The sequence below is a fragment of the Kogia breviceps genome, chromosome X, assembly GCF_026419965.1.
Source record: "Kogia breviceps isolate mKogBre1 chromosome X, mKogBre1 haplotype 1, whole genome shotgun sequence".
NCBI lineage: Eukaryota > Metazoa > Chordata > Mammalia > Artiodactyla > Physeteridae > Kogia > Kogia breviceps.
In genome coordinates this window covers 19,272,161-19,405,896 of record NC_081330.1, presented here as the reverse complement: position 1 = coordinate 19,405,896, position 133,736 = coordinate 19,272,161, and the positions used below count along the sequence as shown (strand labels likewise).

The 133,736-nt window shown below is 41.9% G+C and overlaps 3 protein-coding genes across 8 annotated transcripts; 1 reads left to right on the top strand and 2 right to left on the bottom strand.

The window, feature by feature from the left end:
* Window positions 1–12,419: 12,419 nt before the first annotated feature.
* AIFM1 (apoptosis inducing factor mitochondria associated 1) lies at window positions 12,420–40,634 on the bottom strand. 3 transcript variants are annotated; one of them, XM_059050952.2, is made up of 16 exons: window positions 40,309–40,634; window positions 33,148–33,290; window positions 28,876–28,975; window positions 27,764–27,888; window positions 27,509–27,639; window positions 26,168–26,258; window positions 21,720–21,804; window positions 20,980–21,056; window positions 19,959–20,067; window positions 19,113–19,220; window positions 18,692–18,780; window positions 18,084–18,224; window positions 16,340–16,482; window positions 14,757–14,881; window positions 13,001–13,197; window positions 12,420–12,685 (listed from the first exon to the last, which is right to left on the bottom strand). In XM_059050952.2, the coding sequence occupies exons 1-16, from the start codon at window positions 40,412–40,414 to the stop codon at window positions 12,614–12,616; spliced, it is 1,842 nt and encodes a 613-aa protein (XP_058906935.1). In that variant the 5' UTR covers window positions 40,415–40,634; the 3' UTR covers window positions 12,420–12,613. The 3 variants fall into 3 exon arrangements, with proteins under 3 accessions (XP_058906935.1, XP_066879881.1, XP_058906936.1); XM_059050953.2 differs by lacking the exon at window positions 33,148–33,290 and adding an exon at window positions 31,843–31,973 and having other exon boundaries at window positions 12,423–12,685; window positions 40,309–40,502; XM_067023780.1 differs by lacking the exons at window positions 33,148–33,290; window positions 40,309–40,634 and adding an exon at window positions 31,843–31,967.
* Window positions 40,635–45,380: 4,746 nt separating this feature from the next.
* Window positions 45,381–56,603, top strand: RAB33A (RAB33A, member RAS oncogene family). Of its 2 annotated transcripts, none has more exons than XM_059050974.2 (2): window positions 45,381–46,487; window positions 56,014–56,603. In XM_059050974.2, exons 1-2 carry the CDS (start codon window positions 46,230–46,232, stop codon window positions 56,467–56,469), a joined length of 714 nt encoding a protein of 237 aa, XP_058906957.1. In that variant the 5' UTR covers window positions 45,381–46,229; the 3' UTR covers window positions 56,470–56,603. The 2 variants fall into 2 exon arrangements, with proteins under 2 accessions (XP_058906957.1, XP_066879041.1); XM_067022940.1 differs by having other exon boundaries at window positions 45,720–46,499; window positions 56,014–56,563.
* A 16,677-nt stretch (window positions 56,604–73,280) lies between these two features.
* ZNF280C (zinc finger protein 280C) lies at window positions 73,281–127,254 on the bottom strand. Of its 3 annotated transcripts, none has more exons than XM_059050947.2 (20): window positions 127,101–127,254; window positions 118,132–118,177; window positions 117,962–118,008; window positions 113,174–113,320; window positions 110,473–110,538; window positions 110,246–110,373; window positions 104,353–104,467; window positions 103,100–103,270; window positions 102,842–102,951; window positions 101,050–101,270; window positions 96,310–96,467; window positions 95,531–95,631; window positions 94,616–94,762; window positions 88,580–88,711; window positions 84,548–84,843; window positions 83,935–84,075; window positions 79,323–79,385; window positions 75,787–75,905; window positions 75,335–75,371; window positions 73,281–75,209 (listed from the first exon to the last, which is right to left on the bottom strand). In XM_059050947.2, exons 3-20 carry the CDS (start codon window positions 117,990–117,992, stop codon window positions 75,194–75,196), a joined length of 2,199 nt encoding a protein of 732 aa, XP_058906930.1. In that variant the 5' UTR covers window positions 117,993–118,008; window positions 118,132–118,177; window positions 127,101–127,254; the 3' UTR covers window positions 73,281–75,193. The 3 variants fall into 3 exon arrangements, with proteins under 3 accessions (XP_058906930.1, XP_066880335.1, XP_066880336.1); XM_067024234.1 differs by having other exon boundaries at window positions 74,486–74,663; window positions 127,101–127,205; XM_067024235.1 differs by lacking the exon at window positions 127,101–127,254 and adding an exon at window positions 124,299–124,316 and having other exon boundaries at window positions 74,486–74,663.
* Between the last annotated feature and the right edge of the window lie 6,482 nt (window positions 127,255–133,736).

Below are 133,736 nucleotides of genomic sequence, written 5' to 3'. Positions count from 1 at the left end.
TCCCTGAAATAAGTGCCGAGAGCAAATTTCCAGTTTTTTTCTCTTGTAAATGGGCACACTTTCCCCAGGGGATTCTGGATCAGGAGACACAACAATTTTCTGTTGTTCTCTTGCCAGGGAGGCTCCCCTCTCAAAATTGTGGTAGGTCCCAGTCATCCCTAAGGCCCCTTTACTTGACCTTCACACACACACACACACACACAAACACACACACACTTTCCCATTTTGCTGAGAGTTCAGTGGTCTCTAACACCAGACAGACCTGGGTTCCTATTCCAGCTGCACCATTTAGCAGCTGTGTGTCTTTGGGCAAGTCGCTTAAACTCTCGGAGCCTCAGTGTCCTTATTTTTAAATTGAGTATAATAAGAATCTACCTCCCAAGGCTGTGGTGAGGCTTGAATGAGATAGCCCGTGTCTGTGGCAGTGCCTGGTGCTTAGTAAGCCCTCAATAAACGTTAGCTGCCTTCAGCACCATCTCTGTCTCATCTCGTTTTTCCTCAACCCAGCTATCAGGAGAAAGTCGGCCAGGGCCGGAAGCTGCTGAGGACGAATGGTAGATGCCTCCTATGAATGTTTGTGGTTTAAACCGAGGTTGAAGCCTCAAGGCATGGAAGTGCCAGAGGAGAGGCCTTCCTCTTGGGACGGGCAGGGAGAGAGGACAGCATCGGGCCCACCGGCTTACAGTGACAGGCCCAGATGCCTGCCAGTGACCTGGAGCCCATGGCTTGTGGGAATCCCATAAGTTCCCACCTTCCGCAGCCACTGGGAACTAACCGCAGCCCCGTGATCTGGGAGTTGCAGCCAAAGCAAACCCCACCCCCTTGATGAAAACCTGGTGCTGCCCTCGCCTTAGGGAGCCATAGGCCACCTGAATGACCTTCCTGACTCCATGGCTCCAGGTCAGCCGGGCTACCCTTCCCGATGACCTTGCTGCTGCCCAGCCCTTCTGCACCTGGCTCCCCGCTCTTCCACTTACCCGTTGGGTGAGCCCCAGCCAGGTGGGGCCAGCCGACTGAGATCACCACTCCTGACGACAGGCATGATGTCTCTGCCAATGGCTCATTCCCTGACTTGGCAGGAAATTCCCCTTCTCGAGTTGCCCGTGAATGCCCAGGCTGCGCCATCCAGCTCTCAGCCTCTCTCCTTCCAGCCCTGTTCCCCCCCCCCACTCTCCAACCCCAACTCTGTCCTCTCGGGCCTCAGAACTGGGGTCCTCCTGGAAGAGGAGGGGCCTCCTGGCTGCCCAGAGCCTGTGTAGGGCCACCTCCCCACTTCTGCACTCAACTTGCCTTTCCACCTTGGCCACTTTCTCTTTGTCCCCTCTTTTCAGCGCCTGCTAGCCTATGTTCTCCTGCAAATCACCCCAGGTTCTCTGGAAACAAGGTGGCTGGTTGCTTCCTCCCTCCCTTAACCCCTTAGCCTCAACAAATTCCATTCAAACCTGTGGCCAGAACAAAATACCACAGTGCCACAGCCTCTGTGGCCATGGCCCTTACTTTCCACCACAGACACATGCTAGAAATGTCGCCTATCAGTCAGACTTTCAGAATGAGAAGCATATTCAAAAGTCAGGAGAGAAGTTATGGTTTAAAAGGGATCCTCCCACCGGTAAAGCTGAGATGTCTTCTCCAATCCTTTCTCTACAGCCCACAATCATTCCTCTGTTGATATGTTCAAGAACTCAAGATTTGCCTCCATTGGGTTGACATGACGAGGCACTAGATAGATGCAAATGACGGACGGAAATCTCTTAAGTCCCAGGCGGTGGCTGGGCATCATAAGGAGTTCTTGTTCTGAAAAGATTGTTGAGTAGCTGCAAGATAGAAGAATTCCTTGGGATAGGTTGTACCAGAGTGCTCCTTCCCGGGAGACGAGCTGATCTACTGTCTGGCACATACTGGGGGGTGACGGAGGTGGGGTGCCCAGGCCAAAGCACAGGCATGCCGGTGGGAGAATGTACTTGGGAGCAACTTCCCAGATGATGACTTTCATCTGGCCAGCCACCTTCTTTGGCTGGGGCTCTTGGAAAGCCGCTTGGTCCCCACCCCTCACCCACCCCTGCTCTCATTAAAATGGAGAGCTTTACATTTCTCCTCCAGGTTTTTACTGGGACAGGACCTGGCATCCTCAGAGCCCCTACAAAATTTCAGAGGAGCGCTGGGTTTCACTTTTTGGAGGAGCCAGACAGCAGCTCAGGGGCCTGCCTGGAGGGAGATGACAGCCAGATATAGGAGGTGCCACAGGCCCTGAGTGAGTGCTCTGCGTGTCCACCCTAGGCTCAGCAGCTGCGGGGAGGCGAGGCGCTGTCCCCACTGCACGCACTGCCAGAGGAGCAGGCCTAATACTGTATTTGGGAAACAGATTCAGTGCCTCTGGGTAGGCGGGAGATTTGGAGGGTGGGTGTAGGGGGAGGGACCCAATCCTGTGGTTCATTTGCAAAAAATAAGGAAGAATTGGCTCAGGCAGAGTTCACTAAATGAGGGCAAGCCCTCTGAAGTCTCTAATCCCACTGGTCCCTAGCCCGGATCTTGGGGCCTAGGCTCAGCCTGGAAAAGTCCCTTGGAGAAGAGCCGAGAGCAGGCGCCTGCTCTCGGGCACCTATCAGAGGCAGCACAGCATCCAGAGTTTTTGGGCCACTGTCTAGTGGAACTAGAGTTAACCCCTCAACCCCTGACATCTGCTGGCCCGGCACCCATCGTGTGTGGTGGGCAGCCTCGCTGTGTCCCTCAGCCCTGCGGGGATTCCAAATGACACTCCAGAGGTGCCTCCCCTCAAGGCTGCAGGAAACACAAGTGGACCTAGGGAGGCCTTGGCCCAAGGAGCTGCTGCTAGGGGGCAGGGCTCGAGATGGGGGTGCAGAGGGATGCCAGCACATGGAGGCCCTGCCGGAGGACAGCAGCGAGTGATTTCCCTGGCGCTTGAGTGTGCTGGGGGACAGGGACACGAGTAGCCACTGAGCTGGGCGGTACCTCCTCAGATGGAGAAGAGGCTCAGGAGAGAGGAGGGGGCTGCAGTCACGTTGTATGGGGTGCTCGTGTTCTATATGGCGAATGGCGCCTCCTGGAGTTGTGCGGGAGAGGGCAGTAAGGACGAACCCAGGAGAGCTGGGGAGGGGCACTTGAATGGATGGAGAGAAGACGAAGGGCTCACTTTGGAACACCAAGTGGGGGCACTGGGCCTGACTGCAGGTCCTCGGGACTGGGGATGTGTTGGGATAATGGGGAAGGGCTGTGAGGGGGGACCCGGCTCCCGACTTCACCCACTTCACATCCTGCCAAGGGGCGGTTCCAGGCTGAGCTCTGTACCAGGAGGTAAAGGACTCTGCCCTTTCAGGATTGCCCCATCCCACAGGGAGGCGAGGACAAGCCTGAGGCCCGAGAGGAGTGCGGGCACGCCTCACTTCCCCTACCGTGCCTCCATGACGGGGGGGGGGGGCAAGGGTGGTTGTTGTTGTTGTTGTTGTTGAATCCAGAAAAATACAACATTTAATGTCTATAAAGGTGCAGTGTGAGTCATTTCACGGAATGTCTAGGCCCCTTCGCTGGCAGCAAACAAACTTTCCAGCCCTCTTTTGAGGAAGCCATCCAACTGGGCTGCCGCTGCTGGTGTGTGTGTGACAGTGTGTGAGTGTGTGTGTGTGGGTCTGTGTGTGGGATGGGTCTCTGGAGGGCCTAGCCTGCCTATGTGTGACTCCGTGTGTGTCCCTCAGATGTGAGCGAGGGCGTAACCATGGCCAGTGTGTGCACACACACACACACACACACACACGCGCGCGCACACACACACGGGCTCGGCTCTTGGATGTGAGTGTCAAGTCCCCTCGTGCATGCGTGTGTGTTTGCGGAGGGCGTGTGCATGTGTGTGTCTGCAAGGCAGTGTGCTATGTGAGCCTGTGCGTCTGAGGGTGTCTACGTGTACATTTTTTCCTCATCGCTGCCAAATTATCTTCCCATCTCTCCCCTCACGAAGTGAAGGGCTGGCTGAGGGAAGCTAGCAGTCTAAGCGGGGGGGGCGGGGGGGGGCAGCCGCCGAGGGGAGAGGGGTTGGAGGAAAACCAAAGCAATTCCACTCGTCAGAGGAAAGTGTCAGCCAAGGATGAAACTGAAACCGAGGCAGCAGCTCGAAGGCACCAGCACCCTGGGATTGTCCCGAGGCTTGGGTTCCTCCCACTCCCCGCCCCCCCAGCCGGCTGTGGAGATTAGTCAGCCTGCAATCTCGACTTGGGGTTGAGGCAGTGAGGCCTGAGGCCGTGGCTAGCACGTGACCCCATTAGTGCCCATTATCACATTAACACAAATTAGTGTATCAGATCCTCTCCCAGTCACCTAGTGGGGCGCAGGGCCAGGCTGGAGGGAGAGGCCACAGCTCAGGCCCTGCTCCAGGAGGAGAAGCCAGCATGTGGGCATCAAGGGAGGGGGCAGGCTGAGGACTGCGGTAGGTCAGGTTGGGGACAGAAAGAGGGGACGGGGGACATCAAACTTTGACAATACGATCCTTTTCCTAGGTCGTGCTCTGGGAGGAGACACTTTGGGGAAGGGGTTGGTAGAAAGGAGGGGGTTTCCAGGAATAGCTGGGCACCGCCCTGTAGGAAGGAGGCCCGGGCTCTGAGGTCTGGGCGGGAGACAGACGGTATTTCTCCTGGCACACAGTGAAACCTGGGAACGTTTAGGATCCTTTGGGTTTTTTTCCCCCTTTCCTCTCCTTTATGGAAAATCCTTAGATAACTTTCTCAGATGGCTTTGGACATCCTGAAAGCAGAGGAGCTGGACTGATTGACGGAGGAGAAGAGGCACCCAGAACCGTAGTACAGGGCATAGCTTTTATATCTTGGCACCGATAAGGGAGACACACTCTATCCATATACTTATATGTAAAGTTGTATCATGGAAAGAGCCAGCCACTGGAGCTTCTGGAAAGGGTGAGGCTTGGAGCCCCCAACAACGTTTTTCTTTCAGCTTAAAGGTGTCTGGCCACAGGTTATTTTTGTGCCCTGATACTCTCAATATGTTAACTAACCAGCCACCACACAACCATGAACCAACATGGGAAGGTCAGCTGCATCATGACTGCTAGAGCTCAGGGCCTGCACGGAGGTAGGGCACAAAGTTCTATCAACCGAGGCCAAGGCTGCAAGTTTCAGCCCCAGATGAGCATCTTCGCTTTTTTTTTTTTTTTTTTTTTTTTTTACATAGTTGCTGAAGACCGGGTTGACAAGCATGGAATCCCTAACCATCGCCCTACATCTAGCCCAAAGCTGAGCCCCTACCCCTCATCTAGCACGAGCCCTGGTCCCAGACTGCATCCCAACGCCGGCCACAGCCTGTCCCTTTGCAAGAGATGCATCCTTGGTCTCAAGGGAGCCAGGCTGGAGAGTGGTTGCTCAGGGAAACCCACCCCTAACGCTGGAGAAGCGATTCAAAGTTTCCATTCTACTGCCCGCGGGTCAAGAGCGCCATCCCTGGAGAGGAAACGCTGCCCCTAAACCGCGATCCCTTAGCTGGAGGCGAGCTTCCCCGAGCTCTGAGGGACCCGGTAGGTGCCCCGAGGGACCCTGAAGAAGCGCGCACCAGGCGGCCCCACGCCTTCACGCTAGCGTAGCAGGTCGGCTCTCTGAACTCTGCCGCCACTCGGGTGGGAGCGCCGGGCCCGAAGGACAGTGGGGGTTGTGGCGGCCCCTTGCGCCTCCCCCTCGCCATCTCTTTGCATGGGCCGCCCACCCTGCACCCCCGGGATTCCCCGCGGGGGCACAGCTCCCCACCCAGACCCCCAGCAGCGCGCCCACGGCGCCTCAGCAGCGCCACCTACAGGCAGAACGCGCGCCACGTCTCGGGCCGAGGCGGGAACTGGCTGCGGCGGAGGAGGAGAGGGGGAGAGGTCTGCGCCGCTGCCCCGAGCGGTCCCCGCTCGCCAGCGGCCTCCTCGCGCCGCCCCGGCCCCGAGCGACCTGGCCAGCCCCGAACCGCGTCCCGTAGTCCCGCCCAGCGCCCCGACCTTCCACTCCAGCGGGTGCACTCCGAGCGAGCGGCCTCTTGACCCGGGCGCCTCTTCTCGGGAAGCAGTGAAGTCACACTGAGCCCGATCCGCTGACTCATGAGAATCCTCCCCCCTCCCCGGCACACCCCTTGAAACTTCCCCTCAATCCCTTCTTTCCTGCCCACCCCCCTTCCTCGCTCCCCGTCGGGCGAGAAGGGGCGGGTCCGGACTCCCGGAGAAGGACTCGGTGGGGCAGCTGGGAGAGGAGCGGCGGGAGGGCGGGAGTCCTCGTGGAGACCACCACACTCGGTCTCCGCCCCTCCACGCCACTCTGTTCTGGGAGAGAACAGGTGGTGCCCGGGAGGGCAGTTACATTTGCAACTTTAGGCAAAACTCCCATCAAAGTATCCTTTTGCAGTTATCCATCTCACGCAGTGAGCCTCGCTGCTTCAGGACTGGCTGGGGAGTTCACTTGGAAGCTGAGGTCTCTTTGGAACCTCCTGTTCTAGTGAACAGGCCAGCACAAGGGCTGGCGCCACCAAGGGGACAAAGGCGGAGTGCTCTGAGCTTTGAGCTGCCCTCCACCCCCTGCATTAAGTCAAGCTGATCAATTGCCTGAGAGGTTGATGCGGCCTTTCTCCTAGAACTTGGTATTGGCCCAGGCCAAGTTGAGGTGGGGGTGACTTTGAGGCCAAGGATTCCCTGTTTTCACCACCAGTCTCTGCCCCCCGCACTGTGCCACTAATTTGAGGACTCCCACTGTAGTGGGAGACCAGAATCTCACTCAGGCTGCTTGGGATATTAGTCTCAATAAAGGTGGCCGAGGACCTCAGGCCTGGGCCAAGGAAGGCTTCACACTGGCGGGGCTCTGCAGGCCTGCTCTGAGACACCTAAAGCTCCCCTTTCCCTCTGGAGGGACAGAGATCCTTAAGCATCCTTTTCCACCTAGCAAATCACAGTGCTGGATTTTCTTTCTTTCCCTGTATGCAGTTTCCTTTTGTCTCTATGGTTAAGAATCAGGTGGTGAAGCTTGCCAGCTTCCTGGCTCACTTGTCTCTGCACTTCGGGGCAGGGCTCTGCCAGGACCATGGCCAACGTGGAAATGGCCATGGACTTAAGAGCAGAGGGGGTGTACAAGCTAGTCTCAGGACTTGGGGCTTATGTGGTATGAGGGGGGTTTTCTGAGCTAATTATCTCAGCATCAAGTTGAAAGCTGCCTGGGTTAAGGTGGCTGTTCACCGGCCAGCTCTGCAGGGTGTGTTTGTTGGGGATTGGGAGCCACTGAATGGTTGTGTAGGGATATATGTGCTAGGATCATGGCTGAGCATTGTCTCGCCATAAAGCCTCCCTGGGGGAAATTCTGGGCTTTCATGGAGCGTAGGTGTAAGGCTGTCAAACTCCATGGTGAGCAAATCTGGCAAGGAGCGATTTCTAGGGGCCTAGGTCTAAATGTTACTTGCTGAGTCAAAGAAGAATCATAAGCCTCAAACTAAAACAAACAAATAAACAAAAAAATCCGTTGAGCCAAAGGGACAGCAGAGGCAATGTGGGGAGACATTTGCCAAAGGCTTTGGGTCCCATTAGCGTCTGCTATAGACTTAGAGATGAAAGGCAACTGAGTCCATGGAGAGATGGAGAAAGTCCTGGGCAAGCACCTGCGAGACGTTTCCATACACAGGGCGTTAGAGCTGAGGGTGGAGGGAAGATCTAGTCTGTTCTCTTCATTTTACAGGTGAGGCTGCCGAGACCTAAGAAATTAGCTGCTCTGGGCCATCCAGGAGTGAGTGGCAAAGCTGAGACGCAAATCCCGGAGAGCACTCTTTCTGCTGTGCTCCCCCCCAGCTTCGGGAGGAAGAAACACGGGCAGGGAGCACTTACTGGAACCTGAAGAAGAAACACAGGGAGAAGGAAAACAAGTGGGCGAGTTAGGAGGGAAAATGAAGGGGCTGAGGAAAAGTGAAGAGGAAGAGGGGTGATCTCTTTGGGCAAGGAGGCCGGCAGCTCCATCCTCTGTATTCAGGATATCATACATATTTATTTAAGAGAACATATTCATGTTCTGCTCCTAGAGATGAGAGAAGTTACAAGAGGAGAATGGAGGAAGAAACACGATTTGGTCAGTGGAAGAAAAGCCTGGACTAGATGGAAGCAGAACAGTAAAGCCATCTGAGGAGTGACGAAGTTCCGACGTGAACTCACACATCATACGCATACTCCCAGCACTTCTGTTGCGCTGATGGTTCCTGTGGACCCGTCTGGGTCCGCCGCTAGGTTCTAAAGCCATTGAGGGCAGGGACTGCATGTTACTCATCTTCTTATCTCTGGGGCCTATTGGCCCACGGCATGCAGCAAGTTACGCAGTATGTGTTTGCTAGCTGACCAATAAATCCATTTACGAACGTATGCATGTATTCATAAATTCAACACCCACGTTGGGTGTTCCTCCAGAAGCATCTCCGTGTTGTGCTGCAAATGCCAAGAGAGCACAGGCGGGAAGCTGCTTGGGAAGCCAGACACCTCTGTCCAGGCACCAGATGCGACTCCTGGCTTTCTCCAACTGAGACACAGACCTTGGAGGCTCCACTGGGACCAGGTAAGGTCTTTAAGAAGGTACGAGACTAGGCAAAACTCACAGGTGGGCCTCCCGAAGGTATTTTGGCTCTTTGGCTCCAAATTTTCAGTGCCCACCAGCCAAAGACCACCAGGGCACTCTTGTAGTCGAACAAGTTGAGTTCATTGCTCACTGCAGCGAGGGACGATGCATGCCCCGGGGAACCATGGGGTGTCTCAGAAGAGGGTGCTGGGAAGGACTTATAGGATTCAGGCCAGGGTGGGTGATTTGGGGGAGGGTTTAAGGAAGCCGGGCTTTGCTCTGAATTGCATGCTGTCAGGGAGTGTCTTACTGAATCAATCATATCCAATAGGAGGGCAGACCGGAGCGAGGCTCTTTATGTAATTGGTAAGGAAGCAGCAGTCACTTAGATTAGCCAGGACGGAGGGCGATATTTGGTCATTTCTGTGGCTTGGGCAGCGTTCATATTTTTGCCTGTGTTCACACATGATTTTGGAGTAGTCTTGCTTTTGTTTCCATCCACCATGATCAGCGTGGCCTTGTACGGTTCTAATGTCCCGTGAACCTGTTTACGTTCAACAGAACACCCAGGCCTACTGGGGCGTGTTAAGCCAGTTTTTAGTGACACCAAGGCCTTGCTGACAGTCCCAGGCCAGCTTCCAGATGTCAGGGGCTGCATTTCTCTTTCTCAAAATGTTCATTTTGAGACGATCCCTGTCTTCCAACCAGGGCTTGGCAGTCCAGAATTTAAATATTCAGACCCTCCCTATACTCTGACCCAGTTCACACCCATCTGTAGAACCAGCCAGGCAGGGGAACGTCATCACTGGCCTGAGCTGTGTGTCTCTGTGTGTGGTTCTGTGTACATCTGTCTGTGCCCGCCAGAAATTCCCTGATAAGATGGGAAAGAGGCCAGAGGCGGTCTGACTGCACCTCTGGGCCCGGCAGGACTTTCCCTCTGTCCAGGGAGCGGGGCAACTGGGCTTGAGTCCCAATGGTCTCTAGGGCAGCAAGGGTGCCCAGCTTTAGGTGGAGTCAGGGAAGGACGGAAGGGATATTGCAGCAGCCAAACTTTGAGAGGAGCGGGAAAGGGAAGGGGTAGTGGTGGAAGGGAGGGGAGAGTTCCTTTGTATAAATGGGTCTCTAGAGGGGCTGCTGATTTTCCTTCAAGGAAGCAGCCCGCTGTAGGTCACTGTGGATTCCCCACCCCGCCTCCCTTTCGCTTTAAGCCTCTTGTCTCCAAAACAGGCCCTGTTGATTAGAACAACAAAAAAGTCACACGTTGACCTCATCCTCCACTAAGAGGCTTACTCTGACCCCTTTCCAATCAAACACACTTCCTTCCCTCAGGTCCATTTCTCCAGCTAAAGTACGAGGACATCCCTCGCCGTGCCTTACAGGTGGCCAAGCAAATGTGAGTACCATCGTGAAGTGGTGTCGAGGTACCACCGGATGTCAGCTGTAAAATGGCAAAGAAAAGTGAGGTTGAAGTCAAGTGGGTGAGCCCTGAAAGCTTGATACTTTGGCAGAGCCCCAACTTTGCAGGGTGTGGCTAGCCCTGTACTGTGCTGCGCTGTGGCCCAGCGAAATCACAGGCCAGCTATCAAGGGCCAAACCTCAGCTGCCACTGGTCGTCTGTACAGTCAGAAATTGGTCCTTGTGATACTTGGGGGCCTAAACAGGTTAAATGCATCTGGGTAGAGTGGCAAGTCGTGGCAGTGGGTGAAGTAATGGGGGTCTGATAACCTGGATCACAGAGAACTGAGGCTACAAGGCAGAGGCTCACTCTTACAATAAGCCCTGGTATCTAGCATCATCCAACCAAGTAACCAAGGACTTGGTCGGCACTTTGCCGGGGTTCTTGGGGATGGCGCATGTTGTCCACGTCCTGAGAAAAAAGTCTCTGCTCTGGGACAGCTTACAATCAATTTAGGAAGTGAACACTAATAATGCAGAGAACGACTTAAAGAACAATCAAGTTCAAAGGCAGTTAAGTGCAATCGAAGTTCAGAGATGAAATCATGCGCGGGCACTAGTCCAACTGGTACTACATCACCATGGTGGGATTTCATCTGGGCCTCGAAAGACGAGCAGGATCTGGATACGTAGAAGGGAATAGGGATGGTGTTCCAGATGTGAAGAGCACGAACAAAAGTTTAAAGGTGGCAATAAACCAGAGGTATACGTGCGTGTGCACATGCACGTGAAGTCGTGGCAGAGGAGGCCCGCAGGGCAGAGTGGGCTGAGGTCAAGAGCGCTATGGAAGGCTACGGACTTGATGTGACAGGGAGTCAATGTACGTTGGTCACCAGGAGGTAGAGTGGGGGGATATGGACCAAGTGATGCTTTAGGAAGTGATCTAGCAGCAGTAGTTGACAAAGGATGGATGCTCTGGCTGATGTCCATTCTTGGTGTGTATCTTCCTGTGGACACAACTGACAATATTATACTTCTGCGTTCACATGTCTGCTTTCCTCACTGACACCAGGAGCTCCTTAAGAGAAGTGGCCATGTTTTCTCCATCTTCCTCTTCTGCCATCTACCTGGCTCATAGTAGGCACTCAGTGAACACTGAATAGAAGAATACATCCTTTCATTTTAATTAACTGAATTATTATGACATTCCATACAAGGATGACAACTGTCAAAGAGTTAGACTAAATTGCACCTGATACTAAAACAGGCAAATCACAATTTGATCTTTTTAAAAAATGATTTGTGAAACACTTCAGGATCTTACAGTTGTAAGATCTTTGTAAGCAGCAATTACTGTATAATACGTCTCGTTTCACAGGATACTCGATGAGTTTTCTACCTAAATTATGGACTTAGATATGTCATGCCTCAGATCATACTTCACTAAACCTGTATACATATAGTAAGAACCTGTTCTAGTACAGCTAATTCTTAAAGTGGACATTTGTCCTGTTCTAGTGTTCAGAAGGGATTTCATTGTAGCTGCAACTCCCTTTAAACAAACCCAATATCGAAAAAATCCAGCCTGGTAATAATTTTCTCTTTAGAAAAAGATTCACAATAGGACTCCTGAAAGTAGTAAAAATTTCCTCTTAATTGAAATAAGATTTGATTTTTTAAAGTTAAGTAATTTGAAATGCAAAAAATGTGCTGATTTATGGAACTCTGACTTCTCTTCCCAGGAAATCATTTGTAAAGTGAGGCACGCCTATAAGCCTATTTGAGATAAAAGGGGTTAGGAGAGGGCAGATTTCTAGTTTGGGGGACAGTGGGCGGAGGAGTTGAGAGACCACAATCCCTCAGAGTCAGGCTCCAGGCTTAGCCATGAAGCAGCGGGTCTCCGAACCTTCGTTTCTGTCTGCAATAAATGTCTTTTCTGCCCTCCCCTCCCAAGACCAGTTCAGCTCTGGACTGGGTGGGTACACAGGGGAGCTGTCCCAGGTAGAGCGGAGTCTAGTCCACATGTTTATGTGAACACTCATTCAATGATTCACTAAGCACCTACTGTGAGCCAGACCCTGTGCTCAGCTCTGGAGAGAGAACCACGAGCAAGACAGGAAAGCCATGGTTCTGGCTTCCAGGAAGCTGCAGAGCAGCAGGGAGACATGTAAACAAGGAGCAGGCTTGGAAGGATCAGGAAAGTCTTCAGAGACCAGGACGTTCCCCAGAGGAGGGGAGAGGGGTCAAGTGCTGTGGGCAGAGGTCACAGCAGGTCCGTACCGGAGGTCTGGAGGGGTGAGGGAGAAGTTCAGTGAACTGAAAGAAGCTGAGAGTGTGCAGCAGGGAGTACAAGGCCGAGGAAGATGACGCGCTTGGGAGTGGCTCCAACTGACCTGCTCTCTAATATGCACAGCCTTCCTCCCTTCACCCACTTGCTCCCTTTCAGAGAGAAGAGAATTTAATTTAGAAGAATCAGGTTTTATTTAGTGATGTGAACATTAAGAATTTGCCTACATGGTTGAAATATTCACAAAGGACTTGATTATTCACACTCATACATACAGAGGAAGTCTGCTGAATAAAAAATGCTCCTTTACCCGTCCAAGCTGCTGTCGGGGACAGCAGAGGGCCTGCCTGTTCCACAACAGTCTTCAGTCTTCGTGAATGTTGAAAAGCTTCGCTACTTCGTTGAGATCTTCATGTTCCTCACCGTCCTTAATGATCTGAGGGACAGAGGAGCAAGGAGCGTGTGCGCTGGGCCACACACCGGGGCAGCCCGGGCCAGTCGCCACTTCACACTGGGAGGGAGCTGTGGGAATGGCTTTCCACGAAGCCCAAGTGAGCACGTGCCAACGCCCACGCTACCCAGCCATGTCCCGAGTGAAAAGGAAACGTACCCGAGCCAAGGCGATACCTTTGTTCTGCTCAGGCACAGTCTGACCTGGGTGGACAGTGCGTGGCAGGACATCTGACAAAGTCACAGGGACGGCTTCCGCCCACACCTCCCATCTTCCTCTCAGAGCTCTGACGGCACCTACCTTCCTTGCTATTGGCATTCGGTTGAAGATGTTCCACAGCACGATTCCCACCACCACTTTGTCCCTGAGGTAGAAGATGACGCCTTTGCCGTAGTCCTCCCCTTGGGCGGGGGCCTGGGGGACTACAGGGCTGCTGGGGGGAAGAGTGATGTCTGAGGCCTCAGACTCTGTCTCACTCTCTGATCGGATACCAGTCCCTGTAGCCAATCCCCAAAACAAACAAGCAAAGTCAAAACAAAACAAAGTCAGTTCTTATGAGCTTGGAAATTCTAGAAGGCAAGTATCTTTCAACACCTGCTTCAAGCTGCTTCTAAATGATTTGTTTTTCTATGCCGCCTCAGTAAACACTGGCCTATTCCAGCCCCTCTCCATTGACAAAAGCCAACAAAAGCTCTTCCTTGCCAGCTCCTGGGCACTGGGTTAGTCTGACCCCAAACTTCCTATCTCATTTTAAATTTACACTACGGATATTTCCTGGTATCTTTTTTCAAACTACAGAAGACTTGCTCGTGTCCCCTGAGAAACATTCTAGAGCTACATGGTCAGTACAATAGCCACTCGTCACATATAGCTATTCTAATTAAAATTAATTCAAAATTGAAGTTTATTTTAGTTAAAATGAGATAAAATGTAAAATTCAGTTCCTCATTTGCACTAGCCACATTCCAAGTACTAAAGAGCCACATGTGGCTAGTGGCTAATGTATCGGGCAGAGTAGAGATAGAACACTGCCATCATAGCAGAAAGTTCACTTAGATGGCACTGCTAGAGACACTCTGGCCTAAGGAGAAGGTACTTCCATATGGAAAAACCATAGTGCAAGTGTTTCCTCCTGTGCAGGGTGGTGGCAACAGCCTGGGGAGAGGGCATTTTGTCTTCTGGGAACAACCAGGCTTCAAGTAATACTGCCCAGTGGACAGAGTAGTGACCTGTAGTTTATCAACACCTACTGTATAAGTCCCTGGGTCCCCCTCCTGGATCCACTTCCCAGGAGAGGTCCGAGTTAAGGAGTGGGTATATGTAATCCACTTAGATTACACGGGAAAAGGACCTCATATCCATATAATGCCTTGCTTTCTCCTTCTTAAAGAGCAACTTGTCCTTGAAACGCCTCTAACAAGAGGACACAGAGGTTAAATAACTTCAGCCAAGCTCACGAAGGGAGAGAGAAGAGACCTAGGAGTTAATGAAAGAGATGTGTGTCGGAGAGAAGTTCATTCCGAGAGGTGCCTCCCGTCTAAAGAGAACCCGCTATGAAGATCTGACAAATGGAAGTAGAGGCAGCTCAAGAACTACTCAGCCCAGTTCTTCACTGTTCAGGGCCCAAGGAGGGGAGCAGGTCCCAAACTGAGGTTCTCAGGCCTAGTTCTTGGGATCAGCAGGAAGCAAAAAAAAAAAAAAAAAAAAAAAAAAGCCATTGAAAAAGTTCACGTTTTCTTCATCACGCAGGTCTTCCTAGTCCCTCGGGACAAACTAGACTTACAGAGTCGTTGAGTTAGCCACCGTCCAAGAGTCCAAGAGTTTAGGACAACACCCACAATCCACAATATCTACGCTTTGACCAGGATACCTGATTTCGCCAGCTCTCAGACCACTAAAGAGTGAGGACTTCGGGTTTGGTTTATTTTAAAGCACAGAAATGAAGAGAGGCTTTCACTGACAGTTCCCTCTGGCCAATACAGATACCCCTTGTTCAGGAGGATTTGGACCATGGTTTCTCAACACTCTTCCAAGAGAAGTGCTCGGGCTTCCTTACCTGACTGCTCTGTGGCAGATTTGGGGTTGTCCTGAGCAGTTGCTTTTGCAAAAACACCGACTGTGGGCAAACTACTGTCCACAAGACCAATAGCTTCATAGCCAACATCGGGGCCCAAATCACTCCTAAGGAAGGAGAGAGAAGAGGGTGTTCTGTCAAAGGACTGTAAAGGATGGTGCGGTAGAATGTTTCCTCTAAGGCACCACACTTTCATGCCAACCAAAGAAACTGGTATGTGCCACAGCAAGAGAAACGCCAAACTGATCTGTCGCCTGTCAGGACATTCTGGGGACAATTGTGAGAAAGCACGATTATTCCAAACAGGTTTTATTTTCCTAACAAGCCACTACGTATATCACAGATCCATACAATCACAGATCTATGCTTTCTTAAATTTAATCATTTAATTTTTACCATATCCCATTTGGGGGGGGGGTGGTTTCCCCACATTTACTATTCACTACTTTACTCTTTTAAAAACTGCCTTTTTGAAACTTTAAAGAGTGCTCCATATTTATGGAATCCAGAATCTGGGATATCTTGTGGTTTTATTAACTGACAATATTTCCTCTTAGCCTTCAATTTTCAAGGCTGAAGTGCTTTCTATAAAGTGGCACCTTCACTCACTTGGTCGTTTTATTTTCTTTGTTCTTCTTGGAAACTTTTCCTATCGTCATCATGCTGTTCTTAATATGCTAGGAACTTCACAGAATACTTGTGGCACAGACACACTATGGTTTTGTAATCATGCAAGCTACTTGAGCTATTTTGTTTCTTGTGCTCTACATTTTGTTATCTTCTTGGCCACAGAAGCTCACTGGACTGGTGTCTTCAGGGAACAGTCTACAATGACTTCTTGGATTCTGTTCCTGGAACCTAACTGATAATTGTATAGCTACAAACTACTGTTTTTCCTAACTGCATTATCTTACACGTGTTGACCCTGAAACCCATCTGTTATGTTTTTTGCTGCCCACTCATGAAACTGTGTGTGACCGTCTTAAAATGTACTCCCATCGGCCGAGAATTTCCCCAACAGAAACTGCTTAGGGGCTTCTGAAACCTTGAAGTTTTATGTACCCCATCTTTCACATCAACAAGATGACCGTGGGCCAAACAGGGCCAGCTCCAGTATCCAAGAACGTCCATTGCTAACTTTCTACTATCCAGAGAGCTGCCTATATACGTCTGACTCTGAGTTGCTGATCTTAAGAGTTACATGTGAGTGAGCTGCCTTTTTCGTCAGTAGCTTGGGCTCAGTAGAATTAGCAGCAAAGAGCAAATAAAATATACTGCTGTCTGTATCTAAGAGCACACTTTTGTACTACCTGTTGTAGCTCGAACTCTGAGCTATTCTAGCAGAAGTGCTGATGCCATTTCCATTCATTCACCTAGTCTAACTCATGTCAGATGGAAGCCTTTTACCAGAAGATGGCTCGGGGGTAGGATGCGTGGACACAAGATGGAATTTTTTCACCCTCTGTATGAAGCTAACTGGCCCGCCAGGAAACCAAAGCATGTAACTCTGGTTCCATTAATTCTGTGTTCGAACCAATTGAGTCCCCAAGGCACAAAACTATTACCAGAACATTGACTGATGCCAGTACGGCTTAGCAGCTCCAGTCATATTTTCTCCAGCCAATCTTCCGCTCACAACAGCGTGATCATGGTGCTCCACCCGCCTCCTACCCAGCTTTATATCGTAGAAACATGCCGCATCTCCTGCCTTTGGAGACAAATACACTACATGAGCACATGATACAAAAGCAAGTTAAGGACAGAACATACACTTTGGGGGCTCAAAAATGCTTGTGATGTTCACTAATGATTTGCAACCACGGGCCAGAATCATCCCTACACTATCAAAAACAGTTGCGCTTCCACTTTTACCAAAACCATTCTATGCTTCCACAAAGCCAACCTTAATCTTCCACGCTCCAGCTTACACCTATTTCTTCTCATTCTGCCCTCAGCAGAAACAGGATATTTAATAAGCATGATACGCAGAATACTCTTTCCTATATGGAATCCAGTTTTTAGATGTGACTGCCTCTTACCTAGACATCTTTTCCAAGATAAAATGTTTTGGTCATTCACTATTCATTCATTCGTTCAACAAGTATTTACAGAATACTTACTCTGTACAAAGCATTATACTGTCTGGGCTGCAGAGACACGCCTGACATAGACCTTGCCCACGAGGAGTATGTAAGTGAGTTGAGGAACGTGCGGCACTCTTCCTCACTATGGTGTACCATGCCAGAGGTACGTAGTGAGTGAGCACCCCCGGCTGGAGGTGAACAAGGCCAGCTTCACAAAGGATGTGGTATGGGAGCTCTCTCACCCTCTGTTCATCTTTGTGGCTATTCAGACACCCCCAAAGCAACCTAAAAATCCAACATGTGAGCAATGGCGAGATAAACTCTGAAATCCACCTAGCGGAATATTATACAGTCGTTACACTGTTTATGGAATCTGAAGCAATGTGGGAAAAACTTACATTCGAATGTTAAGTGAAAAAGAAAATACAAATGTTTATACGTAGCACGCTCGCCATGACTGTCTACAACAAAGAAAAAAAACTATGCGTGAGAAACTGAAGGGAAGAAACTACACCTAAACATCAGTGGTTGCTGCAGGGGAATGTCCCTTTCTCCTTTTTGCCTGTGTTTTTCATACTGAGCGTGTATTGCTTTTATAACAATTTTAAAAAATACAGTACCCTGTAACTTTAAAAAAAAAAATCTTTACGGGAAAAACACCCTGCAAAGTTCCTACGTCCTCAGTTGCAGAGTCCATAATCAAACACAATACACTTGTAATGATCTAACAATAGGGAAATTACCTCATGGTTCCTACATACTATAGTCTTGTTTGTGTCATAACAGATTTTTTAAAACAGCTAAAAATAGTACTCAAGGAAAATGAAAATGGAGTAATTTTCCTTTCCAGAGAATGTTATAAAACTGCCTCATCCTCCATTCCCTGGACTCGTGTTCAGGCAAGGGAATAGCAGATCAGTCTGAAAGCTGCGTACACGCCCGCCAGGGTCACGTTGATGGCTGCCGCCAACAGTGGAACCAGCAGAGACCTACTCCTGTGGGCACACACACTGTTCTTTTCCTTTTCCATGAGCCTGCGGCGTGAGGCCAGACCTGATCTCGTAAACCAAGCAGTTCACAAGTTTCTGCTCTCCACCCTCAGCTTCCAAACACGCTGACCCTATTTGGGTGAGCTGCTGCTGAGCCTTCGCACACCACCGGGCAGACCTGCTCCCAGGCCGGGACCAAGGCACTGTGCCTGGTCAGGCTGTCATTGCAAACTTACCACCCAGATGTTAGAGCGGGCCTGGAGCTCTGCATTTACCCGGAAGCCACCAAAATCAGAGTCTATCTCCAGTCCGCCAGTCTTGGCCAACTCAACATTGGGCTCCAGGCCCACGGCTGCCACTATGTGGTCAGTTTCTACCTGAGGACAGAAGGAATTCAGTCAATTCTTACAGTTTCCTCGTATGCCTATGAACCTAGCGACTGTAAATCACAGTCACAAAAAAAATCACAAAATAATCGGGGCTTTACAAAAAAAAAAAAAATCATCGGGTAACTCTGGTCAAAAGATTTTAAGTTCCATTTCATAAAGAGCCACCCCTCCACACATACGTACCCCCTACCATCTGAAGAGAAATCTGCCACCCTAGGAAGGTCTCAAAAATCTGTGATACACATAGGAAGAGGCTATGGGAAATGGTTCCCAGGCAGCTACTCTGGCTCTCGTCATTCTTCTTTTAGCAAAGGACAGTTCATTAAGAAAATTATGACAGGTTAATGGTGACTGCCAAGACAACAAATCTACTGGTATCAAATGAAGGAGTAGAAATGAGGAAAGGGCAGAGCAGGCTTGGAAGGTGTTCTGGCAGCCTGTCTTCCCCTCCTTACCTTCCGGCCATCTTTCAGCTTGATAAGTAACCTGCCACCGCTGACTCCAACTGATTGCACAATAGCACTGGGCAGCACCTTAACCCCCTCTGCAAAGGCAAACGAGACCTGAGGCTGAGCCCGTGAGCCTACGAGCCTACCACCTTCATGACCAGCAGAGAAGCTGACGAGAGTAATCATTAGTACGCAGGCAGCCTTGGAGAGCCACAGGCACCCACGCCCACAGTTCACTTCCAGCACTTCCAGGAATCTGGTGTGTCAGATTCAGAACACCTACATGAAGCTGGCTGACAGGAGAATGGTGGAAACTTTTCATCGGGTAGCTGGTAAGGCTTATGGACAGGGGGTTCCCAAAGAAGCAAAGTTTGCCTTAGTCTTCACTCAAGGCAAGAGTGGGAGCATATGGAAAGAGTGTCTCTACCTTGCCTGACTTTTTCCATGGTCCAGTTGCTGAGGTATTCGGGAAGGATCTTTCCCATATTTCCTTTCTCGGGGAAGAGCTGAATCACTTCTGTGCCCGAGGCTCGAGCTGGGAAGAAGAAACAGAGTAGGTATAGTGGAGGCAAAAGTCAATCCTAGGAGACAGGAAAAGAAGTAAAGGAGCCGCAGGCAGCCATCTACTGCACACAGGGCAATGCCGCAACCCAGGCCAGAGCACCCATTTGTGGGGCACTAGGGCACAAGGGCATCCACAAGGCAAATACAACAGAGGCCAGAACTTGTCCCTGGATTCAACTGCATACTGTGAACTCAGTGCACTTATACTTAGGCTTACACAAGTGCCCTGCAAGCTCTGAATAGTAAGCACCCTCCCGAGAAGATGCCCTGATTTCACACAGCTGAAAAATAACATTAAGGAAAAAAATGGTTGCCATGAAACATTCAAACTGGAACTCACAGATCTGTCAAGCTGGGACCCATCATGTATCTGAAAGAAGTCTTTGACTTCTACAGGGAGCAGCAGTTCATGTAGTCTACAATGCCCCTACCATCTTAATAACTCACTTTCCTGAATATTTTATTTCTAAGGAGTCCTGGCCTAGAGGCGAGAGGAAAGGAAAAAGGAAAGAAAGCGGCACTGCTCAGCTGCTCAGATGACAGCTTTTCGATCACTAAGGCATCCCTCATCAGAGCTAAGCTCAGTGATTAGTTTTTCACCATGTAACCCTTAATCAAACTCTTTCTACTGATCCTGGTAAATGCATCTCTGAAAAGCATGTGATATAAGACCAGAGAAAGAAAATCGAGGTCACTCCCCAATACTCACCCTTTCTGCCAAGAGCACAGGCCAGTTCGCTACCAAGGAAGCCCCCACCGATAATTGTAATCGACTTGACTTCCCGGGAAATCTTCTCTAAGGTTCTAAAGTCTCCGATCTGCAGGAGCACACAAGTTTAGTCCACTGATTTCCCAAAGGGGCATAGGATGATAATACCAGGAAATATTTTCGCTAAATCTTTGACAACAGTAATTTGCACATAAAATCTCCTTGTATAAAGTGGCTCAATTATAGCCTCTATTTTATTGATGTAAATTTCTTTCTCCAGTGTAACGCTCTTTCTAATAACAGTGGTTCTCAACTGGGGGCAGATCTACTCCCCCTCCCCCAGGGGACATCTGGCAATGTCTGGAGACATTTTTGGCTGTCACGACTAGAGTGGGGACATAGTAGTTGAAGTTAGTGGGTAGAGTCCAGGGAGGCTGCTGAACACCCTACAATGCACAGGACAGCCCCTCACAACAAATGGTTATACGGCCCCAAATGCCAACAGTGCCAAGGTTGACAAACCTTGTTGTATCAAGAACTTAAAGGACAGTACAAACCTTTTCCAATACCCATAGCGGTGGCTGAAATTTTTCAGCAGTTTTCCTAAGTAAAGCATGGTGTTAAGAAGCAGACCCCCGCTTCCTTTTTCATTTCGGTACTCTTAACTTTCCTCCCTCAAGTCTCCACAATAGCACTTGCAGTGAAAAATGCCAAGAGGCTATAAGGAGTTCCAATGACTCAAATGCATCAGGAAAAACAACTATGGAAGGGCAATCGAAGGAACTATAGCAAGCAATAAAAAACACTACATCTGTTTTTTCTCCTAGGAGCTAAAAACCCTTGAGTGAGGTATCTGAGGTGCAGAGAGAGGAAGTGACTTGCTCAAGGCCAGATAACAAGCCTGTAGAAGAGCCATAGTTAGAACTTCAATCTCCCAATTCCCCGGTGGGTACTTGGGGACCACAAGATTATGCTACCTCTTCAAAACCGCCACAATGAAAGCACTAAAGCTGACAATTACCTTTCTGAAAAGCGTTGTTCTACTCTTCACCTCTGCTCCAGCCCTATCAATGGCAGACAGACTTCTTGGAGTGCCTCCTGGAAATAAGAGGAGAAAAATCCTTTAGCCCAACGAGCAGGAGCTACTGGCCCAAACAATCCCCCCACAAAGGTGGTGCTGTGGTGTGTGCTGCTGGTGTCACAGCGGCATCACCAGGGTGCAAGGCTTTGTTTTCCCTCCACTCACCCCACAGTGGGCTTTAATCAATTTCCTTTGAAAAGCAGATTTGAGAGTCTCTCTTCAAAGGGCCCACCATTCCCATAGATGGCCAGAAGCCCTCACTTTTTGCTCCCGTTCTCTTCTACTTTTTCATGAGGATTCACCAGAAAGCATGGCTATGTTTGTTTAAGCAACTGCATCCTTCTCCTCTCTTGATTTCTGATTGGAACTGGCAATGAAGCCATGAGGTTATTTCACTTTCAGGACACAGGGCAGAGGGCAGAAGGCAAAGGCTAAGCAGGGAGAGAAAAAAGAAAGGCAATCCTCTTCAATACCCATCCATCATGCCTTTACCAGAAAGAACAATATGGATAATCCAGAGGGGCAACTGATCAGATGCTTGTACTTAGCCAAGCTTTGCACCAAGGGAAGACACCCACTTCAGAGTCTGGGTTTCAGTTTTCTTAAGATTAAGTAGTGCCTTTATACTAAAACGTGAATAAGCTGTATCAGGGAATAAAGCCATCTCCAGAAATACTCACCTGTTGCAATCAAGCACTTTTCATAGGTTATTTGAGAGCCATCATTAAGTTTTGCCACATTGCCTCTCACGTCCAGCTGTACTACCTGGTAAAGTCAAATACATACACACAGAGAAAGATATAAATTGGCTTTAAAATTTTTTACTGAGATATACAACATAAAATTCACCATTTTAAAGTGTACAATTCAGTGGGTTTTAGTATACTCACAAGGTTGTGCAACCATCACCACTATATAATTCTGGAACATTTCCATCACCCCCAAAAGGAACCCTGTACCCATCAGCCCAATGAGAAGAGTTAATTCTTGACCTAAGGTGATCCTTAAGAAACAATTTCTAGGTAATCACTGGCGCTACAGTTTCTGGTACCCAGTTTCTTCAAGTAGGTCATAATTTCCTAAGCAGCCAACATTAGAGTTAAGTCCCTACTGTCCCAAAGTTCCTGCCCAATTTGTGGAAATGGAGAACAGGGACAGACTTTTCTGCCTGGCTCTTTGGGACCCTTACTTCCTTGTTAACAACTCTCCTACATCCTCAACAGCTTTGCAGGATGCTTTCTCCAACTTCTAGCTTTCACTAAAACTGAGCCCGCTCCCCCCACTCCCAGGAAAGCTCATACACAGAGACTGCTGACTCACCCAAACTCCTCCCCACCACAAGGAGAGGGTGTTGGCTGCTGGTGGTTCCAAGTTATTCTTGTACTATCATCCCCTCTGAAGGACACCGACATATATCCCTACAAATCAGTGTTATCCAGTCTCCTCCTGGTCGCTCCTCATTCACTGAAGTCCTTGGCAGCTGGCTTATACTTCTCCTCTGAGCCACATCTAGAATCCTATCTCTTAAACTTCTACTTCAAACATCTCACTCTTTGGTCACAATTTTCCATCCTTCCAGCTTTCTCTTGGTTCCACCGTCACCTATCCTTGCTTCTGATTTTCTCCATTTACCCAGTGGGCTGTTCCATTCCAACTAATCTGGGCCAATAGTAGATCATCCAAACTGTGCTTTTGCCAGCATCCCTAATAATTTCCTTGCACCCTGCTCCTTAGGGTGAAAAGCTTGAGCTTTGCAGTCAGAGAGACTGGGGTTCCTGGCTCTGCTCTACTCCTTATGAGCAGTGAGACCATTCATTCAAGACATATTTATTAAGCACCTAGTATGTGTCAGGCACTGTGGTAAGTGCTGGGGACACAATGTTGAGAAAAACAGATACCTTCCTGCCTTCAGAGTGTAGTAGCCAAGACAGACAATTTAGCAAGTACTACAATCGAGAGTGAAAAATCGAGTGAGAAATACTCTAAGAAGGACAGTACAGGTAGCGCTAGAGACATATGACAGGTGCACTCAATCGAGTTTTCCAGGGTGGGGGTGGGGTGGGGGGCAACGACATAAACTGAGATTGGATGGGTGCGCAGCTTCCTTAGCTGCCTTTGATTTGTCCTGGGTAAGATCCCTCTTCAATCCAACCCCTGTACTCAACCCTCAAACTGATAAACGCTCAGATAACCACCTGGTGTCCTAGTTTATTGCAAAGACAAGTAAAGCCATCAGATGTGATCTTCCTCAGCTTCCCGTACGGATTCCCACCTCCCAACGCCCAAATAAAAACTTTACTTCCTTTCTTCCAGCTTCTGGGATGAGGTGGCCTTTCTGTTCTGTTTCTATGCCTCACCCCCATCCCTTTCTTTCTCTCCCAGAACATTCCCCTATTAGTCACCTGCTCATTCCCCCATCTCTCTCCTGACATCTTACCCCTCAGCCCATTGACATGTTTAAGTCTGTCCCATCCCAAATGTCCCACCTTTGATTCTATGTCCTCCTCAAGCTGTTGTCCACTGTCATCTCCGTTTTGTCATTTAAACTTTCTGAAAGAGAAGTTTATCCTCTTTTCTAACTTAACAATGATACCTGAACACCTAAATGTAATGGATCTTTTTGTGTGCGTGCGGTACGCGGGCCTCTCACCGCTGTGGCCTCTCCCGTTGCGGAGCACGGGCTCTGGGCGCGCAGGCTCAGCGGCCATGGCTCACGGACCCGGCCGCTCCGCGGCGTGTGGGATCTTCCCGGTCCGGGGCGCGAACCCGCGTCCCCTGCATCGGCAGGCGGACTCTCAACCACTGCGCCACCAGGGAAGCCCATACCGGGTCATTTTATGATTCTTTTTTTTCTAAGCAGATTCTTTTGCTGTGGTAATACTATGGATCACATCCTGCTTCTTGAAACTCCAACCTTGGCCCCTGCCCTGGGTTCTCCTCATCCTATGCTTTTAGGACTTCTTTCCTAGTCTCCTTTTTGGACACTTTTTCTTAAGCCTGTTTCCTGAAATTTGGGTTCCTCAGGGTTCTACCTTTGCCTCACTCCTTTTCTGACTACCTCAGTTCTCCACGGGAGGCCTCACCTACTCTCATGGTTTCAAATCCTACTCACATGTGGATGATTCACAAATCTGTATCTGGGCCCAGAACCCTCCTCTGAACGTTACGGTCATGCATCCAACTGCCCTCAGGACATGTCCACACAGATATCCCATTTCATACTTAACAGTCCAAAATGAAATTTTATGTCCCCCTTAAGCTAGGTCTTTCTCTTGCAGTGTCTCTCTCAGCTGGGGATGTACCACCATCTACCACACAAGCTGGACATCAGAGAGGCATCTTTGACTCCCCCTCACCCTCATGTTCTGCCTCCAATCAGTTGCCACCACGCCCTACCAAGTTCGCCTTTACGCCGTCAGTCGGCTCCCTGCTCTTCACCACCTTCCTGTTAGGAAGCTATACAATGATGTAATTAAAGAGCTTGGGCTCTGGAATCAGAACTCTCCATTCAGAGAGATCTGGGCTCAAATTCTGTCTCCACCACTTATTAACGATGTGATCTTGAGCCGTTACTTAACCTCTTTTTCATCTCAATTTCTTTCTCTATAAAATGAAAATAATAATAGTACCTACTTCATAAGATCACTGTGAGGGTAAAATGATGTAATACACGTAAAGCACTTAAAAAAACTACGCTTACTTCGTCTTCATCATCACCACCACCGCCACCAGCACCACCACCACCACTGCTGCCCTAATTTGGGCTCCCATCATCTCTCACCTGGATTATTATAATCGTCTTCAAAATGGTTTATCTCTAATCTTGTTCCCCTGAAGACCACCTTCCTCACAGCCAACCCGAGTGATTACTTAAAATTCAATCCAACTGTTCTATATCCTTGTTTAAAACTCAACAGCTCCTCAGTGCCAATGGGATAAAACTCAAGCTCTTTCACATGACGGGGCTCTCGACGATCAGACCCTACACAACTTCTCTATTTCATCTCCTGCCACTCCTTAACTTTCTGCTCTACCGGTACCTAGCTGCTTGTGTTCCCCTGCACCAAATGTGCTTTTTCATACCCTTGTGCTTTTGCTTATGCTATTCTTTTTTCCTTGAACGCTTTTCACTTTTCTCCAATCTGGTGAATGCCTCTTCATTCCATAGGATTTCTCTTTCTGTAAGACTGCCTTCTCCAGCAAGCCTTTCCTGAAACCACCATTATACTGGGCACACTTCCCAATAATTCCCACTGTATACTGAGTTTCTTTCTTACTTCAAATCTGTGTTATGATTATCTGTTCATGTTTCTGCCTAATACTGTTAGCCCCTGGAGGGCAGGGCCTGTGTGCTATTTACCCGTAGGTGATACTTAATACATGAGGTCTTCTTACCAGCTTATCCACAAACCCATATCCACCTTCTCTGCCGAACACCCCCTTATAGGAGAAGGGGGCCCATCCCTATCAAAGGTCAATGCCTCCACTTGTGCTCTGGCTCCCATCTACTCTGGGCTTTGCTCCTTCTGATAATCCTTCCCTCTCCACTGGAACGTTGCCATTAGTTTACAAACACACTCTAGACCTCCCTCTTGTTAACAAAAACAAATCATAACAAAACAAAACCAAACCAAACCCTCCCTGGACCCTAAATGCCCTCCAGTAACTGCCCCCAGTATTCAGGCACTCAACTTTGTAAAGTCTAACAATATTTTCCATGCTGATGTCATGCCTGACTTATTTTACTATCCTGAAGAATATACATTTGTCAATGTCTTGCCATCAATAATCCCCAAAGAAATGTTAGTGTGGAAAAACAGGAAGAAGGAAAGGCAGAGGAGCAAATCAGAAAAAGGAACAGCTTCACAGTCACGGTCCCCAATGATTTGACCTTCCCCGGGCAAGTTTAGCTAGCCTGCTACTCTAGGCTTGAGACTAGTGCTTTCCCCAGGAAGACGCACTAGTCAGTGTAGACTGGCAACATTAAACCTAAAATGACTTGATCTTGCTTTGATGAACTACAATGGCAGGACAGACGTAAATGGTAGTGGGAATACAAGTGACCGTGTTCGCCGCCCACATGGGCAGATAGGTGGAGCCTGACAAAGGAAGCAGCCTACTAGCTCACCTTCTTCCCAGTGAGGACGGCCACACCACCATTCTCAACGTGAGGCAGCTCCTGAGCAGAGACATAGAAAGAAGGTGGCTGGAAATATATGCTGTGTGGAGAAAAGGGAAAAAATGTTATAAGTACCTGGAACTGCTATCAACTTCCCCCAGAGCTTTAGTAAAATTGCTTCCACCATGGAAAACTTTTAGGAACATTTTCTAAAGTAAGTCTCCAAGGTCACTAAATCTTGGTCGCGACTTACTTATACAGAGGTGTTTTACACTAGTGAGTCTCAACTGGGAGCAGTTTTGCCTACCAAGGACATTTGACAATGTCTGGATACATTTTTGGCTATAATAGCTTTGGGGGAGGATGCTTTTAGTATCTAGTGGGTAGAGGCCAGGGATGCTGTTAAACATCCTACGATGCACAGACAAGGCCCCCCAAACAAAGAATTATCCAACCCTAAAGGTCAATAGTGCCGAGGCTGAGAAACCCTGCTCTGGATTTAGGTTCCTTTCAAAGTTAGAACACGAGGAGTGTCCAAGGAGTTGGTATGCACATCCACCCAAACAAGCTGTCCAGAATGGCACTGGTCAATGGACAACTAGGTCTAGCTCCTGAGATGATTTTGCCTCAAACAGTAGACAGTAACCATGAAATATTAATTAAGGGACGGATAACATAACTGGAAGTATGCATCCTGCCTGAGAATAGGACATGATAATTCGAGTGAGGGAGGCAGGTAGATTTATAAAATTTAGTCCAGTGTCAAAGGGATCCACTAATGAGAAAAAAAAATTGACACCCGAAGAACATGGTACTGGACTCAGGAGATCCAAGGAGTCTTTTAAAAGGAAAGGGCTTCTTGACTTGTATTTCCAAGTCTCTCATGCAGACATTTTAATAGACGTTCTTCCTCACAGTGTTCCCACTATACACCCCCAATTCTGAGTGCCTCCTAGGGCACCCAAGGGAGTGCCACCGAACAGTTTCTTTTTTTGCTTTTTTTGCTTTTATGGGACATGCCTAGGCAGGAGCAAAGAAGTGACAACACAGGCTGAGCTGCTCTTCACTAGAGAAGTCTAACTCAAAGGTCCTGGAAACAGGAGCATTAGTGCTTCAGAGGCCAACATTACATCTTTAGCTGTTGGTAGATCTGGTTAACAGAATCCAGGACTCTTGCCACTACAGCCTGTTGTTGCCTCTAAGCTATACCAAGTGTGTACCACAGCAGACCCCAGCGTGCAGCCAAGTCATCTGTCCTACTCATTACATGTGGTTCATGCAAAATCCTGACCTACTCTTTGTGCTTAGCTGAAGTTGCTGGTTGGACTCATTTTACATAAGTGAACAGACCTCCTCTCTTTCCCATTCCATTGTTTGAATCGCAGTGTCTTTGTGACATTTGGATCATCTGAAAACCACAGTTCTTTTGAAAGAGGAGGTCTCATGTATGGCAGCTCGGGATCTTCAGATACGATTAGTACCTTTAGACACAAAACAATGATACTTATCAGAGCCAAGTCACTTAAGAGGCAAATAAAGTGTTCACATTGGCTAAGTGCTTGCAGACCGCGCCCTCCATGCCAAGCAAGACGGTATGTGCCTTACCCTGGCTCCAGGATCCCGAGCCCGGATGGATCTGGCTGCAGCAAAGGCAGCAGTGCCTCCACCGATGAGCAGGAATGGAATGTGACTTGGTACCCTGACTTCAGGAACTGGCTCTCCTTCTGGAGCTGTAAGCAAAAGATCAGACAGGGTAAATTTTTTTTAAGTCGCAGACAACTCCTTGCCACCATTTAAAAAAACAAACAACCAACCAAAAAAACCACCTTGCACTTGACTCAATCCTTTACATAAAAAGCTAGCAAAACACTGCAGCTACATTAATCTTATCAAATTTCATTGCATTCTGATAGTATAGGAGAAGGAAGCATCCCTTTCATAAGTGAAAAATACCCCAAAAAAGAGGTGAATAATTTGGCCAATGTCATTCACTCAGTAAGTCTCTCAGAACTAGAACCTAGCTTAGTGTTTAGCTATTTCTAAAATATATTAGAAAGCTTCTGCCCTTCCCATTAATTTCTTAATGACCAACAGGAACATATCAAGTTCAGTTTCACCTTTTGTTAGCAATAAAGGGGGAAAACCCAGCAGATCAATTGTGGATTATTAAACAATGTTCAAAACTAAGGAGGTGGTATGAAGGAAAGCAATGGAAATTGCCTACCCAGAGTCGTGGGGCTTATTAAAGGATTAAAACATCCCTCTCTGAAAAATCAAGCCAGATGTGTGGGATGGAAGTGATGGCTAGAGCTATATGCTTTAGGGAAACAAATATATCTTTAACAAATTGAAACTCCAAAGACTCAAAAGGGGAACAAAACAGACCAAAAGAAATGTCCTCATGGTAAAAAAAAAAAAGGTCTTCACCTTTTTTCCAATAATTTTCCTTGCCAAGCTTGCATTTTTTATTTAAAGCTTGCCCTTAAGAGTCTAACATAAAGAAAAACAACCAATCATAATTACCACTAATTTTATTCTCAAACCCAAATTACAGTCAAACACTGTAACAAATTGCTCCCCAGTCTGGGGTAATACCATAGTTTCTGGAAGTTTACAGTCTCACAGCATCATCGTGTCTCAACAGTATACCCACAAAGCATAGCACCCAAATAGTTTATAACTTTCCCTTTATATACTGAGTCTCAAATCATACTCACCAGATGATGTGGCCCTTTTCTGTTTCTCTTCTGGTGTCAGCCCTAACCCTGAAATTCTTTCATTGTATCTTTTTTGGTCATCTTTTATTGTCTTGTAGGCCTGAAGACCCAAACATGGAGAAAATTTATTTCATCATACAGCTAGCTAGCTCATACCATAAGTAACATTCATTATCTTTCAATTAAATGAGAAGCTTTTGTCTACATGAGGTAAGTTCTTCTATGTTAGAATCACTAAGGCAAAAATTATTTTCTTAAGAAATAAAAAATACCGAGTGTGTACACACTTGGTGTGGAAAGAATACAGATAAGCAGATGGAAATGTTGCAGTTTCAGATTTCCTTAGGCTCTATGTGAAGAATTTTCCTCATATTTAATTCTGAAGGTACAGCTAAAGAAAAAAGAAAAACATTTTATACTGGAAGAATAAAGTGCTAGGAAGAGCTGAACTTTATAAAAGGGGTTTTGGACTATGCTGGATACTACCTGTGAAACCAACCTATGTGGTCCTGAGTAGGAAGCTGGGACATAGGTTTTCTTGGTAGATGTCCCAAGTTTCGCTAAGTGCTTAGATAATGCCCTGAAGCATGTCCGCCAGTATGCCTGGTCTTACAGAGTAACCCATCTTTCCCTCAATGGCCCATCCTTTTATGACACTCAGATACTTAATGGGCAAACATCTCGCTTAAACACCTACTGTATTTCAAATATATTATCTTCTCTATCCTTTCAAATTGAAGAAGGGTACCTTAGCACTGACTAGGTTTTTTTAAAATACAGCATCAGAATTTATTGAAGATTTTTAAAAAAGCAGTAGGCAAGAATGACTTGTTTTAATTACAACACTTTTGCTCTTTTGTAACCCACAGGGTCAATAAGATAGGAATTTAAGTGACCATATGTCAATTGAAATCCCAGATTGTTAATTAATTGGAGGAGAAAGTAAGTAAATAAGAGGAAGTATCATAAAACATGTTATAAGAATACTTCTATGAGCCCCTTACAAAGCAGCCCACTAGGCAATGTGCTGCAATAAGGAACCTGGACTCTCAGACCTGGACTTGACATTTATGAGCCTGGAAACATCTAACAAACATATGATATGAATGGATTAGAAAAGTAAGTACTGTATGTTAAAAGATAATGGTTATTCCTTGAATTTACCACTAAATTCATCAAATTCATAAATTGAATTCAACTAACATTAATTTCAGGAAGAACGTTTTTTTTTAATCTTGGCATCAGATATCATACACAAGTCCAGCATTTACTCATTCCTTAAAAAAATATTTATTTTAAGAAAGGGACGTTTACCTAAAAAGACGGCTTAAGCTGGTCAGTGTGAGTGAACAGAGAAATAAACTGGGGTCATGTTCACATTGAGGGATATCCAAAAATAGCCTAGGGCCTCTCATACCTCCTAATGGCTTCACACACGAGGGGAAGAGCAGACCAAGAAATATCTGAGGTTTAGTGGGGAAAGGACAAGAAGGAGGTTTGTCACATATTTATATACATATATATTTATATATTTAGCTTTTAAGTAAATGTTCCAATATAAAAATAAGTTTACAGACATACTAAATAAAAATTTACCCTTTTCCCCCGAGTGTTTCTGTCTCCCCAGTTTGCACAGATTTTCAGTTAGTGACACGAATACATGTCAGGTTAAGAAAAACTACAAACTTATGAAATATGTTAGCAGACAACCTCCCTAAACAGATGAATGTAACGCCATATATTCATCTTAAAGGAATATGAAATGCAACAGTTCATTTGCTGAGTCAGGCAATGTGGTCCTATCAGTTGAACAATGGCAAAGGGCCCAAATACTAAATCTCATTAAATATTCTGGCTGACAAATCTAAGCCACCTCATTATTTTAAATGTAATATAAAACTATACAAAATAGTTTGGTAGACAAAAGCTTATCATTTAACCTGAAATCACTATAATATAGCAGCTTTATTATCACCAGTGTTGGATAAACCCAGAGGGCAATGAGGCATTTAACTGAATGGCTTGAGAGGAACTTGTGCTTCACAGACATTTCTAGGCAGGAGAAAGCAACAGTGAGTGGTCCTGTCTTATGGCCTGGCATTAAGAGATTCGCCTGGCCAGCTCTGTGGAGGCCATCCAACTCTGGCACAGCAACATAAACCAGAGGTTTAATAGGTTTCAACTGTTACAAACATATCAGATGCAAACAATTTAAATCTATTTCTGAATGAATGGGGTGGAACTGATGGGAAAAGTTGAGAGAGCTATAAAATGGAAAAGTTAAGCTTTAGAGGGTAGTATCTGAATTATGAAAGAGAGGCATTTAAGAAAGCAATGCACACGAATGCATTAGCTTGTACCACTGCAGCCACCAGTTTGACCAAATTGCAGATTACAAAAGGGACACTGCCAACTGAATTTACTTGAAGTAGAGGCTGGGAGTGAGCGGGAAGAACACTGCAATTTCTATGGCTTTTTGGACCTCCTCCGAAGCATTCAATAAAATGCCTTTTCACAATAAAAGTAGGGTTAATTTACTGTTTCCCACGAAACACAAAAATTACATTTTACCTAAAATGATTCAAAATGGATGGTGTTCAAGTTACCTTTACTTGTATTCAATGTTTACTCTTTTAGACTGTCTTGTTAGGTATGCAGCACTAAAGCACAATATAATTTAGCATCATAAAAAAAGAATTATGAAATTGGCAAAAGTTTCAAAGAAAGGGTTGATGATGAGGATTTATAATAATCATTAAATGTATGGCTTTAGATATATCTGGTAAGACTTCCACAGTCTGCAGAATGAGACTGGAGGACTCCCTGGTGACTGACAATGTCCCTTTAATCGATACCTAGAAAGCACATGCTGTGAATATTTCATCGTATTCTAATGGATCAAGTTTTCATTAGTGCCATGGTCTCACCCACCCTACCCCCAAATATATTTTACTGTAAGTATCTTACATAATAAACTCCTGCCCCAGTGACTGTTGCTCCTACAATTAAGAAGTATACTAGGCTGCTGCCATCTTTCCCAGAAGCACCTGTAGACGCTAGTGATCTAGAAGGGGATCCTAGGTGATGACACTGCACAACTGTAGGTAAAGATAAGGCCAAGAAAGAAACAAAAGGAAATAGAAAAAGCACTAAGTATTAATGAAGAAACATTCAACACAAAGGCAGGGAAGCATTTTTGGTTACCCTGTGCTAAAAAAGAAAAAAATGCTGCTCCAGGAATGGAGGAGAATGTATATTTCCTCAAAGTCTGTTATCAGACAGAGCTCACCTATTTCCTAACTCTGATTTGACCCACAACTGGCAAGAGCTGTCTACTTTTCTTGTGCACTTGGGAGTTAGGTCAGGGAATGATAATCTAAGTAACTTCAAATAATTTTCATGTCCCCCCGCCTTTTTTTTTAACCTAGATCAAGTAACAAAGACAAGTTCACCATCTTACCAGGGTAGAAAGAACTAAAACTGTAATGTCATCCAACCATTTGCTCTCAATAAGTAAAACAAACAGCTTCCTTCAATCAAGGGTGTTACTAGGTGTTATCTAAGTTGGTTCACTCAGCCTTACATGATCCAACTTTAGACTGATCTGCTTAGTCACAGTAAACCCTGCCAAGTTAAAGAAAAATGCCCACAGAATAACTCCTCTGTGACCAGCTAAGCTGATCAGAGTTCATTTAAGGAGATATCATGGTGGTACTACTACACAGCAGTTAAAACCATATTTCTCACCTCACACAAACTCCATCCTAAAACTGGAGATACTAGGCCTACTTCTATAATTTAGTATTTGGGTGAGATTCAGGGATAGTTTTCCTTTCAGGAAGGCCAGACTGAAGGTTGTTGTTTTTAAATGTTTATTATCCCAAACTAAGGAAAAATAAAATATTTGACAAATGGGTCAAAATCAAATATTGTGCTAAGGAGCTGCAATGCATTTTGACCATATTCACAGGTTAGTGTGTCACATCCAAGAGAAAAGGTACAATTTTGTGTATTAGTCAAATCTAAGAAAATGCAGAGGCTTTCAAGTAAAAAGACAAGTGAAAAAAGCAAAGATAATCAACGTGAGATTAAATTTCAGTCATTCCCAAATTGGCTCTCAAAGGATATTAGACAGTAGGCACTTTAAAGAAGGCTTTTTGGAAATTTTTCCAAAAGGAGAATTAGTTGTAAAAGTCTTAAAGCAGAGTAGTACTGAGTCTATTAATGGGAGCTGTTTGGCAGCTTCTTTACACAAGCTGCTTTTCTACTTACATATGCACCAGCTCCTATTGTTGATAAGCCCACAATAAGGACTAATACAGAATTATCGATTTTGCCCCCTGATGCACCAGAGCTAGTCATTTGTCTTGTCATCTGGAGTTCTAGAGGAACATGCCATCGCTGGAACAAGTTGCCTAAGGAACACAATTTATTAAGACACACACACATACAAAAATAAAATAGTTAATACATGTTTATGACTAAACATCAATGCACTGTACAAGTAAAGACTTAACTGCCCATCGGGCTGTGTGATATTCACTGTCAAATGACCAAGGGAAAAAAATCTTCAAAACTGTACACACAAATACAACAGATATCAGAATGCACACTCTTAAGCTGTTGGAGTTTTAACAGTACAATTTAATGTTGTCCAGGGAGGAATTTATAGCTTCCAGAAAAGGTAATGAAAAACACACGGGCAGTTCATCAAATACCTCTCTCTTCACATCTTCACCGTCAAGGAAGTACACATGGAGAGATGACTGAATAGATAGATATAACAAGTTAACTACAGGCTACCTGGGACACGCTAACAACTACTTAAGGAGTAGTCTAAACGGCTGGCTCAAACTTTGCACAAAATAATAAACTCCCTGCAACACAATCTAACCAGAATACAGTTTAGTCTTGTGTGAAAGGTAATGCGTCCTGGAAGACAGAAATGGTAAAGCTTAGAAGAAAACCAGAAAAAAAAAATTTAGGTGAATTTATCTCCCCCAAAGAACTGAAGAATTTTGGCCTATGAAATATTTTTTGACAATGACAAAATTTAAAATATCTACCAACTATCAATACTTGGCTCTCAGTCCTCCAAAATAATACAAAGATTAAGTTGATGTAAAAACTCGGTACAGCTATGTCAGAATCTGAGGATCATAACAACGCTCACACATGGAAATGTAAGTTTCATAGACTTCTTTCTCCAGGAGCATGCTGGCATTTTCAGATGAAGGAAGAAGGTCTCAGCACCTTCTCTGCTTGTGATATTCCTCGTGTTGACTATTGACCTAGAACAGGGGTTTGCAAAACTTTTTCTGTAAAGAACCAGATAGAAAATATTTTCAGGTTTGCGGGCCACATGGTGTCTGCTGCAACTACTCAATTCTGCTGATGTTGCACAAAAGCCATAACATATAAATGAATGGGCGTGACTGTGTCCCAATAAAACTTTCTTAATGGACACTGAAATGGGAATTTTAAATAATTTTCAAAAAATAGTCTATTAACAATTTTTTTCAGCCATCTAGAAAACAATTTTAGCTCAAGGGGCATACAAAAGGGTTTGTGGGTTTGGCCTGTGGGCTGTAGTTTGCCAATCCTGATCTAGAACAGTGGTTCTAAAACTTGAGTGTGCATCAGAATCCCCTGGAGGGTTTGTTAAAACATGGATGGCCAGACCTACCCACCAGAGTTTCTGAGTTGGAGGATCTGGGATAGGGCTCAAGAATGTGCATTTCTAACAAGTTCCCAGGTGATGCTGATGTTGACAGTCTACACTTTGAGAATCACTGGTCTAGAGGCAAGTAGATATGTGCTGGTCTGACCAAGCTTTAAAAGACAAACAGAATGGCGCTGGTAGCTATTCCATATGTACTTGCAGAGATGTGAAATAGGGAGCTTTCCCCCTTGCTTTCACAATTACAGGGCTCACAGGGGTAAAAACACGTCCAAAACGGGGCTGCGGTCTCTTACCTGAAATCCTTGGGAACATGTGCATTCCAGAACTTGGAACTGTTAGGTTCTAAGCATATAATGCATACACCATACAGTAACACCCAACACAGTAAGGGGCAGCAACCCGGTCACACACATTAATGTTTCTATGACCAAGCACACCGAGTGGAACAAACAAGACTCTAAGTAGCTTCTCTCCAGTTCAGGTCAGGTTTTACTGACAAATGAGTTATAAAAACTTGATTTTTAGTCCTATTTTGATTTCTAGATTATACGTAAGAGACTATGGACCTATATTCTTAGAACTGGAAATGTATTTTTCTCTACTATTTTTATTTCTTACCTGTTTTAGAATCCTTCATAACCACATGAAACAAAACGGCTTATATTTGGAAATAACAACAAATCACTAAAATAACAACATGTGCAAGAGTGGAGAAGGTTATCTCGATCTGAGCAAGCTCTTGATTTTCAGAAGTCCATAAAAACGATGAAGCATCAGAAATAGAAACTGACAATTCTCAGAGCTTAGAAAATGAGACTGGGTAGAAAAAGTTCCACATGGCTTAGTACAAAGAATTTAGTTTTGTCCCTTACCTTCACTCCAAGTTTTTTTTACTGAAAATAAATCCTTTTAAAATTCTGTTTATCCCTCTAGAAGATCCTAAATACAGAAATAATAATAACTTTGCTTTAATATAATAATTTAATATAATATTCTGATTTTGCTTGCTTTTCACAAACATAAAACTAAAGGTGTAGATTTGGCTAAGTTCAGCAGTTCTTGCCTCAATTTGCACACAAAAAAGACATTTAAAAGTAAATTGGTTTTCTCAGGGTACATGCCCAGTAGTGGGATTGGTGGGTCGTATGGTAGTTCTATTTGTAGTTTTTTAAGGAACCTCCATACTGTTCTCCATAGTGGCTTTATCAATTCACATTGCCACCAACAGTGCAAGAGGGTTCCCTTTTCTCCACACCTTCTCCAGCATTGATTGTTTGTAGATTTTTGGATAATGGCCATTCTGACCGTCCTACCGAGTTGTAGTTTTGACTTGCATTTCTCTAAAAAAAAAAAAAAAAAAAAGGTTCTAAAGAACCTAGGGGCAGGACAGGAATAAAGACGCAGACCTAGAGAATGAACTTGAGGACACGGGGAAGGGGAAGCTGGGACGGAGTGAGAGAGTGGCATGGACATATATACACTATCAAGTGTAAAATAGATAGCTAGTGGGAAGCAGCCGCATAGCACAGGGAGATCAGCTTGGTGCTTTTTGACCACCTAGCAGGGTGGGATACGGAGGGTGGGAGAAGATGCAAGAGGGAGGGGATATGGGGATATATGTATATGTATAGCTGATTCACTTTGGTATACGGCAGAAACTAACACACCAATGTAAAGCAATTATACTCCAATAAAGATATATTTTAAAAAAGTAAATTGATTTTTTACAAAGTAAATGGGTTTACATTTAAACTATTGCTTGAAAAGAAATATAATACTGTCATTAACAAACTAACTTTTTACATACCTAGTGACTTTAATTTTGTAAAAGGTGATAATATTGTATGGATGTTCATATTTTCCCTCCAATTTTCTTTTACCTATAAAATTATTCCCACACCTTTCCCCCCATAGCCTCAAAGTTTTAGGAGATTTTACATTATGACTGAAACATGCCTTTTCACTTGTCTTATTAATGTGGGAAAGCCACCTTACTCCTTGACTTCTCATTGCCCCAATCTACTTGTTTTAGATTTTCTGCAGTCGGACCACATGTACAGAGGTAGAGCTTCCTTCCTCACTTAGGATTCAATTCCTTTTTTAAAAAATTTGATCATTTATACATAATAATATGATTTCCATTTTAGTGATAATTAGAACCTCTACTGTGTCATATAATTATCATTTCTTTTTAGTGGTTGGAGTAATTAAGATCTAGTCTCTTAGCAAGTCTGATAATATAATACAACATTATTGTCTATATTCATTATATCGTGCAAAGATTCAATTCCTATAGGTGTTTGCTCAACAAATATTTCTTGAATTACTGAATAAAATAAGGAAATAGAAATTCTTCCCAGTTCTACTGATAAGGACTGAACATTTTGAAGAATTCTTTGCAAAGAAGTTTTGGCCATATCCCATTGTACACGCTGCATAATAATAAATTAGTAACTTCAAATACCACAGGCTAGCATTAGAATAGTACCTAAGTTAGCAAATTCATTTTTGTAGATTTCATAATCTCCTGTTTTTCCATACCCTCAGAAGGCCTCTTCCAGAAATACATCTGCACAATTGAGGCACCTGGGAATCTCAAGTGGTTAAGAGGTCTATATGCTCTTGAATCTTGTTTTCTGAATGTCAAACTTATTTTTCTGACATGGATAAAACACAGGATAGGACAAGCCTAGATGATCTGTCCTTTGTAGTTAGATGCCTCTTGTGTGAAACACTCTGAAGGCACCAGAAGAAAAATGATTTAGATGAAAGAAAAAAAAATCTAACTCTATTCTGCAAAGTTAAGGCCTTCACAGTACTAGGGTTCAGTCACTGAGAATTCACCACGTACCAGAGACTGTACAAAATGCTGAGGACACAAAAATAAATATGACATAACTCCTGTCTCAGATAGTGTATAGTTTAGGAGGGGAGAGTGGCTGCTACTATTCTGAATATCAGAAAATGAACTTGACACAAATCACAAGAGACTCAAGGCTGCTCAGTTTGTTTTTTAATCCTTAGGTCAGAGGAATGGAAGGGAAAGAGTCATTATTCATCAGAACAGTAGTTTCCAAACTTGCCTGATCATATGAATTACAACAAGGGGCCTGTTAAATATAAATATAAATTCCCAAGGCTCTCTCCTAGAGATTCTCATTCAGTACTTTTAGCGTTGGCCCTCCACTCAATTTATATGACCAGGCAAGTTTTGGAAACATAAAACTTACAAAATGCAACAACTCCCTTAAAATATTAGAAAATGTCTAGAAAATACAACATATTAATTGGTTGCCGAAAATGCTGACTTGCTAAAATTTTCTTCTGGAAAGTTTTGCCTCAGCAGAAAGAGTGGGTAAAGGCTCATCTTCTAGGCTTCAAAGAAAGTGTCATTTGGCAGTGTCCAGGAAGCCTGGATCCTTGCCCACAAGATGTCCAGTTTCCTTTTTAAAGAGGTGAGATGGATTCTGAACACAGAAAAATGTTCAAACATTTGACCCTCACCTCAGGGGTCGGTGATCAGTCTGATCACATCGGTGGCACAATGTTTGATAACCAAATAAAATACTACAGAACGGAAAATATCTGCTACCTAACCAATCTGCTCAGTGCTGAATGCAGATATAACGTGGTGACTATTAATTACCTTTAATCATTTCTGGAAAGAGGCAGAGCATCCAAATAAAGTAAGTAAACAAATAGTAGCAATTATGGTTTTAAGGTAAAAGGCAACCTATAATGGAAATGAACCTAACAATGGAGACAGATGTGGATGAGATGTTTCGAGAGAGGTTTGAAGTTTGCTATAATCCTGGCAAAGAACTAGTGGGGAGGAAGGGAAAAAAGGAGGGGGAATGGCATATCAACAAACAATGCCTCTTCCTGATCTATGCAAAAACATATGGTAAATGCTGCTATGTGCAAAAGAAACCAGATTAAAAGCAATCAGTAATCAAGCCAGAAAACAAGGTTGATTCCTTAAATGCAGAAGCATTTCTTTTTGAAATTGTAACCACCCCCACCCACCGCTGAAGGTAATGATGTTATACTCTGGTGCTTGGCCAAAGGACAAAGAGTGAGTGTATACAAAGAAATGATGGATATGTCGAGAAGTCAGAATATATTCTACAGCAGACTGCCTTAAAATAAAGTCATGCAATGGAAAAGAACATTTTCAGTGAGTATTTTTCAGTAGTTCTAATATGACCAACCACCTCACATGTCTCATAAATCAATTTACCTTTGCAAATCCATACTTAATTGATGAGAACTTTTGGTTAGACTTCAGAATGCTGGCAAAAGTTGTGAGTTTTAAGCAAAATAAGTACACAAAGTTTGAAAGGCCAGTGTGGATGAAAATCTTCAGCTTACCTAAATTTCTGTCCAGCTTACTTAGAGCATCCTCATTTCAATGCACAAAACCCATACAGATGACATCATAGACAGGATGTTAGTTTTAAAAATCTAATCTGGTTTTTAAGTTCCCAAAGCAACATGTCTTAGAACACACCTCAGGTACACCCATCAGGAAACATTTTCTTGAGGCATAGCAACTGGAAAAACTATTCAAATGAACATTTCCGAAGACTCTCACAATCTAAGGGAAATATTTTCCACATTTTTTAAAGCACCCAGAAGGCAGTTTCACATTGAAAAGGCCTCAAGGCAGTTCCAACACAGACATAGCAAATGTGAATATATCCTCGGGTGGCCATTCAAAGATGATTGATTAAAAAAATAAAACAAGAACAACAAAACAGCACCTCCTACAGGTGGATAATTCTTTACCCCCCTGAAATTGTGCAGGTTGGAAATCAGCAGGCTCAAGACATGCTTAGATACATTCAAGGAATCTGATGCCCAATGGGCTAAGGGGGAACCGGATTCATCCTTAACCTTTTGAGGTCAAACTTTAGGAAGCAGTGTGGAGTTGAGGCAAGAGGATTAGGGACCTAGAGACTGGCAAACTAACCTTTGCTCTGCCTGTTACTTAGGTATGTGACCTTGAGCAAGCAATTTCACCTCTCTGTGCCTCGGTTTATTATCTATAAAATGAGTGGATTGAACTTTACTACGAAATCCCTACTAGCTCTAAAATTTGCTGAAACAACTTCATGGAGGGCAAATACATTGCGTTCTGCAAACCGTTTCTTCGAAGCGTTGAGACTACCAAGAATTACACTGCCCAGGCATCTCAGACTAATTCTGGGACAACTCTTGCCGGTGGCTGGCACACGGCGGACTGACTCCTTACCTGCACTGATTGCACTGTTTCTGTTTCACAGGGCACTCAAATCTATGAATCTGATCTGGGGTTTGGAAGGTAGGCAGGTAATATGCTCATTTACAGAAGGAACTGAGGCGTAGGGCTTAAGTGTCCTGCTTAAAGTCTCTCAATCGATAAATGACAAAGTCTACTTCACCTCATTGCTCTAAAAAGGCGGACTGAGGGTGACCAGGAGGTGGCATTGGACAATACGAGACAGCCAGCTGTTCTGTTATCCCTGAACAGCAAACCCTCCCAGGAAAAGGCCTCAAGCCGACTACTGGGCTCAAATCCCTTGAAGGTCAGGCCGGCACGGCTTGCGAAACTCACAGTTTGGATCCCGCCAATTCGGAATTCACGCGACTGTGAGTGTGTTTATAGTTTTTCCCTAGGGGTGTAGGGGAAGGCCTAAGAGGCATAGGGAGCCTGTAGAACCCAGGCCCTTGGTCTTCAAGGTGGGGTTTGCCCGGGATGGGTCAGTCACCTGGGAGCCGGTTCCTCTGCCTCGGGCCTCGGACGCACACTGTCCGCACCAAGGGCGCCAGCTTCTGCTTCAAAGCACCCGCCACCAGGCCTCCACACCGGTACATTTCGGCAGCCGCTACTCTGGACCTCCTCCTCCTTTCCTTTCTTCTTAAGCACGGACCGACAGGTCAAACGCCGTGGGCCTTGGCCCGTTCCCCCGGCTCCCTTCCCACGCACTCTACGCAGGCTCCTCCTCCCAGCTCCGGGTGGGCATTGGACGGACAGCTAGGCCGGCCTTCTAGAGCAGGGGAAGGGGAAGCGCGACTGGAGGCCTACTGCGCATGCGTAACGCTCAGCTCCGCATTGCGATTGGTCCGCACGGGGAGAAGCTGTGCGCATGTGCCTAGCTGTCTGAACACTTGGAAAGACCCCAGGCAGAGTTGCTTGCAAGTTTCTGCGGGTTGATGGCAGCGCGTTCCAGTAAGCGAGCTCAAAAGCTGTCCAAGGAGGGACCGGTGGGGCCGCTTTGCCTGGCGGTTGTGGCCGGTGCTGCCGCTGTGTCGATGGCGGGAACCTGTAACGGCACCTCACAAAGCGTGGCCCCAGCGCCGCAGTTTGTTCTTCTGTTTTAGGCCCTTAATTACTAGGTACTAAGCTTTCCGGGTTCTCCGGCTGTAGTCCACTTCCAGTCTTTCCGTAGGTCCAGCCGGGGCACCTGGCTGCCCAGATTCGGAGTGGACTTCCGTCTTTTACAAATTTCTGGCGCTTTCCCACCCAGCCCCTGTTTGCAGGACAAGTAATCATTCCGCGCTGTTTCCCAAATCGCTTTTATATTGTGCAGTTCTTTGTCTTAGATGCTGTACGAGGTGCTACGGACAGTCTCCTGCTATTATGGCTTCCGTGCTTGAGAGCAGGATGCTGACAAAAAGAGTTCGTGCTTCACAGACCTTCTGTGAGAGTATTCCTAAGCAGGATTTTAAGAGTTGTGGGAGGAATAGGGTGAGGGGCTGAGTGTAAATAGGTGTTTTGACTCTACCAAATGTAAGCTAACTTGGAAATAAATTATTGGCTGTATGCAAAACATAACATATGCCTATTTCAAAGTTTTGAGTTACATGTTCATTTAACAGGTATTTATTGAGCACTTGCCACTTGGACTGTGCTATTAAAGGGGCTCTGGGGGATATGAAAAGTATAGGAAGTGGTCACTGTCTAGTTGGGGAGATGACATATACTGGTCATTTAAATAATAAATAATATCTGATGTGGTGCAAGAGCAAGAGAAAATATGGGATAGAATAGCTAAGGAAGGATTTCATGTAAGAAGTGTTACTTGAGCTGTGTCTTGAAGGATGAGTACCAAAATTCAAATAGTGGAGGAGAAGGAATGATCTTTCAGATAGTGAATACTTTGGGACCAAAGGTAATATTTTCAGTGGCTAAGCACCATTGACTTTGCATCCGGTCTGCCCCAGGTTGAATCCTGGCTCTGCCACTTGGGCAAGTCACTTAACTTGTGCCTCACTTTCCTCTCTTACCAATCTCATAGGGTTGTTATGAAGATTAAATGAGCTAATATTTGTAAAGTATCTTAGAGGAAGTCCCATGCTGCTTGGAGGTGTAAAACAAAACCCAGGGCTTCCCTGGTGGCACAGTGGTTGAGAGTCCGCCTGCCGATGCAGGGGATACGGGTTCGTGCCCAGGTCTGGGAAGATCCCACATGCCGCGGAGCAGCTGGGCCCGTGAGCCATGGCCGCTGACCCTGCGCATCCGGCACCTGTGCTCCGCAATGGGAGAGGCCACAACAGTGAGAGGCCCGCGTACCGGAAAAAAAAAAACAAACACAAAACAAACAAAAACAAAACCCAGCACGTTTTCAGGGGACAATGGTAGAGAGTACATACTAGGAAGTAAGTAAGGACAGGTGAATATGGTGGGCCCAGAGTTGAACAGGCAAAAGAGTTTGGCCCTAATATTGTAGGTGATGAAGTTATTATCTTTAGTGGAATAGGGATAGAGAATGAAATTACAAAGTTGTTTTAGGAAGTTTAACCTAGGAAGCAGTATTTATTGGGTGAAAATGATCCAGGGTTCCCTTACTCATTAAGAATAGGTTAATGTTCAGAAGTGCAGGTAGTAGTTGCCTTTTTCTTTTTTTAAACATATTTAATTTATTTATTTTTATTTTTGGCTGCATTGGGTCTTCGTTGTTGCATGCGGGCTTTCTCTAGTTGCAGCTAGCAGGGGCTACTCTGTTGCAGTGTGCGGGCTTCTCATTGTGGTGGCCTCTCGTTGCAGAGCATAGGCTCTAGGTGTGCAGGCTTCAGTAGTTGTGGCACGTGGGCTCAGTAGTTGTGGCGCACGGGCTTGGTTGCTCCGCGGCATGTGGGATCTTCCTGGACCAGGGCTCAAACCCGTGTCCCTTGCATTGGCAGGTGGATTCTTTTTTCTTTTTTTTTTGCCGTACGCGGGCCTCTCACTGCTGTGGGCTCTCCCATTGTGGAGCACAGGCTCCGGACGCGCAGGCTCAGCAGCCATGGCTCACGGGCCCAGTCGCTCCGCGGCATGTGGGATCTTCCCGGACCGGGGCACGAACCCGTGTCCCCTGCATTGGCAGGCGGACTCTCAACCACTGCGCCACCAGGGAAGCCCGGCAGGTGGATTCTTAACCACTGCTCCACCAGGGAAGTCCCAGTAGTTGCCTTTTAACCTAGGGCTGTTTGGGGGGATAAATATTGAAAATATCAATTCCACAATAAGGTAAAAAATTATTTCTACTTATTTCATATTTTAAACGTCTTGCAGACATTGAAATTTATTGCTATTTCTAAAAGCCAATAATAAACATGGATTGATTAAATACAAAGTTAATCATATCTGTTGGTGAAAGAAGCTTTGGAAAACACTATCAAAATCATGACGATCAGATACCTATGAAAACAACTGGGTGTATTTGAAAGACAGTCATTTAATGATGCACAATTAACATACAAAAAAGACATTGTACAGCACATTTATTTTTGCAATAGGTACGATGAGGTTTTCTTGTCCTCTTAATAAAAAATTATATTTTATCATTTGGGGTGGCAAAAGCAACTTACACATATTGAATAACTCCAAAAATATAAGTGAAAGTTCCCCAAAATCTCACTCCACAGAGTATTTTATTAGGGCATGGGGCCCATTTTGATATACCACATTTCCAGAAATCAGTGTTTCTACCTTACAAATATAATGTGAACTCTCAGACTCAGTGACAAGTTTTTGCTGGGAGCATATGTCTAAATAATCTTATGTGGATGTAATATTTTTTTATATCTCCCAGAAAGTTAGCATTAATTATGGCTATGAATTGGCAAAGCTTCTTTTCACTCTTTTTTTTTTGGCTGTGTTGGGTCTTCGTTGCTGCACACGGGCTTTCTCTAGTTGCGGTGAGCAGGGGCTACTCTTCATTGCCGTGCGTGGGCTTCTCATTGCGGTGGCTTCTCTTGTTGTGGAGCACGGGCTCTAGGCGGGCGGGCTTCAGTAGTTGTACCATGCGGGCTCAGTGGTTGTGGCTCGTGGGCTCTAGAGTGCAGGCTCAGTGGTTGTGGCGCACAGGTTTAGTTGCTCCGTGGCATGTGGGATCTTCCTGGCCCAGGGCTCGAACCCGTGTCCCCTGCATTGGCAGGCGGATTCTTAACCACTGCTCCACCAGGGAAGCCCTTCTTTTCACTCTTACCTACTGGATATGCCTAATTAATAGTTACCTTTTTTTAAAAAAAAATAGCTACTCTTCTGTAGATAATGATCACTAGGGCCATTAGCTTCAAATTCAGAGGAGAATGATTCGGCAAACTATTATCTAGACATCAACCAATCAAAACCAAAATAGTGTACCATGAGGATAACTATTCACAGTGGACAATGATAATTGTTATTCATCATGATGACCTTCGATTAGCCAACTAAGATTAAATCCTTCTCGAGGTTTAATATTGAATAGTGTAATCTAGGGTTTTAGAAATGGGTGACCCACATATATGCTAAAAGTTAGCTATAAATATATCTGCTAACTCAGCTTTAAAAGCTTCTTAACTAGAAGACCCTATTTTCCCAGCCATTTTGAGTAACTTGGACTTGGCTGAACAGTCACATTCCAGTTTGCTTACAGATCTATCACTGATGCACTGAATTGTTTTCCTCATAGTGGGAATGGATTTAGTCATATTTGTCTCTTCTGCAGCTCAGCCTCATACACAAATAAGATGGTAACTCACGTGTGCTGCCGGAATCCCTGACCTTGATGGCGTTAGCAAATAACTCATATGTTGGTGCTATTGGTATGTGTCAATATTACCTTAGCTTATGAAATACGTGGGAGGAGGGATAAAGTCTTAAAAGCAAACATAAACGGGCGCATTTTATTGTATGTAAATTGTACCTCAGCAGAGTTGATTTCAAACAAATTCTGAACCTGCAAATCACTTTCAGCAGAGGGAAGACTGGTCTTGACCAAGATGCGTGATGCTTATTAAGCCTTGGGAAGCTGCCCCCTAACACCGTAAGAAAGTTCTGTTCATTTATCATCTTCCAAGCATAACCTAGGCTTCTGGCAAATTAGACCCAACCACTCTGTTCTACATTCAGTTGCAGAGGGGTGAACACTCCTAGGGGTTTCTAATTCCTTTTGAAACTCCACCATTCTGGAAGGATTTATGACTATATGGAGGGCTCGGGAATGCAACACACCGTGAGGTTTATGCCATGTCCCAAGATCCCTCCACCTGGACCTGTAATGGTTAGCCCCGGAAACAGAGTCCCCTTTTGCTGAAGCCGCCACCACCAGCTTCCCCCTTCTACCCCATGTTCGGCCCTTTCCCGTGGCGGGCCTTCCCCATTGGCCAGACAAACACAACCGACTGCGGCAGCCAATGGAAGCCACTCTCCTGAACATTCAGAGGATGGGTGCTCGTGGTGTGATGAGGGGAGGTTGGCGCCTGGCACGCGCCCCCCTACATCTGACAAGTCTGTGACAGAAACACTAACTCCCCCTACACACGCACACCCGTGCCCCTGCCTACCTCTCGCAGCTGCGCGGGCCCCCATAACCCACAGTGTGTCTTGGCAGAGCCCTCCCCGGCTCCTTGGGGCGCGCGAGCGCACCTGCTTTCTCAATAAGACAGAGCATCGCTTTATCCTAAGGCTTGGGAGGGGGCTGCGGAGGCACGGCGCAGCTGCCGGCCGCTTGGTGAAGGAGGTGAAGGAGGTATCTCCGCCCCGCACCCCACCTCCGCCGAGTAGTGTCGCTCCGAGGCCGAGGTGCTCCAGAGATGCCTGAGGGTGCAGCTCTCTTTGTCCTCCCCAGCTGTGCCCGCTGACCCCGCGCGCTCCGAGAAAGTGGGGGTGGGGAGCCCGAAACCTATAAACCTATAAAATAAATGGGGGCAAGGAGAAAGGAAGGCCATCCTGGGGTGGTGTGTGCGGCTCTCCCCACCCACCCGTTCCTCCTTAGGCTTCCTCCCTCCGGTGTGTCCCTGGAGTCCAGGCAGGGGAGGGTCTAGGCAAAGGTGCGGTGGCGGCCGCGGAGGCCTGGGGAGCGCGGTAGGATCGTACGCCCGAGCGTCCCATCCCAGCGCACAGGCGCAAGGAGAACGCTTGCCCACTCTCCTCCATCTCTCCTCCCCTCCCTGGCTTTTGTGTCGCTGTCTCAGAGCTGCTAGGAGAGTGCGCTGGAGGAGGTGGGGGGGGCCTGGGGTGAGAGGCACCCCCTTCACGCGAGCGCGCGCACACGTTGCTGGCGCACGCACACACGCGCGGATACAGACACGCGCACACACACACACACATATACACATATATACACGCACAAAGCTCGCTCGCCTCGAGCGCACTAACGTGGCCGTTTTCTTTGTGTGGAGCCCTCGAGGGGGGTTGGGGCCCGGGTCCGGTCCGGGGGAGATGGCGCAGCCCATCCTGGGCCATGGGAACTTGCAGCCCGCCTCGGCCGCTGGCCTGGCGTCCCTGGAGCTGGACTCGTCGCTGGACCAGTACGTGCAGATTCGCATCTTCAAAATCATCGTGATTGGGGACTCCAACGTGGGCAAGACCTGCCTGACCTTCCGCTTCTGCGGGGGGACCTTCCCGGACAAGACTGAGGCCACCATCGGCGTGGACTTCAGGGAGAAGACCGTGGAAATTGAGGGCGAGAAGATCAAGGTGATCCAGACGGTCAGGTCCGGGAAGGGAGGGATCTGGGAGGGGGCCTTGTCAGAGGCGTTGCTCTAGTGGTTGTAAATGTCCAGCGTGTGGCTGTGTCGCCGCTTGCTGAGCCCAAGACCCTCGGCACGTCCTCATCCCCTTCGCCTCTCTCAGTGGCCCAGTACCCACCTCACCCGTTTTCTGAGGGCAGGCGGCAGTGGTTGCATTCATGCCCTTTGCCCCTGCCTGACAGCTCCCGCTCGGAAAAGCCTGTTTGATCCTATCCTTGACCCTGAGCCGGGAGCAGCGGCGCCTGTGAGCAGAGGGCGGTATGAGGGGTCTCCGTCCTGGTCTGTGGGATGGATCCCACAGCGCTTTACACATCTTGAGGTCCCTTCTACCTCGTGGGTGCCAATAGGTTGCAAAAACCTGCTTTGGCTAAGCCCCCAGGCCTTGCGGGGGTGGGGGGAGATGGAAATCCATAGAGAATGAAAGCTGCTTTATTTTCAATTACAAGTTATGATTAAGTTTAAGGCTGATTTGGAATAGGAGTGGTGTGGGGTGCTTCTGGCACAAAGCCATGAGCCGTTTAAAGAAACTGAGACAGGGTTACCTGCCAACACTTCATAATAGATAAAACTAGTTCTTTTGGAAAGTACCCCTGGAATGATATCTTCTATATTTGTCTGGGTACCTAATGCCCATTACTCATTCTGTTGGTGTTGTCTTCAGCAGGCCTTGGTAAAAATACAGAGCAACTTACCAGAGGGCTAAGAGAAGTGTCTTGGTGCCCCCCTCTCTTTAGTTTGTCAAGTAGACTAAGTACAGATATTCTTGTCTGACCATTTGTGCTCACTTTTGGTTCAGAAGAGGTAGAAACTCGATATGACAGTAATATTTCAATGTGCAGAGGATGGAGGGAGGGAGGGCATGGCAAGGGCAGCTTCATGTGTCAGAGGAGCAGAGGGGGCAGGGTTATGGGCAGGAAAGCCACCTCAGAAGGCACTGGGCACTAAAGACCAACTTCTTTAGACCCACAGCTGGCCTTTTCTTAATTCTTTTTGTCTTTTAATTAATTAATTAATTAATTAATTATTGGCTGAGTTGAGGCTTCGTTGCTGCGCACCGGCTTTCTCTAGTTGTGGCGAGCGGGGGCTACTCCTCCTGCAGTGCGCGGGCTTCTCACTGCGGTGGCCTCTCTTGTTGCGGAGCACCGGCTGTAGGCGCATGGGCTTCAGTAGTTGTGGCTCGCAGGCTCAGTAGTTGTGGCTCGCGGGCTCTAGAGCACAGGCTTAGCAGTCGTGGCGCATTTGGCTTAGTTGCTCTGCGGCATGTGGGATCCTCCCGGACCAGGGTTCGAACTCGTGTACCCTGCATTGGCAGGCGGACTCTTAACCACTGTGCCACCAGGGAAGTCTCACAGCTGGCATTTTCTTGAGGCTATGGTCAGACACAGTCGGGTGAAGGCAACCCTCCCTCCTGCTGGGTAAACAGCCCCAGTGACCACAGGGCCTCTCTTCTGAGTGATGTGGAGAGAAGGACTGAGTAACTGAGGAGAACGATGAAATGTTCTGAACTGTACAAGATTCCTGACTCCTTCATTATTAAAATGAATGTGTTTTAAAATGGCTTCAGAGACCAGGCCAAGGCACTCGATGTCAGGAAAATGGGCAGCTCAGTATTGGTGAGGGAGTGCTCTTGAAAACAACTGAGACCCAGGATCAGGAAGATAAAGCACTGGAAATAGTGATCTTTTTTGCCCCTCGCATTTTGGAGGGAACTGCTACATTTCCTTTTAAAAGTCACAGTGGGTATCTGTCTCCATCCTTTCCTAGGGCTCTTATGTCAATATCTGCTTGGCTAGGACTTCTTTAATGTAACACTGTAAGACTCTGGCATTTCTAAAACATGCCTTTTAAAAATCCAAAATAGAAATGTACTTATGGATGTGCTCTTAAACCCTCAAAACCTTTTGAATTTAATGCTATCGCTTGTTTCTAATCGTGTCACATTGAGCCAACAAGTCCTCTGGATTTAAGAGAGGGGGAAATAAGTCCCCTTGAAATTTAGATGGAGGAGAAAGGAAGCGTTTGGGAGTCTAGGGAAGGAGAACAGGGGGAGAGGAGAGGAGGAAGCCAGAAAGTGGGAGGTGAAAACGAGTGGAAGAGGGTCACTACCTTGCGGAAATTTTGCAAAGATTCCTTCCCTCCTAACACCCAGTACTTGATCAAAGTGGATTTTAGTCTCTGCCAAAGACTCCGGACTTTTTCCCAGAGGGCAGAGCCTGTGACAACGTGACTCACTAGAAACAGAGCCCAGCACAGCACCACGTGCAGATAAGTGCTTAACACAGGCTTTTTGGGGGAAGATGATATTTTCAAGAGGGCAAAACCTGGTGACACTGCTCATGGAGGAGCCCTCTGAGTGCAGATTCTGAAGGAGCTCAGGGTGGGGTGTGGGAGTAGCGGGATGGGGACCCTGCCTCTGGCAAAGCTGCTGCAAGCTCAGGGCCCAAGGTGGCAGGCGACACCAGCATGTCCTCGGGGAGATGGCAGAGAATGGCAGCTAGCAGCAAATGAGCTCCACAGGAGATGATTTTGCCCCATACTCCAGCTGGCCTGAAGTTTCTCAAGGAACAGGTAACAAAATCACGCTAGGAGGTGACTGCCTTTGGGGAAGAGAGAAAAGTCCCCAGGCTGAGGTGGCCCTAGACCACAGCCAGCAAGAGAAGGCTGTCAGGCTCTAAAATGCCAGCGCTCACAGGAGAGTGGCCGAGAGGTCTCAGCAAGCTCTCCTCTCGGTTCAAGAGTAGGGTGTGGCCTCTCCTGGGCTGCCCCCCTGTGTCCCAGGGTAGCACATACTGTCAACCCCTGCAGGGGCATGACTAATTTAGCATATTTGGGGCTACCGTCTTAATTACCCGGGTCATCCCTAGGGCCTTGAAGCCCCATGTGGTGTCTGCGATCACTGTGTCCCCCATGCCCTCACAAGATTTATAATCCAGTATTTCCTGGTTCACAAGAACATCAAGAAAAGCCTACAATGAGTAGGCAATAATCATAATCACAAGAAGCTCTATTGATTGAAGAAACAAAGAGCACACAGGCTAGGCACTTTCCATGCACTATCTTATTTGGTCTTCTCAGCAACCCTATGAAATTAGGACGATTATTACCATTCTTGTTTTAGAGATAAGGAGACCACAGTTAGAGAGATTAAATAATTTGCCCCAAGGCACGTGGATCTGAGCTCCAGTCTTTGACTCTTGAGCCCAAGCGCTTTGCCGTCGCCCTCTCCTGCCTTCCCCGTGACAGGGCCAGGATTTCAACCTAGATTCCCAACTCATGCTCTTTCCTGCTGCTCTCTCCTCCCGCGGGGCAGTATCTGGCTGGGGGGCATTGGGCTCAGGGGGAGTTGGCATGCCGGGCAACCAGCCTTATGGTCTCTTCTAGGCCAGGGGCCCAGGGTTTCAGCCCCAGAACCCAGGAGCCTTCAAGATGTCACCTTCGGCTGCACCCCAGACATCGAGCCGAGTGCCTGGGTTTTACTTTTTGCACCTTGACTGTCTCACCTTGGGTATGCGAATCAGAGGATGTTCAGAGATGGAAGAGACCTTAGAGCATCTCTAATCCGACTTCCTTGTTTTACAGAGAGGAAACTGAGGCTCAGAGAGGGAACGTGACTTGCTCAAGATCACCCAGGGCCCGGCCTACCACTCAGGTCTCCTAATTCCCTTTTTGGCGCTCTTTCCACACGCCATGCTGCCTGGCTTAGAAGAGCATGTAAATCCCCAACACAGCCAAAAAAAAAAAAAAGTGAAAAGAAGGTTTGCTAATTCATAGCCATAATTAATGCTAACTTTCTGGGAGATATAAAAGAAAATATTACATCCACATAAGATTATTTAGACATATGCTCCCAGCAAAAACTTGTCACTGAGTCTGAGAGTTCACATTATATTTGTAAGGTAGAAACACTGATTTCTGGAAATGTGGTATATCAAAATGGGCCCCATGCCCTAATAAAATACTCTGTGGAGTGAGATTTGGGGGAACTTTCACTTATATTTTTGGAGTTATTCCCCATCGTCCATCCAACCCACAAAGTTACCTGTGACAGGGACATGGTGAGACATCATATGGGAAAGCTGACAGTCCTTCCTGACATCAGCCTAGGAACGATGGAGGCCCCCCCCCAATCCCCAAAGGCAGGGTGGAGCTTCCCTTAATGACCATTAAGTGTCTGTCACCTTACAGGTTTAGCTAAGTCATATTGCACCCGTCTCAGTCTAAAAGCATTGGAAAATGCCAACTGGGACGTGTGTTTGGGGGTGGGCAGGTAGTAGAGGGGAGGCTCAGTTCTAATGTTTGAGCCATTCCTTGTACATTTTCAAGCAAGCACCCCCTGCTGTCCAGTTGGGTTCCTCCTTTAGCCTGGGCAACCCTCTGGCCCAGCACTCCAGACCAGGCACGCTGCAGGACAGCCGAGGCTGTGGGCGGGTGCCGCTCAGGACTGTGGATTTCTCTTCCTCCACCGATCACTTGGAAAAACACCTTCGTGCGTTACGGTACCGAGTGGCGGAGCTAAGCGTTCCCTCGGAAGCTGCCCACAGTCAGAATGACATCATGTCTTCCTTAGGGCTTCTGAGAGCCCATCTTCTGCCAGTTAGCTGAATGGTTAATTATCCAGCAGTTTTGTTGTTTCTGTCTCCCTTGCTGCCTCTCTTGCCGTGGGTTGAGTTTCTCTTTGTCGTCCTCCTTTGCCATTCTCTGTGTCAGCCTGGTGTGTGAACGTGGTGTATCTTAGATGGGACAGCCAGCTAGCTGAAGAAAGATTTACCTTAAACTTTTCCCGTCATCCACTAGGGCATCCTCCAAAGGTTACAGATGTATTCTCTCTCTTTTTCCACTTCTACCCCACCCCCCTCCACCAGCCTCCAACAAAAGGACATTTATGCCTCATCTGTAGAAAGACGCCAGATATGTTCCGTAGGGATAAGAAATACCCATGTCAGCTAAGAGCACGTGCAGGGGTGAGGGACTTGACGAAGCTTGCTCAGGCAGCGGTAGCCCCAGGAAAATGGTTTACAAGGCTAGATTTATCTTTGGCAGCTCCCCACCCTGTGCCCCTTGACTCTCCAGGGTCCCTGTCACTTTGGGCCTTCCTCTCTCTTCCCCCTCCCCGCTGACTGTGTTTGCCTTGGCTCTATCTCATCATCAAGAAGCCAAGCTTGGACTTCCCTGGCAGGCCAGTGGTTAAGACTCCGCGCTTCCAATGCAGGGGACACAAGTTCAATCCCTGGTCGGGGCAGTTGGATCCCATATGCTGTGTGGCACAGCCAAAACAGAAGCCAAGCTTTCTGCGCTTTCCAGGATGAGAACCAACGGATCCAAGGAGCAGTGCTACCAGGAGAGGGCTCACGGGCCCTCTGAGACAATGGCAACAGCTAATATTTGCAGAGCACTTTGTATCGTGCAAAAGCTCTTCCTCGCATGTTACTTCATTTGGCTGGTCATTGACTCAGCTAGCAAGCTGAGGGACTAGAACCCGACTTGCCCAATTCCACATCTACTGCTGTGTTTCCAACGGCGCCAGCCCAGTTAGCTGCCTGGCCAGACTTGATGGTGGCGGTTTCAGGCCAGGGGTGAAGGGGGAGTGTATTAGGCACTGTGCCCTGTACTTACAAGGAATGCTAATCGTCACAGCATCCCTACCAGATTGCTGTGTTCATCCTTAGCTTCCAGAGGAGGATGCTGAACATAAAGTAACGTGACTGAGGACACCTAACTAGTAGGGCATGATTGGGTTGAGGTTTGCACCCTAGTTGGTTCGGCTCCACTATACCCCACTGGCCCTTGGAGAGAAAAGAGGGTCCTGGGGGCATGTGTGTGGCTAAGGGGCAGGCGTCAGATGCAGTGCCCACAGGAAGGGAGGACTGGGTGAGGGAGTGCCAGCTGCTAAAGGGAGAGGAGATGCTTTCATTGTCCGACAGAGGCCAGGGGTTTATGAGGCTGCTGAGAAGGACAGAAACAAAATGAGGTCGGCCATGTTCCAGCGAGCCTGACTGCCGTGCTGGCCCTTTGTGATGGCTCTTGAGGCCACAGCACTGGCTCTTCTGATTCTCTGCTGTGAGCAGCCTGCTTCTTGGCTCCCCTCTCACCACAGACAGGGGTGCAAAGAACTTGGGGTGGGGTTTCTAAAGAGCTGGAATGAGAGCAGTAGTTGAAATTCTGAGCCTCCCAATAAAAGCTTCAAGGCTCCCCAGGCACTGGGAAGGCAAAGGAGGTCTCCAGCAGAGAGGGCCCTCCCTGCAGTTCTGGCAGCTTGGGTGGCCTGCATCACTCTGAAGCCATAGAAAAGCCACACAGCCCAACTACTCAGCCCCAAACACCTCATACACTCCCACCCTCGTTCCTGCTAGTGGCAGGTATTTTTAGAGTCCTGAGCTCATGGTGTTAAAGCATCTGCCACATGCCTGAGGGCTGGTAGGCATTCAGCCTTACTCAGAGGCAAGAGTTACGACTACCGGGGCGTGGGGGTGGGAGCCAAGTGGTAATGATATTCTCGCAGGATACCTGCCCTCTTCCCACTAACCTCCATTCCTTTCCTGGCCTGCTCTCCTCTTTCTTCCTGCTCGGAGCCCCAGGGAGGTGGAAGAAATGAAAATCTCTTCTGTCTCTGCTTGCCGAAGCAAATCAGCCTTTGACGGCTTACGTTTTTCTGGGTAACCGAAGTCGAATGTTGTCTCTGAAATCACCTTGGCAGATACCGAGGATGCCAGACAGTAGTTTTGCTGGCTCGGGCCAATACTGCTTGTTGATCACGACGACGATATTGATGACAAGCATGATGACGAGTGATCCGACGCAGAAAAAGACTGCTTACAGTCTAGCTGGAGGGACGCCAAGAACACAGATGAAACGACTAGAGAACAAAGACATATATTCTAAGTGGTGTGGCGCAGACTCAAAGTGCACTAGGAATGCCTAAGGAAAGAGAATTGAAGAAAGGCTGGAGAAGGTTTTAGGAAGAAGGTGCAGTGTGAGCCGAGCCTGGAAGAATGGGTGAGATTTGGATAGAGCGATGAGGGGGCAGCCACTTCTGTAGGGGACTGAAGGTACAGAGGAGAGAATGAAGCAGGTGCAGCTGAGTAGTGGGAAACCGGGTCCGATGATGGCAGACAGAAATGTTTCCATTTTGATGCCACATGCAGCAGAGGAGGAGGATGTGCTGATACAACCAGGGATTTAGGAAGGCTAGTTTGAAAGCAGTATGCAATAGGCACTGGAGGTGGAGACGTCTAGAATCCAAAAGACTTTGCTGTCGTTCAGGAGTGAGGAGAGGAGAGTCTGACCAAGAGACATGGAAATCTAAATAGAATGAGGAGATGAATTTGAATGTCGTGCCAAAGGAACATGGCAGCCATCTCCACTGAGAAGATGAAAGGGAAGCCTAGACAATGAAAACTGATGATCACAGTGATGACTCTGGGGCCCTGTAAGATCTTTATTCAGCAAAGAGACTTAATTATATTTACTAGATTATACGTACTGACTGCTAACTCCAAATGAAGGCTATACTTCGTTTTAAGAACCATAGTTGTCAATTAGTGACTATAATCACATTTTCTTTCATAACTGGGAATTGTATAAGGCCTTGGGACCGTCGTTCTCAGCATGATTTCTCTTGTCCAAGACTTTGGATGTATAATGGGAAATAGATTGGGCTGAATGTGTTTAGACTCCAGAGTATCCCCTGGAAATTGTATCTTTACATATGTTACTGATTGGCCTTATCCCAAAAGCTGAGCTGCAGAAGAAAAATCCAGTGAGCTAAATTACCTTTTACATAACAAAGAAGTGAACTTAAAATAAATTGAGCCACACGGTGAGATTTTAACACTAACTCTGTTTTCTTTAAAAAGTCATGAAGGGCTTCCCTGGTGGCGCAGTGGTTGAGAGTCCGCCTGCCGATGCAGGGGACGCGGGTTCGTGCCCCGGTCCGGGAAGATCCCACGTGCCGCGGAGCGGCTGGGCCCGTGAGCCATGGCCGCTGCGCCTGCGCGTCCGGAGCCTGGGCTCCGCAACGGGAGAGGCCGCGACAGTGAGAGGCCCGCGTACCGCAAAAAAAAAAAAAGTCATGAAAAAAAACCCCAAAGTGATGTATGCATGCAGTAGAAAATTTGGAAAATACAAAAAAAAAAAAGAAGAAACTAAATATCACCTAAGTTCCGCTGTTCATCAATAACCATTAATGTCCTGGCATATACACTTCCAGTCTTTCCTATGCATTTGTCTATGTTTAATTTTTTTAAAAAATTGGGACCATAGCATATGAAAAATTTTGTTTCCTATTCTTTTCACTTACTTATATTTTATGAGCATTTTCTACACCATTTATTCTATGAAAAGGTTATTTTAATGGCTGCATAATAGTCCATTGTATAGATATATATTGGGTTGGCCAAAAAGTTCATTCAGGTTTTTCATAACATCATATGGAAAATCCCAAACGAAATTTTTGGCCAACCCAATACATACATTTTAGCTGCTCCTCTCCTCGTGAACATTTAGGTTGTTTCCTGTTGTTTTTGGATTTTTTTAAAAGTGATTAAGATCTTCGTGCAGAATTTTGACCACATATCTCTTTCTTTTCTTTTTTTGCTCCCCCCCATTTTATTGAGATATAATTGACGCACGTCACTGTATAAGGTTAAGGTGTGCAGCATAATGGTTTGAGTTACAATATATTGTGAAATAATTACCACAGTCAGTTTAGTGAGCACGCCTCATCTCATACAGATACAATAAAAAGAAAAAACTAAAAAAAGAAAAAGTTTTTCCTTGTGATGAGAATTCTTTTTTTTTTTTTTTTTTTTTTTTTTTTTTTTTTTTTTTTTTTTGCGGTACGCGGGCCTCTCACTGTTGTGGCCTCTCCCGTTGTGGAGCACAGGCTCCGGACGCGCAGGCGCAGCGGCCACGGCTCACGGGCCCGGCCGCTCCGCGGCACGTGGGATCCTCCCGGACCGGGGCACGAACCCGTGTCCCCTGCATCGGCAGGCGGATTCTCAACCACTGCGCCACCAGGGAAGCCCGTGATGAGAATTCTTACGATTTATTCTCTTAACAACTTTCATATATATTATACAGCAGTGGTAACTATGGTCATCATGCTGTATATTGTATCCCAAGTACTTATTTACGTTATCTGCTATTTCTTTTGAATAGATTTCTGGAAGTGGGATTCTAGGCTCTAAGAGTTTTGTACATTTTTAGGGTTTTTGATAATATTGCCAAATTGCCTTCCAGGAAAGTTGACCAATTTACATTCCAGTTTTTCAACTAAAAACCTTAAGAAAGACTTAATAAACCCTGAAAGAAACTTCTCTCTGTATGTTGATAAGTCCATTCTGCCAATTTGTCAAAGAACCACTTCCTGTGTCAGGGCTTGTCACCTCATTTTTATAATGCCACAGAGCCATGTTTTCTCCTATCTGTTCATGTTTCGTTTTCTGACTCCAAATACGGGTCTTTGTGTCTTCCAGGTTCAGGTGTGGGACACCGCTGGTCAGGAACGCTTCCGAAAAAGCATGGTCGAGCATTACTACCGCAATGTGCATGCTGTGGTCTTTGTCTATGACGTCACCAAGATGACATCCTTCACCAACCTCAAAATGTGGATCCAAGAATGCAACGGGCATGCTGTGCCTCCACTGGTCCCGAAAGTGCTTGTGGGCAACAAGTGTGACTTGAGGGAACAGATCCAGGTGCCCTCCAACTTAGCCCTGAAATTTGCCGATGCCCACAATATGCTCTTATTTGAGACATCGGCCAAGGACCCCAAAGAGAGCCAGAACGTGGAGTCAATTTTCATGTGCCTGGCTTGCCGATTGAAGGCTCAGAAATCCCTGCTCTATCGTGATGCTGAGAGGCAGCAGGGGAAGGTGCAGAAACTGGAGTTCCCACAGGAAGCTAACAGTAAAACTTCCTGTCCCTGTTGAAACCAAACGGTGTAAATACAAGAGCAATTATCTCTGGAGGTTTTTTTTTTCTTTCTCTTTTTTCCGTGCCTGTGTAACTCTGACATCTGCTTGTTTCCATACAAATTGATATTAAAATAAAATTTGTATAGATTATCATATGCCTTCATGTCTTGCTTTCCTCCAAGAAGACATTTCTGATTGTGACGAGTAGAAGAGGCAGCTCGCCCTGCTAGAAAGGCACACTCCCTACCAGCCTTCTACGCTGCCTGAAATGCTAATCCTTCGAGTCACTTCTTCAGGACTAATTCATTCTCTCACATGATGTCATCAGTGGGCAGAAGCACCCGGAGCGGGTGGAATACAGGACAGGTATGTGGTTCTAGAGAGCCAGTGCAGGTGGAGGGATAGAGAAGTTCTGAAAGGAGACATCGACTCATCATTATTTCCTAGGTTCCTTGGATGTCGAGAGTAGGCTGCTCTCTTCTTATTTCCCAAAATTTAAAAATAAAAATATAGGTTGCCCAACAGGCCCAGTTCCTTGCAACCCCGTTAGCTCCTGCTTCCCCATTTTTCACCAAGCAGCCCCTGATACCAAAAGTATTTCTTTCCTCCTGCCCTCTCTTGAAGAGGGCAGGGTTCAAGCTAACACAGGTCTGTGATGCCCTCAGATCTTTGCTGGAAGAAATGTAACAGGAGGATTCATCCGCTACGTTCCAAGACCCTCTGATTTAGTTGTGAGAGCAATGCACACACTGAAACTACTTGGGAACAAAAATTAGACGAGAATATTACCAAGTGCAAGACTGTGCTATGGAAATCGAGAGCATCATATACTCAACATCAGGGAGGAGTCACCAAAAAAATCATTGAACTTATTTTGGTGGTTGAATAAAGCGTAACATTTGGATTGGTAAAGAGGAGGGGAGTGGGCAAAAGTAGGGAGGCAGGAACGACCGTGGGGCTTGAGTAGGAGGACAGCTAGGAGTCTGGCCCACTGACAGCTGAGCAGCCCACGCCTCAGGCAGGACAGTTTATTGCTTTTTGAGCCAATGGGAACTTCTGGTGGCTCTCCAGCAGAAGTCCTGTAGGTATTTCTTGTACATCTGGTCCTATGGATGTGAAAGTTCCTTGTCTAATGCTTGAAGAAAGTAAAAGTGGCTCTGAGGGCGTATCTATTGTACAACAGCCCCAGGTAGATTTCTTTGCTTGGGGGTGCTCCGAAAGGCAGCCCACTTGTTGGAAGCCCAAGAGGAGGGGAGGGGGTCCCAGACAGATAGCCCCTGAGCACTGTCCTCTGATAGGCAAACGCAGCTCTGGCCCGGCCCCTGACAGCAAAGGGTAACAGGTGTGCTTCCCATCCAAACAGCCTGTCTGCTCCTGCGCCCCTCACTGACTCCTTCCCCACCCAGCCCCACTCCCGCCTGCTCTCAGCCTCGGCCCAGCCGCCAGTCCGGTTCTCATCACTTTGTTTCTGCCTGGATCCTGGTTTGGGGAGTCTTCCTAGTACCCCCAGTTAAGGCTGTGTTTTCTGACCGGTTGTCCCCACCCAACGTCCTGCCCCCAACTCTCACCCGAGGGGCCTGGGGTCCTGCTGTCTATTGGCGAACTGCCCGCTGAAGCCCCTGTCGCTGTGCTTCTCCCCGATGGAATACCCCAGGACCTTGTCTCAGACTTCCGATGCCGACTTCTTGCCCAGGATACGGACTACTGTTGTGGCATCTTTTGGCTCTTGTGACCTGGCTGCAGGGCCGGGCCGCCTCTCAGTGGCTGTGGGGACACTTGTCCATCCTAATGGATGCATTGTAGTCCGGGTCCCGGCCCGTCTTGGTCACGCCCCTTTCTGCTTTAACAGGGTCAAGATGACAACATTCCAAGTCCTCTGACCAGGATTGCCTCTGACACCTTTCAGGCGTTCAACAAACGTTTACTGAGCACCTACTGTGTGCCACTGTTCTAGGCCCCGGGGATACGTAGGTGAACAAAATAAAATCCTACTCTCATAGAGGAGACGGACACTAAACAAGAAATGAGACATATAAATGAGATCGTTTGAGAGAGTGATAAGGACTCCAAGGGCCATAAGATGGGGTAAATGGACAGAAAGTGCGGGAGGTGGGGGGAGGGCCACATATTAGATAGAGTGGTCACAAGAGGCATCTTTGAAGAGAGAACATGTGAGCTGAAACCTAAATGAAAGAAAGCAACCAGCTGTGAGGGAAAAGAACCCCAAGCGGAGGAAACAGCAGATACCAAGGCCCTGGGGCAGGCGTAAGGTTGGTACATTTGAGGAACAGGAAGGGGGCTGGTGGGGCTGAGCAAGCAGGGAGGAGAATGCTGGTTTATTTAAGTGCAGTGGGAAGCCAGTGGAAGGTCTTAGCATCATCTAGATTCAGGAACCTTTGGGAAGATTCAGCAGGTTTACTGACCGGCAAGAGGGAAAAGCCTCCACTTTCCTTAGCTCCTCGGAGAGGAAGAGGCAGCCTTCCTGGGTGCCTCCTGAGTGTGGGCCTCAGGGCTGTTCCTTCCACGCTGGCTGGCCCCCACCTTAAAATCCAGACTCTGAAAACTGCCCCCAGACAATTACCTTTTGGTAATTGGTACCGCCAAGGCTCTGGTAGTTTTGCTGCCCAAAGCAGGCACTCACCAATCCTACCTGCCTGTATCTTCTGCAGCTCACCTGCCCAATCCCGTCCCTTCCTGTAGGATGCCATTACTCTCGCTCAGGCACCTGGGGACAGCCAAGGAGTCAGGGGGCTCCCCACTGTGGCCCCAGGAATCCTGAGAAGCTCTGGGCTCCATCCAGTCTCCCAGCCCCAGAACTTCCTGCTGGCAGCAGCAGGGTGGCATGGTGGCCCCCAGGCCTCCCACAGACTGAGCAAGAGGGCCTGGGAATGGGCTGTTCCCAGAGTGCACCCAGAGGAAGGGGACTCAGGAGGCCAGAGAGCAGTGACACCCTTGTTGCTGTGAGGGTGGTGAGGAGTGGGGGGCTTCAAGAGACGCAGGCTCCTCATTCAGCCTCAGTAAAGCTCTGGAACGATCCATGATGGACAGTATCTCCCCTCTACAGCCCCCCTTCACTTTCCAGACCTGTACCCTTGAGTCTTCAACTGTGCTACAGAGACAGGACCTGGAGAAATAACTACGAACATTTCAATGCCTAGTGGATACCAGACCCTGTGCTAAAACACTTTATATTTTTTCACTAGCTCATTTAATCTTCCTTCAACCCTGTGAGCTAGGGATAATACCTTCCACTTTACAGATAAGAATGTGGGTGCTGACCTGTCCAAGGTAGTAAGTGGTGAAGGGAAATTTGTCTTACTTCAAGTCTAGGCTCTTTCTATGATATTATACCGTCTTTCCAGCTGGTTCCAGGCTCCAGGACTTCTCCCCTTGCAGGGATTGTGGGTTTGCTCCAGCCAGTCCCCCTGACCCATGGAGGCTTGGCCAAGAGGCCACTCAATATCCGGGAGGTCAGACAGGGACATTCTTCCCTGAATGGGACACCCCTGACCAGATCTTCCAGGAAACCCAAGTGGCTGACAGAAGAAGTGTCAGCTCGGGGCCAAAGGAGTCCCTGAGATGTCCTTGGCTTGGACAATAGCTAGGAACCACACAGCCAGCTGGACTCCGCAGCTCAGCCTTTGGGGGCTGTAGGATCCTGTCACTGGGACCCCCAGCACCACCCTTCCCCCAATATCGGAGCATTTGCTCAGGGCCCCGATTCAGCCTGAGGACTGGCTCTGGCTGAGGTCAGTGTGGCTGAGAACTGTCTCAGCAGGGTCCTTCGGCCAGAGAGACCAAGGCCAAATGCTCCTCTGAGCACCGCCGCCTGGGGTGGTGCTAGGGAGGGAGGCCCAGGCCGGAACAGCTGGAGAAGCCCACCCCCCAAGTGTAGCTGACTGCCGCCCAGCCTGTGTACATGCGGGGCCGGGATGGAGGGCTTGGGGACATGCTGAGAGCACCCTGGAAAGCAAGGCTTAGCTTCTCCTGCAACTTTGAGCAGCACATGCAGAGAGGGGTCAGTGATGATTCTGTTATAGCATCTGAGGGGACAGAGTTGCTGCCTTAACTTATAGAGACCTCCCTCCACTCACCATGCGTCATCCCCTCACCGGGAAGGGCCTTGCTCCCTCTGGAAGGGCTGGCCTAGGCCCCACTGGTTTCACACCTAGTGCTGACTCCATGACTGCCCATGTCCCTAAGGGCTGGAGCTGCAGCAGCAAGACTGAGACGTGAACGCCAGAGATTGCCCTAGATTAGCAGCTCCCAAACGCTGGTTCACATCTGACTGAATGAAATCCGTTGGCACCGTGTTAAAGTATAGATTCCTGGGGCACCAGCCTGGACTTTCTGATCTACTAGGTCTGGGGGCAAGGCCCAGGAATTTATTTTTTTTAATATCCATAGTTGATTCTGATGTGCCTCCAGGTCTTTCTCCCCCCTCCACCCCCAGGCTTCCTGATAAACCCTAAGATCTGCAACTACCTTTCCTGAGCCATGCCTTCAAAATTAGTGGCCTAGTTAACATGGAATCCAGCCTGGTGAAGTGGATCCTTTCCTAGGATAAATGAAACTGTTCCAGTCATACCAAACGTCCTGTGCTGTGCGTCTGAAACTAGTAGTCAAGAGCCTCTTAACCATGAGAGGCAAATGAAGAACTAATTCGGAGCATAAACAGCTCTGCACTATGAGGACCACTCTGGACGCAAGGTTGAGAATTCAATAGAAATTGCATGTCTGTTGTGCGCCCTCTGCTGGTAAAATTGGTGAAGGCTAGAAAGTGTTTACCGGTAGTTTTTTCTTTTTCTTTTCTTTTTAAAAAAACATCTTTATTGGAGTATAATTGCTTTACAATGGTGTATTAGTTTCTGCTTTATAACAAAGTGAGTCAGGGAAGCAGCCACATAGCACAGGGAGATCAGCTCAGTGCTTTGTGACCACCTGGGGGGAATAGGGAGGGTGGGAGGCAGGGAGACGCAAGAGGGAAGAGATATGGGGATATATGCATATGTATACCGGTAGCTTTTCTAATGGGTGCTGACCATGTCCTGGCAAGGAAGCCCATACAGAAGGAGCTAATCCTGGTCCCAGTTTGGGCACTTAAGACACTGGGAACTAAAAAGGTTACTAATTAAAAAATATTGAAGTGGACTTCCCTGGTGGTGCAGTGGTTTAAGAATCCGCCTGCCAATGCAGGGGACACAGGTTCGAGCCCTGGTCTGGGAAGATCCCACATGCCGCGGAGCAACGAAGCCCGTGCGCCACAACTACTGAGCCTGTGCTCTAGAGCCCGCAAGCCACAACTACTGAAGCCCACATGCCACAACTACTGAAGCCCATGCGCCTAGAGCCCGTGCTCTACAACAAGAGAAACCACTGCAATGAGAAGCCCGCACACCGCAACAAAGCCTGCTCGCCACAACTAGAGAAAGCCTGAGCGCAGCAACGAAGACTCAACACAGCCAAATAAATAAATAAATAATTTTTAAAAATATTGAAGTGTAATTGATATATAAAAACAACATATTGGGCTTCCTTGGTGGCGCAGTGGTTGAGAGTCCGCCTGCCGATGCAGGGGACGTGGGTTCGTGCCCTGGTCTGGGAAGATCCCACGTGCCGCGGAGCGGCTGGGCCCGTGAGCCATGGCCGCTGAGCCTGCGCGTCCGGAGCCTGTGCTCCGCAACGGGAGAGGCCACAACAGTGAGAGGCCCGTGTACCGCAAAAAAACCCACAAAAAACAAAAAACACCCCACAACATATTGACTTTATACAATTTGATGAGTTTGGACATATGCACACACCCCATGAAATCATCATCACAGTCAAGGTAATAAACATATCCATCACCTCCAAAAGTTTCTTTGTGCTCCACGCTTTTGTGTCAAGAACACTTAAAATTTGTTAAGAGGGTGGATCTCATGTTAATGGTTACTCTTCTGAGTAAGCTACCTTCACTAAATCACTGGGGCTTAACTCTCCTAAGGGAAATCTGCGACCCCTGGTGAGAACTCTGAGCCTGGCAGCAGAGAGGGAGGGGCGACATTGAGAAGCACCTCACCTGTCCAGGAAGATAGATTTTGAATCTATCCAAGGGAAGTAACCCTGGGAGCCTTAAGAGAGACCCCTGGGATCACAGGGAGAGTCCGCTAAGTCATGGCACAGTGAAATAGACAGAAATGGACTTCATGACCTGAGCTGACTCTGTGGTTGGTCCTTAGTCTCTTCTCCAGTAATAAAGTAAGTATTGTGACCGGCCTCATTTAACCTTTTTTTTAAACATCTTTATTGGAGTATAATTGCTTTACAATGGTGTGTTAGTTTCTGCTTTATCGCGTTTAAAGAATTGGAGGAAGCATCAGGTAAAAGCACGATAGGAAACCTGGCTTATCTGATTCTCACTCACCAATTCCAGGTGGAAATCCCGATGCTTCAGATAAGGGGGAAGTACACAGGTATAGTGGTCCTGCCTATCCTTCCAGGGGGATCATTCCATGGGAAGGATGATATCAGATCTAGCCTAATTTTCAATCTCTATACCTCCAACTCAAATAATGACAATTATTAATGGCAGCTAATCTTTATTGTTTACTCTGCACTGCTAAGTACTCGGTTATTTGCTTAACATGGACTATCATGCTTGAACCTCACAGTAAACTCTGAGACACAGAATGATCAAAGCAACTTGCCCAGACTCACACTGCTGCCCGGGGTCAGAGCAGGGGCCAACCCAGGTCTGTCTAACTGCAGAGCCAGAACCATAACGCTAACTTCTCTTATCTCTATTTCTTTCGAGCCTGGAAGGAAGCTGTGCTCCTGGGCCTGAGACTAATGGCTCTGCTCCTGCTGCATTCAGGACTAAGTAGTAGATTAGTTAGGAGTTTATATCCTAGATGCCAGGGCTTGATCTGGTGAAATCACTCTTAGCCCAGGGGTAGGTCCAGAACCTGGGAGTAGGGGCTGAGGAGGTACCTGAGGATCGAACTGTCCTCCTAGGAAGAGAGGGCAGGGCAGGGGAATGGAAAGGCTAGGAATGGGCTGGCTCTAACAGTTGGAACTTTAAAAAAGAGATACTTTAGAAGAGCATCTTGCACCATTTGAGAGATGGGAAGAAATGACCTTTATGAACCTTTCCAGTTTGCCATTCATATGGACAACACCGAGAATAGTGTGATTGTGCGCTAGCTTTTTTCGATGGCCGTACACATTTTAAGCCAGCTATGATGATAATGACGTTTTAGGCCTTTGGATAAGGGTTGCTTCCTTGTCTGCAGATCAGAAGTCAGCTTTGAAATTGTGCAGATCTTCCACTAGAGAAAATGCTCAGATTTGCCCGAAGCTGGGGCAGGGAGGATGGCGCTTCTGAGTCAGTACTTCCTGATACCATTTTATTTTCAGAATAAGTAACCTGTTTGTTCCTCTGTAAAATGGGATTGAAAATCATCTTTACAGGATTTTTTGAAGATTTAAATAAGATAGCATGTGAAATGTGGTGTACGGGTAAACATTTGTATATTTTATTCAATTCCCCTAATATAAAGGGCATTAGGAAGACACAAAAATGGAAGACTATTCAGGCTTTTCCAGATGATTCCGTTTTTAAAATAAAGCAGTATTGAATAAATTCTTCTCTTAAATTATTCAGAACTGAGGTAATTTGACCACAAAGCCACTTGAAAGTTACTGAGATAACTAAATCAAGTTTTTAAAATAATTAATTAATTTGTGGCTGCATTGGGTCTTCGTTGCTGCATGTGGGCTTTCTCTAGTTGTGGTGAGCAGGGGTTACTCTTCATTACAGTGCATGGGCTTCTCATTGTGGTGGCTTCTCTTGTTGTGGAGCACGGGCTCTAGGTGCGCAGGCTTCACTAGTTATGGCACCCAGGCTCAGTAGTTGTGGCTCACGGGCTCTAGAGCGCAGGCTCAGTAGCTGTGGTGCACGGGCTGAGTTGCTCTGTGGCATGTGGGATCTTCCCGGACCACAGCTCGAACCCGTGTCTCCTGCACTGGCAGGCGGATTCTTAACCACTGTGCCACCAGGGAAGTCCCTTAATCAACTTTTAAAATCACTTCAAACTGTGGTCTTTAGGACATTCAAGTCAATCAGTAAATAGACAACTGGTTAAATAGCCTAATTTTCTAAGCTTGAGATATTTATTGATTTACCCAAGGATTCTTATGCTTTGAGGCTCTGAAGATTTGCTAGATAGAAATACCCCATTCTGTTCTCAACATTTTATCAAGAAAGAGAAACTCGTACAACTTCAAACGTTCCTTCTGTTCTATGTTATAATTAATCTACTCAGGTAGATATACTGGAGAAAATGGAGGACAGGAAAGGAGATAAGGGGCAAACGGAGCAATTCCCAGGTTGAATGAAAACATCCCTAACTTCTGAGAAAAGCAAGTACTTTTTAATCATTTCAAAGTCCTACTAAAGGAAAGGCCACTTTACTGCTGGTATTTACAATTACACTTTTTCATAAAATTACTGGTATTAGATAAGCTGAGATTCCTGGAAATGAATTCCTGGTAATAATCATCAAAAATTTTCCTGTAAAGATGGGATTCTCTCAGCACAAAAGGAATGTTTTGCCCCAAAGCAAATAGGATTCTGTACTCATTTTTAACAAGGCAGTGTCTTTTCATTGTCTTGACAGGAAAAGCCAGAACTACCCTCATTTCCGACATTAGACAATTATACCACGTGTAATGGAAGCATTGTGATAAGATGTCATCCACCCTGCAGTCTGGAGGAATGTACTGCAGGCCATCTGAACTACAAGCCAAAGTTACAGATAACCACAGGGCTGACAGATTGCCTCTCAAGCTGTCAATGAGAAGATTCCACTGATGTGTAGTTCCCAGGGTCTCCTTCCAGCAATGAAGGCAATCACGGAGCAGCAGGTATAGCACTAATGTTAGTAGTACTAGGGTGAGCAATAGCATTTATCGAGCGCCTTTTTGTCAGGCCACTGCCAAATTTTATATATATATATATATATATACATACATACTTTTCACTGATGAGGAACCTGAGGCATGACAGTTTAGGTAACTCACCCGAGGCTACACAGCTGGCTAGGTTCAAACCCACGATTTAAACCTAGGACTGTCTGTCTTATTTCAAGCCTGAATTCCCTTCATACCACCATATATCCCCAGTGGTATCGATAAACAGATATTTTTCAGTATGAAGGATTAAAAACAGTAGAAGAGGGGCACAGTAGCCTCTCCAAGTTGCTTGACGACAGCAAGATTTTCCACATGGTCGAATACCAAAGTGAGGCCATGAAAGGATCTCAAAATCAGAGAAACGAGGTGTGTGAATATGAGTATGAGGTGAACCATGCTGTGATCAAGTACAAGGCAGTGTAATTTAGGAGAAATACCCTAATAGTATTTATAAGAGACAGTTATGACTCAAATGAACCTAGGAGCTTTCATACACGTTCCCTAAAAATAGAAGTCTGGTGGGCTTGAGACACCGAAAGCTAACGGTATGCCTACCTTTAGTACTCTGTGCTTCAACCATAATTCTCAAGAAAGACATACTGGGTTAAGAAAAGAAAGTTAACGGAAATGATTGTGAAAGTGGTGTTGGAAGGTAGGAATGAAAAATAGGGAGGAGGTTGGTGGGAAAGTAAATTGATACAGCCACTATGGAGAACAGTATGGAGGTTCCTTGAAAAACTAAAAATAGAATTACCATATGACCCAACAATCCCACTAGTGGGCATATACCCTGAGACAACCATAATTCAAAAAGAGTCATGTACCACAATGTTCATTGCAGCTCTATTTACAATAGCCAGGACATGGAAGCAACCTAAGCATCCACCAACAGATGAATGGATAAAGAAGATGTGGCACATACCTACAATGGAATATTACTCAGCCATAAAAGGAAATGAAACTGAGTTATTTGTAGTGAGGTGGATGGACCTAGAGTCTGTCATATGGAGTGAAGTAAGTCAGAAAGAGGAAAACAAATACCATATGCTAACACATATATATGGAAGCTAAAAAAAAAATGGTTCTGATGAACCTAGGGGCAGGACAGGAATAAAGACGCAGATGTAGAGAATGGACTTGAGGACATGGGGAGGGGGAAGGGTAAGCTGGGAGGAAGTGAGAGAGTAGCATGGACATATATACACTACCAAATGTAAAATAGACAGCTAAGGGGAAGCAGCCGCATAGCACAGGGAGATCAGCTCCGTGCTTTGTGACCACCTAGAGGGGTGGGATAGGGAGGGTGGGAGGGAGACATAAGAGGGAAGAGATATGGGGCTATACGTATACGTATAGCTGATTCACTTTGCTATACAGCAGAAACTAACACAACATTGTAAAGCAATTATACTCCAATAAATATGTTTACAAAAAAAGAAAAATGGGGGGAGACTAGGGTCATTCTATCTGAATAAAATGAAGGTAGAAATAAATTCAGGAAGTTTAGTAATAGATTAACAATAATAGTAACAAAGATGACTTACATTCCTGGGTGTCAGTCACTGTTCTAAGTGCTATATACATGTATTAACTCGTTTAATTCCTCAACCCTATGAGTAGGTGCTGTTATTTGCATTTTATAAATGAGGAAACCGAAGCACAGAGCTCAGAGTGAAATATCTAGTTGCTGGCAGGGCAGGAACTCCAACCTAGGTAGTCTGCTGCAGGCCCTGGGCTCTTAGTCACCCCACCAAACTGCCCCTTTAAGGTACAGGGAGGCTTTACTGTGCAGTTTGGGATCAAAGCTCATAATCTTAGTATCAAGGAAAATCTCTTGAAGCTGTTTAAGCAGGAAGTAAACTTTACAGACTAAGAAACTCCTTAATAGATAAAAATTGGTTGAAAATAGTAATAGTTTCAAGAAAAGTAGGCAAATGTGTAGATTTGATAAGCATGAGTTACAGAGAGAAGCTAGACATAACTTCAATAAGAGTCTGAGGTCTCTTGAGTTTGAAACAATGTAAAGTGACCATATACTCCAACACAAATTACTGGTCTCTTCCAGTTATGTATTTCTTATACTTTACGACCACAATCATGAGCATACAAGTTTCTCCTGATATAATTTCCAAAACTATGAAAATGGATATTGCTAGCCTCCAGTTTCATACTCCATCTTACAAATGATTCATGAATGTGAATGAAATGTCTAGAAGTTCATCTTAGTCAACACTTGCACCCAACTATTTTTTATTTCCCAGTTCAGAAAATCTGACTGATGATTATTCTAGGTCAGCATTCTCCACACTGTATCTTATGGAGATTAACATTTAGAAGTTATTAAGTATTGGGGGTGAAATTCCAGAGTCAAATAAATGTCTGCTAATTTTTTTCTTAGAGAACCATAAACCACATGTACCATGAAAAAATCCCACAATAAACAATCTATTTAACTGTAACCCTGCATTTCCTAAATTTATTTGACCATGGCACTGTTATTAGGCAGATCATTTACAAATTATGGACAACAACTCTAGATCTATCTAGATCCCTTCTTTTGAAGAAATGGAAGAGTATTACTTTTACAAGAGTACATGTAGTGGGCTTCCCTGGTGGCACAGTAGTTAAGAATCCACCTGCCAATGCAGGGGACACGGGTTCAAGCCCTGGTCTGGGAAGATCCCACATGCCGCGGAGCAACTAAGCCCGTGCGCCACAACTACTGAGCCTGTGGCTCTAGAGCCCTTGAGCCACTACTACTGAGCCCACGTGCCACAACTACTGAAGCCCACGTGCCTAGAGCCAGTGCTCCACAACAAGAAAAGCCACCGCAGCGAGAAGCCCGCGCACCACAATGAAGAGTAGCCCCCGCTCGCCGCAACTAGAGAAAGCCCGTTTACATCAACAAAGACCTAACGCAGCCGAAAATAAATAAATAATTTTTTTTTAAAAAAGAGTACACGTAGAGAGTTAACCATGACTAGGAATAATTGGGGTATTTCATTCTCTCAATGTATAAAAACTCTGTTTCTGCTATTGGAGGGAGTGGATGTGACATTCTGAATTCACTTTCTTCTAAGAACAAATTATAAGTGATGTTTAGGTATAACAAAAATACAATAATAAGATCCAGGAACTCCAGAACTAGTTAGTACTCACATTTTACAAATAGGGTATCTGAGGTCAAGGATACTGCCACTTCCCTGGTGTTCTTCTCACATCACTAGCCACGCCTCAGTCTCCTCTGCTGATTCCTTCTCATCTCTCTAACTGCCTATTGTTGGAATGCCCCAGGGCTCTATCTGTGGACCTTGTCCATTCTCTACCTCTACTCTATCCCTTGGAGATCTCATACCATCTTGTGACTGAAAAAAAATTTAAATGTTGACAGCCTGGACCTCTCCCCTAAACTCCAAGCTCACACATGAGAATGTCCATGACATCCCCACTTGGATATCTAATAGGCATCTCAAATTCAAACGTGTCCCAAAGGAAAGTCCTCATCTTCCCTCCCAAATCTGCTCTTTTAGTCTTCTCCACCTCAGTAAATATCAACATTATCTTCCCAGGTGCTTAGGCTAATGACTGTGGTGTCCCCTACAACACTTTTTCTCTCACACCTCACATCCAACAAATTCTGTTGGCTCAACTTTCACGATATAGCCCTAGTTGAACCACTTATAAACGTACACTCTTACCATCCTACTCCAAACCCCTGTTATCTCCTACCTGGATTATTACAATAGCTTCCTAGCTGATCTCCCTGATTCTGTCCTTGGTCCCCTGTGTCTTATTCTCAAGTCAGCAGCTAGAGTGATCCTGTTCACTGTACTGAAGAATTTTTGTTTTCCACTGAGGTATAAAACACTCCTGTATTCATCTGGAGAGGGTGTGGAGAAAAGGGAACCCTCCTACACTGTTGGTGCGAATGTAAAGTGGTGCAGCCAGTATGGAGATTCCTTAAAAAACTAAAAATAGAGTTACCATATGATCCAGCAATCCCACTCCTGGGCATATATCTGGAGAAAACTCTAACTCAAAAAGATACATGCACCCCAGTGTTCATTGCAGCACAATTTACAATAGCGAAGACATGGAAGCAACCTAAATGTTTACTGACATATGAATGGATAAAGATGATGTGGGATACACACACACACACACACACACACACACACACACACACACACACACACACACACACACAATGGGATACTACTCAGCCATAAAAAAGAATGAAATAATGCCATCTGAAGCAACATGGATGGACCCTGAGATTATCTTACTAACAGAAGTCAGAGAAAGACAAATATCATACTATATCACTTATATGTGGAATCTAAAAAAATGATACAAATGAACTTATTTCCAAAACAGAAATAGGGTTTCCCTGGTGGTGCAGTGGTCAAGAATCCGCCTGCCAATGCAGGGGACATGGGTTTGAGCCCTGATCCGGGGAGATCCCACATGCTGCAGAGCACCTAAGCCCTGTGCATCACAACTACTGAGCCTGCACTCTAGAGCCCACGCGCCACAACTACTGAAGCCCACGTGCCTAGAGCCCACGCTCCGCAACGAGAAGCCACCGCAATGAGAAGCCCGCACACCGCAATGAAGAGTAGCCCCTGCTTGCCGCAACTAGAAAAAGCCTGCACGAAGCGTGAAGACTGAACGAAGACCCAACACAGCCCAAAATTAAAATAAATAAAAATTTAAAAGATTAAATTAAATTTAAAAAACAAAACAGAAGCAGACTCACAGACACAGAAAACAGACTTCTGGTTACCAAAAGGGAAAGGGGGAAGGGGTGAATTCGAGATTAACAGATACACACTACTATATATAAAATAGACACACAAGGATTTACTGTATAGCACAGGGTACTATATTCAACATCTTGTAATAACTTAGAAAATAAGTATATATGTATGTATAACTGAATCACTTTGCTGTACACCTGAAACATTGTAAATCAACTATACTTCAATAAAAAATAAAAATTAAAAAATAAAAAACACAAACACTCCTTTGTTCAAAATCCACTAATGGCTTCCTCTCCCAGAATAAAAGCCAAATCTTCACAATTGCCTGTAAGGCTCTATACTACATGGTCCACATTACCTCTCAGGCTTCATCTCCTACTACTGTCCCCCCTCTCCCCAACTCTACTGCAGACCCATCAATCTTGTTGCTGTTCCTTGAGCCAGGCATGATCCTACTTCAGGGCCCTTCTTTTTCTTCCTCTCATTATGCTAGCTGTAGATTTTTATTAGGTTTAGGTTAGGTTAAGGAGGTTTCCTTCATATTCCTAGTTTGCTAAGCTTTTGTCTGTTCTTGGTTTTTTTTGGTAGAAGATTCACATGCCATAGAATTAACCATTCTAAAGTGAACAATTCAGTTGCATTTAGTACATTCACAATGTTGTGCAACCATCCTCTCTGCCTAGTTCCTCAACACTGTCGTCACCCTGAAAAGAAAAACCTGTACCCATTAAGCAGTCGCTTCCCATAGCCCCTGGCAAACACCAATCTGCTTTCTTTCTGTCTCTATAATTTGCCTATTCTGTATACTCCATATAAATGTAATTATACAGTATGTGACCTGTGATTTTTTTTCACCTAGCATCATGTTTTTGAGGTCCATCCACATTGTGGCATGTTATCTTCATTCCTTTTCATGGCTAGATAACAACAGTACATTTTATGAATATACTACGATTTATTTATCCCTTCATCTGTTTATGACATTTAGGCTGTTTCCCTCTTTTGGCTATTGTGAATAGTGCTATGAACATGCACGTACAAGTATCTGAGTCCCTGCTTTCGAGGCTTTTGGATACATACCTTGGGGTGGAATTGCTGGGTCATGTGGTAATTGTTTAACTTTTTGAGCAACCACCAAACTGTTTTTCACAGTGGCTGAACCATTTTGCATTACCATCAGCAATGAATGAGGATTCCAACTCTCCCTTCAGGGCTTTTGCCTCTGCTGTTCTCTCTTTGGAATGGTTTTCTGATAGATACCCAAGTGGCTCACTTCCTTATCTCCAGGTCTTTAACTCAGTTGTCATCCTGTCATGGAGGCCTATTTGGATAACCAAATTTAACACTGCAACCTCCCAAGTACCAATCCATACTCACTATCATCCTTCCGTACTTAATTTTTCTCGAGTATTGATCAGCATCTAACATACTATATACCTTTCTTATTTTCTATTGTCTATCTTCCAACACTGAAAAATAAACTCCACAGGGGCAGAGATTTCAGTCTGTTTTGCCAGCACCTAGAATAGTGTCAGGCACATAGTAAGCGCTCAACAAATATTTACTAAACAAATAAATGAGGTCCAAAGAGGTGTTCTGGCAAAGTTTGACAAAACAGAGTAAGAAACAGTCTTCGTAGTTCAGAGGTTATTTTTCTAATAATGGTGATGGATTGAAACTGAGCCAATCACACTTTTTATTCAGCTGTAACCAAGAAGCATGCATGTGTAAGATGGCTATTTCTAAATCAGGTGAAAGGACTATTTAGAATAGCCTGAAAGTAAAGAGATCAGACTGTCAAGCTAAAACTCATTAGCACCAATTAAAACTCAACTAACTGCCTATAATAAGCAAGCTTAGTACTGACTGAGATGTTTTATTTAAATGAAGTAAAAAAAATGATGCTACGGGACACAGAATTTTAAGAGCATTATACTTTAAGAAAATGAACCTAATATATACTGTAAGAAATAGAACCCTATGGAAGAACACAAAGGTGCACCCCTGCCTAAAATATTCCTATAGCAAGAATGTGGTTTCTCGTATTTGTGAACTATGACAGAGGCAGAGAAAATATCTGTATATAAAAAGAGAAGCTATGTTAAAACCACAAAGAAGTTATTTCTGGGCAAAAGTTTAAAGCTTGGTGCAATTAATACTGATGAATTGTTCACCTTAAAATGGTAAATTTTATGTTATATATTTTTACCACAATTTTTGAAAAGTAAAGAAAAATGGATAGAAAGATGGTGAACGAAAAAACATCTTAGAGACAGATATGGAAGTAAAGACGAAATATCACCAAGTCCACTACTAAGAAACAAGCAACTTTTGGAAATTTTGGAAAATCATTTACAGCAGAAATCAGCCTGGAAAATTAAAACTACTAAATTCAACTCTTTTGACTATGAGTTACAAGTAGACTACATAACAAGTGGTCCTTGAAATTGGCTTTCAATATGTTTCTGCTATAAGCTGAATATTCGTTCCCCCCTCCCCCCAGCCAAATTCAAATGTTGAAACCTAATCCCCAATATGATGGTATTTGGAGGTGAGGTATCATTAGGCGATTAGGTCATGAGGGTGGAGCCCTCAAGAATGAGATTAATGCCCTTGTAAAAGAGACCACAGAGAACTCTCTTGCCCTTTCCACCATGTGAGGACACAGAGAGAAGACGACGATCATGACTTCCAGCCTCCAGAAAAATGAGGAATAAATTTCTATTGTTTATAAGCCACCCAATTCTGTTATAGCAGACCAAACGGACTAAGTTGCAAAGTCCAATTCAAGAAGTTCTAATGTTAAGAGGAAAAAAACCACTCATGATTGGGCCAAACAACTTCTGAGCCTGCCCACCTTAATGGTTATTAGGATTACAAAGGGACTCTTGCCACCCTTTAGAGTTCTAAAAATTAGTAAAGTATACATAGTGAGCTTTTAACTGTGCTGAAGGAAAAACCAGAAGATGGATTCAACAGATAATGCTCTTAGTCTGTAGGCCAAGTAATCAGGCTTCCATGTAAGAAGCAAAGCAATGCTCCTAGTTGTATGACAAAATCTACAGCTTTTATTCGAAGTTATTTATTAGAAAATAATTCCAGAGGCACTTTAACAATACAAATTTTATTAAAAAAATAAGTAATAACATCAAAACTGTTCAGCAAATCTATATTCAATGTAACCAAAATAAACAAACACCAAATAAAAAAAAATATACATCTATATATATATGGGCAAGAAACAAGTGCAGTTTTTGGTCCCAATATTTTCTGGATATATTATCTTTATCCAAAGGAGTTACATTAATGGCTAAGAAGACATTATGTGTTAGATGTACAGAAAATGTAACTTTAAAATTTGTTTTAAGATCTGTAGGAAGTGTTTTTTGCCAATTCTTTATGTCTCTGACCTCACAATCACTAAGATAATTTTAAGGATAGTCCCAAGATAGACAGAGGACATAATAATGTCTAATGGTCTAAACAATTACCAAATTAAGAAGCTACCAATAGGTAGCTACATAAAATCTGTGGAGAATGTAAGAATTTTGGGGGGAGTTATTAATGAAACAAAACAAACACAAAACAAGTTTTAAAGAAAAAAGAGAGGACATAACAAAATGGACGTAAATAAATTTGGTGAAGACAACATAAAACCAAGATAACAAAATTAAATTAGACTTAAAAAAATTGAATATTAGTATTGCTGAAAACTCCTTAACACTGGATAAAACTTTAAATGACAGAAAAAATAACTAACTTTAGAACTGTAACTTTAGAAATTTGTTTTCCAAAAACATGAAAATAACCTTGGTTCCCTACATAATCAGTTTTTATATTCCTTGGACTGCATGCATGCTAGAGAAAGATTAAAGGGCAGCAGCCAAAATGATTAAACTTCAACTTGGATGTTGAAGCACTGATTTGATGGGCTTTTTTCTTGGTCAGAATCAACCCATAAGTTTAAACTCAAGAACCAAAGCCCCGGCCTTCCCTGGTGGCACGGTGGTTGAGAGTCCGCCTGCTGATGCAGGGGACACAGGTTCGTGCCACAGTCCGGGGGGGATCCCGTATGCCGCGGAGCAGCTGGGCCCGTGGGCCATTGGGCCTGCCCTCTGGCCACTGGGCCTGTGCGTCCGGGGCCTGTGCTCCACAGTGGGAGAGGCCCCAGCGGTGAGAGATCCATGTACCACCACCAAAAAAAAAAAAAAAAAAAAAAAAGAACCAAAGCCCCCAATGGGAAGTTGTGCTCAATTTGGTGGGCCTTGAGGTCATCTCTGGCCACATTAGCATCAGTCTTATGGGAGGCCAGTCATGAAGAAACGGACTCTCCCTAAGATCTGATTTCTTAAGGCCACAACCTAGAGGAGGTCTCACAGTCAAACAATTCACATTCCTTGGAAAGAGAGAACAGGCATCAGATGTGTCCATCGAAGGGGGACACTGACCAGGAGTACCCTGGACTTTTTTGAAATGTCTGTGTTGCTTCTGCATCTGAAAAATATGAAAAATAGAACAATGACAGACAAGGAATGAGGAAAAAGACAGCTATCTGACCTAAAATTGTAAGACTTATAAGAAATTAACTAAGAAACCAGACAAAACAGACAAAAAAAGATGAACAGTCACATCTTTTGGAATGCAATATTTGGAAAGCAAGTACAGCAGAGAAAAACACAAATTATTTTAAGCAAAGCAAGAAAAGACCATAGCAAGAAAAGACCATAGCAACAAAAGTTATTTTTGAAGAGAGCCAACTGGAGAGAAAAGCATATGTTAAGATATGTTAACCTGACACAAAGATAAGGTGGAATAAGACTCTAGTGCCATCTGAAAGCTGAAAAGAGCTGAATAATGAGAACTAGTGTCATGAACTTGGCTGTTAAACCGCCTTCGTATGAGAAAACACTTCAGAACTTTGAACTTAGGAAACTGCCTTTGTGTAAGAAACACTTCAGAACTTTGAACTTAGGAAATTCCAACTTGTCTTGCACCAGGTTGCACGAGCTCCATAGAGCAGGAATCTATTTCAACAAGCAGCTTTAAAAACAAAAACAAAAACAAAATACTTTAATATTTTTCATTTCTATTAATGATACATTTAAAAAATGCAACAGTGCTAAATTCCATCAAAGAAAAATGCACTGAATGAATATTAAACTTACACAGAAGTGGGTCCAGAAGCTGAGATACTTCCAGGAACTGAAATTAGAAGAGTTTTACATTTAAAATAGAATATATGAGGAATGAAAAGGGGAAAGGGCAGAAGAGATAAATTAGGATTTTGGGATTAGCAGATACAAACTACTATATATAAAACAGATAAACAACAAGGTCCTACTGTATAGCACAGGGAACTATATTCAATATCTTGTAATAAACTAAAGTGGAAAAGAATCTGAAAAAGGATCTATGTATATGTGTATAACTGAATCACTTTGCTGTACACCAGAGACTAACACAACATTGTAAATCAACTACACTACAATAAAAAAATCTTCTTAAAGAATATATGAGGAATGAAAGTATCATTTTAATACATAAGAGCTGTATTGTGGCTGATCAAAAACACTGGAATAAGTATCAGAAATCCAAAATAACACCCTTATATACGTACCATTCTCTGTTATAACTTGGCAAGTATGAGTTTTACGTTGAATTAAGTGTTTAGCCATAAGATCTAAACCAGAAGAATCAGTTAGGAAATCACATTTAAGGCACACCAGAGTAATGCCCCTATGAAAAAAAGAAGACAGAAAGAAAAGGTTTTTATCTTTTATGAAAATCCATATACAAGTTCAATCATTATTTTTCCATGTAATAACTTGATTTGTTTTTTATGTGTCATGATCACCATCTGCAAATTGTTATATAAACCGATATATATGAAATGGTATAACCATGTCTCTAGAAAATGGCATAGCCATGTCTAAATTATGCTAGCATTTAGTGCTTCTATAAGCTGTTCCCTCTCATGCCGGTTTCCAAAAGATATGAGTGAAGAGAACTTAAAGCTCAGTCATGACTCCACTAACTTATATAACTTGTGCAAGGTACAATCTTTCCATGCCTTTGCCCATCTGCAAAGCAAGGCTACAATATTCATCCATTCAATACACATTTTCTGAGAACATAACCTTCGTTACATACTCTGTACTACTTACTAGGTCTTATGGATACACGAGTGAACAAAAAAGGACACACTCTGTGAAGCCTACAATCTAATGTCCTATTTAATTGACGATAAAATCAGAAAGGAAAGGAGGCCTTAAAAATAAATCATGCAAGGAGTTTCAAGATGGCGGAAGAGTAAGAAGTGGAGATCACCTTCCTCCCCACAAATGCATCAGAAATGCATCTACATGTGGAACAACTCCTACAGAACACCTACTGAATGCTGGCAGAAGACCTCAGACCTCCCCAAAGGCAAAAAACTCCCCCACGTACCTGGGTAGGACAAAAGAAAAAAGAAAAAAACAGAGACAAAAGAATAGGGACGGGACCTGCACCAGTGGGAGGGAGCTGTGAAGGAGGAAAGGTGTCCACACACTAGAAGCCCCTTCATGGGCGGAGACTGCGGGTGGCAGAGGGGGGAAGCTTCGGAGCCGCGGAGGAGAGCGCAGCCACAGGGGTGCGGAGGGCAAAGCGGAGAGATTCCCGCACGGAGGATCCCTGCCGACCGGCACTCACCAGCCCGAGAGGCTCGTCTGCTCACCCGCCAGGACGGGCGGGGGCTGGGAGCTGAGGCTTGGGCTTCGGTCGGATCGCAGGGAGAGGACTGGGGTTGGCTGCATGAACACAGCCTGAAGGGGGCTAGTGCGCCACAGCTAGCCGGGAGGCAGTCTGGGAAAAAGTCTAGAGCTGTCTCTTTTTGAATTATGGTTTTCTCAGGGTATATGCCCAGTAGTGGGATTGCTGGGTCGTATGGTAGTTCTATTTTTAGTTTTTTAAGGAGCCTTCATACTGTTCTCCATGGTGGCTGTGTCAATTTACATTCCCACCAACAATTCAAGAGGGTTCCCTTTCAGAGCCCATATTCTTAAATGTGACATGACCACCTTGCCACCTTAACCCAGGTTATCTTATTAAATCAGTGTTAACTACTGCAATAGTCTTAACCAGTCTATGTGCCTCATGTAGCTACAACTCACCTTGTATACCCCTCCAAATTGATCTTCTTTCAGTACCCCTGATTCTACACAAAACCCCAATGGCTTTCCCCACATCCGCAAATTAAAATTAAGTCCAAATTCCCCAGCCTTTTTGAAGAATTCCACAATCTGGATCTCAGCTCAAAACTATTTCCCCAGACTCTGAACTTAATGCTATGTTATATGAACTTCATGCTCCATTCAAACTGTACTACTTGTCATTCATTGTGTAGGTCTTCTGCTTGTTTCCTGTCTGCATTTTTATTCATGCTACTTCTTCCAACTAAAATGCCCCGTGCCTCTTCTTATAAGTAGAAACCTTTCTTTCTTTTGAAATCAGTAACTCTCATTGCACTTATTACAAACCTCCTTGCATTAATTTCTGTAGTTATTTATGTTCACACCTTACTGTAAATGGTACATTCCTTGAAGGTTGGTACCAAGCCTTCTTCATCACTGTCATCTTTATAGGACTTGCTACATTGTGTTATACATAATAGATGTAAAATAAATAGTTAAGGAATGAACACTGCATTTAAAAAATATTAATTACAAAATTTATTGTTTTGTAAAATTACAAGTATGAAAACTCCCATACACAGAAAATAACCAATTTTCTGTTAAATTTGAGATTCACCCAAGGTGAATCTCAGATCTTTAAAGTCATACAAGAACCAAGCACACAACTGTGTTTGACAATAGTGAGGTAAAAATCAAATTAAATTCTCATCTTTACAAGTCCTTTTCATTACTATAAAAATTTTTAGTACAGGTTAATACCTAAATAGTTTATTAGAATCTTCTAATGCCTTGAATTTAGTAATATTTTAAAAACAGCACTAATATATTTTAAAAATGGAATCAAACTTTCCTCTGCCTATGAGCTATTTGTCTATCATCCACATATTCCACATATGTCACTTTCAATATTAATTTACTCAACAAATATTTATGGAATGCCTATCATGAGCCAGGCACTATTCAATGCCCAGCAACTGTCTGGCATAGCTCAGCATCTGAACTACACACATTCTAGTGAGAAGATAGAGACAATTAACAAGAGGGTGAAATATACAATATACAATACACATTGAACAGTAAAAAGCTGCCATGAAGTAAAAACGAAGCAAGAAAGGGAGACAGGGAGTGCTTGGGGTGGGGGCCGGGGAAAGGATGCTACTTTAAATGGGGCGGTCCAGGAAAAGCTCACTCACTGGAGGAGAGACCTAAAGGGGCTACCTAAAGGTAGCTACCATGGGAGCTAGCTACCCATGCAGATATCTGGGGAAGAGGAAATGAGGCAAAAGGAAGAATAAATACAAAGGTCCTGAGACACAGCATCCCCTCTTCTACTTCTCCACTAACCCAAAGCATCAAAACAAGTATTGGCAAAACTTAAGTCTATGTCTTAGCCTCCTGCTACAAAGATCTTGACACTGGTATTTCAAATAGCAATGAGAACATGAACAAAATAATTAAACAAAGGAATATGGAGTGAAAAGGAATTAGAACAATGTGAAAAAAATGGTGCTTAGTGGATTCTGAGCTAAGTGTGTGTGGTATAACCAAAATGAATTATCAATCCCTTTAGAAATTTTCATAACAATTCCTCTGAACAGTAAACAACTTATGTACTTTTACTTCAAAAATAAAAAAGCCCCAAGGATTATGAAGGCTATATATTGATCACAACCAAAGTAGTGTTAGTCACTTTACTAGGTGACTTAAAAGTCTTTTAAATTTTCAAATATTGCTGGAGAGCCTTATTTTTTAAATTTTATAATGCAAATTCATGAAAGTTTCACCTTAATGCCTGACATCACTGAAACAAGTTTAGCTAGAGAATATAGGCAATCCCCTCTTTGAGCTAAGGATATAAAGTACAGAACTCTATTATGTCTAGTAGCAATCACTTCATTTTCCAAATTAGGCACTCCAGCATCAGGTTAAAAAGCTACTATAATTTTTCAATAGAGAGAATGAAAAAAGATCGAGTAGTTACCTGAGAGTTCCAGAATGCTTCTTAAAAATATAAAACCGTTTAGTTGGCTGGCTGCTATGAGAGCTGGAGAGACAAAAGACAAATGAGATTTTATTATACAATAAGTCATTAATTAATTTTATGACCAGTTTTCAAGCCTATGCTTAGTTTCTTAGTTTTGAATAAAAGACCATGATTTAAATTATAAAACTCTATTAGCATGTTTAATTCAAGATTTTTATCTTACGTTTCATTTTCCCTGTGTTTTCAAACAACATATTTCCCTGAGAACAATCTTAAATGATCATACCTCACCATTACAAAAAAAAAAAACCTTTAGAGTTAAAAATGCAAAGAGCATCATATTAATTTTTTCAACTGTTAAGAGTTGAGAACAACTTAAAAGGTATTGGCTAATAATGTATTTTGCTATAATATAGACTGTTATGAATAATAATTATTACTTTCTAATCTTGATACACTTAGCCCAGGGGACCAATCTGAATGATCCTGGAAGTAAATGCTTCTTGGGCTAAATGACATTACTTACCATCAGTAAAATGAAACATTTAAAGAATCTTTTGCAATTACTAGGAGAGCTTTTAAAGAACGCGAATTAAAAGCAGAGCTCATGAGTTAAAACAATACTTTCTCCATGCACAGAACAGAAAACCACTAACCAAGTTTTGCAGCCAACGCTAATAGCTTTTATACCCCCTTTTAAACTGATAAGGAAAGCTTTCCTGTATTAGAAAGTCAGGCAGAATTAGCTGGGATTACTGTAGCACAGTATTACTCAAACTGTGGTCCATAGACCAGCAGCATCCGTATCACCTGGGAGCTTATTAGGAATACAAAGTCTCAGCTCCCACTCCAGACCTACTAAATTAATCTCTGGTGGTCGTGGAGCCCAGAAATCAGTTTCAACAAGTTTTTCAGATGATTCTTATGCAAGATAAAGTTTGAAAAGTACTAGCCCTAGCTTGCACTGACAGACCCAAACCAGAGAACACATCAAGTCAATGGTTACCCTTAGACACACAGTAACTATCATCAGCATACCATGTATACGTGGGAAAAGAATGGCTACCTATAATCCCAAGAAAAAATCCTCAGAATAGGTGCTATGGTGAATACAAAGAACTGCTCTCTCAAGTAGGTAAGACAGACACATATTTAATATGAGGCAGAATAGCTGAGCAGTACAGAACTCAAAGAAACAACTGATTCCTACGAGTGGCTGTGGTGATCAGATACTTCACAGAAGGTAAAATGAAAGGGAAGGAGAAGGGCATTCCAAAGAATAAGGAAAAGTCACTTTAGATATTGAATATGGGACAAACTATACATTGGGGAAGATTAATTAATCTGGGAGGCTTGACTTCTGTATAATTACAGAGTTGGTATGGGCTGAGAATAAAGATACTCAACCTCTGAGAAAAATGAAGCTTCTGTATGTACAGAGCTTAATCCTATGACAAAAGTCCACATGGGTCGAAGTGAGGGTATCCAATTAACGGGGAGGTACTTGAGGCAACCAGGGAAGCAAGGCACCAATGAAGTAGGGGAAACACAGAGAGAGCTTCAAGGCCCTCAGAAGAGTAGAAGTGGAAGATTTCAGTTCTATATGCGGCTAACGATGAGTAAGCAATCAGTGTGCATGATGACAATGCAGTGCAGGGTTGGGGCTAACTGGAAATTAGAAAAAGGCTATGAAGGAAGCCTGGAGACAATTGGAAATATTTTGGGATAGAATGGGGTTAGAGGTCCTACAGGACAGTTGAGGAGCCTATGGTAAATGGGAAAGGAGAGGACAGAATGATCCATGGGTTTAAGAAACACCAAAGATAATTTCCAATTTAATCTCTTGGAAATTAGGGACAGAATTAAAGCCCCATTGGGGCAGCCATGTGTTTGGCACAGAATAAGAGACCAGAAATCTCCCCAGCAGTATACTGAGAGAAAGGCTGGCTGTGGTCTGGTTTGGAACAACTGAGGTATGGGTGCAGAACCACGGCAGTAGTTGTGAGGCACACTGGTAAATGACAAAAGATGGACTTTCAGGAAGCCATGATGAATGATGGCAGATCAAGTGAACTCCATAGGCTTCAGAAACTTAAAGTGTATTATTTCCAGGTGATGCTCCACATTTATGGAAATAATGCGTGGAGACAGACTGAGCTTAAAGGGTATTGGGGTGATAAGAGTTTGGATCCTAGACAGACAAAAATGTTTGACTTATTTGTGTCCCGTATAAATGCCAGTGAGTTAAAGGTGAAAATATCTATCAAACAGTTAGAGATGAAGAGTTGGATCTCAGGAGAACTCAGCATTGAAATTGGAGGATTTACAGTTGAAAGGTAAAAGATAAAACTCTGAGAGTGGTTGAAGTATCAAGAAAAGAAACATAAAGAGGCAAGAAGAGCTGAAGAAAAGAAAAGGTAATGAAATAGAGGAGTAGCAAACAAGAAAAAAATGGTGGTAATAGTTTAAGAGAAGTTGAGAGGAGTTTCAAAAGTGAGTGATCAAAAGTATCAAATACTCTAAAGAAGTCATGGAGGAGTAAGAATGAAAAGCAGTGAGTAACACTGAGTGATTAGGACATGACTGATAACCTTCAAAGGGGCAGCTTGAACTGATAGATGGGGGTGATACTCAAATTACAAAGGGTAAAGAAGTGACAAACAACATAGTAAAGAATACTCTTTACAAATGTTGACAGTAAAAGGAAGATATGAAAATATGCAAAGTAAAGGCAAATCTCCCTCATCCTAAAAAAATATATATACCTGAAAATATTTGCAGGCAGAAGGAATGTGGTAGAGAGAAAAAGATGAAATGAAGGTGCGTAAGATTATGGAGGAAAGGGAGGAGATGAGGGACAGGATTAACTTTGAAAAAGAGGACATATCTTTTTCTGAGATTAATGTTTGGATGAAGGAAAAAAAATGAGGTAGAAAGAGGTTAACCTTGGGAAAAATGAAAAGGATGACCTCTGAGTAATTAGTAGGCAAGGTTAACAACTGAGAGACTAGAATAAAGTCTTGAAGGTACTGAAAAGGATTTAAACATGTTGTAGATAAAAACAAAGAGGTATTTTTAAAAAGACAGGACCACATTAAAGTTAAAGATCAGGAATTCAGAGCTGACTGAACCAAGCACAGTTTGGTGGTCTAGAATTGAGCAAAGAGAAAGATCAAAAGGGATAAGAGAGTCAAGGATAGCAAGGTTAAGCATGATTGAAGATGTAAAGGATTCTAGAACAAAAAACAAAGCAACATTCAAAACAGATGAACTTGCGGGTGAAGTTGACTATACTATTGGATTGGTGATGCTGGACTAGAAAGAGGGGTCAAGACTGAAAGTCCTGGGGTAACGAGATTTCAAAACGAATGAATATTGTATATGATGAGGTAAAATTGGACGGTGGTAAAGAAGGGGGTATAACACCTCAGAGGTGGATGTGAAGTGCTGGCATTAAAGAAGTCAAGGCAACATGATGACAGGCTGATCATCAAGGGGAAAAAAAACCCCTAGAAGCTAAGTTCTGAAGGCATTAAAAAATGTGGGCAGGGCTTCCCTGGTGGCGCAGTGGTTGAGAATCCGCCTGCCGATGCAGGAGACACGGGTTCGTGCCCTGGTCCGGGAAGATCCCACATGCCGCGGAGCAACTAAGCCCGTGAGCCATGGCCGCTAGGCCTGCGCGTCCGGAGTCTGTGCTCCGCAACAGGAGAGGCCACAACAGTGAGAGGCCCGCATACCGCAAAAAAAAAAAAAAAAAAAAAATGTGGGCAAATCCTTGAAAGTGGTAGTTAGCTATGACCATAAAGTAATGTAGAGGTCTTGTTATGATTTGCAAGAAAACCACTTTTATTGGTTATACCTTATTTCTGACTGAAAATAAATGGAACTACCTCAATCTGAATAATCAACTTAGTATACTTATATCTGAATAATTTTTTTCTATTAACAAAATCTATCCCGAAGGCATACCGTACCAATGAGGTTCAAATGAAAGTAATGTGGGCTCTGAAGTCTTTCTCTAGCAATAGAGTACATGGCAGGTGCTCAAATAATGTAAACAGAATTGATATATGAAAAGAAATTCCAACAGTAGCGTCATTACCAGAATATCCCTGTACTCTCTCATTTCACATTCATCAAATGAATGCAAAGATAGATGGCTTGAAAGACAAATGGACGAACAGGTGGATGAGAGAGAGAGCGCGCAAGAGAGTGAGCATGTGGGTACCGATGATGTTCCTAGCGTCTTTGACAAAGCTGAAGTCTCTAAAAGTTGACTGCTTTGAAGTGGATAACACTCACGTGGTTACATGTATTTATTTGATAAATATTTTGGAAACATTTAAAATTTTATGGACCACTTTTTGAAAGACTTTGAAAAATAATTTCCCTAACAAACCTATTCTAATTTCTTTAGTCTAACTGTTCTTAAAATTTTTGTTCCACTAATTTCATGAGTTATTATGCTGGAAAACAGTATTGGGTAATATCCTAGAAGTTCCCTGTTGCTAGATCTTTTAAGATCCTTGATGTGACAAACTGGCTTTGTTTTCAAAAACCAAATATCTTGAATGGCAGTTTTGACTGGCAGTGTACATGTTTAACTCACCTCACCATATGATTTATAAAGGCTTTGTTACAGTTTGTTTTGTATCTGCAAAAATTACAGTGGATATATATTGAAAAGTGGCTTGCAAAATCTTTTATTTTGGAACGACACTCAATGCACTTGTGAACTCCCCGACGACACCTTATGGAGACAGAAAAAAAAATGATAAAAATATATTATAAAACAAAAAAATAAGGTAAAGCCTTATTAATGTTTTATTAATTGAAGCCAAGGTGTTTAAATTAAATCTTTAAATAGAGACTTATAATTTGAAAATTTGCTTGGAAACAACAAGCTAGAATAAGTAAAAAAGTCTAATACCAGTTAATGTTTCCTTGGAATAAAAAGGATCATGTTAACAATTCAACCATCACAAGATATAAGAATAAAATATAAGAGTAATGTAAAAGATGACAGTTATACAATAAACTCAGTAACTCAAGTTCTGTTCAGCAGTTGTAAAAAGTACCTTTTTATTATCTTCTTGGCCTTCATGCCAGATAAGTGATTATCATGTAAGTGTGCATATCTAGTGATATGCTAAGCTATATTAAAATAACCTTTAATATTTAATATTAAATTAGGATTGTACATCAGGAATAAAAGATATTACCTTAAGTTCTTCAAAGCTATGCTGATTTTATTCTTCCTGTTGCGCTCTTTCTTTTGCCTGTAATACGTTTTTGCTTTATATTCACATGCATCTCTACCTTGCTTACTTGCAGTGGACGTAGTTGCACGAGGCTTTCTTGTCTTATATTTATGTTCATTAGCTTTTGTAGGATTTGCAGCAGTTGTACTTGTAGACTTCAAAGGTGAGAGCTGAAGAGAAGAAGTGCCTGGAGTATTCGGGGAAGATGTAGTTGATACACCTGAATGAGGAGGTCCAACTGAAGCTCGAATAGTAACCTATAAAAATTAAGGCAATATATATTCTTAGAAAATTAAGCATCACATTAATATTAAAAAGATCACACATTATTCAGGCCATAATTGGTTTTTGACAAGGATGCCAAAACAATTCAGTGAGGGAAACAATAGTATTATCAACAAATGGTACTGGGACAACTGGATATCTACATGCAAAAGAATGAATTTGGACCCCTACCTCATACTAAATACAAAAATTAACTCAAAATGTATCAAAGACCAGACTGTAAGAGCTAAAACTATAAAACTCTTAGAAGAAAACATAGGAGTAAATCTTCATGACCTTGGGTTAGGCAATGATTTCTTAAATATGATACAGAAAGCACAAGCAACCAAATAAAGAATAGATAAATGGACTTGGTAAAAATTAAAACTTTTGTGCTTCGAAGGACACTATTAAGAAAGTTAAAAGATAACCACAGAAATGAGAGAAAATATTTGGAAATCATATCTCTAATAAGGGACTTGTATACAGAATATATAAAGAACTCTTACAACTCAATAAAAAGACAAATAACCCAATTAACAAATGGGCAAATGATCTGAATACAGACATTTCTTCAAAGAAGATATACACATGAAATAAGCACACGAAAAGATGCTCAACATCATTAGTCATTAAGGAAATGCAAATCAAAACTCCAGTAATGTATCACCTCAGACCAACTAAATGACTATAATGAAAAAGACAGGTAGCAGCACGTGTTGACAGGATGTGGAGAAATTGCAGCCCTCATATACTGCTGGTGGGAATGTACAGTGGTGCAGTTGCTTTGGAAAACAGTTTGGCAGTTCTTCAAAATGTTAAACGTAAGAGTTATTATATAATCCTAGGTGTTCCACTCCTAGCAACTCCAGTCAAGATAAATGTACACACAAAAACTTGTACATGAATTTTCATGAGAGCATTAGGCACTACAGCCAAAAAGTGGAAACAACCCAAATGCTCATCAACTTATGAGTGAATAAATAAAATATGGTATATCCGTACAATGGAATAATATTCAGCCATAAAAAAGAATAAAGTACTGATACACAAGTACTAATACACAGCCTTAAAAAGGAACAAAGTGGGGCTTCCCTGGTGGCGCAGTGGTTGAGAATCCGCCTGCCGATGCAGGGGACACGGGTTCGTGCCCCGGTCCGGGAAGATCCCACATATCGCAGAGCGGCTGGGCCCGTGAGCCATGGCCACTGAGCCTGCACGTCCGGAGCCTGTGCTCCGCAACGGGAGAGGCCACAACAGTGAGAGGCCCGCGTACCACCAAAAAAAAAAAAAAAAAAGGAACAAAGTACTGATACAAGCTACAATATGGATGAACCTCAGAAACATTATGCTAAGTGAAAGAAACCAGTCATAAAAGACCACACACATATTGTATGATTCCAATTGTATGAAATGTCCAGAATAGGAAAACCCATAGGGATGGAAAACAGATTAATGTTTGCCTGTTGTTGGTGGAGGGGAAATTAGGAGTAACTACTAATGGATATGGGGTCTCTTTAGGGGGTGATAAAATGTTCTAAAATAGATTGTAGTGATGTTTTCACAACTCTGTGAATATGCTAAAAACAACTGAGTTGTATACGTTAAATGGGTGAATCGTATGGTATATGAATTACATGTCAATAAAGCTGTTACCAAAAAAAAATCACTACAATACAAAAAGTTAAATATCAGAGTATAAACTATAATCAGGTAAATCTCGCATTTATTCTAAATAGTCATACCAATTAAATGAAATTTACCTCAGTATTTATTTACTGTTGTAATACTAGTTTTGTATTGATAGCATTTATATGTTAACACAGATAGTAATGAGTCAAAAGAGCACACTCCATGGCTATTTTATGCTCTGATATAACTAAATAGCTTTGGCAAATACAGAGGTCAAAATTTAAATCTCAAATCCTGAAATAACTCTGGAAAGGCATGCATTACTCTTTGGTAACTATAAGACAGATCTCCAGAATCAATGTTAACACCTGAAACTTATATAATATTGTACATCAACTATACCTCAATTAAAAATAATGCACCCCCCAAAAAAACCCCAGATCTCCAGTAAATGTGACCTTCTCTCTCTGGGGGTTCTTTGGGCAAAGGTTACTGTGGAGGTTACATCAATTCATCATACAGCATGGAGAATTTAATAATATTCAGAATTTTCTTATAGGGAACTAATATAAAATTTCTCATTTAATATTCAGAAAAAGAAATGTTTGATTATACCCATTGGTTGATAATGAAAAACAGTCACATTTATTAGTAATACATAATTATATTATAGTATACTAATTATTACTATTATTACTAATAAGGAAAGATACGAGAGAGAATTGCACTGCTTATGTTAGTATTCTGCGTGTCTTGTTCCAGCATGGAATGAATGGACTACACGGAAGGATACTGGATTCCTTCTCTCCCTCTAGAGCTTCAGAGCATTGCTTTACATTATTTTAATGAACTCAAATAGCAGACATACTCACATCAAAGTTAGGTACTCAAATATAATTACTAAACGTTTGGGAATTATTTCACTTTGGATTGTGCATCCCTCTACTGGAGCAAATAGTCAAAATCTGACTTTACATAAAAGAAGTCAAAGAAAACAGATGTACATAAGGCAGAGGGAAAATGAAATTTGTAGTCATATGTGTGTTTGCTCACTTAACAGTGCAATGCTAATCAAGAGAATTTGCTTCTCTAAGAGTAGACTCAGTAATACCAACTTCAACAAACTACGGCATTCAAGGCATTATGACAGATGTTGGAGACACAAAGATAAACATGATTCCTCACCAGCTGAAGCAGACATGTACGCTGCCAACTGGAAAAGCTCAAAAACAGACTATAGAATATTTTTTTTAAAGTTAAGTATTTTTTAAAATTAATTAATTAATTAATTTTTTTGCTGCATTGGGTCTTTGCTGCTGTGCACGCTTTCTCTAGTTGAGGCGAGCCGGGGCTACTCTTCGTTGCGGTGCGTGGGCTTCTCACTGCGGTGGCTTCTCTTGTTGTGGAGCACGGGCTCTTAGGTGTGTGGGCTTCAGTAACTGTGGCTCACAGGCTCTAGAGCGTGGGGCCAGTAGCTGTGGCGCATAGGCTTAGCTGCTCTGAGGCATGTGGGATCTTCCCAGACCAGGGCTTGAACCCGTGTCCCCTACACTGGCAGGTGGATTCTTAACCACCACACCACCAGGGAAGTCCCCAGACTACAGAATATTGAGACAACACAATGACTCAGTCTACAGTTAATATAGTTGCACTAACTGCAAAGGAATATGCTCTAATATAGCACATTTCAATCAGCTCAAAAAACAATGGATAGGGTTCCCCTGGTGGCGCAGTGGTTGAGAGTCCGCCTGCCGATGCAGGGGACACGGGTTTGTGCCCCTGTCTGGGAAGATCCCACATGCCGCGGAGCGGCTAGGCCCGCAAGCCATGGCTGCTGAGCCTGCGCGTCCGGAGCCTGTGCTACGCGACGGGAGAGCCCACAACAGTGAGAGGCTCATGTACCGCAAAAAAAAAAAAAAAAAAGAAAAACAATGGATAAAAAATTTTCTTTCCAAGCATAAGAATGATAAAACCTAAAATTAAAATTTTAATGACAACCAGAAGTCAATTTTTAATATTATATTGAATACCTAAAAACAGGTAGGGGTTTATTTCTATTATCATACAATGTTAAAATACAACATATTTAAAACTCACTTTTGTACCAGGAGGCAATCCTTCTAGCTCTTTAGGCTTTATAAATGTCCGATGCTGGGTCTTGTGATCCAGTTTCTCTTTGTAGGTCAAAAATTGTAGTCTGCATTTTGTACAACGATGAACTCCTTTCTTCTGTTTACAATAAATATTAGAAATAATATTGGAAAATAATTTCTACTACCACAAATCCCGAGACCTGAAATTGCTCTTAATTCTAACAGCTAAAGAATTTTAAAACCAGAATTTTGCCACATCCTATCATAAATAATTCCAAAATATTTCATTTTTTACAAGTACTTCTTCCATTAGTATTTGAGTTTCAAAAGTATTTGCTATCATGCAGGCAATAAATATGATAATTATATCAATTAGATTACAATGGGACAAGTCCTATATTATTTGTAGTGAGTTTATTTAATTATTAATTAGAAGTATAAACTATTCAAACATATGATACCATGGAAATGAGCTATATTATACTTTTATTCTTGGAAAGATCAAATGATTTTTGTTATTTCCATCTGTTTCACAAGTTGGTAACATAAACTGAACTTTCTAAAACCAAACAAATTTAACCAGACACTCCCAAAGAAAGTTATGTTATAGAAATGGTTGTATATGTCAGTGTTTGTCCAACAGAACTTTAAACAGTGATGGTAATGTGCTATATTGCACTGTCTGATACGGTATCCACTGCCACATGTGGTTTTTGAGTGCCTGAAATGTGGCAAGTGCAATAGAGAAATCGATTTTAAAATTTTATTTAGTTTTAATTTTAAATTAATTTAAATAGATGCATGTGGCTAGTGACTGATATTGGACGGTATGGTTACAGAAGCATAAATCAGAACAACTGATCTGAATTTACTATTTGAGAACCCCTTGACTATGTTCCTTCTGAAACCTGGTCATATTACTACTTTACCAATAGGAAACAGGACCAAAGAGAGATGTAAGGCACTTGGCTCATAGCTAGTTAGTGTTTTTTCTACCACATACTAGCAACTGCAGTTTTTCTGTATATGCTGTCATCAATTAAAATATGTATTGTACATTCATCTGTAAATTTGGAACAATGTACAAATATAAAAATGTTTTCTCTAAAGCTGTATCTCCACAGGTTCATCACTATTTGCATTTAAAACAAAAATAAAAACTTAGGAAAAATCAAATGAGGTAACATACATTAAAGTACCTAGCCATTACTGGTGCACAGCAGGCATGTGATAAAATAAAAATTCCTTACAAAGTTCAAAGCAATAGGTAAATATAATGTACTTGTATTACTATTTTAGTTTCATCTTAAGAAGTATGGTTAATTGGATCATATCATAGGTACAGCCAACATAAACAGATTCACCTATATGTACTCAAGAGAGGGGAAAGAGGGGGAAAAAAAACTCAGTCAAGGACCTGATAGCAAGGTAACATGACAGAAAGTTCCCCAGATATAGGTCCCAGAAATCTTTTCTCTACCTGTACCTATATCTCATCCAGTTTCATGACTTTAAATAGTATTCATCCAACTGCCTACTCAACATCACTACTTGATATCTAACACGCACTTCAAGTGAACATGGACAAAATTAAACTCTAGATTCTCCCCCATCCACCCTGAAGAAAAATCTGTTCCTTCCCTAGTCTTCCCTATATCTCAATATATGGGAACATCATTCTTGCAGCTTCTCAGGACGAAAGAACTTGGTCACTCTTAACTCTTTCTCTCACACTCCACTGATAAAACCTTTTAGCTCTACCTTCAAAAGCATAATCTTTCCACTTGTCATCACCTCCAACCACTGCCACCAGATCAGTCCAAGCCACTCACCTGCACTCTCACAATAGCTTCCCCTACCTTCTTGTTTCCACTCTTTCCTCCCAACAGTCTATTCTCTCCATAGCAGCCAGAATAATCTCTCACATGCCTAAACACTCCAATGGCTTCCCATAACACTCCAAAATCCTGACTCTGGCTTACAAGGCCATATACTATCCTCCCCGCATTCTATTGCTACAACCTCATTTCCTACTACTCTTCCTCCCACTTGTTTACCATGCTCCAGCCACACTGGCCTCCTTGTTGCTTCTTGAACATCTAGATATATGATCACCTCACTGCCTACTTACTGTTCCCTCTGCCTGGAACATTCACTCCCAGATAGCCACATGGATTAATCCCTTATTTCCTCTGGAGACACTTCTTTGACCACCCCACATAAAAAAACAGAAGCTACTCTTTCACCTCCTAAGCCCTGGCGTTCCCTATCCTCATGTATTTCCTCCCTATGGTACTTATTACCAGCTGGCATACAGATACATTCAGACATAATACACATTCTCATTCTCTCTCCCTGCTGCCACCATAATGCAAATTCCAGAGGGCACAAACTTTGTTTTGCTCACTTCTGTAAAACAGTCCCTGGCATATATTAAACAGTAAATAAATATTTGTTAAATAACCAGTAAGGCAGGCAGCAAGAGACTGACAGAGAGTGCACATGAGAAGCAAGCACAATTAAACTAGTTCAAAATGTCTGCCATTCCCAATGAGCATTTTCCCAGAGCCCTGAGATGGAGACCTTAACCTACTATATTCCCTTAGATGGACTCAAGTCTTTCATATCTCTCTTATGCATGTATACCTGTGATGTGTTGAGAATAATACAGTATGTTTTTTAAATAACATGATGTTCAACCAAAAAAATGGTGACCTATTCCAATGATAGAGAAAAAAAAATGTGTTGAACTTTTTGACAAGGATACTATATCTTTTGGGTGATTTGAGGGTTTTCAAGGCTAATTCTGACTCTCTGTAATATCTGCCTTTAGGCCTAATGTCAGTGAAGAATGACTCTGTGGTAAAAGCTTGGGCCCTAGGTCAATTTTTGGCTCTGCCAACTATTAGAGAATGTGACACTGGGCAAGATAACTTACTTACTATAAAGTTTTGTCTCCTTATCTATGAAATGGAAATGATTGCATATCTGCTTTGTAGAGTGGTTGTAAGGATCAGACAAGATAATACAAGTAAAAGCACTAGTGGCAGTCATACAGCAAGTGATTAATATATGTCAACTGTTTGTTATTACTATAAAGATCTAGTGAGGCTATTTAATACATCTGAAATCCTTTCTTAAAAGTTGTACAAACTGTACTGTTAGCTCTGAAATCACTCAATATATAATCATCTATTATTTTAAGGAAAAGGTTACAAAGTCTTTAAAAAGAATAAAATGATCCACAGATTCAACAATTCTTATGGTCTAAAATTGCCCTAATATCTCAATTACAAGCTTATAATCTTGCTCAGCTATTGTTTTTGAGTCTTTTGTGAACAATTATATACAAACTGAAATACTTTGAAGGATGCCTGATGACGCTTCTTACTGATAGAGTCTTTCCTCTATTGATTGCTGACTGCCTACCTCTTAGGTACTCCAAACTTACAAAAAAATCGGGCACCCATGGTGTGTCAGTAGTCCCAAGACTACTCTCCGGTTTGATGATTCAATAGAAGGACTTACAGGGCTTAAAAGCTGTTATACTCACAGCTATGATTTATTACAGTGACAGGATACAGAACAGGATTAATAAAAGAAAAACTGCATTGGGTGAAGTCTGGAGAATACTGGCACCAGTTTCCAAGTGCCCTCTCCCAGTGGAGTTGCATAGGACATGCTCATCAATCCCCCAGCAACTAATTGCAGCAACAGGTATGAAGTTTTTTGGTTTTGTTTTATGTTGTTTTATTTTATTTTCCAGGGAAGCTCTCTTTGAGTCTAAGAGCCCAGGTTTTTCATGGGGTTCAGTCATCAAATCTTCAGACTCCAGAAGAAAAGCAGGCATTCACTATAATCATATTTTTGCACAAGATCTAGAAAAGCTGGTACCACATGGCTCAAGGTTCCAGGAGTGTAAAACACTCATCAGTTAATAACACAGGTTCAGTTTCCAGAGTTAGCCAAGGGCTAGTTATACAAGTAGACTCTTCTGAAAATGTGCATGATTTGAGCAACTCAGAACTGCTGGGTTAACACTTTCCTATATATGTGGCAAGTTAAGACATACAACTCACGGTATGAAGAGTGACTACAGATCAGGTTAAACCATTAGGAGACACAGTCCACATAGCAAGCCCATCCGTCTCTTTCTTACCTTTCTAAGCATCTATTATTCCCTCCACATCTACACCTCACTCTGGAGCTTAGTAAAGCACAAGAGAAAGAATTACGTTAAAAGCTTCATAATACAATAGAGCTACTGCTTTATATCTTGTTCTTTCTTTCAAAATCAAAGGTCAAAAGATGAAATATAGAGCACCAAGATCAGTGTTTCAAAAACTCTATTCCTCAAGAAATGTTAATATGTATTATGTAAATAAAGGATTCAATGGTCAAATAAGTTTTGGGAACAACATATACAATATCACTTGCTTGGAGATTTATGATCTTTTAAGCATTTTTTAGCAAGTTAAAAGCTCTAAAAATCCTATTAAAAAATAAAAAACTATTCATTTTGTAAGTGCAGCCATTTACTGAACTTCTTTTTCTAGGAACAATTTTAGTGTAGAACATCTATTTGACATCTGATGGAACATGGGGGAAACTCTAGAATAGAAAGATTTTGCCAGAGTTTAACAGTGAGGTGACATACTAGGATAAAAAAAAAATAAGCATGTTGCCATCACATAGGTGATCTTGAATGCATTTTTTTTTTTTTTTTTTTTTTTTTTTTTTTTTTTTGCGGTACACGGGCCTTTCACTGCTGCGGCCTCTCCCGTCGTGGAGCACAGGCTCCAGACGCGCAGGCTCAGCGGCCATGGCTCACGGGCCCAGCCGCTCCGCGGCATGTGGGATCCTCCCGGACCGGGGCACGAACCCGTGTCCCCTGCATCGGCAGGCGGACTCTCAACCACTGCGCCACCAGGGAAGTCCTTGAATGCATTTGGATATTCTATATTTATGATTTTTTCCAATTAACAACTATAAGCTGATTTCATGATTATCTAATGACTGGAACTGAAAGCAATGTTACCACAAGTGCTGAATAAAATGGCCATGATAACACATTCAATAATAAGGAAATGTAATGAGCTGATCAGTGAGGAGGCAAAACCTGATTACATAATCAGATTCAGTAAATTCATTGACTTCTGATTTTGGCAAATGTATGACTGCTCTTTCAAGCACTCAAGAATACGCTCACTGTTTTATCAAGTTTTCAGCCCAAATAAAGGATGGTCTAATTGTGTCAGGAAAAGAACCGGCAAGCATAAAATGAAAATTCAAGGGAAAGGTGCAAGCACTAGTACTGATATTCCAGAAATTACAAAAGCAGAACTGGTAAAAGTCATCTAAGAAACAAGTTATAACCTAAAAACTGTTCTTTGGCATAGTTCACATATCTAGAAATGTGTCATTGCTGTTTCCTTTGTCACTGGCTGCTATAAGAGACCATCCTGGATCACTGATGACAACCACATGTCTTCTCATAATAAAAAGTGGGCTAGGGACTTCCCTGGCGTGCCAGTGGTTAGGACTCGTCAGGGAACTGGGATCCACAAGCCATGCGACAAAAAAAAAAAAAAAAAAAAAAAGGTGGACTAGAAAGTGGAGATAAAGTTTGAAGAGAAAGAGGAAAACAGAAGATTGTGAATCCTCAATCTTATCTTCCTTAGTTCAAACTTATCCTTTTCCCTGCTCTTTAAAATCATTCCCATTCTCACCACTCTGAAACCCTTGAAATGTCCAATGTAAATAAATATTCCACTCATCTTTCCTCTTCCCCTCCACACTAGGCTCCTATTTGTACCTACCTTTCAGAATTTTCACTATCCATGAGCCTCATCATCACCAGGAAGCAGACAAGGAAAAGAAGTGGAAGTTTCACAAGTATTTCAGCATAAATTATAAATTAATGGTGTAATTTGGAACAATTTTGCTTTCCTTCTAGAACAAATCTAACCAATATTGTAAGTTTACATATATAACCTTTTCACTAAGACAAAATGAACAAATAAGAACTGCTAAATCTCACCTGATGCTTCATGTAATGATTCATGTAGGGGGTTGCCATTCTACTAACTTTGAGGCAAAATGGACATAGCAAGTTCTTAGTATTTTCATGGGTTGCTCTAAAATGAGTTTCTACATCAGAAAATGTTGATGATCTAAACTGGCAAACCTAGAAATATAAAGAAGATTTAATTTAACTTGAAAATTTATAACCGATATGCAATTATATCAAAGTAGCAACAATAAGTCATTTGTTTAGAGTAACATGATGTACTACTAATTCAGCTCTGCTGCCTATACAACCAAGGATCCTGATACTGCAAGTAATACAGATAATCTCTGAAGCAGAAAAGTTGTCTTTCAAAGTTTAGGGATATATTCCTAAACATCAGCAGATTCCCTTCTTTTCAGATCTACTGTCCCCCATCCCCATCCTGACTTGAATTTTCAAAGTCTGACACCTCTTGACCTATAAAGTTTTTCCTCTTACATCAAATGAGGATTCTCTTCATTGGATTTTAAATAGCATCCAGGCGGTAACAAGCAATTTATCTTTATCTTGCTATCTTACTGGGAACCACTTGAAATTCTGGAAAAATACTGGCCCCAAAGCCTTTAGTTGAGGTTCCCCGTAACTAACAGTATTTCCTATTTCTCTAACACGTCTATATTCTTCCCTACAGGGTAAGAAAGTCAATATGTTTGTCTTTCTCCAGCAGGGCTTTTTGTTTGTCTAGCAGAGGGGTCAGCAAACTATGGCCCACAGGTCAAATCCAACCCACCACCCACACATACATGAGTTAAACCAAGAGTTTCAACTATTGAAGAGGGTCTTCATTTTAGTAACTCATTTTTATTTAAAAAAATCAAAAGAACAATACTATTTCATGGCATGTGAAAATTAAACACCTAAATACACAATAAAATGTGTGTGTACCTGGCAAACATATGGCATTTCACCGGGTTTATGAGTGTCCTTCATATGTTGTAAAAGAGTATGTTCTGTTTCAAATGATAATTCACAGATTTTACAAATAGCTGAAAGTGGAAAAAAACACATTACATCCTTTTAAGGAAGTATAAATCAAAGGTTCAGTCTGCACATCCATAACAACAGCAACAAGTAATAATAATAATAATAATAATAGTGGTGATGGTGGTTCCAACAATTCTACTGTGGGTAACTTTGTAACGCTGTTCTAAGGACTTTACTTAGTATTAGCTTGTTTCATTCTTATACCATCACTGAGAGCTGTACTGTTAATTTTCATCCCCATTTTTCAGACGAGGAACCTGAGGCACAGAAAGATTAACTTGACTGACATCTCACAGCTGTATTAAGAGGCAGAGCTGGGATTTGAATCCAAGCTAACTCCAGACTGTGATTTTAACTATCACTGCAGTTACTTTTCTTATTAGAGTGTAAATGAAGACCATTAATTTTATATTTGCAAACCAGGGAATCTGAGTTTTATAATTTACTTGCTACATACAATGCATAAGTTATGCCAAGGAAGTTTCAATTTACAAGAGGGACTTCAATTTTAGTAAGTAATTTTAATGAAAAGTTTATACAAGTTAAAATATGCTTTCAACTTTGCCCCCAAATTACAAAATCTACTTCTTATTCTTATTTTTCCATCAGAATTCTTAAGGATTCCTCATAGGTTAATCAAAATCATTAATGTTCAGGATTTTAATAAAATTGTGACTTACTAGAAAACTCATGGGGAGTGTGTGTGCTCTCAATGTGACACTGTAGCTGGAATGGTGTGGGATACTGACGGTAGCAGTGCTGGCAGGTGGTGTGGTTTTCCCAGCTCTCAGTGTTCTGCTTCTCAAGTTCCAAATGATGTTTCATGTGGTTCATAAACCTATAAATGATTAACAGGTGCAAATATTCAAATCTCAAAAATAAGTATCTGAACCTAAATGTTAAAAATGCAGTTGTATTACTCAAAATAACACCTCCAAAGCCATATAGTCCTCTGGAAAAGTGTGCACTTCAAATGATCACTTTCATTAAGTGCAACAGCAAACATCCTTCTTTGCATCTTTGTTTTAAAATAATCCATTAATATAGTTAATATGAAATACTGCTAATTTGCTTCTTCATTATTTCAAACTAAGAATTTTTTGTTAAGAAAAACAGCAGGCTTCTTTTCCATACATGAAATACTATTTACATTTTAAAATAAAATATTTAAAGGAAACTCTACCACCAAGAGCAGCTACAGAATCATGAGAGAAATCTTTTGATGGCCTTGAGATATACAATAGCTTTCAGCTGCTTAAAAGACAAATTGTTAGTATTTTTGTGTCTTGGTTCCTACATGCATGTAATAGCAATTTTAATACCTATAATTACAAGAATCTTTTGTTTTATTTAATGATACAGGTTTACTGTTAGCACAAACAGTTCATTTTTTTTTTTTTTTTTTTTTTTTTTTTTTGTGGTACGCGGGCCTCTCACTGTTGTGGCCTCTGCCGTTGCGGAGCATAGGCTCCGGATGCGCAGGCTCAGCGGCCATGGCTCATGGGCTCAGCCGCCTCGCGGCATGTGGGATCTTCCCAGACTGGGGCACGAACCCGTGTCCCCTGCATCGGCAGGCGGACTCTCAACCACTGCGCCACCAGGGAAGCCCACAAACAGTTCATTTTAACTCGCAGACTGTGCCCTTTGTAGCACAGTCCATTTTTCAGTTCTACATTCTGCTATGTCAGATTCCCTAAAAGGCTTCTTATGAGAAGGAACTATGACCTTTAATGGCAGAGAGTACAATATAAACAGGCATATCTATTTCAAACAGCTTACTGAAATGTTTTACTGAATTTCAAAGTAAAGTTATTTAATCAAAATTACAACCTCAAGTCTGTGTCAAATATTAATCGCTAGTCACTATGAGTCCCTAAAGGAAATAATCTTGAAATGAAGTAATGTCAGCAACCTAGACAGCAATTATTACAGAGGTTTTAACATTTATCTCTTCACACCTCCAAAACATCACCTCTCTTTAGAGCTGCTTATGGTACATTTTGAAATATCTTTTTTCCTCCTTTCATTTTAACATCATCTCTATTAAAATCAATTTTAAAATCCTAGTCTTGCCTAAATATTTACATATAAAGGTCATGAGCCATTAACCTTTCAGCTCACAGCTTTAGTAAAATTTGTATAAAATAATCTGTTAACCAACTAGCTATCTCTCAGTTACTACCCTGCCCCCATCAGCAGCTCACACTTCTTAAACCAGTAGATGGAGATGTGGAAAAAAGGAAACCCCTCACAAGGCTATTCTCAGAATAAAATAACCCTAACTGGTTTTGGTGACACTCAATGCAGGGAAAAATATACTACAATATGTTGACAGGGCTGAGAGGAGAAATCTTGAGCTATTAGGGTCTACCATCCCTTAAAACCATCAGTTTTCCACCCTAGTTTTTACCATTAAGGTAAAATGTTATTTAACACATATAACATCTTCGTTTATCCAGTGTTTACTGTTCCGGTTTCATTTACTAAATAGTATGTCCAAATGCCACAAGATTCCTAGGTATTACAAAAACATGGTTAGTTTAAAATTTCTAGATATTCTGATAATCTAGAAATCTGTAGCCAGTCTTTTGAAATGAAAACAAAAAAAACAAAGAAAATTTCATGTTTAATATTAAATGGGTTCATCTTAAAGAAAAGCCAAAAAGCTAATGCTGGAAGAACTTCTAATATTATATACATAATATTTAAGTATAACAAGGAACTTAACTAGTGAACCACTTTTCTATGCATTTTATGAAATTTACCAACATTATTTTCGGATATTTTTTTTTTTTTTTTGGCTACATTGGGTCTACGCTGCTGTGCGCGGGCTTTCTCTAGTTGCGGTGAGCAGGGGCTACTCCTCGTTGTGGTGCGTGGGCCACTCACTGCGGGCTCTAGGCACGTGGGCCTCAGCAGCGCGGCACATGGGCTCAGCAGTTGTGGCTTGCGGGCTCCAGAGCGCAGGCTCAGCAGTTGTGGCGCATGGGCCCAGATGCTCTGTGGCATGTGTGATCCTCCTGGACCAGGGCTCTAACCCGTGTCCCCTTACAGTGGCAGGCGGATTCCCAACCACTGTGCCACCAGGGAAATCCCTTTTCTGATGTATTTTACTATAAGAATGATAATATGGAATGAGGTCTCAGAGTTGGGGTGTTTTTTTGGCATTATTTTATTTTTATTGAGATATAATTGACACATAACATTGTACAAGTTTAAGGTGTATATCGATTTGATAATTTATATATTGCAATATGATTACCATAATAGCATAAACTAACACCTTTATCAAATCAGATAATTATCATTTCTTTTTTTTTTTGGTATGCGGGCCTCTCACTGTTGTGGCCTCTCCCGTTGCGGAGCACAGGCTCCGGACGTGCAGGCTCAGCGGCCATGGCTCACGGGCCCAGTTGCTCCGCGGCATGTGGGACCCTCCCGGACCGGGGCCGAACCCGTGTCTCCTGCATCGGCAGGCGGATTCTCAATCACCGCGCCACCAGGGAAGCCCTCATTTCTTTTTTTATGGTGGGAATAATTAAGATCTAGTCTCTTAGCAACTTTGAAGTTTATAACACAGTACTGTTGTCTATAACCATTATGCTGTGCATTAGATCTCCAGGACTTATTTATCTATAAAAAGTTGCAAGTTTGTACCCCTAAGTAACATATCCCCAATTCCCCCATCCCTGGTAACCACTGTTCTACTGTTTTTATGAATCACAGAGTTTTATCGTAACATTGTTTCAGTGTTATATCGCAAATTACAATTCCTCTTATGTTAAGCTACTGGGACCATTAGCAATTGATGGCTGGTAGGGCTTGATAAAAGGAGGTAAAGAAGTGTGAAAACTCATATGAATAATATAAGTGAAAGGTCTTTGAAAACTATAAAACGCTACCATAAATGTAGCATTCACAATTGTTTTAGGCTTATATTACAGTGTATTTCAGTGTTTTTCTATGTACTTCATTTTGGACCCAAGAAGTCACCAGAAAAAATAAATGCTGAGCTTAGAAATGACCTACCTATAGAATGTTTAAGAATGCTAGTTATAAATGATGGTTTTCAAGGGTAAATATTTTTAAAAGTTTATAAGCGTGTATGTGTCACAATACAGGTACAGACATACATATACATATATGTACCTCACCTAAGGGAAGTGCACTGATGTCTGCAATTTACTCTGAAAAGTATAAAAAACTCAGATGGATCTATGGATAAATAGATATGTAGTAATGCAAGTAGAGTATTAATGGTAGAATTGAGGTGGTAAATATATAGAGATGATCACTGTAAAATTTTCTCAAATTTGCTATTTGAAATTTTTTATAATAAAATATTGGAAAAACAATGTCAGGCTACATAGACAATTTAAAAATACCAATTAATATATCTCGTTACTTTGTTCTTGTTATATCTCACTTAGGATGATAGATACGTAATATGCCATATAACTCAAAGACTGCAAATATAAGTTCCTAAAATTTGAAGCATACATGTATAACTCCTCAGAATTCCATTGAGAATTAAATCTCTACTTTGAAAATGTGTTAAATTATAAAATCAAAGCAGACATGTTGCATAGAACTGGTATTTCTGGGCTTCCCTGGTGGGGCAGTGGTTAAGAATCTGCCTGCCAATGCAGGGGACACGGGTTCAAGCCCTGGTCTGGGAAGATCCCACATGCCACGGAGCAACTAAGCCTGTGTGCCACAACTACTGAGCCTGCGCTCTAGAGCCCGCGAGCCACACTACTGAGCCCGCGTGCCACAACCACTGAAGCCCGCACGCCTGGAGCCGGTGCTCCGCAACAAGAGAAGCCACTGCAATGAGAAGCCCACGCACTGCAACGAAGAGTAGACCCCGCTCGCCGCAACTAGAGAAAGCCCGCGTGCAGCAAGAAAGACCCAACACAGCCAAAAATAAATAATAAAAAAAAAGAACTGGTACTTCTCTAAAGAAGATCAAAAAAATCATTTTCTGTAAGGAAAATGTACTAAAATTATAAATATGAATTGTAAAAGAGGAACATTAAATAAGACAAACATGGAGGAGGTAAAATTGGATAAAGTGGTTCTTCTTGTGATAGGAAAAATAAAATTCAGAAGCAGTTAAAAATAAAAATATCTCATGGAAATTCCTAGTTCAATGATAAATACAGAGAGAGGAATGATTTTCCCCTAGCTTAAAATAAATTTTTTCCTTTCTTAAGCTATCTGAAAGAAATACAACTAAAGTGGATCCAAGTGTCAAACTCCTAAAAATACAAGAAAACATAAAAGCTTTTCAGCATGAAAATCTGCCTTTATTCTTAGTAGAAAGTTAAAATTGCTTATCTACGATGGCACAGAAAAAGAAATACAATATTTACATCTGTAGCATCCCAATTTTCAAATAGAAATAAGTATTTACATACCTAATATTATTTTTAAGAATTTTCAAGCAACTGAAGCATTTAAATGTTGTATAAGTCTTCTGTTCCTCATCAACAGCTCCTTCATGTCTTCCATAGTAAAAGTCACTAACTAACATAACCAATTTTCCTTTCTCTGTACCAGTCTCCTTTTTATCTTCAGTACTGGAAAGTTCTGCTTTAATCATTTCCAAAAATGCATTTACCATGTCTGGACAACAACGCTGAAAGAGAAAAAATATATATAAGCCTTATTTATATTTCTTTTAAAAATTAGACACCAAAAAATGATTCTGTGTTTATAACTAGGGCCAGCTCATGTGGAAAGACAGTCTCACATAGTTTTAATCACAAACAATAAATAAAAGCTACATTTTAGAAAAAGTCTGTCACTTTCTCCAGGTGCAGAAGTATATATAACATGCTATGATTTGTGTATATTAATAGATGGAAAATAAGAACATTCACGTGTGCCTGTATATGCAGAAAGAAAATCAAAGAGGATACAAAACAAGTTAATAAAAAATGATTCCTTTGTGAGTTGTATTGAAAACTAGGCAAACAGGAGTCGGGGTGAGATTTTTTCACTGTATTCCTTCTTATACTTTTTGAATCATGTGACTATAATTACCCCCAAATTAAATAAACTAAAGATAACTAACAAACTCATTCCTTTCTTTTCTCTATCTATGATGCAAAACATCACTTGATTGTGTATCTCTACACAATATTACATAAATAGGAAACCTGAAAGTATTGTAGAAGTTGCTTCTTACTTTTAAAACCAAAGCCCAAAGTCCAGTTAACAGAAGTCACACTCAGGGAGATGGAAATAGTGATAGATCAAATACAGTTTTGCCCAAGAATAAAGAGACTGTAATTGGAATTCCAGGATGCTCCTTTTCTTTCTACATTTTTTGGTAAAATGCTGAATTTCAATGAAAAAATTGCCAATCTTTGGAATAGTGAGCAATAACTTTTACTAAATAGTTTTCTTTACCTTGCATTCTTCTCATCCCTTCTTTCCTGCATATATTCTACACTACCTTTTTTCTTGCCTCCTTCCCCCCCCTTCCTGCCATTTATACTGGGCATACAAAAAGAATACAGACTATCTTTCCACAGACACAAAGGACACTGTAGTAGCTACTAAAATATTTTAAAATATTTTCATTAGTACTTTGAAAATTACCTGAAGCCTAATTTCAAGAGCTTCTTACACCAATATAAATCTAGAATTAATTTATAACAACTACACATACTATATTCTGGATTGAGTTACAACTATCATTTCACATGAAATGCTCCACCATTAGGAGCTTATGTCTAAGTGCTAAAAATTAAAATGCAAGGCTAAGATTTTCATTGACTAATGTGACATGCATATATCACCATGGACAAAAAATAACGTAAAAAAAAAGGAATTAAGTTACATGAAAGATTAAGCACCTAATAAAATGCCTGCTTTACAGGAAGTTTGAAGAATGGCATGACCTAGTCAATAAAATATTCTGATTAATATATTATTTCATTAAAATTAAAATATAATACGTAGTGTTTGTAAACTTAATTTCAATAATTTAATGATTGGGAAGGATTTTAAAATCTCTTATAAAGTTAATCATTACGAGTATCAATTTTTACTTAAGTTATATGAAAATACCAATGAGAAGATTTCTTATCTAAATATCTGGATAAACTAGCATTTACTATATATTAATCCTTAATATTTTAATATTAATATTTTCAGAGATTTGTGAAAATTTTTAAAAATCAAATTTTGAAAAAGTTTTACCTTCATGTGATATTTCAAAGGATCCAAAAGATTGAACTGAACATTGCACTTTGGACAAGATCTTAGAAAAGCTGTTCCAGTTTTATGGAGAGTTGGTGAGGTATTTGTACCTAAAATAAATTAAGGAGTTTTATGAGTCAAATTCTCCTTTTTAAACCTTAAGCCCAACCAGTAATAACAGTTTTAAACTTCATCACAATTTCTGAAATTTATGTATAAATAATACAATTTCTTTTTATATGCCAGATCCATATTTACCTTTTGATAGCAAGATATGGGAGGATGTCATTGAAGGAGAGTTAATTAAAGACAATGAAGCACAAGGATTTATGTCAGAAACTCTTTCGCTGGTCTTTGGCTTTTTTGGATTAGCACGGTTTACTTTAGAAACAGAAGAACATTCTATTATAGGCGGAGTTTCATCTAGATCTACAATGATTAAAATAGTGGGAAAGATATTTGAAATTGCTTTAGTATAGAATATTGCTTACAAATGCTACTAAAATGGCCTTACATTTAAAATTAAGTAAGAATACTTTGGAGATAAAGGTAATATAATTGAATTACCATATCACACAACTGACAATAAAGAATGACCAAAATTTATATGATCAATAGGTAGAAAGAAACTGCACAAATAGCCATTATGGACTACACAGTTTGAACAATGCATGAAATAAACTTTTTATGCAAGAAAATTTTAAAGATACTTTCAAATTAATATATAAATAGGTATCATGAAAGAAATCAGACCAAAAAAACCCAAGCCCCCTCCCCACCCACCAAAAAAAAAAGGCAGCAGAGAGAATACTCTAAAAGCTCAGTTCCAAAAAATGAATTTTTCTTCAGATGCTTAAATGCATTTGAGCTTTTAAACAAAAACAATTTATATTCTAATCTAAAAATTTAGGGAAACTCCTTAAGATACTTTGTTCTGGTGTACAATCAAAGAATTGTAATTCTTCTTTAATTGGAAATTTTCATTATTCCTTCAATGGATATTTACTGAGTAGTTACTATGTGCAAATCACTTATTTCTTTAGTATTGCCATTTTATACTACTACTCTATAACCATATTTAACTATCACATCTACAACATTAATTTCGATAGAAAGACTCTAGCCTATTAAGAAATCAACTATAACCATGCACTTTTTCTCATACTAATTACCAAGTAATTAATACTTTTTAAACCATAGTATTAGGGTATCAGGGGACTTCCCTGACTCACAGAAATTATATTAAGATTTTTCAGTGCATGGCTGGCTCCAAGGGAGAATGAGCTCAAAGAATATGTTAGCCAACTTAATAAAAAGAAATAAAATATTCTATCATTAAATACGACTTTATATAAAATCACCCAAGAAAGACATTCGGGAACGATTAGCTTCCATTTTACAATATATGAAAAACATAATATGAAGATACAGGCTTCAAAATAGAAATCCATCGTATATGTATATTCATCAAGTCTCTTTTTATTATATTTATAAAAACTGCCAAACCAAACCTTCTATATAAACTGTTGATCCATCTTGGGATGGTGGTATTGTATCCTGGGTCAAGTCGAACACTAAATCTGAAGAATCATCCGATTCATCTTGTGATGAATTCTTTGTAAAATCCTGTAATAAGTTATAATTATTTTGTTTTACAAAGTTTTATAAAGGTAAATTTAACTGTATGTCAATACTATAAAGATAACCTTAATGATTCAATTACTAATAAGTCATAAAACACAAAGATATTTATTACTTGCTGTCCAAATCAGCATCTACTTGGTAAAGGGTACATGAGAACTCTCTGGATTATTTTTATAATTTTTCTGAAAATCTAAAGTTAGTTTTAAATAAACAGTTAACATTTAAAAATAATGATAATATTACTACCAAAGTAGAGGTTATATTTTGGTACAACTTTTCTGCAAGAAAATTTTGGGAGTATCTAATCAAGGGCTTTAAAAAGTTCATATCCTTTGATCCAATTATTCTAAATAGTCCATTTCCAAGAATTTATGCTAAGGAAATGAAAATATGTAATGGAGAATTATTTATAATGGCAAAAATTAAAAACCTGTATGTCCAACAATGGTGGAATGGTTAAATAAATTAAATAATAGACCATCATGCAACAGAGAGTGGCAGGGACATATACACACTACCAAATGTAAATTAGATAGCTAGTGGGAAGCTGCAGCATAGCACAGGGAGTTCACCTCTGTGCTTTGTGACCACCTAGAGGGGTGGGATAGGGACGGTGGGAGGGAGGTTGACAAAAGAGGGAAGAGTTATGGGAACATATGTATATGTATAACTGATTCACTTTGTTGTAAAGGAGAAACTAACACACTATTGTAAAACAGTTATACTCAAATAAAGATGTTTAAAAAAAAAAAGTTTTTCAGAAACAGCCAATGACAAAGAAATGTTTCCAGTATAAAGTTCAGTGAAAAAAAGAGGACCAGACATCTGTGTATAAAATATAGTCCTGATTGATACACTCTTTATACCACACTAACCACCTGCAGAAAACAAAATTCTCTTGTGTTTCTTTCCAACCCCTGCCTGGCTCTGCACCAAACCTCATACATATCACCTTTATCATGGGAATATAAGGATCCTGCTTGCGTGTTTTGTGCTTACAAGTTGAGAGACAATCAGGTATTAAGAATTTTACTTTGCTACTAAGTTTTCTGTTGACAGAGACTTGTTAAGAAGTTATGGAGACAGATATCGAAGTGACACAAACCATTCTATTCCTAGAATTTGAGGCATAACAGGCAGATTTCTGCATTTGAGCCTTACCATGTATTATATAAAATCAATAATAGCTATATGACTTAATTGTAACCAAGCACAATCTAACTACAAGGTAAATATTTTCTCCAAATATTTGCACTTAAAAATGGAAAATATTCACTAGCAATTGCCAAAATAGTTCTTTAACAGAAGTTCCTCCAAACAAACTTAACACTTTAAATCCTTTCCTAGGTGATAACTCTGGTCAATTAAGTACCACCGCTTCAGAGAGCAGATACATTACTAAACAAATAACTTGTTAAAATAATTCTCCAATTGGGATTTTTTAATATCTCATAAAGTAGTTCAGAAAGATACCAAGTACAATGGTAAGGTACAAAAGGTGACAGACTGGGATTTGGAAGACGTGTCCATTTATTTAACTATGGAACCTTGGGTAAGTCACTTATGAGATTCAAGTTATTCCTTTGCAGCTGAAATAACAGCCACCAATTATTGTCTATCTAAAATGTACTTGCCTCTTTCACAGTATACATGGTCCCAGACTTACGATGGTTCAACTTACGATTTTCCACATTACGATGTTGTGAAAGTGATATGCATTCAGCAGAAACCATACTTCGAATTTTGATCTTTTCTCAGGCTAGTGATATGTGGTTCGATACTGGGCAGTGGCAGCAAGCCACAGCTCCCAGTCAGCCACGTGATCGCGAGGGTAAGCAATCAATATACTTACAACCATTCTATTTTTCACTTTCAGTACAGTATTCAATAAATTACATGAGATATTCAACACATTATTATAACATAGGCTTTGTATTAGATGATTTTGCCCAACTACAGGCTAATGTAAGTGTTTTGAGCACGTTTAACATAGGCTAGGCTAAGTTGTTTGGTAGGTTAAGTGTATTAAATGCATTTTTAACTCATGGTATTTTCAACTTACAATGTGTTTATCAGGATGTAACCCCATCATAAGTCAAAGAAGATCTGTACTACATGTATTCTATTAAGAAGTTGTCACAGCAGTACTAATGAAGACCTAATTTGATCTCCCATTTTATAAATAGGTAAGCTAAAGTTAAGTATGGTTAAGTAAGGTTCCCAGCACAACCCAGCTTGTTATTGATGATGAAGCTGGAATTAGAACAAAGGTCGGCCTTATTACGAAGACTGTGCCTTAAGCTATATCACACTTACTTTTAAAACGGGTAATAATTATGTCCCTGCCTGCTGAAAAGAGTTATTGAGGTTAAAGATAATGAAAAAGTTTAAGAATTTCAGAGAAGGGCTTCCCTGGTGGGGCAGTGGTTGAGAGTCCGCCTGCCGATGCAGGGGACGCGGGTTCGTGCCCCGGTCCGGGAAGATCCCACATGCCGTGGAGTGGCTGGGCCTGTGAGCCATGGCTGCTGAGCCTGCGCGTCCGGAGCCTGTGCTCCGCAACTTGAGAGGCCACAACAGTGAGAGGCCCGCGTACCACAAAAAAAAAAAAAAAAAAAAAAAAAGAATTTCAGAGACAATTCCCTAACATAGTATTCTCAATTCATTTCAGAATATATGTCATCCTCAACTGTGGCTGCATAATAGAATCACCTGGAGATTTTTCTGTTTTAATCTGTTATGCCCAGGTCTCACCCAAGACCAACTGACAAAAATCTCTATTTTTAAAAAACTCCCTAGGATTGGGAACCTGATTGAGTAACTTTGATTAAACAACCATGCCCACAGAAACAAAAAATTCTGAGTTTGGATGAGCTCTAGTTTGTAACTTTTCTAACACGAAAGATATCCCTCCTCCTTATTATTCTTCTTCCCTGGGTCCAACATAGGAATGATTTTCATCTATCTGTATTTAAATAATGATGTTTCCTTTATTGTATTTTTGGTTTGTTTTTCCTTTCTTTCCCCTTATTTTGGCCTAACCGCATGGTTTGTGGGATCTTAGTTCCCAGACCAGGGATTGAACCCGGGCCCACCGCAGTGAAAGCACCAAGTCCTAACCATTGGACTGCCAGGGAATTCCCTGGTTTCTTTTTCCTAAATGCTAGACAGCTTATTACAGTATGAGAAAACCACTGAGTTAATCTGATTCCAGCTAAAATCAAATATTTTTTGCATTTCTTGTAGCCTGCAATCATCAGGTGCACCTATTAATTTTACAAAAACATTAAGAACAGCCTGTGGATACTTAGAGAATCCACGTTTGAGAGCCAGTGGTCTGGGTAAAGGTTGTCATTTTAGAAATGAAGTGAGGCCCACAGAGGTTGTGACAATGCTCTACTTAGGAACAAAGACAGAATCAGCATTCAAGTCTCATTTTCAATCCAGGTTTCTTGGACCATTAGTCCAGGGCTCATATTATGATTGACAATAATTTCAGAATACAGATATAGGTTTTCCAAAATCGAATTTTTTGCTTGAAAGCTCAAATTTTATCATTGGTAAGAACAGAATCAGTTTTCTTCCATGATAGGCATGCTTTGTATATTTCTGAGTACTGAAAAACTGTGTGTGGCAGATAGACTCTAAAGGTGGCCCCCATAATTTCCTCCTGATATTTACACTTGTATAATCTCCCCTTGAGTGTGGGCGGGACCTGTGATTGCTTCTAACCAAGAGAGTATGGCAAAAGTGACGGGATGTACGTGATTATGTTATGTAGGCCATCTTTCCCTTGCTGGCTTTGAGGAAGCAAGCAAGTCATGTTGGGAAGGCCTACACGGCAAGGAACTGAGGACGGTCTCCAGCTGACAGCAGCAAGAACTGACACCTTCAGTCTGACAAGCCACAAAGAACTGGATACTGCCAACAACAATGTGAGCTTGGCAGCAGTATTAACTGATACTGCAGCTCTGCCTGACACCTTGATTGCAGCCTGGCCCAGCAGAGGACCCAGTTAAGCCATACCCTGACTCCAGACCCATAGAAACCATGAAATAATAAGTATATATTGCTTTAAGCTTCTAAGTTTGTGGTACTATTGTTAAGCAGCAATAAATAATTACTCCATGGTGCTTTGTCAGTCATCCTTTCAAGCAAAAATGGCATTCTGTTTAAAAAAAACCAGCTAGTTCAGCTTGCAATTCAATCTCACAAGTGCTTTTCTCAAGAAAAACTTTATACTGCAGATACAGAAATGCTTTATGATGCATACTACCCATTTTGTCACACAGAATATTTAAATAGAAGTGTATTCAAGGGTTGAAAGTTAATAAAATTAGAAACAATTTATTACTTCTTCAAGAATATTCTTAAGTGAAAGTGAAATTTTTCTACTGTGAGTGCTTGGTGGCCACCAATACAAAAACTACTAGTATAGTTGGGTGGCACTGCCTTGACTCATATTAAGGCACCAGCAGTTTCACCCTCCACTGCCTTTGTACCACTAGTGCAAATGTTAACAGAGTGAAAAGGGCAAATGTCTTAGTGTTAGTATGACAATGGTTTTGACCTCACAGACTACTGAGAGTCTCAGGGAACCCCAATGGTCTGTGAAATACACCACTGCTCCAAGGCAATGCTTCTATTTTAAAAGCACATACTTAAATGTATGTACGGATGTGTGTATGTGCATATTTTTAAAACTCTGGGCTAACCTGGATTGAAATCCCAGATCCATCATTACCAGCTGTGTGGCCTTGAGTGAATCATTTACACTCTCTGAGCCTCAGTTTCCTCAACTATAAAATGGGGGAAATAACTGTGCTTACCTCATAAGAAAGTCACACGAATTAAAAGACATTAATTTATATATAGCATCTAGAACTAAGACTTAACCATGTTGACAGACTAACAAATGTTAAATATTACCATTATCTATTATTCTGTTAAAAGTTTTAAAAACTAAACTATGAAAGTATGTTTTCAAAATAAACAGCAATAATGACCTTGGAAAAATCTTCCCAATTAAGAATGCCTGGTTCAGTTTACTGTCTTAAGAATTTTGCCATTATGCAATATTCATTACTGATTATACTTTTTTACTCACCTTTAGATAGCATAGTTTTCAATATTACACCTATTTAATTTAAACATATTACCTGATTTATTGACAGGTTGGATAGTTAGTTCCTGCAGCTATTATTTTGGGTATTGGCTGAGCCATCATAAAGATGGTGACTTTTTTTTTCTTTCTTTATACTCTTATAAAGATGTTAAAAAAATGGTATATATGTGTCAATCCCAATCTCCCAATCACCGACTCCTTGTTTATAATAGCCCTTCCACTTTCCCTTGCTCCTTTTTTTTTAAAACATCTTTATTAGAGTATAATTGCTTTACAATGGTGTGTCAGTTTCTGCTTTATAACAAAGTGAATCAGTTATACATATACATATGTTCCCATATCTCCTCCCTCTTGCATCTCCCTCCCTCCCACCCTCCCTAGCCCACCCCTCTAGGTGGTCACAAAACACCGAGCTGATCTCCCTGTGCTCTGTGGCTGCTTCTGACTAGCTATGTGTTTTACATTTGGTAGTGTATATATTTCTATGCCACTCTCTCACTTTGAAGATGGTAATATTTTCTGATAGTGATTATGTTTCTACTGGGATGATGACTAGCTATGATAGTCCACAATTCTGACTGGGTATTATAATATCCACTGTGTCCCTGATCTAATTCTGTAGTTTTAGAAATACTTACAGGTTTAGACATGTGCTGAACAATATCAGATTTCATCATTTCAGGATGAAAACTAGGCAAGGCAGCCACTGGATCTGATGTCGGGTGTTTGTAGTATTCACTTGTAGGCTTGAAATAACCAGTAACACCTGTATTTTAAAATTACACAAATATTGAATATTTCTCTATACAACCAATTTTGTCAAAATATTTCACTTTAAAATTAAAATAATACAATAATACTATACCTTGACGGACTGTCTCTTTCTTTGTTTCCTTTGAAGATGAGCTGGGATTACCTCTGTTCAAAATATCTGTAAAAATTATATTTATTTAAAAAATTTTTATTTGAATGAAATATATATTAAGATAATAGAAAACACTTTCCAAAAATATATCCATATATAACCAATAGTTGAAGTATATTTTCTTCTCTTAATGGTGACAGGGTTGTATATAGACTTGGGTTACTGTGAGTGGAAATCAAGCCCTTCCCCAATCTCCATGCCACATTCACACCCCTAAAAGCCTGGAAGTTTCATTATGGGCAAGCTGATGGATTATCTGTACCATTACTCTTGACTTCTGAAAGGGATACCATCAGAAACCGCAGACTAAATTGAATCTAGAGTTTACAAAAGTATCTTATATCTACTTACTACACCATGTCAATTTGAGCCTGACATGACCTTCTGGATTAGTTTAATATTGCTCACTCTTATACCCATGTGAACCCATAACTTCTAGGTTATTGAGAAATCAAATGAAAACTTGGAAAATTGCTAATCAGGAGAAGATACAAAGCAGACAAAAAAATCCCAGAAGACATCAAAAAATTTCCTTTTTCCCCTCCTAGTAGAAAAGAACCAGATCTCATAAAATAATTCTATAAAGTAAAGGGTCACACAGAAGTAGGGTTTCTGACTAAGTGCTACAGAAGTCTTCTAGAAGAAAAATCTGCTCATTCAAACAACTTGATATTGTTTTTGTTCAGAAATTCAAGGTAAGTATTTACCCAAGCCATTAAAGAGCTATTCCTATAGTACCTTTTGGTGACTGCAGTGTATCAAACACAAGTTTTTATCCCCCCTCTTATAGTGGTTCTTTTAAAATATTTAGCTCATGTTCCTTGGGCTAAAATATTTTATGGCTCACACATAAAACATCAATAAAATCATTTAAATTCTGAGTTATTTAGAAAAGAAATTTCACTGGGGTCAATTTTCTTTCTGACAGAATCACTTAAAACTAATACAGGACTTCCCTGGTGGTGCAGTGGTTAAGAATCCGCCTGCCAATGCAGGGGATAAGGGTTCAAGCCCTGGTCCTGGAAGATCCCACACGCCACGGAGCAACTAAGCCCGTGCACCACAACTACGGAACCTGCACTCTAGAGCCCACGAGCCACAACTACTGAGCTCGTGTGCCACAACTACTGAAGCCCGCATGCCTAGAGCCCGTGCTGCACAACAAGAGAAGCCACTGCAATGAGAAGCCTGCGCACCGCAATGAAGAATAGCCCCCACTCGCTGCAACTAGAGAAAGCCCACACGCAGCAATGAAGACCCAATGCAGCCAAAAAGAAATAAACAAATAAATTAATTTTTTAAAATGGATATTAAAATAAAACGAATACACATTATTCTAGTTGAGTACTAGTCATCTATAACTGATATAAATCCAATGTGAACTGTCATGCTTTCAATAAGATGATTTGAATAATATTGAAATATGGCAATGTTTCAGTATAAAAATGATCACAGTGACTAGGAAACATTAATAGAATAAAATATTCTGTTCCGCTATCAGCAGAAAATATGCCAACATGCCTACTTCCTTGAAGTCGCACTCCACTTAGCATCTCTCAATTTGACACAGGAAGTGATACCGATAATTAAGCTAAATTAAATTATTCTACCTTTTATAAAACTGAATAGAAGTGCTATTCTAAGTTTAGAGTCAAGAGAAGTAAGAACTAGGCTTTCAGAAAGTTACAAACTTCTCTCTTAACTACACTATTATGCACTGCCATAGTAAGTAAGAAAACACTGGTATGCTGGCTACATTCTTTGGTAAATTCTCCTGGCTTAACAGAAAGTATAATGAGAAAGAATCTGTTTCTTCATTCTCCGCTGAAACTCAGTATGTTGTTCCTCTGCATTTTACACATTTCTGATTGGACATCTTAACAAGTATCAATAATATCTTCACTTTAACATTATAACAATGTCAAGTCTAATTACTCTACCAGAAATCCACAAAGGTACTGGACATATTCTCCTAGAAAGTGTGGATTAAGGATTAAGTGTGCTGACTGCCTGCATCATCCCAATATAGTAATTGAAGATCAAGCCACTGTATATTCTTCATGAATATACAGTAATCAGGAGTTGCTGAAAGATGGGTGTGGCCAGAAGCTACCGGCCATGTTGGTACACAGATCAGCACCTTTTAATTTTTGTAGCCATGAATCAAGATGACTCTGATGAGGCACTTGCCTGGGTGTAAGAAACTCCATCAGAGACTAACACAAACTTATTTTGTAGTCTGATATTTTAAGCAAAGCATTCCAACACTTCCTTTTCCGGGTACATTTGGGCTTGAGGGAAAAAAAGAAAAATTAACAAATAAACAAGTAAATAGGCTACTTGGCTCCAATAAAATTATGATTTCTAATCTCAAAAGGCCTACAATGTTGTTAGGTAACCTTAACCTTTAGGTAATTTAGTTAACATTTTCCTTTTCTCTCATATATTTTTACTTCTCACACCTCCTTATTCAGCTCTCCAACCACATTCTCCCTCTGATTCTCACAAATTCTTACTGACCTCTATGCTCTCTCTCACCTCCAGCTCCTTATAGAGTAACAAGGACACGTAAGACAGCCCCAGGTTTTCCATTAGAAGCAACATCTTATAAAACTTTGCTTCACTGAAAGTGAATGCTCACTTGAAATGGCTGGTTTTGAACTTTGTATCTCTCCCACAAAGATCAGCTCATCATCATCTTCATCCTGAATTCCTTCTACTTTCTTCTGCCATGGTTCCAGCTCTTCTTCTTCACATTCCATGAACAGTTCTGCCATTTTGGAATTATCTAATTTTCAAAAAGAGAGAATTAAATTTTATTTTTTTAATATTTTTTTGTAATACATAGTATGATATTTAAGATGTACTTTAATATTCTGATAGCAATTACTGAACTGATATTTGTCAGTAAATGGTAACAGAAGTATGAAACTTGGAACTCAACCTCTAATATCTAAACTAGTAAAATTAATCTAGCTAGATAGATAATGGATGACAGTAGTTATTCACAGCAGCTAATAAACTGCTGTGAATTGGATCAAATCCAATCAAAGTGAGTCTCAGTTTTATGACTAGAATATGTATATCCATGAAAAGGACTGTACCTATTATCTGAAAACCCCCCACAAACTTCTATATTAACAAAAGGGAGATAAACTGAGAATAAGAAGCAACAGGTGGGACATATGCTAGAAAAACTGAACCAGACTCAGGGATACCAGGCACAGGACAAGGCGGGGATGAGATGCTGGAACGAAAATAGGATAATTAAGTGAGGCTTATTCCATCTTAGAGCAGATTATGCATTTCTCACCTGAAGAAACTAAGTAAAGAACATACTGTGGATACCACCAGCCTACAAGTGCTGACCAATCACACAGAGCCACCAGGAAGCATTTTAGTGTCTCATTCTTAAACATGGATAGACACCCAATAAGCCCCAGAAATATGACTAAAATCTCCAATGTGAAAGACCAAAGTAATAAAATGGACCAAAAGATATTGAAGATAATACAGAGAACAAGAGAAAACATGAGACTGTAATTAGCATTTTTAAAGAGATAAGACAGAAACATTATAAAAAGTAATATTCACAAAGCAAAAAGATTAAAAATAAAATAGCCAAAATTCAGTAAAGAAAAATAAAATGCCAAAGTTGAGTAAACAGCCCATAAGTGGAACTAAAAGTCAAAAAGTATACATATACTAAATAGAGAAGACAAGTTTGTTATAAAATCAATTTCAAAGGTACAACTTACGAATAAAGGCCCAGAAAAAAACAGAGAAAAAAGGAGATATAATCAAAGGAAAAATACAAGAAAAATTCCCAGTTCTAAAGGACATAAATCTCTAGATTGAAAGGGCCCACCAGCACCTAGCACAATGATCAAGAAAAAAACCTACAGTAGATGGACAACTCATGAAATTTCAGAATGCTGGAAATAAAGAGAATATCCTAAAATCTGAGAGAGAGAGAAAGGAAGAGAAGAAAGTTGGAATAATGATTTCAAAAGTCTTAGTAAAAACAATTTTCAATTTAGAATTCTATACCCAGCCAAGATTTTCATCAAACATGAAGTTACATATTCTTTCATCAAGAATAAAGACCAGTGGGACTTCCCTGGTGGTGCAGTGGTTAAGAATCTGCCTGCCAATGCAGGGCACACAGGCTTGAGCCCTGGTCCAGGAAGATCCTACATGCCACGGAGCAAATAAGCCTGTGCGCCACAACTACTGAGACTGTGTGCCACAACTACTGAAGCCAGTGTGCCTAGAGCCCGTGCTCCACAACAAGAGAAGTCACCACAGTGAGAAGCCAGCACACTGCAATGAAGCATAGCCCCCACTCACCGTAACTAGAGAAAGCCCATGTGCAGCAACAAAGACCCTACACAGCCAAAAATAAATAATGAATAAAATAAAAACACAACCTTAAAAAAAAAAGAATAAAGACCAGCAACATCACACAAAATTTACCTCCCATTCACCCTTTCTTTCTTAGGAAGACCCCATCAAAATATGAGCTTTAAGGAGGAAGACACAGAATGCAGAAAACATGACATTCAACACAATACAAAGACAAAGGGAAGTCCCAGGACAATAGCTGTTCAACAGGTCTACAGAGCAACCAGCCAGAGTAGAGACGACCATTACTCCCAGGAGGAATGTCTCTAGACCAAACACACACACACATTAACAATCAAATTGTTAGATTACCTCACAAGTTTTACCATATAGAAAATCAACTTGAGAGGCTACAGAGGGGTGTGAGAAGACTTGGCTATAAATTTTAATAAAATTTAGCAAATTTTAAAAACCAAAAAATTTAAATTGCTGGATATATTTTTAAAAAAAGAAAAAGGAAATGTATCTATAATGTATTATTACCACTGTATCAATACTATGCTCATCGGCAAACAATATTTGTTATAGTCATCACAATAAAAACATCAAATATGATTTAACCAAAAATTGAGATATAACTACATTGGGAGGTGCTTGGGGGGGTGGTTAAGTGTACGAAAACTAAAATCCTCCTATTCCTTAATGGAAAAATCATTAGATAATGGCAAAAACTGATGATTCAAGAGACAGCAGTACATATTTCAAAAATTTAGAAATATGAAACTAATTATTAGAAAAACAGCTAGACTATTCAAAGTGGATGCCTTGCAAAAACAGGGAGTACATAGGCCCAAAACACACGCTTACCTCTCTCTTGCTTGCTCTCTCACTTTTCAAGAATCTGTGGGTATGCAACCTATAAATTTCTGATTGTCTTTTTTTTCTGATTGTCTTTTTTAAACTATGTATTATTTTAAAAAATGCACCCAAATTAAAATAATAGCAATCAAGACGGATATAAGTGGCACTAGATGTATGGAGTAAGATGTGGATGGGGTAACAACTTTGAAAAAATAAAAACAAAACAAAATAATAACTCTAGAGTTCTGGCTTAGACAATGATATCCTTTTTTTATTAGACAATGATATCTAAAATTTATCTTTTAAATTAAATAATTTCTAAAGGTAATTTTACTAGATTAAAACAATGTCATTTCTACTTTTGACTCAAAATTAAAAGGTACTATGTGAATATAATGATTTGAGGATGGCATACAAAAGAAACACTTTAATAAATTGGTGCTATTTTCTAACTAATTTTTAAAATGTAGGGCTTCCCTGGTGGCACAGTGGTTGAGAATCCGCCTGCCGATGCAGGGAACACGGGTTCGTACCCCGGTCCAGGAAGATCCCACATGCCGTGGAACAGCTGGGCCCGTGAGCCATGGCCGCCAAGCCTGCGCGTCCAGAGCCTGTGCTCCGCAACGGGAGAGGCCACAACAGTGAGAGGCCCGCGTACCGAAAAAAAAAAAAATGTAGTTTCCACTTCTATACAAATAATTTCTTAGCATAGTGTTGTTTAATGCTTAGTAGTTCATCTACCATAAAACAAAATAAAAAAATCTTCCACCCTTCCAAATGTAACCAATTTTAAGAACTGATCTCTTTCCTAAACCTTACTTAAAAAAATATATACAGAATGCTCTAAGTGAAATAATTAAGAGTGTAATTCATAGTTTAGCATTTGCATATTGTGTCCCTCAGAGCCCTCATTTGTACTGTTTTTTCCATCTAAAATACCCTTCCTTCTTACCTTATACTGACCATATTATTCAAGTATAGTAGAAAGAGCATGGACTTGACATCAAATTGAATAGTTCAAATCTTCATTGCACCATTTCTAATGTAACTCTGGAGAAATTACTTGAATCTGTTTCCTCACCTAAAATATGGGTGTAATATCTACCTAACAGAAGTGGTAATGTAGATTTAGGGAAAAGCTATATGAAGTATCTAACTTCAAGCAATACTCAACAAAATATTAATTCCCTACTCCTTCCCAACTCTTGGTTCAATTGTAACTCCTCGATAAACTATTAGACCCTGTTTTTCTTCCACCTTTTACTACACTGACAGCCTATGCCAGGCAATTCAGAATATACTATATATCATCTCAAAATGCTATTTCTTTCTTTTTTTTTTTTTTTTTTTTGCGGTATGCGGGCCTCTCACTGTTGTGGCCTCTCCCGTTGCGGAGCACAGGCTCCAGACGCACAGGCTCAGCGGCCATGGCTCACGGGCTTAGTTGCTCCGCGGCATGTGGGATCTTCCCGGACCAGGGCACGAACCCGTGTCTCCTGCATCGGCAGGCGGATTCTCAACCACTGCACCACCAGGGAAGCCCACTGCTATTTCTTAATGCGTCTTAACTGTACATGTCTAATTCCAAAGTAAGCTCCTTGAGAGTAAAGAACGTATTTTCTTCTTCCTTTACATTTCCTTTTACACACAGTAGTCTACTGGATATGCAGTATGCACTTAACGTATGGTAATCTAAGGGCTAAGGAACTAGGCAAAGTCAGGCAATGCCGAATTTTTAAAAATGAGAGACCCATGTATACGGATAATAAAGAAATTTATATCTACGGTAATACCACGGTCTTAATGCCATGTTGATACATAGGTCTTCCTCATTCTTTTTAACTGGGTACCGACACTGTCAATATATTCAAGATAGATGGCTGAGTAAAAAATTTTAAGGGCACATAATAGCATATATAGTATGATCTTATTTAGAAATTATTTATTTTTTTGTCTATGCATAGAAAAAAGTTTGTGATTACATATACCAAACCAATAATAGTAGTTATCTCTGGAAATGAGGAAGAAACACTTCATTTCTACTTTACTGACATTTTTATTGTATGTAGTTCTTTTTTACTATGGTATTACTTTAATAAATTGAAGTGTTTTTGTGTGTTTTTTTTAACGTGCCCACCTCTGTCTCTCTCACCTTTTCTCATGAAGCAAGGTTATCAGTACAAGACCCAAGTACACTAGTATCACTTGCAGCAGCAATACTTACTTTTTGGTTGAAAAGGGCTGTCGTTGTCCATCAAGTTGCAGAGTCACCTAAGCATTAACACATGACATCCATCAATTTTATGAGTCACTTTAAGTAACACCAAATATACTGAAACATGACACTTGGAATTCAGAAATCTTTGGGTCTAATTTCAATCTCCAGAAACTCACCATGTGACTCCAGACAAGGTAGCAAGTTAGGTCTTAGTTTTCTGCCCTATAAAATAAAGATACTTACTATTAGGGTGGCTTTGTTAAATTAAATGTACATACATTAAATATTTTTCTCTACAAAATGTTTACCTTTTGAGTTTGATATACACATGCTACTCACTTTCCATAATTGGTTCATTCCTGAATGAATGAAAATTTCATAAATAAAATGCTGAATGTAATAAGCATTTATTATTATTTGAAGAAATCTAAAATTATTAAATTACAAATAATTTTTGAAAGACACCCTTCTGTAAATGAGTAATCACCCTGTAATACATGCTTTAGTAAATCTGAATTCTGAAATGCTAAGTAACATTAATCTTTAACTGTTGTTCTTTACATTTCAGAAATAAATTAATATTATAAAAAAACACATTCAAAGAAATTTTTAGGTTTTTTTTTTGGTTTCTTATCAATGCTAACTGAAAGGAACAGAAAATTAGTTGGATACATTTTATCATAGACTAACTCATTAAAAATAATTACTCATTGCCCTCTGTATTCAATGTAATGTGGTCAGTTCTAGGGAAAAAATTAAGATGAATAAATCATAATCCTTGCCTTCAGAAGTTTACAATCTAATGTCTATGTTTATTTGGGCTTTTTTCAAAAGCTGTTACATTAAACATCTTCAAAAAAACAACATTTAAATTGCTTTCTTTAAAACAGGAATTTCTGTTCTGAATTCTCATGCACATACACATTTTTTTACATACAAGATAAACATGCTTAAAAAACTATTTCAGCTATTTAAAAAAGTTAAAACTTAAACATCAATAATCTAAAGTATTAAGATAAATAGAGTTAACTGAGTTTCCACATTTGTCATTATCCTCAGAGTAGCAAAAGCAAGCTTTCTTGCTTTTTCCAATTCCAAATCATTTAGACCAAATTAGATCAAAGGAAAAAAAACGACTTTAACTCCAGAAGAAGTTACTGGTATAAATGTTTGAACTACTATTACAAGAATCTCTAGTGAATTCTGTACTTAAGTAAATTCCCCTATTTCTGAGGTTTGGCTATTGAAACCTCTGAACTCAATTATTTGAATAGTTATTGCTTGTCCCTAAACGAGAATTAAAGTAATGCATATGTCAAGTAGATAAATACATGACAATTCTTGCTCAGCATTAAGGACCTACTGCTATGAAGAATACAGAACAGGTTTTAAGAGTCACAACTGTACAGCATTTGAGACTCCTATAGAATCCTTTTATTAAATGATCATATACAATATCTATTGGTACAAATACCCTAAATTGGTACTAAATGTACAAGTAGTCTATATAAACAAGTCATATCCACTGCCCATGACTACAGCGGTACCTTCTGAGGCTAAAGCAGTCACCAAGGAGCCTCAATTGGTACATTCATAAACACTCTCAGATGCCATTAGAACCATAACTTCAGTCTAAAGCTGTGCTATCCAATAAGGTAGTTGAGCCCCCCCCAAAACTAACAATTTGGTGGCAAGGCAAGGAATTCCATGGGACATTAAATCTGTTAGAGAAATGGAATATCTAGCAAAATATGCAAGAAGTTATCTTAGAATCCCTGTAAGAGCAACTCCAAAGGGTCTCTAGGTTCTGCAACTCAGAGTTGGCACCAAAATAAGCGGAAAAGAACTCTCCACCTCAGCTATTGACAAGTAACTGAGTAATTCCAAGTAACTGATTAATGAAAGACTTCTTCCAGCACAACCCATTCAGTTTTTGGAGACTGCGTGTATAAATAATTATAATTATAATTAACATATATATTTTTTGTTTCAGCTTTTATACATCTAAAATTCAACTATCTTTTAAGAGTTAATTCTACAAAAATTAAAAAAAAAATTAGTGGATTAAAATAGTTACAATAGTAAATTGTATGTTATGTGTATTTTACCACAAAATAAAATATTTTAAAAGTAATAGATACAATTTCACACCCACTAGGATGGTTATAACCAAAAAGACAGACAATAACAAGTGTTGACAAGGGTATGGAGAAATTGGAACCCTCATACACTGCTGGTAGGAGTATAAAATGGTGCAGACACTGTGGAAAACACTTTGGCAATTCCTCACAAACTTAAAGTTACTATATGACCCATCAATTACTCCTAGCAAGAGAGAATTGAACACGTATGTCTACACAAAAACTCGTAGATGAAAGTTCATAGCAGTATTATTGATAATAGCAAAAACAACCCAAATGCCTGATTAATGGAGAAACAAAATGTGATATATCTATACAATGGAATAATATTGTCATAGAAAGGAATGAAATACTGATATATACTACAAAATGGATGGATGGACCTTGAGAACATTATACTAAATGAAAGAAAGAAAGTCAAAAAGACCACATATTGTATGATTTCATTTATATGAAATGTCCAGAAATGGCAAATCCATAAAGGCAGAAAGTAGAGTAGTGGCTGCTTAGGGCTGGGAGGGTTGGGGTAAAATAAGGAGTGACTTCTAATGGGTATGGGGTTTCTTTATGGGGTGATTTAAAAGTTTTTTTGTTTTTTTAAAAAAATAATTTTATTTATGTACTTATGGCCGCACGTGGGCTTTCTCTAGTTGCGGTGAGTGGGGGCTACTCTTTGTTGTGGTGCGCAGGCTTCTCACTGCGGTGGCTTCTCTTGCTGCAGGGCTCAGGCTCTAGGCGCTTGGGCTTCAGTAGTTGTGGCCCATGGGCTCTAGAGCACAGGCTCAGTAGCTGTGGTGCTTAGCTGCTCCGTGGCATGTGGGATCTTCCTGGACCAGGGCTCGAACCCGTGTCCCCTGCATTGGCAGGCAGATTCTTAACCACTGCATCACCAGGGAAGTCCGAAAATGTTTTAAAATTGATTGTGGTGATGGGTGCACAACACTGTGAATGTACTAAAATCATTGAATTGTACATTGACTGGATGAATTGTATGTTACGTGAATTATAGCTCAATAAAGCTGTTAAGCATATAATAAGCTGGTAGGATATAAGCCTGGTGGTGACGGAAGTCCCTATGTGGAGAAAGACTACCTAAGAAAGACGCCAACAAAGAGAATAGCAAAACCATAAGATTATGGAGTAGAGAAAAAGAGAGAAGGACAGGGAGGCATTCAAGTTCTTTTGCTACCATTTAAACACCTAAGCCATGCTTGGAGGCAAAGTAGCTACTAGAACTTTTCAGTTAAGACAGGGAATAATTGTTCATTTCTGGTCAAACTACTTTGAGTTAAGTTTCTGGTACTTTACATTCAAGAGTAATAACACACTTTCCAACAAATTACCCCAACATTTTTGAAACTAACAGACCTCTGGGAAAATACTTATAGTCCAGATGGTACAAGAAAGCTCTAAAACAACACATTGTTTTGCTGTCTAAAAAATTAACATAAGCATACTCCAAGGATCATCTGAATGACTACCTTATAACGAAGCTCAGTCACACAATTTCAGTACTCACATTTTTAAAAACTGAGATATAACTGACATACATTATATTAGTTTCAGGTGTACAACACAATGATTTGATATATGTGCATAGTGCAAAATGATCACCACCGTAAGTCTCGTTAACATCCATCACCACATATAGTTACAATTTTTTTTCTTGTGATGAGAACTTTTAAGATCTACTCTCTTAGCAACCTTCAAATATACAACAGTCTTATTAACTGTAGTCACCACACTATATTACATCCCCAGGACTTATTTTATAACTGGAAGTTTGTACCTTTTGACCACCTTCACCCAATTTTGCATCCCCCCTCCCGCAACCACCAATCTGTTCTCTGTATCTATAGAGTATGTGTGTGTGTGTGTGTGTTTTTAAAGATTCCCCATACCAGTGAGATTATGTTATTTGTCTTTCTTTGTCTGACTTAGCATAATGCCCTAAAGGTCCATCCATGTTGTCACAAATGGCAGGATTTCCTTCTTTTTTATGGCTGAATAGTATTCCACATTTTCTTTATTTGTTCATCCAAAGATGGACACTCAGGTTTTCCCATGTCTTGGCTATTACAATAATATTATAACATTATATTACAATAATGCTGCAATGAACATGGGGGTGCAGATATCTTTTTGAGTTAGTGTTTTTGTTTCCTCTAGATAAATACTCAGAAGAGGAACTGTTGGATCATACCAGTACTCATGTTTTTGTCTGTATTTACTACTGCATTGTCATCAAGTACTATCACTTTTACTGCTGCTGGCTAATAATAAAAGAATAGAGGGAGGGAATATCTAAATGATGCATTTATACTAAATGCAAGGAAAATGACAGTATTTATGGTTAGCTAGAGAAATGAAGGTACTGAAAAAGTTTAAACAGAAAAATCTTGCTACTGTTTAGATGGATATGAAAAACTCAAAAAAAGTAGTCAGTGACTTTGTTTCACCAAAATACATTATTCAATGTATTAAAGTTGATTCCAATGGCATTGATTTTGCAGTTTTGATTATTTTGTTTTATGATTGTACAAGAACTCTAAGAATATTTAAACATTTTAACTAAGAGGGTGTCTGTGAAAATGTTTTCCTTATAATAGGAATTAATTGGTACCGTACTCAGATCCAAGAAATACTGGATTATACCTTGGTTTCTTAGACAATTTCACCGGCACCTAAACAATTCAAACTCTCAAACCAGGTTTTGGGAACAAATCACATATAATTTAGAAGAAAAATATAGACTCATCATCTTTTCTTTGTCCAAGAAGTTTTTATGTTGTGGAAATGATTTATTTTTTTGAAAGCCTGAACACATGATGTCCAGGTACATTTTGAGCAGATCTTTAATAACTCTACTATTTCCCCCCTAATTTAAGTTTTCAACTTTTGTCTGTTGCCTTTCATACTTCATCTATATGTAGAAAATAGCTAGTTGATGCTAAGATCTAAAATTCATTAGCATAATACTTTGCAAAGATTGTCTATATTTTATAACATTTTAAAATTAGCTCTTGGGATTGACCACCCCTCTAATAAAATTTACTTTCTGCAAAGTAATTTTTAGATCGTATTCAGGGTAAAGATTTTATCTATAAGATGTTTTTATTGTAATTGACATGTAAAAGATATAACCTGGAGAAAAGACAAATGCATAACTGGTCTTTCAAAGACAAACTATATAATAAATGTTTTAATAAGTTTAGTAAGATATTCTTTAAAAACTTATTTATTTATTTGGGTGCACCGTCTCTTAGTTGCGGCAGGTGGGCTCTTTAGTTGTGGCACGTGAACTCTTAGTTGCGGCATGCATGTGGGATCTAGTTCCCTGACCAGGGGTCGAACCAGGCCCCCTGCATTGGGAGCACGGAGTCTTATCCACTGTGCCACCAGGGAAGTCCCTTTCATAAGATATTCTATAATCGCTAATTCCTAAAGTAACTTCAGGGAGTATATATTCTTAATTAATTCACATTTTATATGAGTAAAACTGAGCCACTGGGAAAATATCAAGTAAAAACATGGAGCACAATTATGGGAATACTGGACATAGGGGCTGAATAACTGAGTGGGAATTTGAAGTCTACCACTTTCTGGTTGCCAAACCTATAGGATATTTAACTGGCCTCTTTTTTTTTTTTTTGGTGGTACGCGGGCCTCTCACTGCTGTGGCCTCTCCCGTTGCGGAGCACAGGCTCCGGACGCACAGGCCCAGCGGCCACGGCTCACGGTTCCAGCCGCTCCGCGGCATGTGGGATCTTCCCGGACCGGGGCACGAACCCGTGTCCCCTGCATCTGCAGGCGGATTCTCAACCACTGCGCCACCAGGGAAGCCCTAACTGGCCTCTTTGAACTTAGTTTTTCTATCTGTAAAATAAAAACAGTAATACCTTCTTTGCAGCACTACTGGAAGGTTAAATGAAGCACATGAAAAATTACTGTACAATACTTTGCATTATTTTGTTCCACTTTTCCTTCTTTACTGAAAATCATACAAGCTGATAAATATAAGCACTAAAAAGAAACAAAATTCTAGTTCATGTATAGAACTGTTAAAATACTGTCACAAATAAAGAACACCAGATCAGTAGTTCTCAAACTTTTTTGGGCTCAGGTCCACTCTTCATTCTTAAAACTTATTGAGGACCCCAATGAGCCTTCTGTTTATGTGGATTATATCTATTGATACTTACCATATTAGAAATTGAAACTGAGAAAAAAATTAATATATATTAATTTATTTAAAGTAATAAGCCCATTACATATCCATATAAATATTTTTAATTAAAATAACCAATTTCAAAAACAAAAAATTTAAGGAAAAGAATGACAATGATTTACATTTTTGCAAATGCCTTTAATATCTGTCTTAATAAAAGACAAGTGGATCCTTTTATCAGCTTCTGGCATGTATCTTTTTGTTCTTCTAAGTATATACAAAGAAGTACACCATGTCTAAACACTTATTAAATACCTAACAAAACTGGTTTCACGATTTCTTTATTCTTATGTAAATTATTTCTAAAATGACTTATAATATAAAAGCTGAAATAAAAATTGTCCATTGGACCCAGATGGTACATAGGGATGACTACTTTTCCTGATATACTCAGTATTACTAAAAACACTCCTTAAAAGAAAACTGCTTTGCAATGAATGAATTTAAAAAGTCTAGACACATGTTTGATACAAATTACTGAGTAAAACAAGTCTTCTAGGGTCATTATTTAAAACAACCTGACTGAAAATCATATATATTTTAAGTCCTTCTCTGAAGCAAGAAGAAAAAATATTCAGGGCTACATATTTAATTAGTGAATATGTCAAATATTTCTGATCTTTGAAAAGTCACTTTTGAAATAAAACGCATTTTCAATATAAATTTCCAATATCCTATCTGTCACTAAAACTATGGGTTACTTTCTATTCACAAAAATTGCTATTCATTTAGGTACTGCCCTTGTCAGAGGGGTGGGATAAGGAGGGTGGGAGGGAAGGAGATGCAAGAGGGAAGAGATATGGGAACATATGTATATGTATAGCTGATTCACTTTGTTGTAAAGCAGAAACTAACACACCATGGTAAAGCAATTATACTCCAATAAAGATGTTAAAAAAAAAAGAACGACAGAAAAATTGGGGTATGGTTCTAAATGTCCTCTTGAATTAAAAAAACAAATTGGATAGAAGAGGAGGTACAGAATTATATATCCTTTCCCCTTACTCTCCTCTTCCACTAAGAAAGCTGATGCTGAGAAGTAAAACTCTGGGCTGAAAAAATCAGATTGGACTAGAAAACTTAACTGGGGAAAAGGGGTTGAAGAGAAGAAGCTGAAATTTGGATCCCTTCAACGTAGAACTTTTTTCAACTTTTCAACATGCTTGGAAATAATATTATTATTTAAATACTAAAAAAGTTGAAAAGATATGAAGTCTTTTTAAAATATTTTACTGAAGTGTAGTTGATTTACAATGTTGTGTTGATATGAAGTCTTGAATATTTTAAATATAAAGGGAAAGAGAATTGAAAAGTGTTACTTATATATTTTAGGTGAGTCTCCATGCTTATTCTCCTTGACCACCTCACTCTCGTAAAAAATGGATCATAATATAGTGAATTGAGCATTGGGTGAGGAGTCAGAAGACCTAGGTTCGAGGATTGGTTCTATCACTCCTAGCCACATGACCTCGGTAAAGTCTCCTCCTTGAGGCTGTTTCCTCACCTTCTAAACAGTTCTATCAACACCCCACAGCCCACCTCAAAAGAGGTGACAGCCATGAAATATACAAATGCAAAATACAACTGCCGTGGGACTCATACAAATGTTAAAACATCAAGGGCACACAGCCTTAATTTTATAAGCAACCCAGTGTCTTCATAGACTTAGTACAACTTCTGCTTAAGGAGACAGTTTGAGTTTTCACTGTAACCCCCGCCAAAGCAAGACACATCACAAATGCTAAGACCAGACTACTGTAGTTAAAACTCTACTTCTTGGTTTTAATTTTATGTTTAATGGCACTAGAAGGCATTAAAAATCACAGTTCAAACCGGAAAATAATAAAAGCAAAATTTAAGTTCACAGATTAAAAAATCTTTGCAAACAAAGAGAACTCCTTGGATGTAGACCTCCTGTGCTTGTAGAAGCTGGTTCACTTGACATTTTCTTCTCAGATTTCTCCTTTTTAAAAAAAGCACTAAAACTTGAGATAAGTTAAGAGGAACTCCCTCCGTGTCTAGAGAAGGATAAAACCTCAGGATGAGATAATTTTTTCCATCTCATTAAATAAAACCTGTAAAGATCACTGTTAAAAAACTGTGTCTCTAACTCCACGTTTCTCCTCAAGGGCTCTTCTCCTCTAGACAATAACGGAAAGGAGCATGATTTCTATGACGAAGGAGCGAAGTCCCTTTGGCAAGAACAAGGGTGTGAGCACTGAATGACCAATAACCTGGGTGGGGGGGGGAATCAGGACAGAAAGGAGGGGCCCTAGAGGCCCTGAGGCCAGAAAGTTCGGAACCCTCTCTGGTCTCTATTCCCAAGACTGAAGAGCCTGTGGGGATGGGCGGGTCTCGCCAAACATCGGCATCATATATACAAAAGACCAAAGGGAGTTGCCTTCAGAAAGAAAAGCCAAAACCGGGCTGGGACCGACCAACACATAGGCCCCGGAAGGTGAGGAGGCAGCAGTGGCAACCCAAGCGGCCCCGGCCCTCAGGCCGCCAAACGCTGCCGCCAAGCTTCTACCTTTCCGAGATGCCTCCCCCAGCCGGGCTGGTGCAAGATGGTGGCCCACCCGCCACCGCGCCGCCAAGTCCGTCCCCTCCCCCGCGCCCTGGGCCATCCTGGCGACACACGCCAGCATCCAGACCCTCGACCTGCAGTCCTCACGGCCGGGCCACCTCAGCTGCCCTCAGAGTACGATGGCCATAGCCTCGCGGGAGAGCCCCTGCCTGCTTCCGCGCGGCGCAGGCGGGGGCGGGGGACACTTACCGCGAGCAGAGCAGGTCGGCCTGACTGGGACTCGGAGGAGGAGAAAGAGGAGGAGGAAAGGGAGGAGCGTGAAAACATTAGGCGGCGGCCACAGCCACAGCCTGAATCGACTCTCAGCGCGGAACGAGCGCCTCGGAAGAGGGCAGAAGTATGTAACTACGCGCGCTGACTCATGGGTAGACGCCAGCTTCTCCCCCGCCCCCCAAACATCCGGGTTTCTTTTCTAACTGACCAGGGAGGGCGGGCGCGGACATGTGCGCGGCCTTACATGTTCTCGAAGGCACCGGTGCTCTGCCTGCGGGTGGTGGGCTGTGGGCCACATTCCGCGGGTCAGGGCGAGGGTCTGGGCTGATGCCTATCTCCTCGGCCATACCACTGTCTAGCCCGTGTTGCAATCCCGAAATCAGGGCTACACATGAAATGTGAGCACATGGAAACGTGAATTCTGGGTCCTCCCAGTATGTAAGGGCTAGAAGCACCAATTTAAAAAAATACTGTACCCAAGAGGTGAAGACATAAATCAGATGAGTAAAAGGAATAAAAATCAGGTTATTTAAAATAATTGGTTAATTTTACTAAATTTGTTTTAAAATATATGATTTTGTTTGCATCTCTGTTATTCCTAACTCGGTCATATAGTCGTCTATAATAGTTATTTAAATGTTTAGAAAAGATACATTTACAAGAAAAACACTTGCAAGATACTGCTTGCACTAACATATTCTAAACAATGTGTACTAAACAGTATGGAAAATTTTCTCTCCCAATTTTCCTCACAAGGTCTATGGCACTAGTGTTCCTCCTCTCAAGACTTAAAATCTTGCCTCAGTAGTCCCTTAACACACATGTAAGTTCAATCAGCCACTGAACTCTACCAACTCTATTTGAGCTCGTTTCCTCTTTCTCACCTATACTGCTCTTTGCTACTGGCCCTGATAGAGAATAATCAAAATAACCAACATGGAAAGTTTAAAGTTCCAAAATCTTAAAGTGTTCATAGATTTCTCCCCACTTCTGGACAGGCTTGATAAGAAAGCCCAGCTCCCTCTTCCACGTTGTCAGTAGCAAACTTAAAACTAGCAAATTTACAGTCCTGGTGCCTTCACCCTCGTGGGACATTTCAAACTCGCGACTCTCCAGCCTGACTCCTCCTTGGGCGCAGGTGGGAAATTTAAAACTTGCAAACCTACAGCTAGTGAGGGAGTGCTTTCGCCAGCCCCTGCCTAAAGCCTGTAAAGGCCCAATGCACCCCCAATGCCTCCCTCTCAAGACAATCCTGACCATTTGGCCCCCCTGCTTTCCGTGGGGGTGTCCCTTGAGTAAAAATGTATCTCAAATTCTGTGTATAGTGTCATGAGCCTGCACATCTGAACTAAAATTAGGAGGGAGAGTCAATCTACCTCAGAGGGAGGATCAGACATTGTTTATAAAACAAACCAAAATTCCAATCCAACTTATTCTTTCAAGACTGGAAAACTCTGGTCAGCAATTTTTCTTTCCAAAGGAAATGTACATGAGAAGCCAAATTATAATAAGAAGGACGCCTGGTGAGAATGCAATCAGCACAAGGGAAATTGTTTGGATGACTTTGACTACTCTATCCTTAAAACTCCTCCCCAAGCTTCTAGGAAACCACTCTTTTGGTTCTCTTGACTAACTGTCCAGGTGTTCTTTTTTTTTCCAGGACCACCATTCATCAGGATTTACTCCGGTATAGCCTTTTGTGGGCAATTTTTAATTGAAATAAGTTAACATAAAAATACACCATTTTAAAGTGTAAATACAGTGATTTATAACATCCTCACAATATTGTGTAACCATCTCCACTGTTTAATCAGAACATTTCCATCATCCCCCCAAAGAAACCCCATACTTGTTAATAGCCACTCCCAATTCCCTCCTACCCACACCCCGTGGCCTTTTTTAACTAGTGGAGGGAAATAGAATCAAGGGTATCCCACAAAAGATGCAATACTCACATGTCTTTCTACTTGAGTTTGGAATAATTTTTTATCAACCAATTTTGTGTCTCTACAGATCTGCCTGTTCTGGACATTGCACATAAATAGGATCACAGTTTTTTGTGTCTAGCTTCTTTCACTTACCATAATGTTTTTGAGGTAGGTTCATCTATGTAGTAGCATGTATCAGTAGTTCATTCCATATTTATGGCTGCATAATATTTTATTGTATAGATATACCAATTTTTGTTTATCCATTCTTCAGCTGATGGATATTTGGGTTATTTCCACTTTTTGGCTATTATAAATAATACAGCTGTGAACATTGGTGTACAAGACTTAAAAAGCAGCTTTACTGAGATATAGTTCTCTATTGAGATATAGACATATTCAACTGAAAATAAAAAATTATTCCAAACTCAAATAGGAAAACATGTGAGTGTTGTATCTTTTGTGGGATACCCTTGATTCCATTTCCCTCCATTGGTTAAAAAAGGCCATTTCTAAGCCAAATGGTGACACTGTAAAACAAGTTTGTCTGCTACTCCTTTTCCTTCTTCCCTTTCCATGTTTCTTCCCCTACTGCCAACACACTCCAGTACCCTGGAAATTCAGGATGCCTTTGTGTGTTTATGATACCTACCTGAGCTTGCCTTCTCCAGAAAGTGTCTCATTCTATTTCTTTTTATGCTTATCTGTTGCCCTTATTTTTCTCTGAAACCTTAATTATCTCTAGCATAACCCTCAGAGACTTGCTCTTTGCTAGGCAGCTATTGTAACTGACTGACCTGGGCTGATGGACTGGTTTTGCTCCTAAAGAGCGGTTGCACACAGAAAAGTATGGCAAATTTTAACCCTTGAAAGTTGGCCATGGTAGGAAAATTACTAATCAGGGCTCACTGGTTCTAGGAGAACTGATTTACCAACACAACACTGATTAAATTCTGTGGTTTCAACACCTGTGGCCCAGTGCTTAACTAAGAGGTGCCTCAGGAAGAGCCTCATCATCTTTTTAACCAAAGGAGCAACTCCATGTTTATATTTTGAACTCCTACCTAATATGTGAAGAAAAGTCTCCACTGGTATAAAATAAATAATAAACATTTGAAAACTACTGTTCTAGGCCAACCAATTAATTTTGAAGATGAGTCAATGGAAAATTAGAACGGTTAAAAAGAGTTGTCCAATACCACACAAAGGACAAGAGAAAAATGGCAGGGCAAGTACTAGTACCTAGGTTTCCCTATTCCCTGTCTAATGCTCTTCCTATTTTTACTCAATGGTCCCACATTAAAATTTCCCTGTCTTGTTTCTCATCCCATGAAAAAAACAAAGATGTCAAGTAGTATATCTGATAGAGTAACCAAAGTTCCCAGTAATGTATGCAGATTATGAGTGGGGCCTTCCAGAGAAAATGCCCCCTCAGAACATTTTAGTGAATGGAAGAAACTGAATGCAAGAAAGAAAGGAGAAGTAGCAGTAGAGGCACTGGGTATACAGTAATGACTACAATTGTAATAAAAAAAGTATAAAAAATTATATAGCACTTAGTGTGTGCCAAGCACTGTTCTCAGTACTTTATAATATTAATTATTCAATACTACAATTCTATCGGGAAAGTACTCTTTTTATCATCCCCATTTACAGATGGCACAAAGATGGTAAGTACTCTGTTTGCAGTCGTACAACTAGAAAGTGATAAAGCCAGGATTTGAACCCAGGCATTCCTGCTCCAGCATCTGGAATCTAAGCCATTAGACTGACTTATCTCTTCAGATGTTCAATAAATATATGTTGAATGAATGAATGACTGAATAGATAGTAAATACTGGGATGAGAGATTCTTGGGGACATATCAAATAACGGGAATATCAAACAATGCTGCCTTCATGTAGAATAAGTGCAACAGAGTAAGCTGAATGAATCTTTTATTAAGAAAAAGTCACTCTTGACATAAATTTTGGTGGGAAAAAAACATGTTTGATCAACTAGGCCTCTAAGATTCTAGTTAAGCTTTTCTATGTCCCCCACATTTCTGACTGAACCACTTAGCAGTAGAGGGCTCTTGAACAAGTCTCAAGGATGATCAGCCCACTTATATAATTTCTAGGAAAAGAGAGTCTTCCCACTCTTCTGGTAACTGTATGCAGAGATTGACTTAGCCCTTCAAAGTTGAAAGGTTTAAAATTTTGTAATCAGTAATTTGCATTATGCTATATGTTAAAGGTGGGGGGCGATAAGGAAGTATACAACATAGACCCTTCTCTTACGGCATTACAATCTAATTGGCAAGCTAGGCTCAACACCCCACAAATGATTAGCGAGCAACGCAAGAACACTTATAATCAAGTGTGTGGTTCAGACTGTCAAGCAGAGTGAGAATTCAGAGAAATGGGATATTAGAGCAGATGGAAATAGATGTGGAAGGCCTGGTCCGAAACTGAGTTTAAACTAAGCGGGGTCTTGCAGGATGAACGCAACTTGCTAAGGCAAAGAAGAGCACTTTAGGTAAGGGGAGAGACATGAAGGAAACCAACCATAGATAATGCTTCTATGACTCAATAAATGGACCACTTTGATTAGAGCAGATATTGTGCATCAGGGTAAGGGAACTGAGGTTGGGTATTTATTCATTTACTCATTCATTCATGGAGCAAATGCTAAGTGAGCACAATGTCATGTGTTGGGAATATTGTGATAAATGGGACCCAATCTTGGCCTTCAAGTTGCTTGTATTCAAGTAGTAGAAACAGATTCGTAAGCATAATAGTGCTATCATAGAAGTATGCTCCAAGTGGGCTCCTGACTCAGCTTGGCTGTGTCAGGGAAGGCTTCATGGAGGAAGTGATGGCTGAGCTTAAATTATTGGTAAGATGCAACCAATCAAAAGTGGGGAGGACAGTTAGAGTGGCAGAGAGAAGCATGGGCAAATCCTACATGAGTAGGATCATGTAGCAGCCATGGCAACAGTCCAATCAGATCTTCCTATGAGAGTACCTGCTGTGGAGATCACTGATGACAGACTCTAGCTACAACACCCTTGAATCCATTGCAGTGTTCCCATCAGGCCATGCTTTCCCCCGGGGAATTCTCAGACAAAGACTGGGCATAGCAGGGTTACTAGTATCAGTCCATGTTTTGCCCATTGTGGGATTCTTTTAATGGGCAACTCTTGCTTGGGTACTCCCCGTCAACCTTGTCCAAGACTTTCTTATTAGCACTTCATTGCAGTATGAGGCCCTTCTTACTCAATCCTTCTTTCCTCTCTTCTTTCACAAGTGTCAGACCTGCATCATGGTTTCCAAGCTCTTCCCAACTACTGCTGCTCCCTCCCTTTTTATCCTTTACAAATGGTTCTTCCAATAAATATTCTGCATGTCCAATCCCATCCTGACCTCTGCTTTGCTGAGGAATTAAACTGACACAAAGCAGCAAAATATATGCAGGAGAACAAGAAATCATGCAGTATTACTTGTGGGTAAGGGCCAGTGGAGGGAAATCAGATGGAGAGGGAGATGCGGGTGGGGGTGGGGCAGATGACCGAGGGCATTGAATACCTTGCACAGGAACTTGGACTTTAAGCCTGTGGACATAGGGAGCCATTGAAAATTTTTATGGAAGAATGAAGTGCAGATTTGTGATTTAGTTTTGATCTCTCTGGACTCAAAGTGGAAGAGAGACTTGAAGGAGTTAAGGCTAGATGCATGAACCAGAGACCTGATTTTAAATCCGGCCTCTCCTACTTATTATGCATATCTGTAATATGGTAGCTTTTGTAGTATTTGTAAGTAATTTACTGACCCTTTGTTTCCTCATCTTTAAAATAGGGGGGAAGATCTACTCTACAGAATCAAAATAAAATAATATAGCGAATACATGCCTAGCATAGTACCTGATACAGAGAAGAAGCTCAATAACTGGTATCTTTTTTCTCTTTTATTATTATTTTACACTTGTAACTTAAAAAAATTAAAGTATAGGCTAAGGATAACAGAAAAAAAGGCTAGATGCAATGGAGACTAATTAAGATGCCTTTGTGGTGGTTTAGAAAGAAATAAAAACGACAGTGACAATAGGAAGGAAGAGGAGAAGAATTTAATTAATATTTAGGCAGAAAACCTGGGGGGACTTGGTGCATGTCTGGTTATGGGGATTAAGTGTGAAGGTGGAACCTAGGATGAGGCCCAGTTCTGTAGTGTGAGCTTCTGCGTAGCGAATATGAGAGGAATCGTCAGCTTCAAGTTCCATTTAGGATATGTTTGGGTTGTTGCTCTATGGATCATGTATGGGACATTAAGATGTCCAGCAATTTGTCATATATGGAAGCCTAAAACTCAAGAGATAATTCTGAGTTGGAGATAAAGATTTGGGATAGGTTAGTGGGTATGTGAACTCACCTACTGGAATGTGTCAAGTAAGAAGAGGAATGAGCTGAAGATGAATTTAAAAGTGGCACCCTTTGTATAAAAATATATGTTACAGAATACTCTTTGAAATATACTCAATGGAATCTGAATTCAACAGGGTTTTATATTCACCACCATCCATTTAAGAAATACCAGGAGACCCAGCCATTCCATTTCTAGATATCTAACAGCAATGAGTATATACCTCCACCACGAGCTATGAACAAGAATATCCATAGTATTTTACTCATAATAACCAAAACCTAGAG

Excerpts from the sequence above, each read along its gene's own strand:
- AIFM1 (XM_059050952.2), bottom strand. The coding sequence starts at position 40,414 with ATGTACCGGTGTGGAGGCCTGGTGGCGGGTGCTTTGAAGCAGAAGCTG. Across the intron at positions 21,805-26,167 it reads CCGTCCTCACTGGGAAGAAG|GTAGTACAGCTGGACGTGAG; the intron begins GTGAGCTAGTAG and ends TGACTTTACCAG. Across the intron at positions 21,057-21,719 it reads AAAGTGCTTGATTGCAACAG|GAGGCACTCCAAGAAGTCTG; the intron begins GTGAGTATTTCT and ends TCTTATTTCCAG.
- RAB33A (XM_067022940.1), top strand. The coding sequence starts at position 46,230 with ATGGCGCAGCCCATCCTGGGCCATGGGAACTTGCAGCCCGCCTCGGCC. Across the intron at positions 46,500-56,013 it reads AGATCAAGGTGATCCAGACG|GTTCAGGTGTGGGACACCGC; the intron begins GTCAGGTCCGGG and ends TGTGTCTTCCAG.
- ZNF280C (XM_067024234.1), bottom strand. The coding sequence starts at position 117,992 with ATGGACAACGACAGCCCTTTTCAACCAAAAA. Across the intron at positions 95,632-96,309 it reads CACTCCCCATGAGTTTTCTA|CTATTTGTAAAATCTGTGAA; the intron begins GTAAGTCACAAT and ends TTCCACTTTCAG. Across the intron at positions 94,763-95,530 it reads AAATGCCATATGTTTGCCAG|GTTTGCCAGTTTAGATCATC; the intron begins GTACACACACAT and ends TTATATTTCTAG.